Consider the following 136,956-nt stretch of genomic DNA (forward strand, 5'->3'; position numbering starts at 1 on the left):
AGTCCTATCCGGAACTGGTTATTTCATGATGGCTAGTGGTTTTCAAGCAAAGCCAGATATCAGTAGTTGTGATTCTTACTCACGGTGACTATTGAGCACCACCTATCTCTAATTCTCTGAACATCCCTCCAGACCAGGTATTATTGTGTCTATTGTACAAACGAGCTAAATCAGGATCTGAGAGGTTAATTGCCCCAGTGACAACTCAGGAAGTAGTTCATCTGGGATCTGAACTCTAAACTCTCTGACTCCAAAGACTAGGGTCTTGGCCCATGGTCATGCTTATTTCTGGGAGAGGACAGAACTGGAACTTGAAACTTCATACCTTTGTTCTAGACTCATTCCAGGCACTGGGGCATCACCAGTGAGATCTAGAGCTGAAGACCTAGGATCTATCTCCGAGCTTTGATACCTTAATTACTATTTGTGAGACAACATTGGGAAAAAGGGAAAGAAAAAAAAAGCCTCTCCTGAGAAATCACATCAATGGCCAATCCATAGAAGTTTTGAAGGAACTCAGGTCTTTTCCTACAATAAGTAGAGAATAGCTCCTCGAGGAGTAAAGGTTTGCCAGGAAGGGAGCCAAAGTATCTTTGTAAAACCCAACCTATTTTCTCCTGGCCCAAAGCACACTCTTCTCTCTCCCTTCTTTCTCCTCTCCCTCTCCAGAAGGAACTGCTCTCCTGAATTGTATGCGAATCATTCCCCTGCTTTTCAAGATACATCACTTATATTTGCCAAGAAATTTCCACTTTATTCTGAGAGATTGAAACCTTGGCAAAGCTTATGCAAAAGGAAAACCTTGTCTGGCCCAGAAAAAAGTTTTGAGAAGAATAGCCACGATTGTCACAGTCAAATATATATATAAAATAGGGGCATCTAGGTGGCTCAGTTGGTTAAGCATCCGACTTTGGCTCAGGTCATCTCACTGTTCCCAAGTTCAAGCCCCACGTTGGGCTCTGTGCTGACAGCTCAGAGCCTGGAGCCTGCTTCACATTCCGTATCTCCCTCTCTCTCTGCCCTTCCCCCACTCATGCTCTTGCTCTCTCGCTCTCTCTCAAAATAAAATAAACATTAAAAATTAAAAATAAATAAAAATCCATATGTATAAAACAATCACCCATCCACTTTCCAGTCACACCAAGAAGGAAGATGGGGAGGCAGAGCAGGGAATTGGTGATGCCTCACTTCTTGGTCCTCTTCTAGAAAGTCCCTTCTGACCTCTTATTTCCTCACATGTTTCTCCTTCTAGGGAAATGCAAAGACAGGACACCTATCTCCCAGAGTTATTCGTTTATGTTTTATATTTAGAAGATATTTCCATGTTTACATATTCATCATTCTTTCCCTAACAAACCAGAAACATTTCTACAAATTCAATATTCTTGTCTCCATTAACTGCAGACAAAATAGAACTCAGAAGCACATTCTTTACCTCTCCTATGTCCCTCCCCTCCCTTCTCATGGTGCCTTGGACTCCAAAGTCCTCTTCTTCTGCCCCAACATCTTTTATTCCCCAAGCTCCTTACTGATCTTCTATGATCTTTTCCTTTATTCACATCTTTGGTTGATCTGCTATCTAAGATCTTGGCCAATAGCCTCAGTTTTTTTTTCTTTGTAGTGGACTCGAAATCAGATAACTACCTTTCCTTCTATTGAATGGATACTTGATGTCTCCTGTCCTGAAATAGTTTATAACATATTTCACCTAGAAGTCTGACTCATGTAAAAACATCTCTATGCCACGCCTTCCATTTTCCTCTCTCTGTAGCCTCATCTACATCTCTTTTGACATTTTATAATTTCTCATGGTCATTGGAGGCACTGTCTCAACTTCCAAATACCAATAGAAACAAGCATGTTCCACGATAATTCACAATATTACACAAATAATAAACCAAAGGGCAATTGCTTTCTGTAGGAAAATTGTAAACCGAAGTTTCTTTCAAACATCCCACTGGGGTGCCTGAGTGGCTCAGTCAGGTGAGTGTCTGACTCTTGCTTTCAGCTCAGGTCATGATCTCACGGTTCATGAGTTTGAGCCCCACACCAGGCTCTTTGCTAACACTGCAGTGCAGAGCCTACTTAAAATTCTCTCTCTGTCCCTCCCCCACACGCATGTGCGCACTCTCTCTATCTCTCTCTCTCACAAAAATAAATAAACATTAAAAAAAAATAAACAGCCAACCAAGTGCCTTCAGCAACTACTACAGTCCTATACAAGTAGATGATTTTCAAAGTAGGACGGTTGTCTTGCGTGCAATGACACACACACACACACACACACACACATCCCCTTAAAATTTCTCATAATGCTATTCATTTTCCTTCACAACTAGTAATAATGAAAATAACAATAGCTAAACATAATCAAGAGCTTGCAGAGTTTCACTCACTGAGTTAAGGCCCTTCCATATATTATCTCATTTAATCCTATCTTATTAATACCATTGTACTTGAGTGTGGCGAGGTTTGGTAACATGAATGCAGTCACACAGCTGGCAGGTGAAATCCCAGAGTATAATTATTTGATGGATATCTATCTTCCTCACTATACTTCCCCTTTCCCTATGGGAGAAAGGACAATGACATTTTTGTGTAAGCCCATACACTGAACTATGTGCCACTTTACTGGAACACCATAGGTGCTCAACAAAATTTGTTAAATGGATGAAATCAGAGAATGTTTTTTGGTGACAATGCTGGTGATGGACTTTAAACAGGACTCACATAGTTACAGTATGACTTGGGCAAACCTTCTCAGGAACAGAAGAGGTACATTAAAATAGTCCCGAATTAAGTTGAAAAATTTGAAACGGTAACTCTTCCTCTGATGTTTATGTAACCTTAGGCAAACGCCTTCCTCTCTCTGGGGCTGTCTTCTCAGTGATAAATGGAGGTGGGGCCTTCTGTTAAAGATGGGAGACCGACAACACACCTTCATGTGGGCTAATCCTCTGAAATTTCAGTAAATGAATTTAAATAACCCAATAAGACAAAGGGAGAGAAGATGATAGCAAAAAAATCTTAAAAAGTAATTATGGTAATAAATTTATAGATAGCAAAAATCCCTGAAAACAAGCTGGCAATTGAAGGGGCCGAAAATGATCCGTGTCTATTCTGCAGACTATTAGGAAGGCTCAGCAGTTGGAGGCACAAAGTGCTTCTGAACAGAAGGGTATGGGTGGGGCTGGAGAGGCGGAAGGTCTAAGGACTAATCAGACTCCCAAATCTCCACCCCACCCTAGTCCACACTGCTGTCAAGCAGATGTCCCTACTCTATGCCAGGAGACTGGAGCCTTCGGCAATTAGAACCAAAAGGACTCTGAACTCAGGGACTCTAGGCACCCCCTGTGACTGAGAATGTAATACTGAAAACAGGGTCCCTATGAGAGTATGTAGTACATGGTGATAGGCTTAGCCCACTTTTCCTCATTCACCCATAATGCTCAGTCAGGTTTATACGCCCCAAGTAGAAGGCTGGATATAATTTTCTCTGGGAAAAATGAAAATCCCAAGAAAATGACCAACAGGTATTGAAACAGTTGGAATCTCCCCACTGAAGTCACCAAATAACTTCCTAGTCACCAAAGTGAAGCCCACCATTGGCAAGTCCTACCAACGTGCACTGCTTCCCATCACTCTTGTCTGCTTTAGTTAAAAACAAACAAACAAACAACAACAACAAAGCTGAACAGGGAGCCAAGGATCTTCAAACATTTGAGAAAAGTGGCTAATGAAAGATAAAAATCGCCATAACACACAGAAAAAAGAAACTCAGAGAAAATTGAGTATGTAGGAAACAGGAAAAAAAAAAATCCAAAGAAAGTTACAAGCAGACATGCTCAGAGTGATTAAAAAAAAAAAAAAAAAAAAAAAAAGGACATTGCAGGGGTGCCTGGGTGGCTCAGTTGGTTGGGTGACCAACTTCGGCTCAGGTCATGATCTCACAGTTTGTGAGTTCAAGCCCCACGTCGGGCTCTGTGCTGACAGCTCAGAGCCTGGAGCCTATTTCAGATTCTGTGTCTCTGCCTCTCTCTACCCCTCCCCTGCTCACTCTCTGTGTCTTTCTGTCTCTCAATAATAAATAAACGTTAAAAAAATTTTTTTAAAAAGGACATTGCAACCATGAACTAAGAACATGATGTTATTTTTTCAAAAGAAACATGAAGATATGAAAAAAATACTGAAAAAGTAAAATATAATAGAGGGAAAAACTCCGTGACAGTCTAGAAAATGAAATTGAGGAAACCTATAAAGTAAAACAGAAAAGGAGATGAGAAGGGAAGAGAAGATTAAAAAGTCAGCATATAGATCTAGGAAAACCAACTCATAAGAGTTTCAGAAAGAAAAAGCAGAAACACAGGAAGAAAGGAAATTACCAAAAAATTAATTAAAGAAAATGTCTCGGAACCAGAAGTTTGAGCTCCAGGTTAAAAAGATCCAGCAAATACAGTTCAAAGAAAGAAAAATGACTCAGACCAGGACTCATCATCATCATGTTTTACAACATTGTGAATGAAGTGTGGACCCTCCACACTTCCAGAGAGAAAAAGTAGGTAATACCAGGACTGGGAATCAGAATCAAATCACATTTTTCAATGATGACAATGAAGGAATAAGAAAATGTCTTTAACATCATGAGAGAATTTACCACCAATGTAGCACTCCCAACTACCAGAATTCTGTACCAAGTCAAACAATTGATCAAATGTGAAGATAGAATTATACATTTTCAGTCATACATGTTTTCAAAGGTGTATTTACCATCTACACAAGAATGATCCTCACCCAAACAAAATCCAAACAATACTGGAAAGACACAAAACCTAGGAAATGGGGGATCCGATATGGATGACAGTCTAAGGGAACCACTAAAATGGCAGAGAAACTCCAGAATGATGGGACACATACACACCCATGCACATATGGCTTATTAGGTGGGATTAAATATATTCATAATAAGGTAAACACTGAGTGTTGAACTGACAAAAAATTTAACTGTTGAAAGACAGAGTAAAGGAAAAATGGCATAAAATTTTCAAGAACTATCTTCAACTGTAGGAAGTCAATAGATAATACATAACAATGAAAAATCAAAAAGAATAGTATATTTGCATGGTTTTAAAAAATATGAAAGTAATGGAGGGAGAAACCAGTAGAGAACTGCAGTCGCCTCTGGGAACAAGTGTCACGAGTAGAGAGAAGTGTGACACAGGACTGCCTCTTTCATTATACATCTTATAGAAAAGATGAGATTAGCTAATCCACAGTCCCCTGAGTTCCTAATTGGATTTGGAGGATTTATGTTTTGTAGAATGAGTTAAATTTGAATTCCCAGTATCTTACATGAATCCTTATTGTTCTAATATAAAACCCTCCTGCCTTGTCCTTTAGGGAAGGAAACTGCTCGTTCTTCCCCATTCATCCCTGATGCCAAGATTACACATCCAACATCATTGTTGGGGGCTGACTGGGCTCCCACGTAATTATGTACAAGTGTCAGTTTCCCAGGGTTCCCATTTGAGCAGAAATTTGGAATAGGTTTTGTCACAAAAGGAAATAAAGCAGGTTGGTGCTGTGCTTAGTGAAGCAGACCCAGAATAATTTAAAAGGTTAAATTCCTTGTTCTAAATAAGGACTCCAAATTTTCCTTTTCCATCTCATTCAACCCTCGATCTTCAAAGGGACCTTGTAGAATTTCCTTGACCATCGCTAAGCCAGGAGCATTTGCAGGACCAAAATAGGTTCATGTCCTGGCTAATTGTATTTTAAATGGAAATTTTTCTGTGGTACATTGTTTAATGATGGAAAACAGGAACAATTGCATCTTGAAGCTCTTCCCGTTGGCTTTGCCAAGTTAGAAATAACCTGACTTGTCTTTGTAACTGATAGCATCTTGCCTGTGTCTTCCCTGCCCCCTCGCTCTTCCTTCCCTCCGCCCACTGTCAGTTCACTGACCTCCTGATGAAGTAATTCATCTCGCTACTTGTCTCTCTCAGCTGTCTCCACTCCACTTTACAACGTGGCAACCCTTGGGAGCCCCAACATGGAAAACAAAAACAGAAATTCTTCCCTACCCTACAGATCAATTCTCTTGGGGAGCAGGTGGCTTGATTAGGATACAGGGTAGACGTTGTGGAAGGAGGCAAGTGTGATGGATGTGAGGGGTGTGCACATGTGCTCTCACACTTGGGCGCCCCGCTCTCATCTTCATAATGAAGACGCATGCAGTAGACGGGAAAATGTGTCTCACTAATGTTCCCTTTTGCAGCGACGGGACGTGCTCCAAGTGCCAACATCAAAGTGTAGGGGTCTAGGATGACTGGGAGTGTGGGTGGTCTCAGACAGGAAGCTCTCAGCACAGCCCTGGTGGCTAAGACACCTGCCTGCCATCCCTACCCTCTCACAAGCCCGAAAAACCCATTTCCAGGAAATCAAGCCTCTGGTTTCAGCAATCTCATGGCCTAATTTCAAGGCAAATAAATACAAGTGCTTCCAGCACAATCCTGGCTAAAAAGACACAGCATGTAAATGTGTTCAGTGCTGTCCCTGTTTTCTCTTCTAATGGTACATCTACGCATCGAGGCTTCTGGGGCAAATCGCTTCTCACCCCACTCCATAGCTTCGTCCAGCTGCATCTCCAAAAGATAAACAGAATGTGTTTTTATTAGCTTATAAAGGCTAATTAAATCACTTAATTTCAACACGCTGTACTTTCCAAGGTTTGATGGGTTTCAAAAATGTTATTGACCTGCATGAGACTGAATGAGCCAAAAATATTAGCATTCTTAAGGAGAGTTCATTCCAATCATGCTGTGCTTCAGAGAGGACTCCTGTGGAAGAAGTGTTCAGCCTCAGGATTGGGGTGCTCTGACACAGCCCCTCTCGTAAATGGAGACACCTCTGCTGGCCAGACCCGGAATGGACACTGATAAAATTGAGCTCGTCGATCCCCTCAATTTACAGCTGAGGACACTGCAGGTCACATAACCAGCCAGTGCAGAGCAGGACCAGGATTGCGTTCTCTAGGTTTCTAATTCAGCTTCATAGGCGGCGCGTGCCTCAAGGAGGTGCCTTCTCGCTGACTCAACCTTCCAGGAGAACTCATTGGCAACTTTTTCTGATCTTTGCTTTTAGTTCTCTGGGCTCCTTTTCTCTTCTCTGAGAGTCCCAGCCCACACACTCTTAATTTGGGATCTCTGTTATTAATCGAGCTAATCAAACATGGGGGAGAATATATTAGCCTTGATCATCAGAAATATCACTCAAAAAAAAAAAAAAAAAAGATGCCAGAACCAGACCCAGACATTCCACACCCTAGATGTGCACTGGGTATGGGTATGTTGGTTTCCGCACAGCCTTACATATCAGCTTGGTCTTTGTGTTCATGCCAGGCCATTTCTGTATGACGGGAGAATGGCTTCCAGCAAACTCAACTTAGCAAACCCAGCCAAAGGAGAAATAAGTTTCTTCTTTGAATTCATGTATCAGTTGCAGAGAAGGACTCTAACTGGTCTTGCGATGATTACCTGCTCATCCCTCAGACTGTTGTTGATTATAATTAGCCATGCCTTGCTCACAGGACCACCCTTTGACTATAAGGACACAGTCTGTTTCCAGAGAAAGAAATTTCGGAAAACCTTTTATGTAAACAAAATACGATAGCTGTTTTAATATACTAAACTCATCTCTGTGAGAAGATCTCAGAGTTACTGTAACCCACTTCCTCTGTGCAGGGCATACCTCCCTCACTGTAGGACAGGAGACTGGAAATGTATACTGACCACCTGTGCAAACATATTCTAGCATGATCCACTGGAGAATATTCAGGCAGTGACATGATGTTTCATACAAACATTTTAAAGCAGCTCAACTGACTGGGGCTTAGGTAACAGAAACACATGAGGCTCCACTGAAGGAAGGCTTATCCCCAATATAGCAGACTTAGATGATATCCAACCTCTCTCCAGAGTGGAGGCCAGCTGGCCTCTGCTGAAGGTTCCACCTTGCCTGTTCTCTTGAAAGAAGCCTGTTGAAAAAAGATGCTAGAGGCACTTGGGCCACTTGGGGATCACATGTACCTAGTTGGTGGGTGCTCAGGTCTCAACCTTGAACCCAATTTGAATAACTAGGCCTCTTTCTTGTTCCTAAAACCCAGTTCCTCATTCATAGAACCTTGTTTCGTGCTCCATGCCTCAGTGTCTGCCTTGGACCTCTACCCTAAAAGGATGGAAGTTCAACCCTAACTTATCAGTCTTCAGAGTGATAGAGGTGCCAGCCCAATGACAGAGAACCCCATGCCTTCTCTGGTTCCATCCATATAGGACATTAACTCCTCCGTTAGACCTTCACCTTATTCTACCCCAACACTCTGGAGTGGCCTTCTCTGGAGCTGACCATTAGCAAAGCCACCTCTTACTGACATTTCTTCCAGACACTGTCTCTGGTGCCCATCCCTACTCAAGGAACAGATCTATCCTGGCCCCAGCCTGACTCACACAGCAATAGGCACTGTGGTGGCTATGAACCTAAACACCAGTCGCACAACCCACCCCTGAAGCCCAGCTTCAGGTGAAGAAGGAAAGGATAGAAAAACCCAAATGACAGCCATCCCAACACTATAGCTACATTTGTACTTTCCCACAGAAGCACTGTAAGCTGAAGTAATGCAGTGGAGTTCATGTAGGAAAATATCCATGACAGTCTTGTCACGTCACATCATCTAACCTAAGCAACGCAGGATGGTGCATTAAGGGGCATCCAACCACTTGTGACTTTATTAAATTGTTCCTGGAGCTGGGAAAACATACTACTAATTTGATCTGCCTTCAAAGTTCTTCCAGACACAGTGGAAGGGAAGACTGGAGACCGCCCCCTACAGAATGGGGTTACAGGCTCGAATTTAGGCATCGGTATCCTAAGAGCTTAGAGCAGTAGAACAGCAGAGCAATGATATCGCCAAGGAACTTGTTAGAAATGCATATTCTCAGGCACCACCCAGACTTACTGAATCAGACACTCTGGGAGTGGGACCCTTTGATCTGTGTTGAAATAAGCCCTCCAGGACAACTGGTGTCCATTAAGGTGACTGCACTGGGAGCGTTGAAAAATTCACATACTCACTCCCTACTCCAAAGATCCTGATCGAGTTCAGCCTCACTGGGGCCTGGACATCTCTGCTTTCAAAATTCCCAAAGCGATTCTAACAGTCAGCTACCACGGGGAGGCACTGCCCTGGGGCGTGCAAAGCCCTGCAGTTTTGCTCCGAGGCAGATCCTGCATTGGCTTTCTCCACCCCACCTGTCTTGCTTCCCCAAACATGGGCAGCTCCATGAGTGCACTTAATCTGCACGCTCAGCCTCTGCAGGAGAGACTGGCGAGGCTTGGCAAAGGCTCATTTTCAAAGGCTCCATAAATGTCAAGCCTCTTGTTATTCAGTGTTTTTGTGTTAGTTACGGTTGTTAATATCATCATCAAATCACATCAGGAGATTTTAAGAACTTGCTGTGAAATTGTATCTGGATGTCTGCAATTCCAGCTGAAGGCCTAGTTAGGCCAAGTCACCATATGCTATCTGTGAGGACCCCAGTTTGCGAGGAGAGGAAACACCAGTGCTAACCAAGAAAAGGAGAGGAAACAGTATTCAAAATGAGTAAGTCATTCAAACCTTAGTTAAATCCACTCGCCATGCTCCTGTTCCTCATAGAAGTCCACTTAAAACCAACTGTTTGGGTTGGATCCAAATCTGTAGCTGGTGATCAATCAGGGCCAGGAGCTATATGAGGGCTGAGACTATGTCTCATCCTTCCCTCTAAAACAGTAGCTCTCAGCCTTTACGTATGAGGATGTTATTAATGACAAAATATTTCTCAGTACCCCACCTAATGGCAATTATGCTTTTAGCTCTGTTGGATTGAAAACATCCACAAAGGAATCTAGTCTGAATTCATTACACTGATAAATGAGTTTGTAGTGCATCTAGCACGTGAATTTGAAGATTTGTACCTGTGTGCGGAGTATTGGTTACTCAGCCTAGAGGCAATGCTTGAGACATAAATGGATCCCAGGGCCCACTGCGGTCACTGTGCAGACCCAGAGGAAGCACTGCCTCATGGCTGGGACCCCAGCATAGGAGCAGGTGCAATGGGAACTCAGCAGCTATTTCGTGCCCATTTTTTTTTTATACCCAGGTGTCTCAATTATCCTGCATCCATCACCACCCCAAGCCTGAAAGCTTCCCAACCATCAACACTCACTCTTGAAAAATAAATCTGGTCTATTAGAATTAGTTGCAATTCCTTGGGAGAAAGGAACAAACATGAAGGTTGGTTCTGTCTTTTTTTGGAATGACTTGAGCCCCTCCAGGGCTCGGCGACATCGTCACTCCCGATCTGTTACCAGCCCTCCCTGCCTCCACCAGTCTCTTGTCCTCCTGGAATCAGAATGAGAATTCTAAAATGCAGAGCTGACTGTGCCCTTTCCAGAAATTTCTCCAGTGGCCTCGGGAAAAATCCAAATTCCTGAACCCAGTATACAAGGTGTTTGTGAGCTGGCCCCCCTTCATTCCACTCACCTTCCACTCAGCACACCCCGTCTGTGGCACATGCTGGATCCTGGCGAGCCACTTTCATTCAGTCCCTGGAATTTATCACCACCAGCCCTTCCCTACTCCCCTCTCTTCACCTGGCTCGCTCTTACTCAGGTGCATGCCTCATCCCAGCCACCTGTTCCCCCCGGAAGGCGCCTTCACTGACCACACTGATCTGAATCAGGTTTCCCTCCCGGATACTCCCACAGCACCTTTTCATTCCTCAATAGTCACACTCAGTCACATCATGCCATAGCTGCTGATTTTCAGTGGATCCTAGAACTTATCACAGAGCAAGAAGACAGGAGAAATGGATTCAGGTGAATTGTGCTCATACATGACACGTAGACACTATAGTCTCCGGATAGCGTTCTCCTTAGCCGGTTCTTTCGGATTTGTCCAGGATGGCTGCCAAGGCTACAGGACACGCAAAGACACTTTCCATCCATGGCCTTGCCTCACCCGACCCCCCACCTCATCATCATTTCCTTTCACAGAGAGGAAAAGGCGGAACAAATCTATGCAACTGGTCCTTCCCAGGGTCCTTCTTGATATTAAAGTGGAGGATTCCTGTGGACAGTTCAAAATAACACGCGACGCAGAGAATCAGTTTTCCCTGGCAATCTAAATAAAGCCTTGGATAATTTCATAATTTCCTCATTATATTCAATTCATGGCGCTTCAGTGAGATTTACGTGCCATTTGCAGAATACAAACTCTGAACCACCTAAATAAATGTTCCAAAAATGAACATGTCTTTTTTAATTTTTAAAACAAAAATAAATTTATAGCACTTTTCCCATTGGAAACTAAAATGTGCTCATTACACGTGTTCAAAAAAAAATACAGATTTATGCCTAAAAAAGAAAGTAAAAAAAACTCAAAATTTCGAACTTCAAGCCAGGCTGAGCTTTGTTCAGTTCCTCCCCTCAGGGTTTCTCTCAGACCTTTCCAAAAACAGTCCCTTTATCTAAAAGAAATGTTTGGTCCTTCTAACCCCCTGCCTTTGACCTTCCATGGTCCTAGCTTAGACATCATTATTGTTATTCATTATAATTAATTTTTAATTAATGATGTCATTGATGATGTGACAGCGTGCAATGAAATACAGCAAATATAGTGTACCACAGTGCAATATAATCTAATAATTATTGGATGTCATATCCTCCAGGAAGTGCTCCTTGACTTCCCAGGGCAAGGGTAGTTGGCCCTCCCTTGTGCTCTCCTAGCACCAGCCCCAGTACAACTCACCCTGAAATAGTGCAATCACTATTGACTCTTCCCTTTCTCCCATGACTGTAGGCTCCACAGGGGAGGGGCCACTTCTATCTAATTCACTGCTATAATAAGTGCCCAGGGCACATCCACTATCTCTCTGACCAAGGGACAACTGTACATGCTGTTCTATAAACTGCCTTATTCCTTGACTGTAGATAGTGGATATATTTCTGTGTTAATCAAGATAGAGCTATCTTACTCTAAATGACTGCCTTCCATTGCTTGGAAATCATAACTTCTTTAGCCAGGCCTGTATTGACTGCTGCTATAACACTCTTTCAGAACTTTGGGTATAACAGGAATCACCGGACTGTGAATAAGAATCTAAGGAACTCAGGTATGAGGAAATTTTTTTGAGAGAGAGGGTGCAAGTGAGTGAAGGGGGGGGGGGGGGGGGAGAGAGAGAGAGAGAGAGAGAGAGAGAGAGAGAGAGAGAATATCCCATGAGGGGCAGAAAGAGAGGGAAAGAGTGAAGCAGGAGTCACCTGAAGTGGGGGCTGGAGCTCACCTGATGTGGGAACCAAACTCACGAACGGTGACATCATCACCTGAGCCGAAGTCAGAGGCTTAACGACTGAGCCACCCATGTGCTCCGGATGTGAGGACATTTAATGCAAGAGTTTCCTTACACTTTCCATCTGCTCCAGAGGTCTTTTGTTGTTTACTCCCTGGGTCTTAGCTACATTTTCATGGTTGATGTTGCCAGATCCATGACCTTCAGCTAAGTGTTGCAACACTGTTTCCAAATACTTGGTATTTTCTGAGCATCTGTACTCTGCTATTTTGTGATGTCAGCCTAGGAGAAAGATGCCATCCTGAGATAAACACTTTGTCTAAAAGAGACCATGAAATCCACATGCTGACAAAGTAAAATTGACCTTTTTGGTACATTACCCAAAATCCTCTAGGTCTTGAGCACATTCCCCCTCCGAAATAAAACAGTCCACCTATTTCCTATTACATTGGGTTTACAGAGCTCACCTTGGAGACCCAGGACCATGCTAGGTACTGCGAAGATGTTAAGTCATACTTTTAGCTCTGGGTAAGTTTACAGTCTCTTTTAATGACAAGATGTTTATATCGTAAGTTCCAGATGTCCAAAATTCAATGCACAGCCCCACAGATGTACAAACACACTTGCATTGAAGAACAGACATGGCCCACCTTCTCCTGGGAAAGGAGATGAGCCAGTATAATGAATGGCTCTCTGAAAAATAATTCAAGGACTTAGGGAAAAGTCACTAACTGTTGAGGAAGGGGTCTTCAGGGCTACTCAGCCAAGACACGAGGAAGCTGAGCTGTAAGTATCGTCACTTTTTGCCATGTCAGGATGTAGACACACAGCTGAGTAGCGACTGGAGCTTCCAGGGCCATCAAACAGCTTGGCAATGTCAATACAAGTGGCAACTGGTGTTCCATCTTTGTAGTAGAGACCATGGGAGTCCAATAAGATTGGAAGCAAAAGTTGAGCATGTAACCAACATGCATGTCTGACCCAACATGCTTTTTCCTCTGAACTCCGCTTACATTTTCTGCTTCTACTTCTGGTTTAGTTGCCTGCTGTGGCGAAAACAATTCGCGCTCATGAAATTCTCTATGTGTCCCCCAACTCTTCCCAGACTCCCTTAGAGTTGGGTCAGGACCGACTAAGTAGTCCCAGTCAATAGACAATGAGCGGAGGCAAAGTGTGTCACTTCCGGGTCGAGGGAGTTACAAACAAATGCCTCTGCCATCACTCTTTCCCTTGTTGTATCAAGCCGGGAAGCCATGTGGTGAGATAGGGGCCTCACAAGATGGAGGGACAAGGGAGCATGGATCCAAGTCACCAGATGAAGAACTCCACTTAACCTGTGTCAGACTCTGATTGTGGAGTCAACTTTTGTTGTGCTAAAGCCACCGGGAGGCTGGAGTTTCCTTGTCACCATAGCACAGCCCAACCTCTCCTGCCAGGTACTATCCACCAGCCACTTCTATCCCCTCCTTCCATCCTGGCAAAGTCTCAACATTATCCATGGTTCAGTCTCCATGGCCACATGATCAGAGTAAGTGGCTGCCTCTCCAGCCCCAGGAGGGTGAGTCATCCATTGATCTCAGCAGATTACAATGGTTACATTTACCTTGCCAGAGACTGATTTAGGCTTGGGCATGTGACACTGTTCTGGGCCAGGAATTATAAGGGAGATCTCCCAGGAAATTCTGAGAAAGGCATTATTCACACATCCTTATGGCTCAAGATGCAACAAGAGTGATAAGGAGGTAATGCATGGCACCACTGCTGCCATTTTGCAACCATGAGGCGGAGGCCAAAACCAACATGGCGAAGATGGCAGAGAAGAAATGTGAAAATAAGGCAGGTTCTTGCAATAACTGAGCCATATATTGACCAACTGTACAACCACTCTCTCCTTTTTATTATTTGAGATGTGGAAAACACCTGCCACTCAAGTCAGCAGTTTTCAACCTGAAAAAGATGAGGAACATTTAAAACATTCCAATGCCCCAGTTCCACGCCCAGAGATTCTGGCTTCATCAGACTATGGTGGAGCCCAGACATTGCTTTTTTAAGCTCTCAGGTGATTCTAATATTCAGTCAGAGTGACAGAACACTGCAGGAGTTTAACCTTCCTGAGGATAGGAACTATGTCTTTCTGATCACTGATGTCCCTGTAAGCAGCAAACGTAAGGCCTGGTGTGCAAACAGGCTCTTCGGTAATTGAAAACAATAATCTATAAAGAGGACGACATGGGCTCATCTCTGCGGAGGTATGTTTCCTCACAAAGGAAAAACCGCGCTGCATCTTGGAAGGAGATTAGCTGTGACTGGTCACAGGTGCCTGGGAACAGGGGTCAGGAGCGGCTCTCTGCTGTCTGTGTCCTTCACTTCCTGGCGCCCGCCTTGCTTCTCTGTGCCTTCAGTGTCCACTGCTCACACTTCCCAGGCCTGGACTGTTATCCTGATCAAGTCTGACTGGGTCTTTTCTACGTGTGTTTAAAGCCTGAGAAATGAGGTTCACCCATATTCCCACCATCCAACAGAATCAACACCAATCTGGTGTTCCTTTCGTTTGAAGTATCAAGTTCCATAAAATAAATTATTACTTTACTCGATGCTAAGCGTTCAAAACCTGTACATCAAGTGAAGGCAGAGTCTGGAGGCACCTGGGTGGCTCAGTTGGTTAAGCTTCCAACTTTGGCTCAGGTCATGATCTCACAGTTCGTGAGTTCAAGCCCCGCATTAGGCTCTGCACTGACAGCTCAGAGCCTGGAGCCTGCTTTGGATTCTGTGTCTCCGTCTCTCTCTGCTCCTCTCTCTCTCTCTCTCTCTCTCTCTCTCTCTCTCTGTCTCAAAAGTACATAAACATTAAGAAAAATGAAAAGAAAAAAGAAAAGAAACGAAACGAAAAGCAAAGCAGAGTCCGGGCTGCAGAGAGCAAAGAGCCACCCCGCTGGGCAGGCTTCCCTCCAAAGAGAGCTTCCTCCTTCCCTCTTCTACTTTCTCAGAAATGGGAGAGAAAGCCCTGCCTTCCATCCACCTACCCATATTTCCTCTCCCTCACAGAAGAGCCTAGAGGCTGAAACTCTCTACAGCTGTCTACCCGTTACTGGCATACTCCCACAGAAGCACCTCTGCCCGTAAGAATAGCGACTGATGCCTATCACCACTTAGCATGCACAAGGCACTGGGTAAGAGCTTCACGAGCATTGCTCTGAGATAACATTACAACACCCATTTCGCAGTCAAGGGAACAGGTACAGAAAAAATTAAGCAACATGTCCGTGATCTTGTCACTAATACAGCTGTTCGCTATGGCTGTTACGAAAAGCCCCAAAACTCCTTCAAAATTTAAGCAAGGCTCAACTATGCATTTCTTCTCCTCTTGGCTATGTTCCTTCCTCTTTGCCATCTACTATGTGGTGATGCTTCTGGATGTTTCTAGGTATCTCTGTTCCGGGCGGTAGGCTGGCTGTTGGCTAAGGAGCCTCCACTAGCCTCCACGTGGTCTCCCGTGCTCCAGCAGGCTGGCTCTGGCCTGCTCGCAGGGCAGACGCAGTGCTCCAAGTAAAAGTGGAAGGATGTAGGAACTCTTCCGGCCTAGCCTTGGAATTGACACAATAGCACTCTCCCTGCATTCTGTTGACTGGAACAGGTCACAGGCTAGCCCAGATTCATGGGGCAGGAGACAGACTCTGCTCCTCAGCGGGAAGAGCTTAGACACATTGCAGAGGGCACGGATTGGGGGAAGCCATTAATCTACCACAGCTAACGGTGCTGGGACTGGATTGGAGCCCAGGAAGGGTGGGTTGGAGCCCTGAGTTCTAACCACTGCATACTCAGGTAGCTGTTCACACTCCCAGATGTCCAGACTCTGTGGTTCTGGTTTGAGCTCCCCCGGTATTTTCCTTCCAAGTTAAACCTCCTAGTTGTTATGCAAACATATGTTCAATGCCACATCGATAAGCAATCATTTACACCTTCGTCAGCTATTCCAAAAGCTGGAGCCAGTAGGAAGGGGGAAGCCAGCCTCACTTCTACCTAAGGAAACACTGTCATTGTGAAAGCTCGGGCCCCAACACTCTGACAAACAACGTCCACGGGATTATGTGCTATGGTAAAAAAGAAAAAGTGCTAAAAATTAAAGTGCCCGCTTACATAGAACCGCAAGAGAAGCCCTTGAACGGCGAAGAATTTTTAGAACAGCTGCTGTCCCCCTGGGGCGCTGCGAGTTCATCCGCAGAGGAGGACCCAGTCCCTGGACTGACAGCTCAGGACTCAGACTGTAATTTCCAAGAGAAATTTCACCCCAAACTCCATCATATAAAGACTGTTTGATGTTCTTGAACTCTCAGCACAAGAGAGCACACTTCATTTTTCTTCAAATTACCTCCAAACAATTACATTTGTATTGCGCTCATGTCCTGTCATCCAAACCCCATTCCTTCAAATTGTCTGCAATAAGAAACATGACTAACTCCTTCCCTGGGAGAATAGGGTTTTGTTTTTTTGTTTTGTTTAGTTGTTGGTGGTTTTTTTTTTTTCTTTTTTTTTCTTTTTTTTCTGGACATGTGTGTTGACATCTTTTAAGCAGATTCTTACAAATTGAACTTGTTACACAGTCTGTAAATGCTACTTGGAATGTGTGAAGAAATCCTCCCTGCATCAACCCTGCCACTCCCGGAGAACATGAGCTCTTGCCCCTACCCTGCCCACTCCCCTCTTGGACCATATGGAAGTTCCCAGGTAAAGCTGGACATGCCCAGAGCACCTGTGCACACCCCTGTGTCTACTGTCCCTGCCCTGAGGGGTCCAGCTCCAGCAGATCGCTATTTGGTGAGCAGTTCTTAAGACTTCTCAAGGTTTTCCAGGTAGAGGGAAATTTTGCCTGTTGCAAAAACACTTAGATCACCTTTCTCCCATCTTCCTTCTCTTTCCCCTAAATAAAAATATTAGAAAAAGGCTGGAAGCCTTATTTCATTGAGGGAGAAACAGGGAGGGAGGGAGATGACAATCGAGAACCCCTCCACCTGGGTGGCTCAATCGGTTAAGTGTCTGACTTCGGTTCAGGTCATGATCTCGCAGTTTGTGAGTTCGAGCCCCATGTCAGGCTCTGTGCTGACAGCTCAGAGCCTGGAGCGTGCTTCGGATTCTGTGTCTCCCTCTCTCTCTCTGCCCCTCCCCTGCTTGCTTGCTCTCTCTCTCTCTCTTGCTCTCTTTCTCTCAAAAATAAAGATTAATTTTTTTTTAAATGATAACCCCTCTTGGCGACCAAATGGATTTTAGTAACAAAGGATTTGAGTTATCTGGTGCTACAGATATTGTCCCTGATCTAAATACTCCCTTCAGCCCTTCCCTATTTCAGGCAGGTCATATGCTCCTAGCTCCATAGACCACCACCCATTTCCTCCCACTGTGCCTTTTTACAGAATGTTGGCCCATCCTGCAGCCTTCAGGAAGCCCCCACACACATACACCCCAAACCCTGACTCTTCGGCATGAAGCCTGACTCCCAGCTACTCACCGATGCTAAAACGGCTTAGCTGCTCAAGTCCTGGCTACAGGCAAGGCCTGTGCTTCAGGGGAGCATCTCTCACACGCAGAGGATCTTCGGCACCACTGAGGAAGCCCCTCACGTTTTCAGATTCCTGTCCTGACTCCGAATCTCCATGGCAGAGGGCTAGGCATATCTACTTCTCGAAGGCTCTCCTATCATTTTTTAAAAATTTTTTTAATATTTATTTATTTTTGAAAGACAGAGAGCAGACCACGAGTGGGGGGGTGGGTGGACAGAGAGAGAGGGAGACACAGAATCTGAGGCAGGCTCCAGGCTCTGAGCTGTCAGCACAGAGCCCGACGTGGGGCTCGAACTCACAAACCATGATATCATGACCTGAGAGGAAGTCGGACGCTGAACCAACTGAGCCCCCAGGCGCCCCATCTCCTATCATTTTGTTGACTGGCCAAGTTTGAAATCAGTTAAGCAGAAAACCTTTGAGGAACCAGACTTTGCCAAAGGACAGGAAGCAAGGACTTTGTCTTGGGAGGGCTCAGAGGGGCCTGCTTCCCTCAGGCACACACCACTGCCCAGACTTCATTATGAGGACCCTCATGGTCCACAAAAATGAGTCACTATCAATTGCCATCACTCTCTTTTTTTTTTTTTTTTCATCTTAAATCCAAAATTTCCAGGGGCACATAGAAGAAAGCCCTCCAGTAGGACTCCACATTTTCAAATTGTTCTCTTTTTCTTTCTTTCTTTCTTTCTTTTTCTCGCTTATCAGTTTGTGATGACCTGAGAAATGATGAAGTTCCTCCTTCCCTGCAGCTCAAAGAATAACAGGGAAGTGTGATGGAGTTCACCACCATAGGTAGTCATGGTAACTTCTGATCCTGGTCTCTCTGCCTCCGTTGCCTAGAACGATGAAGGTTCGTTTGTGACACCAGGAGACATGTGGCAGTGTCTGTAGACATTTTTGTTTGGCACAACTGGGGAGGTTCTACTGCTATCTAGTGGGTAGAGGCCAGGGATGCTGTTCAATATCTTCCATGCACGGGACAGCCCCCAGAACAAATTATCCAACCCAAAATGTCAAGAGCACCCAGACTGGGAAACCCTGGCTTAAAACAATGTTCTGAATAGTACTTAATCAGCAACTAATCAACCTCATTTAGTTCTAATTTTTTTAATGTTCATTTATTTTTGAGAGAGAGAGAGAGAGAGACGCAAAGAGAGACGGAGACACAGAACCCAAAGCAGTCTCTAGGCTCCAAGGTGTCAGCACAGAGCCCAATACAGGGCTCAAACTCATGAACCGCGAGATCATGACCTGAGCTGAAGTCTGATGCTTAAGTGACTGAGCCACTCAGGTGCCCCAACTTCATTTAGTTCTAAATGAATGAATCCATTTCTATCCTGATGGTGAAATAGTCAATATGACAGATGAAGAATACTGTAAACCTTATATTCGTTCACTCAGGGACTGTCTTAAGCAAGCATTGTATGTAAGCATTATGCTGGAAAGACAGTTCTAGAGCAAAGAAAACATGGTCCTGCCCTCATGGAGCTTACCTTCCACAGGCATAGTCTTCTGCTGACTCACCCCATTATGGCCATTGTTGGGGAGAGGGGCACGAGGCAGAGAATCACCTCAACCACAACTGTAAGCTATAAGGAAGTGAGAGAGTGAGCAAGTGTGGGGAAAGGGCTTGCCTGAGGAAATGTGGTTGGGCTGAGATCTGCAGGATGCATAGGAGTCCACGAGGGCCAGGGAGGTGAAAAGAGCTTTTTCCAGCAAAGGGAAGAGGATATCCGAAGGTCATAGAAGGAAGGAGTCAGGTGCATACCGGAGGCTGAGATATGTACACAGGAAATGAGAGGCTACAGTAGGAATGCAGAGCCCAAATCCTAAGAAACTTTCATTTAGGAGACATTAAAGGGGTTGGACCATATAAGTCTTTTAAACTGGAGCTTGGGGTTTATGAAGTGTTGAAGTACCTCCTAGTCCACTGGCCCCCAACTCTGTTTGCACATGAGAATTGCCTGGAGAAATTTTTAAAAATACATATCTTCAGGCCCCACCTCAAAACAATGAATCAGAATTTCTAGCGATGTTTCCCAGGCATTAGCAATTATTTAAAAGCTTGAGAAACAGTGTCCTAAACCATCACAAAACTCCAAATCCACATATACCTCTATAGCCTGTAATTTAGTCCATAAATCTATAATGTAGGATGAGTAAAGATTAAGTTACCCAGAGGCAGCTGGAAATTTCCATGATTGAGAAGTGATTCCACGCTAATGTTTGGGGGTTAGTCAAGTGTATTTATTAGCAAAGGGTCTCTCTCCAGCTTACCAGCCTCTGATAGACACAATTCTAATTCTTATTTCTGTAAAAGTACAAATAACTACAGGTGCTTTAGAATATAGTCAATCCCATGAGTTTGGAAATCTGCAAATGCCAAGAATCTGCTATAATCAAAGGACGGAAATGCTAAGGCAGAAACCAGATTTACATGACACAGTGAAGCCACATGGTAAAAGAAGGAAAAAGAAAAATTGAAACAAACAGCAGGCTCTGGTCACGTGCAGAGACGCTAGCTTTTCAAGTAATTTCCAGGGGAACAGGAATGGAGTTCATTTCTGAAGTGCGTAGTTTCAATGTTCACAAATAATTTATGAAGTTTAACGCGAGCTTACTCAACGTAGGACCCCCAAGCAAAGGGCGTAGTCTTCTGCTGACTCACCCCATTATGGACCAAAAAAGGTGCTTAAGTCTAACGGAACACGACAGAGATAATTGCACATCATATTAACATCTACCTTAAGCACCACCCTCATTAAAACCCACAAATTTTAAACCAAAAAAGACAAAGAAGTGGGAAGAATTTCAACACAACTTACTATGCCAAACAAGACAGATAACTCAATAAAACAACAGTGGTTCCATGCCATCGGCTTTGTGCCAGCAGATAAATTCATTTGCTTCAGTTCACCACGCATGCAGCACTATTTACTCGAGACACCTGGGAAATACAGCATGTCTTAGTAGAATTCATGATTGTTGCACCTTGTCAAGGCCACAGGCAGAATGAGTGAGAGGTTACCAATAATCCCTTTGGGATTGCTTATAGAAGAAAGGCATGGGAAGGGGCAAAGGAAAGGAAGAAAATAATGCATTTGGCTACCCAAAGTCAGGCCCAAGTATCTCCAACTTTGTACACAGAAGATTAAAATAAACTGTGAATCTTTCCAGAAGATCCTATCTGAGGATGATCTCAAAGTAGTATGCTGAGCTAATATTCTATGATTCTGCAACACCGGAAATCTAAGATTAATGGAAACAAATAGAGCAACAGATAGTACCCAAGCCATGGAGACACTAAGAAATTTGGAATATTTTCACCAAAAGAAAGACTGATTTCTCTTTTCTAATTCCAATTCTTTGTAAAACCAAAAACAATGTGAAGCCTTTAGTAATCCAGTGATCTATACTCTCTCAAAGGCCAAACACCTCTAGTGAAATAAATTTCGCTGCCCATCTTTTCCATTCAGATGACACACGCTTGAGAATTAAAAAGGGTCAAACCACTGTTAGGATCATAGATTATAACATCACAACTTAAATGCTAAAAATTTCTCCAGGCAAGAGAACACATAATAAATATTTCATAGGAACTGTTCCTTTATTATTTTTTTAACTGATTAATTGATTAATAGTGAGTGGTACACAAGGCATTTTGGACTAAATGGCAAATTGTGACTTACAGCACTAATCAGGAAAACTCCATTTAATTATGGATATCTGCAAGATGTGCATTTGCACTGTTTGATTTACCTTTAAAACACATTCCTCTAAACTCAAAGATAGATGTGGATGGCATTTACAGAGGGTACACATTATTATTTCCAGACAATGAAGTATTTTGTCTTTTTCGGATCAGATTTACAACTCCATCAGAAAATGGATAGATGGTGGGGTCATTTTGTTTTCAGTTTATTTATAGCTAAAAGAAGCAAATAACTGGTAATGTTCCTAGAAGGGGGCCTATTTCCAACCAAACAGGCCAATGTCCTTTATATGTAGGAAAGCTTTTGCTCTGGACAAGAACAATTACCCCAAGAAACAGCAAGTCAAATAATAACCTTTTAATAAAACAACAAGCCTGCATACTCTGTATATGCTTCCTGAACAAAAAACTTTTAATCACTAACAGAACAGCATTAGGGATGGGAAAGAGAGGATAAATTCAGTGAAATATAGAGAGTCTTGGTGAATAAGAATGTGATTGCTTAGCCCTGGGCAGAGGGAGAGGAGGGGACTGAATGATGCTGTTTACCAGGCTACACAGTATAGAAGGAGAAGAGAAGTGATAAGTTCATTTTCAGATATTTTAAACATCAGATTTCTACGGGGCTTCTAAGTAGAGACATATGCAATAGGCTGACGGATGTAAGGTCAGAAGCGCTTACAACATGCACTTATAAGAACAATAAAGGTAATAAGCAATGGGAAAGGACACCTTGGGCTCTCTGATGGGCCAGTGTGGACGGCGTATACACCTGAAGAATGGGAGGCAGCCGCAGAAGGCGCATTCTCTACTTTAACCACATGGGGGCAGCACAGAGACTCCTCCTCCTTGGGGACCCGTTACCCTCTGGCTTCCCGGTGGAGTTCAGTGCCTGATTGGTGGCCCAGGATACACACGGTTACCTGCAAGATGGTTTCCAAGGAGGCCCTAGCCATTTGCCCTTCCCTTCTTCAACAAGGAGACAGGCTGGCATAAGCAGTTTTCCTTTGAGCAAATTAGTCCTGACAATCTCAGCCCGGGTGATGGATACGTAAACTAGGTTCTCCTCTGTCTAAACACATCCGCTTATAGAGACCTAAAGTGTGCCAGAGGTGAAGTTTTCAAGGATGCCATGTGGACACTCAGTCATCAATAATTCTACCTGCCCCTGCATGTTTTTGCCTTAAAGTATTTCACAGTTTATAATTTCATCTGTATGTGATTATTTGATTAACGTGTCCCTTGCTATTTCTGTAAGGGCCTGTATCTGTGTTGTCCATTGTATTCTTGTTAACATTTAGCATTCAAGAAAATAATATTAAATGCCTACTGTGTGTCAGAGGCAATGCTGGGTCCTATGGATATCCACTTGGCCGGGACCCAGTTTGTAATTTCAAGTTGCTTATAGCCAACTGTGACTCCAGTATTGTCCTCTTGGTTAGCCAAGAACATGGATTCTGACTCTGGTGAAAAAAAAAAAACCCTCTAGCCTCCCTGCACCAGCCCCTGAAGTGCCCCTCTAGATCTGTCCCTAACGTTAAATCCAAAGACAGCACAGCGTGGGGAGAACAGAGCTCCCATAAGTCATCACACTAGGAGAAACCTGAGATGAATAAAACACTTTGGATTGCTCTTATAAATATAACATTTCCATCCTTAAGTGAGAGAGAAATTGTACTTGTTTCAAGAGTCTCATTTGTCCCCTTTCATTTGGAACTGTGAGATGCTTCCCCATTACCTCCTAATCAGAAGGCGCTGTCCATTTCCCATGGCAAACATGGTCTCATACACCAACCCCCTCAAAGGTAGGATTTACATATTTGTCCTCAAAATTAAGAATTTTCGATCTTTCTGCTCAATAACAGGAATTGTCCTGAATTAATATAAGGAATTAGAAACCGAACACATGATCAGAAGTGATTAGTCTGGCTTATGGGGAGAAAGACATTCTACCATTATTACTTTAATACTGAATATTTTCTTTGGCTACTTTCTACTCCTATCAGAGAATTCTGTCATTAGAACGCCCTTGATGTCAGATTCAGCTAGTTTTTCTGTCTGACTCTCTCTCTCTCTCTCTCTCTGTGTATATATATATATACCCATATATAACATACATGTATACACACACACATATAATTGTATATAATTGTATTATATATACATATATAATTATATTTTATATATTTACATATATGATTGCATGTTGTATGCATATATAACTATATTATATATACATACATATATATGTTTGAGGTATAATTTACATATCATACAATTCACCCATTTAAAATGTGCAATTCAATGGTTTTTGGTATGCTCCCTAACTTGTGCAACTACCACCATTATCCAATACATTTCATCATGCCACAAGGAAACCTCACAGAAATGAAATTATACAATATATAGTCTTTTGTGACAAGTTTCTCTCACTTAGCATAATCTTTTTAAGGTTAATCCACATTTTGTTTACCCATTTATAGTTGATAGACGTTTGGGTCCTTTCCAGTTTTTGCCTATTATGAATAAAGTTGTTATGAACAACTCAATTCACACACAAATACTTGTGTAGCCATGTGTTTATTTCTTTTTCATGTATATACCTAGGAGTAGAATTGCTGAGCCACGTGGAAACTCTACGTTTTACCTTTCGAGGAAGAGCAAGACTGTTTTCCAAATCATTGCACCATGTTACATTCCCACCAGACGTGTTGGAGGGTTCTCCTTTCTCTGCACCCTCACCAACAATTGTTATGTCCGTTTTTCTTACTGTGGCCATCCTAGTGATTATTAAGTGGCATCTCATTGTGGTTTGGATTTATATTTCCCTTGTGGCTAACGATGTCCATGGCTTTTTGAAGCTTAAAGTTGTGGAATGTGATTCAGACATCTCTGCCCCCAACATCAAAATAAAACCTATATTCTGGGGACATAAACAACTGTATAAAGTCAAGGGATCTAGAAGGTCCCTATATTATTAATAGGACCTGAAAGTACCATCAATGATTTCAGGGGAGACATTGGAAGATGTAATCAATATGAATAGTGAATGGAAAATTATGTCCTTGGGCTTCCAGAAAGAAGGGAATCAAGAGCCCCATTCTAGTTTCAGCAAGAAAGGAGACACCAGCTGAGGATTTGCCAAGTAGGCACCGTCCCCGTTTGCTCAATTCATGCTCTCATGTGGATGATCTCATCCATCCATCATAACCTGATAAGATAAGCGGGAATTTGGTCTTGCTGACTTGCCTCGAGGTGAGATCTGGTTGGAGTTTGAGAGAGGCTTACACAAATCCCCTTTATGATCTTGCTTTGATCCTAAAGGGGCATTGGACCAACGATTGGACCACAAGAAGATGGTCCAAGGCTGTAAATCAACGTGGGAAGGCTGTCCTGAGCCTTTCAGGCAGAAACATCTTGGACCCCAAACCAATTCTCACCACAGCTGGGGTCTTGGCCACTATTAAATACAGTACATGTCAGCGTGCTCCCCTCCCCATCCCATCTCTCACTGGTGGCCTCACTGCAGGGAAGGAGGCACCGCAAAGCAGAAGGCAGAAGGTCAAGGTGGGCCTTCTAGTCCTGAGGTTTGTGTGAGGCAGCTTGTGTTACGGGAAATCGCAGGAACCGCTGGGTTGGTTGACGGAAGGTTTAGAAGATATGCCAAGACCTGCTCTCGCTTTAAGAAGCTTAGACGTTAGAGGCGCTTGGGTGGCTCGGTCGGTTAAGCATCCAACTTCAGCACGGGTCATGATCTCGCGGTCTGTGAGTTCGAGCCCCGTGTTGGACTCTGTGCTGACAGCTCAGAGCCTGGAGCCTATATCAGATTCTGTAACCCCCCCCCGCCCCTCCCCCACTCATGCTCTGTCTCTCAAAAGGAAACATTAAAAAAATTTTTTTCTAAGAAGCTTAGACATTAAAAAAGAAAGAAAAAAAAGTGATGTTTTATGCTTGTCTCTAGGACTTCGTGTGGTATTTATCAGTAAATTCATCCCTGGACTTTACTATTTTTTTAATCAGAAATCACCAGTTAGGATGTGATGACTATCAGTGAAATCAAATTGCCAGCCAAGCTTATTATAGAACAGATGGGAAATTAGGGGGGCAGGAATGCTTTGTGTGACCCCCGCCTGATCAGCAAGCTTGTGGCTGTTCCGTGTGGAACAGCTCTCCTGTTCCGTGTGGAACGAAAGAGATCAAGTTGCACATCTGAATCCATCAAGAGCCTGTGAGGTTACCCACCCCCACCCCGCTTTGAGTGAGGCCCCTCCCTTACTCCCGGGCCATGCAGTTTGGGTGGGCCTGGCCTACACCTCCCGTTTGAGGGAAGCCTGGAACCCAGGACTGGCCCCTGAGACTCAAGTCAGGGCATAGGCTTGGACCGATGAGAAAGAGAAGACTTTTCATTCTTAGGACTTGAAGCAAGGCGCACTGGGCCCATCCTGCAGAGAACCCACCTCTGGGAGCAGCCAACAGAGGAAAGTATTGTCAAGAGAAACAGAGCCCTACTCCTATCCTTTGAGCTTCTTGACATTCTGTGCCTGAAATAAATTACCTCCAAATTTTCCATTAGGTTACTTAATGACCTTCACACACTCACTCTTGTTTTCTGCTTTGTTTTTTGTTTTGCTTAAATCAGTTTAAATTGAATTTCTGTTACTTACAAACAAAAGTCCCAATGGGCGCATGACTTAGAATTGTTTTTTCCACAATCACCATCCAATCCGCATGGACCTCCTTCAGTACCAGGCTACTCTCTGAATATCCCTGGTTTGTGCCTTGACCACACTTTCCTGATGTATGGATAAGGCAAATCACTGTCATGTTCCACTAAATATGCCAACTGTCTTCCCCACTGACTTGTCTTTTTTTTTTTTAATGTTTATTTATTTTTGAGAGAGAGACAGAGTGTGAGTGGGGAGGGGCAGAGAGAGAGGGAGACACAGAATCTGAAGCAAGGTCCAGGCTCTGAGCTGTCAGCACAGAGCCCGGCGCTGGGCTCCAACTAACGCACCGTGAGATCATGACTTGAGCTGAAGTTGGACACTTAAATGACTGAGCCAGCCAGGTGCCCCCACTGACTTGCCCTTAATGATGGATGCCACCCTCTTCTCTCTTCTGACAATTTGTAACCTGCCCACGACAGCACAGGTCCCAAGCACTCACCATCCTGCTCCTTTACCATGATCTACTCAAGTGCACCTTCAGCTACCACACAATAACCTTGACACACCGATCATAGTGTGGCAGCATCTCATAAGGCATCCCTAGCTCATGGGCGCTCTGCAGGTACACTGGCCTCCTACTCCACTTCTCCTTGCATTTCTCTATTTCCAACCCACATCTAAATTAAGGGTTTTTTAACTACTCTAGCAGTGTGCTCATTAGCAGAAGCAAAACCATTCTAAACGATGCCTTTGCTTTTCCCCTACTTGCTAATCTTCAGGGAATAAAGCCAGGCACAGTGGGAGCCCTCCCAGCACCGTCCAACCCAAAGCTCCTATTATCCCATGGGGCTTGCTGGGGGGTGTTTGTAAAAATTCACAAACAGCTTTGCCAAAAGCCTCCCAGTGGGGAAGGTGGGTCTATGTCTGAGCCCCATTCAGTGTCCTTTGGCCCTCGTCTTCACCGCCACTTCCCCCGCTGCTCTTCTGCACTCCCCGGCACTCCAAAACTTTTCGAACAGGTGGGAACAGGGACAAAGGAAGTGCCTGACCACACACCCTGGGTGGGACTTCATTCTTGTGCTGCTCCCAGAAGGCTGAGGTGTCCTGGTCCTCCATCAGGGAGGCTTAGCTCAAAAAGCACCCCAATGTTTATAGCGGCACTATCAACAACAGTCAAAGTATGGAAAGAGCCCAAATATCCATCGATGGATGAATAAAGAAGATGTGGTGTGTATATATATAGATATAGATATAGATATAGATATATAGATATAGATATAGATATAGATATAGATATATACACACACACACACACACACACAATGGAATATTACTCAGCAATCAAAAAGAATGAAATCTTGCCATTTCCAAGTATGTGGACAGAACTAGAGGGTATTATCCTAAGAGAAATTAGTCAGAGAAAGACAAATATCATATGACTTCACTCATATGAGGACTTTAAGATACTAAACAGATGAACATAAGGGAAGGGAAGCAAAAATAATATAAAAACAGGGAGGGGGACAAAACAGAAGAGACTCTTAAATATGGAGAACAAACAGAGGGTTACTGGAGGGGTCGTGGGAGGGGGGATGGGCTAAATGGGTCAGGGGCACCAAGGAATCTACTCCTGAAATCATTGTTGCACTATATGCTAACTAACTTGGATGTAAATTTAAAAAATAAATAAATAAAAATAAATAAAATAAATAAAAGCATCCCTTAATGCTTACTATAATTTGTTTTCACCTAAAATAGTATTTCCCTGGCATTTGGGCAGGGACTGGGGTGTATTTTTCAGGAAATGAGAAGAAACATGTACATATATGCAGCACAGTGATTTATAATGGGGTCTCTGGAGCCAGATTGTCCACGTTTAAATCCCAGGCCAACCGTTTGGACACAGGATTTAACACACACTTTTCTTGTTTGTTTCATAGGGATGATAACAGAAGCCACATCATAACGCTGCTGGGAATATCAAAAATGATCATCTATGCAAAGAACTCAGCACAGTGTTCTGCATAAAGCAAGAGCTCAATAAACATTCATTATTAGAATGCTGACTTCCCAACACGACAAACCAGCCTGGTGGATTCTAGCTCCTCATGTCCAAATGGCTTCTCAGGAGTTGAGGGAACTTGGTGGACCTCCCTGTCCCATGAGGGTGTGAGTTATGTGCTGCTGTGATGCTCCCCAACCTCCCACTCGAGAGACTTGCGTCTCTCTCAGGCTATTGCCAGGCTCAAAAGTCACCCAGCCATGGCTTCATTTAGAGGCATCTCTGCCTCAGTGGTGATGTGAACCCCTCTCTTCTAATGACCTCTTTGTGTTGATCGAAGCGTGTGACTGCAAGCCCCGAGTGGAAGCACTGTCTGTGGCAGTGGTTCTCAACCAGGGACAATTTTGCCCCGGGGGAAAATTGACAGCGTCTGGAGGCATTTCTGATTGTGCCAAGTGGGAGTTGGGGGCTGCTGCCAGGAGCACTGACGTGCTGCAAATCTCAGGGCCTCAAGGATGCCCGCGTCCCCTGCCCTCCCCTCCACAGTGATCTCCCCCTGTTCCTTCAGTGGGGGGGCCTTCACTGTGCACCAGGCCTAGAGCCGCGATTACACTGTAGCCACCCCCGTGGAAGGGAACATTTGGACTGAAACGTGTTCCCCTTAAGAAGAAGAAAGCACGTTTCACTCCACATTCACGCTCTGCAGAAGTGGATCCACAGGAATAATTTCCCTGCCGCTGGGGGAACGTGGCTCTGCCCAGCTGACTGGTGGAGGCCACACTGGGCGGGTACCCAGGAAGTCACACGGCAGTCCTCGCGGTGCTGCTTGTGTCTCCCCCTCTCTCTCCCTCTCCCCTGCTCGCCCTCTGTGTCTCTGTCTTTCAAAAATAAATTTAAAAATTTAAAAATTAAAAAAACAAAGACACTTAATCCTGGGATTTGGAGTTGGGACCTCTAAGAAGGAAAAAAACTTGCTCTCTCGCTCTCTCTCTCTCTCTGTTACTATATTTGAAACTGAGAGGACATATACCTGAAGCTGCTGGGGCTAGCGCACCAAGAAAGCCCACCAACACAACAGAAAACACGACCAAGAGAATGAGTGGAGGCCTGATGACATCGTTAAGACCCTAGATGCAGCTGGGTCTGAGGCCTTAGAATTTCTTATATAAATAAATTCCTCTCTATTTGCCTACACCAACGGACCTGGATTCTTAACATTAGCAACCACAAGTCCTCAGTAATACACTCACTCGCCAAGCCTCTGTTTCTTCATATTACAGTGGAGATGATATACATCAGTGCTTAGCCTCATATGGTTACGGTGAGGTTTAATTAAGAGACGACAACAAGTATACAAGTGTTGGCCTTTAATGCCAATTTCTCCTAAGGTAAAAAAACTCGACTAGATTAAATGGTTGTGGCAGAACCGACCATGCTCCCCAAATACTCCATGTACTCTCAGCCTTTTTGCTTGTAAGAGAGGCTGTATGACCAGTCCTTGCCGATATAACTGACATATAAGAGTCGATAATTGACCCTCCATCTGCCGTCTCCGGCCACTGTGACCAAGAAGCTTTATGAGGAGCTGATGGCACCACAAGATCAAAGCAGCCAGAATTGCTGAGTTACTACATAAAGCACAACTGCACCAGGGAGTTGCTGGACCCACCTCCGCCGTGTTAAGCCATTGCGATTCAGGGGGAATGTTACTGTAGCATAGCCTATCCCATGTTAACGAATAGAAATTTCTTCTGAAGAAAGACCTCCACAGCCAGACAGATGAATGTAGTGAGCATCTGAGCCTGCATGAGGGGAACGAACCATCCAAGGAGGTGGACACTCCACCCTGAGACAAACTTCACACATGGCCCAATTTTGCAGGCTGTCTTTTCATTTTCCAAGTGTGAACTTTCATGGCATATCCTACAGGAGTCTTCTTGACCTCTCTACTGAAAGCAAGTCCCCTCAGTATTGTCCCTCTCCGCTTCCTGTTTCTTTTTTCTCCTCCCCCCCTCCCCCATACCTTCTTCTTCCTCTTCTTCTCCATCAACATAACTCACACTGACTGGTTGTTTTCTATGTGTTGGGAAGAAGTGTAAGCTCTCTGTATGGATTGTGTCATTGAACCCAGCCACAACCCTCTGTATCCATCAGGAATCTTGAGTTCACACAACAGAAATCAAGCCTATTTAAGCAGAAAATGCATTTATTGAAAGCATATTGAGTAGCTCACAAAAGCATTGGGATACCTGGAACCAAGCAATACTGGATGGCCAGAATCCCGGCTCTGGTCAAACCACAGGCCAGAAACAACCACTGCCACTGCTGAATGTGGATCACCATTGTTGTCACCACCAGCTCCACACCTGGGCACGCTCATGCTAGTTAGTCAACTCTAACTGCTCTTGTGTCTTTGAGCCACAACCTTACTCGAGTCAAAGCCTGAGGCAGAAGCACCCAATTTTCCAAGCCAAGGCCAAGCAAGGTCCTCGCTGGGCTACTCCATCAGTTTCCATGAATGGCTGCCTAGTGAGATGCACGGTGGATCGCTCCCAAAGAACAAGAAGAAGATTTGGATGCTGTCTGGCTCTAAAAGCAAGTTGCCCACATTCCTTGGGGCAGACAGAACATTCCAGTCACAATTTTTAAAACCCCTTGCTAACACCAATGCCACCCCCACTCCAAAAACAAACGAAAAAAAATGTTGAACAACTATTTAAAGACCATCCATTTGAAGAGGGGCCGAATTATTAGCTTGACGAGGGCACCTACACTTTCCTGTCTCATTCTACTGGTGAGGATGAGGAGAGAAGTTTCCCAGGTGACTTCTTATAACCTTAGTCTCTCACAGATTTGTAACTTCCCACAGCAGAGCCAGGCCTCTAAGCCTTCCAAGTCCTGCTACACAAAGTGTGGTCCTGGAACCGGACAGTGTGTATCACCTGGGAGCTTATTAATCCCAGGCCCCACCACCGTCCTACTGAATCAAAACCTGCATTTTCTCAAAGTCCCCAGTGATTCATGTCTGCATGAAAGTTTGAGATGTCCTATTCTTACGCAGTGATTCTCAACCTCACCCACACAAGGAAATCACATGGGCAAGTTTTACAAAGTACTGAGGCCTCATCTCACCCCCAGAGATTCTGCCATAATTGTTCTGAGGTGTGGTCTGTGCACTGAAATGTTGAAAATCTCCCCAGATAACTCCGAGGAAAAGCCAAGGTCAAGAACGACTTAGAAAGACGTGATTAATCCAATCCAGAGCACCCTCAGAACGAAAAATTATTCTCATGAAAGCTGTGTCAGTCCAGGATCATTTCCCAACATTTCCCTCAGAGAGGGTCCCAGAGTGCCGTCACTTACTAAAGTTGATTCCTGGAGAAGTGATTTTTAAAACCACTGCCATTCTGAGCTTCTTACTCTAGATCTCAGTGGGTTTTTTTTTTTTTTCCTATAAGAGTTGAAGCTCTAAAAAGCATTTTTACCCAAGAGGTCAGACGGTCTAACGCTCTCATGTTACAGTTGAGGAAACTGAGGCACAGAGAGAGGAACTGAGCTTTCAGGCACAACCAAGGACCTTAACTCCGACCTTCCAATGTCAAGGGCAGTCCCTTTCTGCCACATGCACCGTGTGCTTCTCCAGGAAAGCATGCTTATGAGGAAAGATGTTCAATGAGGGCATGGTCAAAAGTTCATCGCCAAAATGTTTATTATTAATAATGAGGCTACAAGCTTTGAAGCCAATCCCGTGCCAGTAGCTCCCACAAAAGCCATTTTTTCAGTTTGCTCTCATCTAATTACCGGTAGGTACAGTAATTGGAAACAGGCTATCTCCGATGGGCAGGGTTTCAGGAAATGGAACCCTCTAATACAATTCTGCCTGGGAAGAGTCTGCGTCCACCGTCACGTGCAGCTGGGACTCTCGCAAGGCCCGCCCTGGGGAGAAGGAAAGAGGACACGTTCCAGGAGGAGTGGGGAAAACAGGACTAAAAGACCAGATTGCCGAGGTCTGGGAGAGTGACAGTCTCACGAGGAAGGCAAGCACCTGGCCCCTGCGCTGTGGGGACTCTGTGCTGTGCCAGTGCCCGAGGGGCCGTTATGTGTCATGGGCCACGCAAGCCTGGCATGAGGGTGGTTGGTTGTAGTCTCCAAGTTATACTTACTGGATAGGTACTAGGTACTAGGTGTCAGGTACTGGCCCAAGCACTCTCTTTACATTACTCCATTGAATCCTTGTATCTATTGCGGAAAACGAGGCTTACAGTGCTTTGAGTCACTTGCCATAGTCTCACAGGTCAGGGCGGAGCCAGGATTGGGGTCCAAAGTCATCTGACCCCAGGGCTCCAGTACCCACTGTGCTCCACCATCCAGCCCTGCTGCTTGCAGCAGCCTCCATTCTTCATCGCGACCAGCCGGACCCTTAGAGAGGGAACTAAGCACAAGCACTCGTGCCGCCAGAGCAGAGGGGCAGAGGCTGGCCAGAGGAGAGTGGCCATCAGAAGGAAGAAAATGGCATTCACGTAGTGAACCTCTCAAATGCTCTGGGAGTGCCAGCAACATGAGTCCAGCTGACCCAGGAGCTGCCCACGCAGGCCGGGGCCGCGGGACCACCACCCCCATTTGCGCCATCTGGGCTTCCAGGGGCAGAGATGCTGCCACCGTCTGCAGCCGAGTGTAAGATGATCAGGTCTCCAGTGAATACCACTTAACAAGTTGATGGCTCAGTGGCTCCCAAGATGGATTACCCGAAGCCCCTTGCTTCGGAAGCCAGATTTTCCGCAAAGCCGGCTGCAGGTGGTTTCTCATGGTTGCCATCAGCCTTGTTAACAGCACCTGATCTGCACATCATCGTTTCCCCATCTGCTGCCTACCAGCTGGGCTGCTGGCGGCTGGGGGATTGATTTTTCAATCCCTCTCCCTGCTTCCTCGCTTTCCCTCTCTCCCCTTCCTCTCTGCACTTCTATTCCAAGCCAAACTTTTCATTGGTTTAAAACCCCATATCCTATTTTGTCCCCATTTTCAAGCCCAACTTCAAATTTGTATCAGCGAGGTGAGGGGAGAGACACTCTTTTTTGCCTGGTGGTTATGGTGGTGGAATAACACCCGCCAATCCAGGCCTACCCTCCTCTCGCCATGAGGTTGCCCAGGAGTTCCAGGAGGGCCGATGCAATGCTGAGGTGGGGGAGGGAGAAGGATTTTGACATCATCTCCCCTTGCCAGGTTGCTACCGTCATCCCCATTCTTGCCCCTGAGGCCCCTGTTGCCCTTGACCCTTCTGGAATAATCTGTTCTTTTTTTCATTTTAGGTCGGATAAAGGAGGCAATTCAGTGAATTCTTTATCAAGACTCATTTGGGTGTCCTTTCCCCCTGAGGCCATGCTGCCTCTGTGGAAGACAGACACAAGTCTCCTCTGCCCTCAGGCACATCTGGCAAGGTGGCTCCTTCTCCAGGGCTCAGCCTGGGGAGCAGGAAGCCAAGCCCTGGTGAGGTCTCTCCATGTCTACTCCTCCCCTGCCTCCCTTCCAAGTTGCCTCCCCACCTGCATCCCAGAGACTCTTTCTGGTCAGAGACGGGGGCAGAAAGAGGGTCTTGCTCTCATGTATCTTGTTTCCTCTGACATGAGTCCTTTCTAGGCTACTGAAACTCAAAAGCCAGGAAGAGAGACTTTTCCCTTCTCCTTTCTGCTCTCGCGGGAAGGCATATGGAGAAAGACAGGACTCCCACTAATGGATGGAAGGAAGAGATGGGAAGGAAAAAGAAATAACCAGTTAATATTTTTTAAATATCCCACCACAGATTAAGAGACAGGCTCAGAGACGTGCAGCATCTTGCCCAAAGACACCAAGCAAATTCTTATGGGAAAACCTGAACCAGGAGTTCGTAGCACGAATAGGAGACATAGAGGGGAGCCAGGGTGGCTCAGTCGGTTAAGCGTCCAACTCTTGGTTTTGACACAGGTCATGAGCTGGAGCCCCACATCGGGCTTGGTGCTGAAATCACAGAGACTGCTTTGAATTTATCTTGCTTGCCTCTCTCTCTGTCTCTCTCTCTCTGCTCCTCCCCAGCTCGCTTGCTCTCTCTCTCAAAAAAATAAACATTAAATTTTTTTTTTAAAGAATAGGAGATACAGGAGAAAATCCAAACTCCTTTTAATCCAGTGGGTCAGGCTAGGAGTCAAAACAACCTGGTCACACATGGGGAATCTGACTCTAACATGAGAGCCCCAGGAAGTTAAAGAGTTATCTGTACTCTTCAGAAACCATTTTCCAGATGAAGACACTATGGCCCAGAATAGGTAACTGATAATCTACCTACTTGCAAAGAAATTGAGGCCGTTCACGACAAGTTCATGGCATCAAGACTAGAACATGATGCTGGGCCCCGTTTCCTTCTTCCAGAAACCAGCCCATTGTCTATCCTCCATCCTGTTTACTCCTGGGAAAGAAAACATTTTATCCATATATGTATATATATATATATATATATATATATATATATATATGGATATATATACACATATATATATATGGATATATACACATATATATATATTTTACCATTTGTAATCAATTTATTCCCAAAAATCATCTAGAAGGCCAATCAGGTTGGGAGAGAAAGGGAAGAGTCTGTGCTCAGGTGTGACTGCCATGAGCAAGAGGGCTATTAGTACGTACTCAGCACTCAGTTGTCCCACCCAGGGGGTGTGTACACGTGTTTGGAGCAAGTGGGCTCAACAAAATCTGAAAATACTAATCTGACCGGTAATTAATTACTAGATCAGTCCTAAGAAATATTGGACAACATCATAATTCTTTCGGTCATATAATAATTGAATGCCTCCTGTGCGCCCATCCCCATGCTCAGACAGGGCACGGAGGTATCATCTATCTCATATAAAGTCCCTACACTCGGGGAATTTACACTTTTATAGGGAGATAGGCCGAAACAAAAGTAAACATGAAAATAGGTAAAGTGATTCTTTTATGTGAAAAATGGCAACATTATGTGAAAAAGCTTAGGCTGGGCTAAAACAGGAGTCGGTAAGTTGTTGTTTGTTTGTTTTTTCTAAAAAGGGCCAGATGGTAAATATTTTTATGCTTTGTGAACCATACAGCCTGTGTCTCCACCTCTCGGCTCTGCCCTTACAACCCCAAGGCAGCCGAACAGGTAAAGGAACAGGTGCAGCTGTGTTCCAATAAACTTCATTTATGAAATCAGGCTGCAGTCAAATTTGGCCCACGAGCTTGGTGACCCCTGAGCATGATGCATGGGGGGCAGGAAGGTAGAGGGGATGTTCCGAAGAGGGTAATGTGTAAGCCAAGTCTTGAAGGGGCAGAAAGAGGACAGAGCCTCCCCGCACAGGGAACCCAGGGCAGGGACGGGCTGTGAGTGAGCGTGGAGACAACAGAACAGTGGAGACAGGAGGTGCGGGGCTAAAGGGCCTGTTGGCACCAGCAGGGGGCACCCACGTGGGCGGGCCCTCCCTATGGGCCCTACAAAGGGTCAGAATTTTACTCCAAGCGCAACAGAAAGCCACTGACAGTTTTAAGCAGAGGGTTAACACGATTTGAGCGTGTTTTGTCTTAAAGCACGGCCCCTCATAAAGCTGCTTTGTGAAACATGAAGTACATGGGAGGCAAGAGTGGCAGCGGGGACAGGGGGAAGGGCGTCTTTCGGGAGCTGGGTGGGGGTGGCCGTGGTAATGGAGAGCAGGGGGGCATTTGAGACACACTGGAGTGATCGAGCCCACAGCTCTTAACAGGTGGAGGCCATGCGGAGGGGAGCAAAGGAAAGACTCGAGAATGACTAACAGGTTTCTGATCGGAGCAGGTGGGTGGAAAGGGCCCCCAGGCCCTCTTAGCTCTGAGAGGCTCCATTTCTCTAAGTGGGGAGACGGCGATAATGCAGAGGAGGGGGCAGATCACAAAAAGGATCGCCTGGTCTGCAGGTACTCGTGCCATCCCTGGCTGTTCATTGCATCCATCCACCTTAATTAGGCACCACTGTGTGCCCAACACAAAGCCAGGTTTGCAGGTCCCACCTGGATGCAGTTGGCAGTCTCATGAGAAATGAGGACAGGTGAATGAGATCGCAGGCCTGCTGTGTGCCGGTGACACTCGGCCCCCCTCCACCCACGTCTGTCTCCAGTTCCCAGGCATCAAAGCATCAAAAGGGCAGCGGAGGCTGAGGCTGAGGAAGAGCATCTGTGACCTATCAGCACCCGCTCCACTGGTGGAAAACTGAGAAGTTTTAAAAAGCTTAACTTTTAAATGAAATAAAACTGTCACCTTTATTACCTGTAGGCAAAAGCTGGGCCAGATGAAGTGATTGAAATGCCAGCCTCCCAGCGAGCATGGGGGATGGGGATGGTTTTCTACTTGGTTTTGACTGGTTTCCGGAGGAAAGTCCCCAGGGGATAGTCCGGGATAGTCCACAGACAGCTGGATTCCAGTCCTGCCCTGCCCCAGGGAGGATGCCCGTATTTGACCCTGAGCAAGTCATGTGCCATCCCAGGGCCTCAGTGGACCCACCTGTGAACTTGGGGCAGCTGCTCCTAGAGGCTCTGGTGTCTTGCCTGGGCCATAAATCTCCTCTGCTTGATGATGTAATTCACCATAGGCACTGCCCCAAAGGGTCTGTGGCTCCTGTAAATCATGATCACCTGCCCTCTGCCTGGGCCCCATAAATCACAGCACACGGGGCTGAAAGGCCTTCCCTGCTCAGACTCAGGGCTCTCCTCACTGGCCAGCAGGGCCAAGTTCTGTCCATTTGGCAGAGGAGTCTGGCACATCGTGACAAGCATGTGGCACCCCAGAGTTCACAAGGAAACATAGATGCTGGCACTGACCCGCCTTCATCAATATGTCCTACCCAGGGCCTGTGGATTGGGTCATTCCTGACCTCCCCCAGACTCGCAGTGACCCCCCCCCCCAGCCTCACTGACAGGTTCTCCACCTAGTCTCATCCCATGAAATATTTTCACTTGTGTACATTGGGTTCTTTTACTCCACAAATATTTGCAAAGCCCTTACAAGGTGTCAGGCCCAGTATGAAGAGCTAGGGATACAGGACAAAAAGACAGACACGCATGCTTGTCGATCTGGTCGGGAAACGGCATCACAGTCTATTTAAATTATAACTTGCGGGGCGCCTGGGTGGCTCAGTGGGTTAAGCACCTGACTTGGGCTCAGGTCATGATCTCATGGTTCGTGGGTTCAAGCCCAGTGCTGACAGCTCACAGCCTGGAGTCTGCTTTCAACTCTGTGTCTCCTTCTCTCTCTGTCCCTCCCCCACTCGTGCTCTGTCTCTCTTTCTCTCTCTCAAATGTGAATAAACATTAAAAAAAATTTAAGTAAATTATAACTTGTAATAAGTGCTAAGAAGGAAGTTACAACAGAAAGATATGAGACAGACAGACAGGTGCTAATGTTGGTTAGCGCAGGGTCAGGGGGAAGAGGCTGTTCTGGGAAGGCCACTCTGGGAAACGACACTTGAAGAGAAGCCTGTTCCACTTGTCAGGAGGAGCACGGGCCTGGCAGCAGGACAGGATGGGCCACCTTATTCTAGGTGATTTCGAACGCCATTTCTTAAGGGTTTGTATTTAGTTGCCTGGGGACATCATAACAAAGTACCACAAACTGGCTTAAAACAGCTGACCTGTTTCCTCTCACAGTCCTGGAGGCTACAATCCTGAACTCTAGGAGTGGGCAGGGCCGTGCTCCCTCTGAAAGCTCCAGGGAAGAATCCTTCCATGTTTTTTCCCGGCTTCTGGTGTGGCCAGCAATCTTTGCTATTCGTTGGCTTGTAGACATCACTCCAGTCCACCTGCCTTCTCCACGGAGAAGACCTCTCCTCTTCTTTTAAGGATGCCAGTCATTGGGTTTATGGCCCACCTTCAACCAGGAAGACCTTATTTAAACCACATATGCAACAAATCTATTTCCAAATAAGGTCACATTCTGAGGTCCCAGGTAGACGCGAGTTTTAGGGAAACCAGTCAACCCACTACAAGATTTGAGGCAGGGGACGGGTATGATGGGATCTGTATTTCAAACCTATGGCTCTGGCTGCCATCTGAGGAATGGACTAGGGTGGGAAAGTAAGAGTCTGAGGAGCAGAGGGGAGATGAGGGAGGTGGGGGCTGGGCTGGGGGAGATTGGAAAGAAGAAGACAAATTCTACATCTGTTTTGGAGGTTGAGTTCACACCGTTGGCCATGGATGATGGGACATGAGAGACAAAGGAGAGGGATCAAGAATGCCTCCCCATGGTTTGGCCACGGGACCAAACACACTTTGAAGGTATAAAACGATACTTTCTTCCCCCTGGGTATTTCCTCCCAAATACCCGTGTGTTGGTGGATGGTTCAGTTCTGTTCCCAGGACAGAAATCCTAGGAGGTGAGCACGAGGCCTCTTCCTCCACTTTGCAGCTGTCCCCTCCAGGCACTGTCTTTGGCTTACGTGAGGGTTTCCATCCCGTAGGAGAGAGAGTAGACCCGTGCTCCCTGATCTACCCTCCTGCCCTCCTCCTGTTTCCAGGGCACCCTGGGTGTTGGGGTGATCACTGTCACTTCAGCTTTCATGCCATCTCTGCCACATCAGCCCATGAGACCTTTGGGCCAGAAGCAGAGGCTCACATCTAACTTCTCAACTTTGGCAAAGAGCCAGCACTGAATAATGGGGGTGGGGAGGGGGAGGAGAAAGCTGGGTTCTCAGAACTTTCAGGGTCTCTGACAGGAAGGACTCTACGTCAAAATATGAGCCACAAAATGAGGCAACAGGAGCAGACCAGAGTGCAGACATCACAAAGAATTGTGTCCCCCCGAAGAAGGCTTTTTCGAGGTAGCATCCCAGGGACTGACTTTGAGAAAAGGGATATTTTCTACAGTTCCTGGCCTTCATTTTGGCAAGTAGCCTTGAAGCAGCTTTGCAATCTTGAGAGAAGCCTGGGGACATCAGAAAATAGTGGCTTCTGGGAAGCGGCCAAAGGGGGAAGAAAGTAGCCCATAGGTAAATGCACATGTGTGTGCACACACTGGAAAACACACACACATTGCTCAACAGGCTGCCTTTAGATTTTGTGCTTTAAGAAAGCCAGAGACACAGGCATGCCTGGGTGGCTCAGTCGGTTTAGCACCCAACTTCCACTCAGGTCATGATCTCAGAGCTCAAGGGTTCGAGCCCTGCGTGGGGTTCTGCACTGACAGCTCAAAGCCTGCTTCAGATTCCCTATCTCCGTCTCTCTCTGCCCCTCCTCTGTTCACACTCTCTCTCAAAAATAAACCTTAAAATTAAAACAAAAAGAATGCCAGAGACACAAAAATTGCACCTGAATGGGATCAAGCCTCCAGATCCAAGTTCCAGATTTCCAGATTACAGGCAATACAGGGGACAGAGGAACATGTTATACAGGACATCGAGGATGCCAATGACAAGAACCAGGTGTGGGAAACCACGGAGTAACGCATCCAGTGTCTTAACACATTCATTGCGAGGAGGAAAAAACGAGAGAGAAAAAGTACAGCTCAAAAGAAACTTAAAAGGCCTCATTTCTTGCCGTGTGTGGCTCCTACTTGGATCCTGACTTGAACAAACAAGCTGTTAAAAAAAAAAATTGAGGTAATTGAACATCGAACACCAACTAGAATGACTGCTGTTTTTAGGTGCGATCATGCTATTGTGATTATGTTTTTAAAGAGTCATTATCCTTTAGAGCTGCCTGCTGAAATATTTATGGAGAAAATGATCCGATGTCAGGGATTTGCTTTGAAATAATCCAGAGGTGGGGGAGCAGGAAGAAAACAGATGAAACGGAATTGGCCCGAAGTTGGCGGTGGTTGAAGCTGGCTGATGTAAGCGTGGGGTTTTGTGGCACGAGTCTCTCCACTGTCGTACGTGTTTGAAATTTTCCATGATGAACAGGAATTTTTTTTTAAAGGAAATAAAAGTCCCCTGTTCAGTAGACTCCCAGCCTCCACTGACCAGCTGGGGGCCCCTGGCCGCTCCCAGCCAGTCCCCTCAGGGTATGGATTCCTGCTTTGCAGGACCAGTGTCTAAGAACTCCATCTAGTCAGTTATCTCTGCTACGTATTTGTCTTTTTGTTAGTGTGTCCTCTCTGATTCTCTTGGGACATTCTCAATGGGGTGTCTAATTCCTGGATTATCCTCCAACAGAGCTCCACTATCTTTCACTCCCTCTAAGAAGTCTGGCTCGGTCCCCAACTCAGCCAAGGTGAGTCCTTCCTCTGAGTCACCCTGACACCCTGCCGGGCCTTCCCACACAGTGTACCCATCATCCTTATGTGGTAATGGCCCATCCACTTGTCCTCATCCCCCATCAGACCCTGAGCTAGCCTCAACAACTAGCATGCAGGGGGGGCTTAAAGATTATTTGACCAACTGAATACACGAAACCAACCACCTTTCCATGTCTCATTTTGCAGAAAGAACTCCGAAGCTCTAGAGGCAGAAGAAATCTGCCTTCTGAGCCTTGCTCTGTCTCCGCTTTGCTGTGTGGCCCTTGGCAGGAATCTAAGCCTCTCTGAGCCTCTCCTCTAATAAAGTCACACTACGATCACGTTGCAACACAGAATGAATGGAAATCTGGCCGCGGCTCACTGCCGCCTGGTTTCTGGTGAACCCGTGTTGGTAACACAACCCCTGTATCCGTCCATCTTTGCCTTCAGAAGCAACACCACCACCTCCAACCCGCTGACCCTCCCTCCATCCTGTTCCACCCCGGCTCCCCAAGAGTCCTCAGGCTCTGGACAATTTCCGTCGCTAAGGCTCTCCTTAGGATGGAAATCCTCTACCAATGACATTTGAAACCAAATATATGAACATTTCAGACAAACCCTAGACACAAAGAGGGTTTATTTTCAGATCCAAGAAATGGCTGCTGGGGATTGACAAACGAGCAGTGTCCTCCAGCTGCCAGCGTGGAAGCTGTATCCGCTGGGGGAAGAGAGGGCCACCTGCCTAGGGTGTCTACAGCCCACACCGCAAAGGCGGCAGACCCAAGAACTTGAGGCAGTGTCACACGCGGTTGGCGATGTTCAGAGATGCCGGCAGCAAGACTCGCCAACCGAAACCGCTGCAAACAAGACACCTGTGCCCGCAGCTGTCATGGCCTCAGTGGCCCGGGGAGCACAAAGGCAGCCTTGGATGGTGGGTCTCCCGGGGTCCTCCAGAGAGCTGGGCCCTGTGCTTAAAGGGAAACATCCCTGCGCCCCAGTGCGGAGCAGCCTGGAGGAGACAGCTTTGGGGGTGGAAGCAGAGCTGGCTTAATGGGTTGCTTCTCGAACAGTGACAGGCCACAGTGGCCACCAGGCCAAACCTTCTCTGGATATAGATCCTCCCTGCCTGTCTGAACCCTCCTCCGCCCTCCCCTGCCTCCTCCTACCCCACTTCCTCCTCTAGGTGCTGTGGTCCCGCCTCCCCCCTCCTTCTGGCTCAGCCCTCCTCCCTCACTCAGTGTCCCCTCACCCCGCAGGACCCGCGGAGCCCCAGCCTCCTCACCCACTCGTTGCTTCCCAAGGCATTGCCTCCGCCCCAGCCAGCAGTGTGCAGGAGCGGACCCGTGTAGACACACAGGTCTAGTGCATTTGGTGAGCTCCTACTGAGTGCCACAGCCAGCCAGGCCTGAAGGGCAGGGGGGCAGTGACAGGCCCACGGCGGGTTCTCCCCCAGGAAACTCGCCCCGTAGGGAGGAGGCTGGAGGCCCTCACAGGTTCCTGGACAGGCAGACCCATCTACACACACTGGACCCAACTCGGGGAGCCCTTCTAATGTTCACCACAGCGGCCCAAAGCCCCGAGGGCCCTGGCCAGAAGTCCCCACTCCCAGGGCTCCCATGGCCAGTTGGGGGGCCACAGCTGGTCTGCAACAGGCCCAAGGAAGCAGCAGCCACGTCTGAGCACCAGAGTGGAGGAGGGAGCCCAGAGGATGCGAGACAGCAGTTCCAGGCACTACAGTATTTCCATATGAGGTCCCCGAGACACCCCCGAATTCTCCCACCAGCGGCTTTCAAGCCTACAGACAACTCCGGGCCACACTGACGGGGGCTGGCGCCCTCTAGCGGTGGAAGTGCCGAAGGTCCTATTCCGCCGCGCCTGCCGTCTCCAGAGGCAGGAGCTGCTTCCCTCTGGGCGGGGAGGACGGTTCACGTTCCGGGTCCCAGAGGGGCACGACCAGAGCAAAACTGTGAAGCGCGGCGCACCAGCCGTCAGGCCCCAGTCCCTCCCTCCGCGCCTCCTCAGCGTTTGCCCATCTTCCCGCAGGTCCCGGACCCAAAGTCACACTTCCTCGCTACCCCCCTTACAGCTTGCTCTGAAAAGTTCACTAAAGGTGCAAAATTTACACTGTAAAGGAGACCTAACAGGGTAGCCTTCTCAGGAGGAAGGAGTTTAGAGCCAGCGAAATCTTCGTTAGGAGTGAAGTTCTGACACGATTCAGACATCCAGGATGTGTTTCTGGGTGGCATGGGAGGGACACCCACTGTCCCTTCTGCAGGCCCATCTATCTGCCCTGCAGGACTCCTGAGGCACCCCACTTTCCAGAGGTGAAGAAGCATGCAGGTGGGCCACAACGGAGAACAGGAGGGATCTGGAGCTCTCTGCTTACGCAATAGCCGTGAGGGCCGAGTGGGCTCATAGGCCCCTGGCACAGAGCAAAGGGGACAAGAGACAGCCCAGCCTGGCCCCTCACTGTCTGCAGCCATTACAAGCATTCCTCGGCCAGCCAGCGGCAAGAAGAGATGGGGGACCCTGCTTCAGCCCTGTTGGCACCCATATCCCCAATGGTTTCAAATAGTTATGCTTGTTTTGCCAAACGGAGCCACCCCCCCCCCCCCCGGAAACGCTTTTGGGGACACAACAATTAATCAAGCACAGTTCCTGCCTTCCTGAAGTTTTGAGTCTATGCATCAAATGTCACATCATCCTTCCAGGCCACACTGCCCTCCTGCACTCCCCCCAGGGCTGGCTGCAACCCGCGTCAGGTTCTGTGCTGACATCCCAGAGCCTGGAGCCTGCTTTGGATTCTGTGTCTCCCTCTCTCTCTGCCCCTCCCCCATGTGTGCTCTGTTTCTGTCTCTCAAAAATAAATAAATGTTAATTAAAAAAAAAAAAAGTCTTAAACCTTGGGGGCGCCTGAGTGGCTCAGTTGGTTAAGCTTCTGACTTCGGCCCAAGTCATGATCCCACAGTTTGTGAGTTAGAGCCCCGTGTCCGGCTGTCGGCTATCAGCACAGAACCTGCTTCAGATCCTGTGTCCCCCTCTCTCTCTGCCCCTGACTGGCTCGTTCGCTCTCTCTCTCTCTCTCTGTCTCAAATAAATAAACATTTAAAAAAAGAACCAGAGGAAAAGTCTTAAACCCTGTGGGTTTCCCTTCAGTGGCTTCCTACCTTGTGCTCTGGTGCTGGGTTCCAGCCTTCTTCCAGCTTCTCTACAGCCCAGTATCTTCCCATCCCGGCACCCTACTTGTGCTGTCCCCTAGGCAGGAACGACCCACTCCTGAGCCCCTTGCAAAACTGGCTCTTTGTCAGACTTAAGTCTCTCAGCTTAACTGTCAACTTGCTCAGAGAAGTCTCCCCCAGTCCACACCCCACAGTTACACTCTCTCACAGCACAGTACCCCATTAGCTTCGTTCACTGCGCTCATCCTAGTCTACACTCCCGTTTACTCCTTCCCGACCTATCTCACAGACTGGAATGCAAGCTCCCTGAGGGCCGGCATGTCATTACCGTTCACCATTGCATACCCAGCCCTTGCTGCATGCAGTAGGTGCCGGAGAACACCAGGATAAAAGGATCAAGGAGTCCAGGGCCACGGGAGGGATGCAATGAGGCTTCAGAAGAAGGAACAATCACAAGACAAAAGGGAGACAAGAGACCCAGGGTTGCACGAACCACACCCAGTGCTGCTCCTTATATCCCACCCCTCTCCATTTCTGTCTCTTCCCTTCCCTTTCCTCCACCTGGAGGCTCCATCCTGAGGTCTCATCTGTGACAGTCATTGGTAAAGTGCATAAGGAGCCTTCTCCAAGCCCTCCTAAAAGCACATGCTATAGTCCTGAGGTCTGGGCGGTGGCCGGACTTTTTTTCAGTGCCGGGTCTGGGAGCCCTAGATGAAGTTCTAGCACCACCTAGTGGACAGAGCTGGAATGCGCGGCATGGCCCCAGCCTGCATCAGATTCAAGCAAACTGGCCTCTGAGACTTCATGACCTCAGGAAGGCTAAGGAGGCTAGGGAAACACTACTCCCGAACACGGGTGTCCCTGCGTGTGGCTGGCATAGCCTTATTTCAGAGTATCCCGGAGATCGCTGGCGGAGGGAGAGAGTGGACAGGTGGAAGTAGAAAAAGCAGAGGGTCCGCGGGAAGGTTTCTGAGTCATCTGGAAAGGGACAGACCCTTTACAGAGCTAACACTTATAACGCATTTTCCATATGCCAGACCTGATGCTAAGTGCTTCCTAAACATTTGTTATTTCATTATATCCCCGATGGGTGGAGGAGGTTAATCAAGAAATAACTGCAAGGTCTCTGGGCTGGTGAGTAGGGAGCTGGGATTTGAACCCAGGTAAGCCTAGGCAGATTCTAGGCATGGATTGAATCACAAAGCTATGAATGCCTCAACAGCAGTCACGTCACGAAGACAGTTAACCCAGAAGCCCCCAGACTCCCACAGGGGACTCTACCTGCTCAAAACTATGTTGGCAGTTCACGGCTCTGTACCCAAAGAAAGCCACGAAAATGGAGTCACCCGTGACTTCCTGGTCATGGCCTTCTTTTTCCTCATCCAGAGGCCCCAGACTTGGGATTGACCCATCTGTCACACTCAACACCAGCCCTCACGCCCCCCCCCCCCCCCCCCCCCCCCCCCCCGCCAGCAACAGCAGCAGCCTCTCTGTCCCTGAGTGGGCGAGTTTAACCCCTGAGGCAGACGTGCAGGTCCTGGGAGCAGGACTTCAAATCATAGGGGTGACCCTAAGACCCCACCTCCAGGTGTGTCACCCTTCTCTCCCTCCCACTACCCCCAGCCCTACCACACCCCCGAATGTGGTGACAGACTTACCACACCCAGATCCTGACTTTCAAACTCTCAGGAAGAAGCTCATGGTCAAGGAAACCCGGGCACTCGGTGGAAAGAGCAGAGGTTTGAGGACCAGGCTGGCCACGCTTCCCTGAAGAAACTTGAGGCGTTTCCCAAGATGTTCACGCCTCCACTTCTTCATCTGTAAAATGGGGAGTGGCTGCTTGTGCCTGTGAATCTGTTAGCTCAGCGACTGGCAATTAGTTTGCGCTCAATATGTACCACGTTTTCTCCCCTGAAAATAACAAATTTCCCATCTGCACACTCAGATGGCTTTCTTTTTTGTCATTTTAAGCACAAACACGCATTTAGAGACATTGCTGTCTATTTGGGGGGAAAAAGAAGAAACTGCAGGCCCAGTGGTTCAGTGACCCCTGACCCTGACGCGGATGCCACAGGATAATCCGGTGGGTGGGGGGGAGGGGCGGCGGGGCGCGGAGAGCTGTAGCGAACTAAAAGGCACACGCCTCATCTAAATAACGTCTACTCATCATCAACCCCCTGTTCCTGGTAGAATGCAGGCCCAGGGCTGCCAGATCTTCTAGTAATCCTAACAAAAGCTAGAATTTTACTCGAACTTTAGAATTTAGAAACCTTTTGATAATCTTAAACACTGACTCCATTTGTCTGGCATTTCAAAGTTACCAAAGGAGGCAGGTCTGTGGGCTGAATTAAGCCTACAGGGCACACGTGTGCACGGGTCTGCACATGCGCACTTCATAGTTCAGTGAAATTTGGGGCACCTGGGTGGTTCAGGCGGTTAAGCATCCGACTTTGGCTCAGGGCACGAGCTAGCAGTTCGTGAGTTCGAGCCTCACATCGGGCTCTCTGCTGTCAGTGCAGAGGCCGCTTTGGATCCTCTGGCCTCCTCTCTCTGCCCCTGCCCAACTTGCACTCTCTCTCTCAAAAATAAATAAACGATGAGGCACCTGGGTGGCTCGGTCCGTTAAACGTCTGACTTCGGCTCAGGTCATGATCTCAGGGTCTGTGGGTTTGAGCCCCACGTCCGGCTCTGTGCTGACAGCTCAGAGCCTGGAGCCTGCTTTGGATTCTGTGTCTCCCTCTCTCTCTGCCCCTCCCCTGCTCATGCTCTGTGTGTGTGTGTCTCTCTCTCTCTCTCTCTCTCTCTCTCTCAAAAATAAGCATTAAAAAAAAATAAATAAATAAACATTTTTTTTTAAAATAGTTTGATAAAATTTAATTATCAAGTGAGATTTTGTAAGGATTCCTGTCCCCACCGTCCGGTTCTCACCCTTCCTTCCAGGTCCAACTGAAGACTGATTGCCATGTATCCCCCTCAGTCACCACCCGATCTCCCACAGCCGTTTCTGTCTTTGCCTCCAGGTGACTTTTGTTGGGAAAAGTCCTGCGTCCCCTAGGAGACAAACACCACACTTTATGCTTTGTATCCTTTCTCCTGCCTATTAAACTCTGTCAGTGGTGGCTACTGATAACAGTAACACTCCCTCAGCATTTACCACCCTGAATTCTAATCTCTCCAAACACCGTGTTGATCTCTCTCACTGGCAACCAGCAAAAGAGGCAGGGCGATGTTTATAGATGGTTCCTCATCACCATCATTGAGCGTGGATCTCAAACTGGGAATTAGAGATGTCGGGTTCTCTCTTTCTCTCCCTCTAATTGTTCGGCTGGCTAGTATGTCAGTGCACTGGTAGGTCCAACTTCACAGTCTTTGGAAACATTCTTAACATCGCTTGTAGCTCAGCATCTAGTCAATGAATAGTCATGAGGGCTGTCTTAGTTTGGGTTCCCCTAAAAGCAGCTCGTGAGACAAGAATTTGCCTCCAAGTCATTTATGTGTGAGCTGACGCCAGGAAGCAGGGATGACCAAAGGGACACAGTCGGAAGAGGGAAAGCCAAGAAAACAGTATAATGAGTGGGTGACTGCCATGGCCAGTTGGAGCTTAATCCCATTGGGGATCCTCTGAACTGTGCCGACGAGGGGCAAAAAAGCCAACTATTTATCCCCTGGGTCCAACCCCTTCTTGGTTGACTCGTGGGATGTTAGCACCCCAGCGCTTCTGGCTTGCTCTGTGGTCCCCCCATGCTTCCCAGAGAAAGCCCTCAGCAGGGAGATCTAGGCAGACAAGGGGTGCAGGAATGTCCTTGGGTGACCCCCAGGTGGCCACGAGGGTATAGGCAGAGTCCTAGAGAATCTACTGCAAGGACTCTGCCTCCAGAAAACACAGTTCCATGACCCTAAGAGAATAAATTATACTTTCAAAGCATCGCCCACAGGCTCATTTTGGTTTCCTGTGATAGGTGCGGAGTCATTTCTCGGTGCTGTAATTTACAAAGGGGAGAAATCAAGCGTTTGCCCAGATGGATATAAACAGTAACTGACTCTAATTTGTAGACTTGATGAACTTTCTATCACTAAAGACCTTGCCAGGAGGTTACTTTACATAGAAAAGCATTTCATCCTTCCAAACTATTTTATAACTTTTAGAGTTGATTTTCTCACATCTTTTCAGGGATTTGTCTGGTTCTCGGTGTCATCTGTCTTTGTGTGCTTGTGGGTCGTCTCTGCTACAGGAACCCCCATATTCAGTGTCTGCCGTATTCTGGCCCCTTCCAGTGTCATGAGACCCGGATGCCCTTTCTGACAAGTACTCTTTCAATCTCTGCATTTCCCCTTTATTTATGTAAAGCTATTTTCTGGGTACTGACAGAATTCTATTGTTAATAAAATTGAATTAAAACAGTGACCGTGGACACACCATTCTGCTGATGCTCCCGGTACAACAGACTGGAGAGCACAGTGAATTTTCATCGAGGATGGCCTCAAATGGAAGGTTGTTGCCAATAAAAATTAAGCTTCGTCCTGATCAAAGACAATGGCTGTGTTCCACCGCCCATTTGAAACATTCTTTCCAAATTAATTTCCTGCTCTGTGCTTACAGGGAGAGGGCACTTCAGTGGGGACAGTTAATGAGGCTGGAAGGCCCCTACAAAACAAATTCTGTAAAACTTCCCAATCCAGAGATAGAGACAAACTTTCTATAAAAACTGACTAGCGGTTTTGAGCCTTACACCATTAGGTAGCTATGACCCTGTTAATATCATTACTGGCCCAGGAGTGCAGGTTCAGAAGGTTTTACTCAGTGCTTTGTAGGGGAGGGGGTACCTCCTGACCCCAGATGGAGGGGCCAGGACTGCAGACTGCAGCACGGGAGGACAGGTGGAAATGCCACCTCTTCCCTCCACGTGAGACAGTGACTTTTCCAACCCAGCGAACACAGTGGAAGACTTCAGAGTGAGCCCAACCAAAGTCTGCCTTGTGCTCAAAACACCTCCCAGATAAATGCCATCTGCAGATTCTGTTTCAGTGTTATTTGTTCTCTCTTCCAGACACGGACCCACCAGGGAGGCTGAGTGCCTCCACTGAGCATTTGTAAAACACAGTGCTGAAGATCGAGTCTGAAAATGAGCCCCACAGCCTGTGAGAAACATGACCTTGAGTAATTGCTTACATTCAGTTTCCCCTTAGGGTCTTTTGGACCACCACCAAGGGATCCGCGTGGTTCTGGACATGCGTGATAATCAAAAGGCTATCGTATGATCGGTTCACAAACTGGCCCTTATACACGAAGGGCAGGAGACACCAAAGAAAGAGGCAGACCACTCCAGATTGGTAGGTGGTGGACTTAAATAAGCAAGGGAACTTACGAGGCTTATCCTGGGCGGCAGCAAGACAGGGAGATCTCTGCACCCGCATGTCGGGATCTTAAAAGTTCACAGACAGACCCTAACTGGGATCAGTGCCAGAAACTGGTCTGAACAACACCTTCCTCTGCCAACACTTCCATCCCTCAAATGGCTGTTAGCGCGGGAATAATGGGCGAAATGTACATTCCACGGACAGGGGAGAGGGTGAGGACCTCCCACTGCCCCGGTTCAGTTTGCGGGTCAAGTGGAGGTCACATTCTCTCGATAACCTCCTCCAACACATGCGGTTTAATCATTGCCGAGTTTTGGCTCTGTCTTGTATCAAATAATAAATGGTAGCCAGTTCTGGCCATCTCACAACCTCAAAAGCTCTCCTCCTGCTCAACTCTGTTGCAAACAGCACAGTGGAAAGAAGGCTTCTGCAAAATTCTCTGAGCAAGTCACAGCACCTCAGGGAGCGTGGCTGTCCTATTGTATGAGGGTGACCTCACAATGGATCCTCGAAGAAACAATTCATTGGAATGAATGTGGAAGTGCTTTGTAAATTTTAAAGGCTTGCAATTGGGTGGTATTGGCTGTTCCATACATCCACTTTAGGACAGAAGGTTTGGCTCTGAAAGGGAAATTAGGAGTCACCTAGCATCCGGCCGCCAAGCGTTACAGAGGAGAAAATTGCCCGCATTCACACAGGTAAGTTGATGACAGAATCTAGAACAGAAGCGTCATTGTTTGACCACCGGCCAAACGGAGTGCAAACGAGTAAGTAAAATGATCAAACTGCCACGCAGCGATGTAGAGACAATTTACCCATTTAGTGCGGAACTTAGAAAATTACATGAAGATGTGAAACTACAAGAAAGTTGATTGGCTCCAGCAAAACAACGTGTTAGACATTTTATTAAAAATAATTTTTATGACAAATAATAAAAACTGGACAGCTGGCTGGCTCAGTCGGTTGGTTAAGCATCCAACTTCGGCTCAGGTCATGATTTCTCAGTGTGCGAATTGAGCCCCGTGTCAGGCTCTGTGCTGACAGCTCAGAGCCTGGAACCTGCTTCGGATTCTCTGTCTCCCTCTCTCTCTGCCCCTGCCCCGCTTGTGCTCTGTCTCTGTCTCTCAAAAATAAATAAAAGTTAAAAAAAATTTAAAAAAATAATGACAAACACTGATTTGAAGGGCTCTATAAAATTCACACACAGAACAACACTTGGGCATGCCTTTCTTTTCATAAATTGAGTGCTGAGAACCACCCAGGTGACAAGTCACACAAGGCAGGAGGTATGCCTGTCCTCATCTAGAGACAGCTAAGCGATGACCAGCCTCACTATTACCGTTTCCCAATGCAGATGTGCCTGAACATGCATAGAGTCCAAGCTCTGTCATCCCATAGCCCAATTCGGTCAAGTTTACTTGATGGCTTTCATACTTTCATACGAGAAGAAGGCTTTTGGAAAGGGTATTTATTACCAATCTCTGTCCCCTCGTTTCCACTTCTTGATTAAAATGTGCACAAGTGTGACACTTCAATTTTTGCCAAGGCAGTGTGTCTGGAGCTTCTCAAAGGTCTCCAAAAGAGCTTCTCAGACCACTGAGGGTTTGTTAAAACGGACCGCTGGGCACTGGGGTGAGACCAAAAGTATTTGCTTTTCCAACAAGTTCCCAAGTGGTGCTGATGTTGCTTGTCTGGCGATCACCCTAGAGAACCACCAATCAACAGAGAGCAACCGTATTCATTCCCTCCTTGAAATCCTGATCCTGGGCCCCATGCCGCTGTGGTTTTCCTTATTAGGTGAAGGGAGACAGGTAGCTCTCTTCCCCACCATGCACACCTAGAGTCATACAAAGAGAAGCAGGGTATTTTTCTCACCATTTTAACAGTGGTATTTAACAGGGAAATTACAAAGCATGCAGATTTGGCCTCAAACCCTCCAAAAGTACTATCGGAGATGCACTTTGGGGGATCCTGAAAAACGGAAAGATTAGAGAGCATCGGCGTTGTTTCTCTGCTGTCCCCCCTTAAGTGCTCAGATTCGCTCAAGAGGCAGCAGTTAGATGTTTATAAACATTTCCTTACAAGCAAATTTGAAGTTGGTAAAGTTCTCAGATGGTAAACATCTGAGTATATTTAAAAAAAAAAATGTAGTGAAGTCCAAACTACCAACAGCCGGAGTCATGGCAGGACAGCCATTTAGAAAGTCTCTTCCCTTGAGGACGCCTGGGTGGCTCAGTTGGTTGAGCTTTGACTCTTGATTTCAGCTCAGGTCATGATCCCAGTGTCATGGGATCGAGCCCTGCCTAGAGCTCCACACTGAGCATGGAGCCTGCTTAAGGTTCTCTCTCCTTCTCCTTCTCCTTGTCTCACGCTCTCTTTAAAATAAAATGTAAAAAACTTTTTAAAAAAGAGTTTCTTCCCCTCTCTGACGGAGTTTTAGTTGAAAAGAGAGCAGCCAAAACTGTAACAAACAGAGACATCATGCTTCCGGAAAAGTATCAAGGAACAATACTGCAAGCAACAGTGGTAGCAATACCACCGGAGTGGATCAGACTCTAAAAGCAAAGGGTGGAGAGATTCCCCGTGAACATTGGAGATAGTTCTTCTCCTAGAATATGGAGGCACCAAAGTAGTTCAGATGACACGGATTATTTGAGAGATGGTGACAATATCGGAGAGGATGCAGACTGAAAGAAATCATTATTGAAACAGCATCAAGCAAAGCTGCCCATTCCAGTGAAATCGTCCACCATGCAAATAACGTCCATGTCTTTTATAATAAACTAATGGTATCCCAACAAAGTAGCTTCTTTCTCCAGGCTAGCAGGAGGATCCTCTCTGTCACTGACCGGCAGATGCGTATCCCCATGGATACAGTGACCACATGACCTATGATCTGCACCTAGTCTCTTCTGAGAGCCAAAAGGGCATTACTCATAGTTAGGAAGGGACCACAGCAGGCAAACGAGGGTCTAGGTATAGGATCAGCTCACCAACGAAGAACCCCAGAGGAGGTCTTTGCTGTATGCGGGCACCTCACTGAGTTCTCTACCTTGGCTACACAACTTGAGGACTTTTGGCAGGTGTTTGACAGAGTATCTGTACGGATTCTTTGCCTTCTAATTTTCAACTGACCTGAAATGCGAAGGTGGCAAGACGTCTTCCCAGAAGGCTGGAAATTGAGCCTGTGAATTTATTCTAATCACTTCCTGTCAGAAGCAGCTTTTGCACTAACACCAAAGCCACCGCCTGTGGCAACACTGACTTGTTTGGACGTGCATTTTCCTTGACCTGGGCATGGAAATGAGCCCAACATCCAAGGCCGACTCAGAGGCCCATTGCCTGCCTGGTTAAACACTAGCCTGTGGTCATCATCAAAGCCTTGGTTTGAGACTTCATCCCTGCCGAACTCAGAGGAGCAAGGTCAACCTTCTCCCAACAATGGATCGCTCTCTGGCTCTTGGAAGGGGCCTCTGGAACTGGTGCTTTCGTAACTGCTTTTGGCCAGGCCAGAAGGCGTGAACTGGCAGCTGCCAAGATCTACGCGGTCCTGGGAAGCCGTGTACGCCATCCACACAGTTTGTCGCACCACCATGTAAAAAACCAGGTGCTTTCATATTAAAAAAAACAAAAATTTCGGACAAAATTCACTTTTTTTTTTTTTTTTTAAACTCAGAGGTTCCCGAAACAATACCAGGGCCATCTGATAAAGGGTGGGAGGCAAGGAAGAGGTGAAGGGTGGAATCCTGAAGAGACAGAAGACCAGAGGGCCATGGAAACTGGAAGAACAAGAGAGCATCTCAGTGAGAAGACAGGCTGTGGCAGGGACAACACCACAGATGCTGCGGACAAGTAGGGAAATGACTTTGTATTCATCAAGGAGGGACATTAGAATTTTACTAGATAGGTGTGAGGACTGCAAGGTGTGAAAAGGGGGAATAAACAGGACTAAAATGAGTGAGCACAGAACCGAACATGAAGAGATGAGACTTCAAAATCAATTAACATCCATTTAGAGTAAGTGGTTGTAAAAAATGGAACTTTGTATGATAAGGGGAAGGTCACGTTGGGCGGCAGCAAGAAAGTTGCCAATGCAAAGAATGAACGCACCAGAAGGCAAGGATATAGTCCTGGCAAGAACCTTCCAGAACAAATCAGAGGGGACAAAGTACCAAGTTCAGATAGAGGGTCTGGTGGAGAGCAGGGTTCGTGGTCTGGGGTGTCAGGGTCACAGACATGTCATGGACCCAAAGGGCATGGATGGCATGGTCCAGGCACGTGGTCGCCACCCTTTCTGGAGGGCACACTCTCGAGAAGGCTGCATTTGAAGGCTTTCGAAGGATCCACAGAAAATAGTGCTCTACTGGGTATTGTATGGAAACCAATTTGTCAATAAATTTCATAAAAAAAAAAAAGAAAAAGAAAAAAGAAAATAGTGCTCTAAGAAAATACTTGCCTTACTTGTCAAAAAAGTAATTTCTGAGCAACTATTATGAACTAGTGGAAAAAACCTAACACTTCAGTATAGAAAGATATGACAGAAGCACCAGGTTTAAAGGAATCTTTACAGAAACTCAAAGTAGATCTCTGTGATACGAATATTTATTAAGGAGATAAAAAGCTTGATCAAATTTGAAGAGCTCTGGGTCAGTGATAAAAACCATCCACTGGGGGTCCATAAATTTATGCAAGGCTATTTCCTATGAACATTTTATTAAAGTCCTATGTAAAGTCCAACAAGAGCAATGGTATAATAACCTATTAGGGAACTTTCAACTACGAATTTGAGATATCAAGAATATATTCATTTTTTGGTTTATTAAAACAAAACTACACTTCTGTGCTTCTGACAATACATTAACAGGCATAAAAATCAATCAACGTTTCCAAATAAGTTTCGTTCACAAAATCACATAGTATTATTTCACAGTACTTTATAGTAAGCCTTTTTACAACAATTTAACATTTCTTTGTACAACAGGAAAATAACACCTTCCATCAAGGCATTTCAGAGCTTTAGATGTTTAGAAATAAAGGCAAAATTCTTCCAAATGCGATCATTAGTTTGTATTAAACTAGAATGCCAGATGCCAAGTCTCAAGTTCCTAAAAAGAGTGTTTTAAAAAACAGATTTACATCCAAATTAGGTCTTATAAACTTCAGTGATAGGTCTTATCATTTCTAAACACTAGAACTATCTGTGGATAAAAATCTGCATTCAGTTGTGCAATATTTTCTTCTAGATCTGAATTAAAATCTTCATTATTTACCCCAGTTAATCCTTGTGTTAATTTTGCTACTTTCAGGGAAAAACCCAGGATCATTGACAGCTGATCTTTCCATCAAAGGAAAGATATGGGACTACCTATATTACAGTTTTCTGTGCTTATTGTCTCCAGGGGAGGAAATGTACACCCATTAACTAGAACATTAGATTATACAAAATGCATGCAAATTTTGCCTCCCTGCTGTTACTGTTTAACGTAGTGCTTCCCAAAATGTTTTCCATGGCTTCATGGAAGTTCGTAGGGGTGTAAAGGGGTTTTGAAAAAGATCCTGGGGTCACAATTGTTTGGAAATGCTGGGTTAAACAGGCTTGGGACCGGCACACCCTGAGCCCTTGCTACACCAGAGCAAACCATGAGTTTCCAAAAAAAGAGGATTCGCGTACACTTTTATTTTACCCAGCAACACTTCTACAAAACACCAATGAGCATCTCACAGCGCACTCAGATTACATGGAGAACCACGGGATGTGCTTTTCCCCTTTGGGGGATCGCAAGTTCCACAATCTGAGTTTACATTCATTGCAATCCGCTCACCTCTCTGACTTCCAGAGACGACAAATCCGAGAAGGAAGATTCGGAATACTTTCTGTTACTAGTGCTACATGGTTCACACTGGTGCCTTCCCTTTGTTTTTCTTCAAAGCTAAGCGAGCAGAAATTCCTTCCCCTTTTCTGAAATCACTTAGGACATTGGTAATTTGAAAGCGTGCAGTTTCGTATTGCTTGTTATTGGATTTTGTTTTTTAATTTGACTCACAGTCTTCCCCTGGAGGGCATGCATTTCAGGTTTACAGAAATGCAATAGAGTAAACTGTAATAAATTATTTACAAGCACCTAGTTTGTTTATTCTTACATGGAAGCCATTCGCTTTTGGAAAACAGTGAGAATAAATCTTTAAGCAAAACAGTGCTATCTGGAAGCCTTACTGTGATGATGTATGTTGTTTTCAGTAATGAGGCACTGAAGAATGAGTTGTGCTAAAATTAACTCAGGGTCAGCTTGTGTGGATGAGCATAACTTTGGTTGAGATTTTTCTTCCTTAAAAAAGGTTTTCAAAGCACCAGTTAATTACAAAAAGCATGCATATTTATTCTCACAGTGAGTTAAGTTGCAAGAGAGCTAGCAAATCATACGTTGCATTCCCCAAAGCATCTGATTAGATTTCTAAAAGACAAACCAACTGAAAAGGGAAATGAAGCCAGAGAAGCCATTGTTTCCTGCTTGGGCAGGCATGGCGGGAGCTCTTAGCAGAAGTCACAGGCAGTGCAGCCGATTCCACTCACGGTCAGTCCCAACCTTGACCCTCCAGGTAAGTAAGAGACAGCCTGAGTAATCCTTGATCTATAATTTAGAAGGGGAATGAGAGAGATGAGTGCAATGACTGCCTGCCTAGAAAAGGGCCACTCCGTGGGTGTTCCCCATGTGCACAGCTCCAGCCAAAAGAAGACACGTTCCTCTCTCCCGGTTAGCAAAATGGAGTGCTACAAGGTGAAGAGCCCGCTCCGCACCAGAGCCGCTACAACACTGACGATGGCTTAAGGGTACGTGAGTTCCTACAAAGAACGAACATATTTTAAACGTGGAATTTGAGAAGACTGGAAAAAGATCGCAATGGCACAGCGTTATTGCTAGGAGTTTCAAACGAGCTATTTCATACACTGTGAAATACCAACCAGTACCCTTCCCTCTCCCGACACACACGGGATATTTATGAGATACTATTAGTATTTAAAGTCCAAGCTTATAAAAGTACAAACTTAATTCTCAGTACCTTTAAATTCAAAGACTATATGCCATATTCATCAGGAAAAATTCCTAATTCCATAATACCATGAACAGAAAGAACAATAAGCTGTTAGAAAATGTTTTAATATCACATGATCTTTATGAAATCCACACCATCACTACAACAAATAATTATGCTCCTGCTCATAAAAAGGCACCTACCCATTACGAGCAATTTTTCATCATAGTTTGCCACTATGTGGCCTCAGGGTTTCGGCACATTAGCCCATACACGTTTTTAAAAACCCATCGTTTTTCCTCGCAGCTAAAACTCCATAAATGCCTTCAACCATTTGCCTGTCGAGGGGGCCACCACATGATGTATACCACACAGCCTGAGTGGGTACCAGTCACCTGGACTGGGGCAGTGCACAACCTGTACACAGTACATGAGAGCCCCGGGTCGGCAGCCTAGAGCCCCAATACTTAACACTATCACAGTCCATCAGGCCAAGCTAATCAAGTTAGGCCAGGTGCTATTTAGCGGAAAGATCTCTAAGAAGTAGCTGCACCTGTTGAGAGGCAGGTGCCAAGAGGGGTGGGAGACAGTGCAGAAATAAAACAGGACTTGTTCCTAAATACTTGCTGGTCATTTAAAACTCAATGGCACTTTTTATATGGGCAGAAGTGTTCAAAGTCAGTGTTCTGGCAAAGTTTACCTTGAATTTTGCCAGCCAAATTTACTTCCTGATGTTAACTGTTTGATCACATTAGCTCTATTTCTGACCTAACCTCATGTTTTCATGTAGTTCTTAAAACACTTTCTAAATCTGACTGCAAAGGACAGCACAGTGATACCTGGGTGTGATACAGATCAGCCCGTTCATTTGTAAAGCACTTTGGGATGAAAGGTGTCCCCTTTAAAATTTAGCTACTATTGACAAATATAAAACTGGAAAAAAACAAAACAAAACAACAAAAAAAACAAAACCACACACAGTGAATGGATGACCCGATCATGTTTAAAGGAAGCATTAACCGTTAATCAGAAAATATACCGACGAATTATCCAACAGTATTAGGTACACTATACAAGATTCGGTTCTAGAATGAATCTACGTTTTTGTGCCCACCACAGGAATTAGTTCTTAACAGTTATGCTTAAAGATGAATCTCTAATAGACTCCAAGATGATTTTTTGATATCTCATTGTGTCATCTACCGACGATTTGCAAGCGGAGGCAGAGGCCCCAGTGTCACCTGCACGGGGGCTGCTGTGTCATCTCAGGGTGGGAGAAGCACAGGCCCGCGGAGGGGAAGGCACTTGTGTTCCTGCAGGTCACATCAGGACAGGTCAGGCCTGACCACACGCCGGCGCCTTCAACTCTCGAGCCAGAGGCTGGAGCCCACGAGGGACATGCCCCACTCCCTTCACTCGCCACGGGACCAGGAGTCACCTACAGCACCACGAAGCTCAGAATGTATTCTAGGAGTTTTTGCCGGTTGCACTGAGGTAGAAACGTGCTGCTGAGTTCTAAAACAGACACTCTCTTTTGTTTGGTCTCTTTGAAAACCTAGAGAGAAAGTTGAAATTAAAGACAAACCGAAGAAAGGAGACATTTCTGGCACCAACTCTGACCTGTGTCATAGACCCCGAGAGGCAGGAAGGCACATAAAATCACATCCTGGCTTTAAGCAAATGTGCATGTGGGTGTTTACGAGTACGGGGTGGGGAGGTTATGGACGTGGGTGTGGTGTTCCTGGGCAGAGTCCAATCAGTATACTTTAAAATTTGTGTTAGAATAAAGTCACAAATAAGTCCCTTACAAAGGCTATCAGTACCTCCATGGAACTCATGTCCCACAGCAAGGTAAAGTACACTGGACAATACTTCTGGCAATACCAGCAAAAACACAACAACTGAAAATCATATGGCTTCATTAACATCCCTACCAAAACTGTATTAGCAGCTTGAAACACCCCAACACCTGTTGTATGTGAACGGTTTGGGGATGAAGAAGAAAATCAGCAAAGTTCTGGAACATCCAAATAAGTCTGTACTGATGGGCCTCACCTTCAGCATAACCCGCCCTCTCTCAATCCCCAGAAACGCTGTCATGATTCGTCCAGCAGAAACTGCTTTTCTCAGGGCCCAAACATAGGTGGCTCAGATAGACTAGATCTGGGCGGAAAGAGAACAGAAGACACAACTTTGTACTGTAAGTGGTGGGCACTCACCCCAATATCCTTGAACATTTTCACAGCATTCTTCACAAGGCAGTAAGTGGCACTCTCAGCTGTAGAGACAGGATAAGACCTTGTCAAAAAGTTCAGCAAACACAAAAATCCCAACATCCACAGTAAGAAAGTGTGGGAGGTGCTGGAGGCCTTGTGCACATCAGCAGACTGGGGCCAAGCTCCATTTCTGGTACTGCAACCCGTGAGGTCTCAAAGGATCTGCTGTTTCCTTAAACTTGCTCTGTCATCTTTTAAGGAAAAAACAGCAAGAAGACAGACAGAAAGAGAGAGGGAGGGAGGAAACGAGAGAGAAAAGGAAAAGAAGAAGAAACACCAACAACCATCTTGAAAGGTTCTTGAGAGAGGCAACCAAGACAGGGTGTAGAAATTCTGTTAAACTGCACAGTGACGCACAGACGATGCTCACATCAGTGGAACCAGAATGGGCACAAATCTAGAGGTTAGAAGAAGAGAATTCTGGACCCGGGTTTGCCCATTAACTAGCTATGTGATCTACGATAGTTTCCTCATCTATTAAGTGGGTGGCTCTATCTCTAGATATTCATCTATATGGATATGGAGAGACAGAGAGAGATGCCTAGAGAGAAATTATCTCTAGATCCCTTCCGGCTCTAGAAAATATCGATTCCAAGCAGTGTCAGTCCTAAGCCGTTAACTATATAAAACACTATTCCCACCAGATCACACTTCTTATACAGCGAATGCCAGCCGGGTGTGGAGCACTGGAAACACGCGGCTGCTGGAGTGCAAATGGGCACAACCACCCAGGAATCACCTGCAGTGCTTACTGAAGCTGCCAGACGACTGCTAGATGCACCCAGTGTACAAGTGGGCGTGTGTTTGCCCAGGACGTAGGACACATTCACAGTGGCGCCTGTCAGAGTAGCTCCGAAGTGCAGACAAACCAACTATCCATCGGTGATGGATAGAAATTATATGCAAGAAGTATTTATATGGTGGAGTACTATAAGGCAACAGAATGAACAACCGCCCACATGCACTAACATGTACGAACCTCACTTACGATGTTAGGTGAAAAAAGCCGGACGTAAGACTATGTAACTGTATCATTCCGTTTATATAACGTACAAAAACAGACACTAACAGGAGTCTATGAAGTCGGAGGTCAGGTTAAGTGTGCAATTTTTCCTAACTGTCTACAATTAGCAGATTCCTATAATCGAAAGAGGCACGGCTTTTAAAAGAAGCCACGGTGGCGACACACATACCATACACAGCGACGCTTCTTTCCGTCCTGGCGATCAGGTATTTGTGCAACTTCTGCAGATACTCTGGTTCCGGAACCGGGCCGGCGAAGTTGTGGATGAAGATGGCGGCGGAGCTATAGGCCTCCAGCAGGGGCCCCAGGAGCCTCTGCAGGAAGGTGATGAACTGCTGGTGCTCCTTGGACTGGCTCACCTGGGAGTGCGAGAGCGGGCCATGCCGTCACCCGGAGGGAGAGAAGAAGCAAGCGCGCGGACACAGGGGCCTCCGGAGAGGCAGCAACTGAGACGGCGGCCTCTCACTAGTCAACCCCCCAGAAGCAGCCTGCCACTCCGGGGCACAGACCCTCTGCCGGAAAGGACTCTGGATGTGAAATGGGTTCTTCACAACAGTCCTCTTTCCTGCAGTACTTGAGATTTACATTCACTAAGCAGCTGCCTGGAAGAACCGGTCATACTTAAATGACAGAATTATGACATTTTGCCATCACCGAAAATAGCGGGTCCCAAAGCTGGGCCCTCCAGGGTTCGAAGCCCAGCTCCACAGCGCTCGAGTGTGAAAGAAGGCACCTGGCAAGACCACCTGGCAAGGCTCGGTCCTTCCCAGCCTGCACTGGCTGCCACCACTAAGTGGCCTCGGTCCCACATGGTAACACAGTGGGGATGACAGTAGTGGTGACGAGGTGCGTGTGGCAGACGGGGCTCTCACTGCACCCACCCCTAACAGGCCAGCTCGGATAAGCCCCTGGCAGTGCCAAGGTAAGACCACTCCCCCTCTTAAAACCATGAACACTCAAAATGGAAAAACTCCTAAAGGTCATTTCGACTCTCCAAAAGCTACACCTCCTGAGTCTGTGGGGTGTGTGTGTACATGTGTGTGTGTGTGTGTGTGTGTGTGTGTGTGTGTAAATTGGGAGGTATCATACCACTGCAAAAAGAGTAAACTACTTAGTGCCAGGCCGCCTGGGTGGCTCAGCTGGTTATGCAGCTGACTCTGGCTCAGGTCATGATCTTGCAGTTCATGAGTTCGAGCCCTGCATTGGGCTCTGTGCTGACAGCTCAGAGCCTGGAGCCTGCTTTGGATTCTGTGTCTCCCCCTCTCTCTGCCCCTCCTCTGCTCACGTTCAGTCTCTCTCTCTCTCTTTCAAGAATAAACATTAAAAAAATTTTTTTAAAGAGTAACCCACTTAAAATACTCAGAAAAACATGGGTCATCAACTTATAAAATTACAAACCAGAGACAATCAATCTCTTAGAAATCTAAATTTTCTCCTCTGATGATCCGGATTTATTTTAACTGAAGGCAAAGACCTCAATGTATGAAATTCTGGGAGGGTTGGCAAGACTGAGAATAACTCAGAAAGAGTCACCGGCCAGTGACAGCTGAATAGAAATCCCTCCCCAACTCTGGGCACTACCTGGCTTTACTGATGACTGAGTGAAAGTCCTCCCTCTTCAGGAGTGAGCGTAAGTGTAGGGAAACACATTTGCACCTGTGCATTCTGATGACAGGGCTGTGACAGGTCTCCTTCCTGACATTCATCTTCCAGAATTTGCACTTCTGTGTCCTTTTCCATTGCCTACACCCAAACTGAACCACTGGGGGGTATTCATTCACCTCAAACATTTGAGTATCTTTACCAGGCAGAAAGCACTGTGGCTGGTTTATGGGTGCTAGAGATAGGAATAAGCCACCCGAGTCCTGTTTATAAGAACCTCACTAAGGGCAACATAAACCCCAACTCTTCAGTGTAACATCCACCAGAATTCTTCACCGAAGTACCTTCAGGTAGCAATCTCGCTGCTCCTCACCAAAATCACTGTCTTCATCTTCTTCATCGCTTCTCCAAGACAAAGGCTCTGGAAGCTTCTTGTCCCACTGCTGCTCAGCGAGACCAGGACTAGTATCTTCTTGGTCATCTTGCTATGCCAAAGAGACGACCAACAGGAAATAAATATGCGCAGGCACACAGACATCTGCCTGGCTGGACAGCAGACAAAGTATCCTCTCTCACTGCCCTCCCCTACTCCTGTTAGCCATCCACAGCATCCACAGAGCACCTCCCTCTCCAAACTCAGAATCACTTGGGAGAGAGCAAGGAAGGAAACAAGAAAGAGGCAGCGGGGAAAGCTACCAGACAGAGCAAATAATAATACCCCCACCTCCTCTAAATTGGTATCTACTTTCCCAGGCCGTACTTGCTGTCCTAAATCTACAAAACTTAAAATCTCAAAAGAGAAAAACGCGTGTGTGCAAACCACAAGCACTGATATGTAAAACATCTCATCTTGGAATGAAAACTTCTGGGTATCACAGAATCAAGTCACAATGGGTTCTGGACAAGACCAGTGACACAAAAGAAACCAAAGTATTAAAAACAATCCCCAAAGACATTTACTCTCCCTATCCTTACTTTTCTTTTCATGTGGGCTTGACTATATACCAAATGTGATTACTGGCTGAAATAACTGCCTGTAACATTAGTTAAAATAATCGGGAGGAAAGAGAAGGAAGAGTGAGAACCTAAGCAAAGGCGAATCAAGCAAAGCCACCTCTCACCTCTGCCACTGTGAGAATGCCATACTGGATAAACCTTCCTACTGTCTCGTGGCAAATTTGGTAAAATGTCTGGCAGGGCTGAAAAGAAAAGGCATTTAAATATAAATGTCACCGACTTTTCTAAAGACAGAAACACGGTACAAGGTGACTGCCAAATGCTTCCGTATCAACCCCCTCACGCCACTGGGAAGCCTTAAGATCCCCGTTGCCCACCCTCTCGCTAAATGCCTGGTCAAAGGCAAAGCCCATGAAGAGCCCTCATTCTGTCAGAGCACCCAGGGTGCCACCACGTGCAAAGGGTGTCACCACGTGCAAAGGGTGCCCCGAGCTCAGCGTCTCCCGCAGGGGAGCAAGTCCTCATCAGGACTGCCTGTCGGGCCCTACCACCTATTTCTTTTTCTTTCTGAGACAATTTCTCTGCAAATGCTACCTCACGGTAAATATTGTACATAAAAGTGGTAGATGAGGAAAGACAATACTCAAATAGCTCAAAAATGACTCAGGAAAAGGACAAGGTCAATCCTGGGAGCTTTACCTACCCCATTCCATCCTGCTGTCCAAAGTTTATGCAAAACAGATTCCCCAACGGGACGACAATATACCACACACAAATAATGCTGCTATGGAGGAGGGCTGTACTCACAATACATGTACTCATAAATGTTCCAGGACACGTTCAAATGAGTGGGAAAGAGTATTAGACTTTAAATAGAATACGAGTTCTTTTTGTTGATGATTTTGAGGAAACAGAATCTATTGCCTAATATGTATGTCTCATTGTGAATGTCTAGAAGTGCCTAAATAGAACATAAATGCTCATCAGTACTGCTGGGTCTTAGTTTTCCCATTTGTAAAATGACAAGGGCTTGCAAAGATGATTTTTAAGACTGTTTCTAGCTCTTATCTTCTGGGCATGTTAATAATTTACAAACCTCTGACCCAGTGCCTTATGTACAATAAGAGCTCAGTAACTTTGGATCTGACTGATGGAGAACGTTGAGCCATCTGTCCCATCACGCCTCCCAGCTGCATGAAAGGTTCACTGGAGCAGTGACCCCAACAGCAAACAAAGATAGTACACAACATGTTGACCGGATGGTCACTGAGACCCAGGAGTAGAGCGTACAGCTTTAAACAAGGACCAAACAGCCTCTGAGACAAAAACACAAAGGTGGCTCGTGTTTTCACAAAAATGCTCGAGAAAAAGAACAGGCAACGCGAAGGACTGTTCACTTACGAGAGCTATGGTGCCTTCATTAGAGAGCAGATAGCACAGGCTGGCGGCCTTCCGCACGAGCTGCTCCTGGCTGATCAAGTTAGGGGACGTTCCCGCAGAACCTCCAGAGCCCCTCTTGTGCAGAACCGCATAAAGGCTGCAGGCTAAGGAAAGAGATGCGTCAATGAAGCCAACAGCCTTACAGCTCCAAGAATTTCCATAAATCCCTTCAGGATCCAGGGCTCATGATTCCATGGGATCCCAACTCCATCAAACACGTTCCTCAGGCACTTCCGACCCTCCTGCTCTCCTTCTCCTCTGCCCCCTCTTGATCGCAACTGAGCGCCCTACACTCATTTCACTGCTACGTGTAGTGCTGTCTCAGTCACGTTTCCAGCTCCTGAGAGCAAAACATGTTCCCTCTCCTCCTCAGTAAGAAGTATACTATGCAAACAGTAATTCAGTAACTATTTGCTGATAAATGTATGAATAAGCTATAGTGATAGAGATTCTATTTTTATTTGAAAACTGAAAATACAGCAACACATTCCCTTAAACAAGGGGCTACCATCCAAATCAACACCACTCTGTGCTTTAGGCCCTTCTCCTGCCCATGAGGGTACCCCGGGGCAGGCCATACCTATGATGGCCTCCATGATGAAGACGTGGAGTACCCCGTTGCTGTAGAAGTTGAGTTCAAAGACTGACGGGACAGTTGTGCTAGGAGTAATAAAAAACTCATCGTTCCTGCTGGTGTGAGTGATCGTGACACAATTTCCCAGCAGCTGGATGGCGTGCATAACTACGTCTTCGGAGTTTCCTGAGAACCCCAGGTCAAAATCTCGAGCCAGGACTTCCTCCTTCATCACAAAGAAGTCCTCCACCAATGTGGAGAGATCAATTCCCTAGAGAAACAGACAGAAATGGTCTCACGACAGTGGAAAACCTACGTCCCAAAAGGCCATGAGGCCATTCCGAGGAGTTTTCTCCTTGCCTTGGCTTTCCTGCAGCCCGCTGTTGGCACATACAGGAAAAGGGCCAGAATATCAGTGCACAGGTGGTCAGAAAACTGGTGAAAAGGCCGGTCCTCCAGAAAGCCAAGATATTCACATCCAGAGAACACTCTGGCCACCACACGTGATAGGAGCATATAAGGTGACAAAGGGAAGCAGCAGCCATCTAAAAGTAAGAAGTGCTTATTTCTTAGCAGTAATTTCCCTCATTTTAAATATTTATCTGACAACTACTTATTTGGTGCATATGTATACACACACACACACACACACACACACACACACACACAGGCACTATGTTTGGTGTTGAGAAACGACTGTGAATGGGACAGACACACTCTCCCGTCACAGGGCTTAGACAGACGCATTGAGGGAAGATGGTCCTAAATACAAATCAAATAGCTTGGAAACCGTCAGCTGTCAGAACACTTACTGCACATCAACGCGATATGCCTTATTTACGTGAACTGCATTACTCAAGGCATGTCTTACTGCCACATATATCATGCAGTCTCTGAGGTTTCTTTTCACATGGACTTTCTCCATCAGAGTTGTAAGCTCCTGTGGGCAGGCTGCTTAGCTTATTCTACTGCGTATCTCACGAGCACAAGCCGGAACTGGGCCAGACTTATTAGCGAGCGAGTATCTGGACAGCTGCCCAAGCCTTCTCGTGCTTTCTCAACTCCAGTAACACTGCAGACATACCTGCCTGTGTCTGTAGAGGAGCAGGCAGGCCACGATGTGTGTTGACATAATGGCACAGGACTTGCTAGCAGCTGGAAGGCAAACACAAAGCTTTAGGTTCCCTTCTCTTTTAATACAGCTGGAAGTTTCTAAAAGTACCTAAATCTTTTATTTATTTTCAAAGAGAGAGAGAGAGAGAAAGAGTATGAGCGAGCAGGGGAGGGGCAGAGACAGAGAGGGAGAGAAGGAATCCCAAGCAGGCTCTGCACTGTCAGCATGGAGCCTGACATGGGGCTCGATCCCACAAACCATGAGATCATAACCCGAGCTGTAATCAAGAGTCGGGCACTTAACCAACTAAGCCACCCCGGTGCCCCTCAAAGTACCTAAACCTCGAACAGGAGTATTTAAAACTCTAAATACCTCCACATCTACCACATTTCCCGGAACTATGATTTACTGAAGGGAAATTACAACATTATACCATGTTCTGGGCCCACAGAACCTCACTAGAGATCACTATTGTAACAGAAACTAGCCTAAGATGGCTCCACCTTCCAAACAGGCCAGTGGAACTTTGTTACTGAATGACTGAGAGACACCTTTAGGGAAATACCAAGACCCAAATTATACGCCTGTTCTGGTGGTTCTATGGGGCATCGCACTTGCGTGTTTCTGGACTTGTTCCCAGCTGCAGTCCACGAGAACTGTGCCTCCTGCTCTCCTGGTGCAGGCAGATTCACCATCACAGTAAAAGAAAGGTGCAGTGGGGGAAGAGGGTAGTAGGCTTGAAGTCAGAAAATTTGGGCTCAAATCCTAATTCCTACACTAATTTCATAACTTGGGGGAAATCGCTTCCACCCCCATGCCACAGCTTCCGCGCTGCTAAGATGCAATGTGCCGCGTGCACTGGACTGAGGGTGCATGATCAACCTTCCAGGTCAGAGGGAGGGAGGGAGAGGACAGAAGTGTATCTGAGAGTTACTATGGCCCCTAACCCAGTACTCTGAGTTCGTGGAAAATTATAATCATATAAGTCAAATAAGTATCTATGGAATATTCCGAAATAAACACACCGCTTGTGAACATTCTGAGATAACAAATTCATGAATACTCCACTCACAGTGTTATCTCCAGTGTTTGAAAAACAATGTACCAAGTACCATATTTATTGCCATTAAAAAGAATATTTGTCAAGAGTTTTTTAAAAACATAAATATTTGTGTTACAACTGGAAAACAGCACTATATAAACCTGTAAAAAATACTTTTAAAGACCAGATGGCAACATCCCTGGTTATCTGGGCAGTGGGTTTTATCTTTATCTCCCAACTTCCCAACATTATGGACGTATTATTTTGAGCACACGGAACTTAAGCAGGAGAGAGACCACAGACGGGAGCTTAAGAAAGGAGACTCCGCCCTCGTGTGAAGCAGGAGGGCAGGAGCGAGGCTGGGCGAGGAAGCCCCCACGGTGGCACCACCAGGAGGGGCTGAGAGTCTGGCCTGACTCGGGTTAAGGCTCGGGGAAGGGCAGGGACAGCCCACCTGGGCTGTGCACTAAGGGACCACAGCACTGCCTGCCACAGGACGGCCAAACAGATTCTACAACATGACACACGTTGCCACTTGGGGCTTAGAGGAGGCTGATTCTGTAGCCCCCACTCTCTCTACCCCGGCTCACTCCTACTTGAATTATTTGTGCACAAGTATGCCACCAGGAGCAGCACAAGCTCGTACAGAACTGCTAATTATTCAGTTTGTATTCCCCACAGCGAAAACAAAGCTTTACACGTACATAATGGCCCCTCGATATCTGCTGGGTGAAAATAAGCATGGGGTCAGCAGGCAAAGGGACACGCGACTCTAAAACTAGATGCCATACTTCTAGTTAGTTCAAACAAACAAGTTTGTGAGCAAAAGAGGCAACAGATCATCCTGACGGTACTATTTTTTAGAAAGCAGAAGACCTACCACATGAGCACCTAATTACCAGGCACTGTGTGTGAGGTTTTCCTCGATTCGTTCAGATGCCCACAGCATCCCCTTTCTAATAACTTGCCATCACCACCCCTGTAGCAGGTGATGCCACCAGAGGTACAGCCTGACTACAGCGGTCTCCAAAACCAGTGTGGTCTGCCCTGCGTGTGCTGAGTCTGCAGGGCAGGATTAAAGAGTCTGGCGTTGGACTTACTGAAGAGGATGTGCTCGGCCAGATTGGCAATTAATCTTCTTCGGAAGGATTCACCTGTTGCATTTCTGGGCTCGGTAATGGATGTGTCTGCACCTTCATCAGCAGCATCACTGGGTCTGAAAAGATTTTTTTTTAATTAGACTCTACAACCACACTCTTTTATAAGCAAACTATCTAGAACTAAGGTGTAAATGTATCAAACACTTCCAACTACTACACAGTCTACATTTAAACCACCAACAGATTATTTCTGTGCACTGTCTTCCTCCATAATATACTTTATTGGGTTTAACACACTCTCCTGACCAAAAGACTTTTATTGAGTTAGGACTAGTCTATTGGTACATCACCCCCAAAACCCACTGGCTGGTCAAAAAAACTGCATAAAGCAAGATATCTCATTTTATTATAGTTAGTTGTTTTTTTTTTTTTTTTTTGAGAGAGAGAAAGAGCACAAGTGGGGGAGGGGGAGGGAGAATTCCAAGCAGGCTCCATACTGAGCACAGAGCCTCATGCGGGCTTCATCCCATGATCATGTGAGATCATGACCTGAGCCAAAATCAAGAGTCAGATGCTTAACTGACTGGGCCAACCAGGTGCCCTGATACCTCATTTTATTTTTGATTTTTTTTAATCTTTTAAAAATGTTTATTTATTTTGAGAGAGAGAGAGAGAGAGCATGTGCGCACAAGTGGGGGAGGTAGGGAGAGAGAGAGAATCTCAAGCAGGCTCCATGCTATCAGAGCAGATCCCAATGCGGGGCTCAATCTCACAGACCATGAGATCGTGACCCAAGCCGAAATCAAGAGTCTGCTGCTTAACCAACTAAGCCACCTAGGTGCCCCCGACACCTCATTTTGAAACATTTCTAAAATTTCAACACTTGAACACATTAAGAGAAGGGCTTAATATTTAATTTCTCTAAGTTACAATTCAATTTGAGTTCTGGAAAACTGACATAGGAAAACCCTTTCATACTCTGCACTAACAATATACATAACCTAAACTACTACCAAAAGGAATTCAGTTCCCACATTCAAAAGCATAAATCAAACAAGAACTCTTACCCGATTCATACACTCAAAAAGATTTTATAAGGCAAATAATCAGAAACCTCCAGCCTAATATGAAAACCCATCACTTCACTATCCTTTATCAAACCAAGAGAAAAGTTCCTCAAAGTGAGGAAGTGAAAACGAGAACATGCACATTCTTCAGAAAAGTAACCTATTTTTCTCTGCCGTGGAGGGAACAATAGATACTTGTTGGTTTCGTTAGTATACAACATTTCCACAAATCTTACCTTGGAGGAAGGATGGCTGGTAGCAATGCCTGCTCCAGGGAGAGTGGAGCAGATGCGGGTTTCTGACTCTGGCTTTCTAAATATTCCTGGAGCCGTGGGGGAATACAACACAATCATTAACTCTCATTGTCTTGCTTACATAAACATACATAAAATACAATTTGCTCTTCAAAAAGTAAAAAGGGAATAGTTTATAAAATGAGCCACGCTACAGGGCACAAGTACCACACTCGGACCTTCAGAAGCGCGGACTCACCCCAGAATGCTGGCAAGCGCAAAACCGAAAGACTGATGATAGAAAGGATGGGACAGTGGTGCTTAAGCTCAATTATTTAAAAGTTAAAGGAATGAGAAAGGATGAAATATGGCCTTTTGTAGCAACGTGGATGGAACTGGAGAGTGTCATGCTAAGTGAAATAAGTCATACAGAGAAAGACAGATACCATATGTTTTCACTCTTATGTGGATCCTGGGAAACTTAACAGAAGACCATGGGGGAGGGAAAAGGAAAAAAAAAAAAAGAGGGAGAGAGCCAAACCATAAGAGACTCTTAAAAACTGAGAACAAACTGAGGGTTGATGGGGGGGGTGGGGGGGGGGTGGGTGATGGGCACTGAGGAGGGTACCTGTTGGGATGAGCACTGGGCATTGTATGGAAACCAATTTGACAATAAATTTCATATTAAAAAAATAAAATAAAAATAAATAAAAGTTAAAGGAAAACTCATAACTTTTCTCACATCTACACGAAATTATTTGACATTCCCAATTATTACTATTAGTGATAATCAACACAACCATGCTTTTTAAAGGAAATCTGACAACCTGAGGGTTACATAATAGTCAAAAGAACCTCCATCCAAAAGCAAATCCTAACCATACAGGGAAGATGTGCAATGGTTTTGAAAAAGACAAAATGGTAAGAAATGGCACGGCTCCTAGAAGGTGAAAGCGTGTAAGGCCAGGAAGCGTCCAGCCCGGCAGTTAGAGTCTTTAAAGTAAAGGTATGAAAAAGGAAAAAGCAGGACTTCTGCTCCTTACCCCTGGGCTCCCAATTTCCATACTCATCCTTCTCCTTCTTTACCAACTTGAAAATCTTAGGAATTTAAAACTGCCAGGATCCCAGGGACCCACAGCCCCAGGCTCCTCCATAAGAACAGCACTATCCCTTTGAATGTGCGGGTGCGAGATTCCACTCAGTAGAACAGAACATCATCCTGGACTGTCAACTGTACCCTACTTTAGGGGCTAGGTTTTGAAATTTTTCCATAAAGGCGATTTTAGAACATAATATAAAATAGCAACATATATTATGAAGCAACATGCAAAATTCCCGCGAACTAAAAAAAATAATAAGTACGGATCCCGCTATTTCTCAAAGACAGACATTTAGTATCATGCCAACAGGCGTACTTTGGTGGGATAATTTAGGAAATGCCATTCTTGACATAGTCCTCATTTTACAAGAGAAGAAACTGAGGTCACACATAGAGGAGGCAACAGAGGCAGGGGCAGAGGCCACATCTTCTGACTCGGAGCTACGCCAAGGCTTTAACAGAGCCTCATTCCAACACTCACCTTTAAGGAAAATGGTTGTGCAAAATCCACTCTGACACATCCGTAGTTTTTTCGTAACATTCTGATAACGCCTCTAGCTACGCTCCAAAGGCTCTCGTTCTTCTTAGGTTTTCCCTAAATTCCAATTTTCAAAAGAATAGTGTGGATAAGAGAGAAAGCTAACAGGTATTCTGCTATACAAAAACTACCAGTTATTTTTATGGAAACTGGAGGTTTGTATTGAAAAGGACAACACTGAATAAAGAGGGAAAGTACGTATTCATTGACTGAGACCTGTCAGAAAATGGTCAGCACGCAAGATGCTACAAGATGTAATCCTTTCATGAGGGGAGGCAGTTTGGTCAATGAAAAACAGAACACTTAACGCTAATTCATTTAGTACACTGTTCACACCATTCACAAAAACACCACTACAAACTATGGTGCTGGCACAAAAATAAAAACATAGATCAATGGAACAGAGTACAAAGTCCAGAAATAAACCCACAATTATATGGTCAATTAATCTTTGACAAAGGAGGAAAGAATATGCAATAGGAAAAAGACAGCCTCTTCAACAAACGGCGTTGGGAAAACTGGACAGCAGCAAGCAAAGAATGAAAAACGGACCACATTCTTTCACCATACACAAAAATAAACTTGAAATGGATCAAAGACCTAAATGTGAGACCTGAAACCATAAAAATCCCTGAAGAGAGCACAAGTAGTAATTTCTCTGACATCAGCCATAGCAACATTTTTCTAGATAGGTCTCCTGAGGCAAGGGCAAAAAAAGCAAAAATAAACTATTGGGACTACATCAAAATAAAAAGTTTTTGCATAACAAAAGAAACATTTAACAAAACTAAAAGACGTCCTACTGAATGGGAGAAGATATTTGCAAACAAAATATGTGATAAAGGTTAGTGTTAAAATATACAAAGAAGTGATACAACTTAACACCAGAAAAAACAAATAATCCAATTAAAAAATGGGCAGAACACATGAATAGATAAGTCTCCAAAGAAGACTTAAAGATGGCCAATACATGAAAAAATGCTGAACATCACTCATCATCAGGGAAATGCAAATCAAAACTACAATGAGATATCACTGTCGGAATGGCTAAAATCAAAAACACAAGAAATAACAAGTGTTGGCGAGGATGTGGAGAAAAAGAATCCCTCGTGCACTGCTGGTGGGAATGCAAACTGGTGCAGCCACTGTGGCAAACGGTATGGAGGTTCCTCAAAAAGTCAAAAACAGAACTACCCTATGATCCAGGAATCACACTACTGGGTATTTACCCCCCCCAAAAAAAAAAAAGGCTTCAAAGGGATACACGCACCCCTATTTTATTGCAGTATTTACAACAGCCAAATTATGGAAGGAGCCCAAGTGTCCATCGACAGCTGCATGGATACAGATGTGGTGCATACATACACAATGGAATATTACTCGGCCACAAAAAGTATGAAATCTTGCCATTTGCAGCGACAGAGAGAGAACTAGAAAGTATAATGCTAAGCAAAATAAACCCACTCAGAGAAACACAAATACCATACGATTTCACTTATATGTGGAATTCAAGAAACAAAACAAATAACAAAGGAAAAGAGAGAGAAACCAAGAAACAGACTCAAAACTATAGAGAACAAACAGATGGATACCAGAGGGGGTAACCTGGTAACCTGGGGTGTAGGAAACAGGTGAAGGGGGTGAAGACCGCACTTGCAATGAGCACTGAGTAATGTAGAGAATTGTTGAGTCACTATCTTGTACACCTGAAACTAATATAACACTGTGTAACTGTACTGGAACTAAAATTTAAAGCTTAAAAAAGAAAAAAAAAATACCACTGCAAATCAACGAAAGATAAAACTGGTACAACAGGAAGGAGAACGGTTTGCAGTTCTGAGAAAAATAAGATGTCAAAGAAGCCACTTAATACGAAGTCTGATGATCACCAGCGTCCAAATATCTCACATTAGGCAACTGAATGCCAAATCCAGCCCCACGGCGGCCTTTAACCCTATTATTCATTTAGTAACATTTCCTGAACATTAATTGACATAAGGCACAATGCCAGGCATATAAGGGACACAGGACTCTGATATGGCCTCATGAGACAGGGTGAGTGGTGCGCACATTCAAGACAGACAAATATACACAAGGAGGGGTCTCCTAAGAGAAATTCAGGTAACAGTTCAGCTCATCACTTCATTCGTAAAGCCTCTAATTATCTAGTGTCCCTCAGCTTCTGGCATGCTTCCACACTAAACAAGAGCAAAACAAAATCTCTCTGGAACTCTCACAATGCAGGTAGGAATGGGAAGTTGGTAAGAGCACTCTCGAAAACTCAGTATCTACTAAAGCTGAACGTATGTATACTTTATGACCCAACCATTTCCACTCCTAGGTACATACCTAACAAAATGCATACCTGTGTTCATCAAGAGAAATATACAAGATTGACCATAGTCAAAAAACTAGAAACCAAACTGTTTTCAACTGAATAAACCATAGTACACGCATACACTGGAATACTACATGACTGTGAGAATGAACACACTCTAACTATATGCAGCATGGATGAATCCCACCAACACCTACTTGAGCAAGGAAAACCAGAAGACCACACACTACACAATTTCATTTAGGTAAGAGTCCAAAAATAGGCAAAACCAATCTATTCTGTAAGAAGTCACGATAAACAGTTACTCTTGAGGGGACAGTGAAGAAAGGGGCACAAGGGGGGCTCCTAGGGGCTAATAATATTGTCCCTTGCTGTGCGTGATTCCTCAGGCATGTTCACTTTGGGATAGGATAATTCAAGCTACAGGCTTATGATCTGTGCATTCTTCTGCAACTTACTATACTCACTTCAATAAAAAGTTTACTAAGAAGTTACTGCCACCTACCAAGTTAATTTATTCTAAATTGCTTTATCAACATGATCTCAGCATTTCGTCAGGCTGAACTTACAATTTATACACAAACTACAACCCCGGGGAAAACGACATATATATAACCCTCCAGGCAGAGATGGCAACATGGGGCCAAGTGTTCTCCCATTTCCCGATCCCGATCCCACGATCGAGGCCAGCACTGAAGAATCTAGCCACACCACTCCCTCCGAGAGCAGGGAAGCGCCACATCAGCACACCCATCAGGCGGGCACAAAAGATGAAAACTACTCACCGTGCCCATTCTACATGTATCCTGTTTTAAACAGTACCAGAAACCCTCCTAATTCCAAAAGCACTTCTCTAAAAGCAAAAGACTTGAGAGCAAAGAAGACTTTTGGGTGGGCAATCCTCTTACCAGTTGTTCACCATTGTAGTGACCTTCAATAATGCGATCGTAGGAGATTCCAACAGGTATGATCAAGATGTCTGGGATGGTATTGGTAGACAGCGTATCAACCACAACTGACAAAAGTCCTGCCCGAGCACAGGAGGTTTTCCCACTCCTAGAGCGTGTGCCTTCCAGAAAAATCTCTAAGAATTGCTGCTGTCGAAGTAGTTCAACTATATGCTGGAACAGAAGGAGAATGTAAACATGAAATCAAGCCCGCTCCACTTAGAACAAGCTCAGCCAAGTTAAATCTTCCAACAAATGAAAACCTAGAACTTCACTACTGACAAAGTGTTTTACTCACGTAAATAATAGCAAGTCAGCTCCTCCAAGCTCTATTTTGGTGATTACAAAAATAATCATCAAACTCATACCCAAACAATACCACTCAAATAATTACACAGACAACATTCTTTTTTTTTAAATCTCAATCAAGTCTCTTTTTCCTTCTACTGTGGAATAACGACTATAACTGCTTTAAGGACACTGAGACAGCATACATACCCCGTGGAGCAAAGCTCTATAGAGAATATCCTTCCGCCCATCTGGCGTTTCATCTAGCCTTCGTCGGATGAAAAAGCCCCCAAGCTTATGGATCAAGGTACTAGATATTGAAGAATGCGTTAGTTATTTATATAGAAAAATATACGAATACTTAAATTCCAACTTACTTCACAACACACACCATATGAATATAAACCACGTGTCGTTTGAGCTGCTGATATTTTTCCACTTTCCATATTACTGATGTTTCAGTCGCTTACATCATTCATCAGCCTTCAGAACATCACTTTGTGTACTGAAGCCCTATTAATGTCTGTTCACAACCAAAAGAAGTCTGTACGATATCCCTGCAAAGGTGGTGTTACAGATTTTAAGAGGATTATGAAATACTGCTAAATTTTAAAACCCTGTCAAGGGTCTCAGGGCACCAACCATTAGACATCCTGAAATGTGCTTCTGGCACATGAACTACAAAATGAATATGAGGTTACAAAAGCTCCTATGGGGACATTTTTTCAAGAAAGTACTGCTTAGAGAATATCTCTGTGAGCCCATGATAATTTTATCAAACCCAAACCAAGCATAACCAATTTTCCAAAACGTGAAACAAGAATGTGCTTCATGTACACTTACACAGGGATAAAGTGATTCTTTTCTCAATCCCTTGTTTCTTTCTACAACATTGATGGATTTTTATATTACGATGAAATTTTATAATATGCAAGTCAACCTTTCCAAACACAGAGCCTCTTCCTAATTCTTCTCTAATAGAGTGATATTAAAATAGCAATATCAACACATATTTCCAGTATCTTCTGTAGTCAGGATAAGGAGGCAACAGTAAGATGTTCCCAGAGCTAAATATCACTCTCTGAGAACAAGACTGCAGAGAAGTTCATAGCGAATGTGAGATGAGCCACCCACGGAACAACCCGCCCCAGAAAGTGACTTGTGAATGTATAGGTTGGCACGTAACAAAAGAAAGCTGCGGATCAACAGGTAAGGTCACTGACTGGCTGTCACATACGAAGGAAAGACGAGCTAAGCAATGACTGGCATAGAGTTCATGAAAAGAAAAGTTGGATTATGCGAAATTATCAATTTTTAACATGCATTTCCATGGGATCCTTCCAGGAGCACTTCCAAGCTGAGAACCTGGAGGGAATGATTACAGGAGTTATTCTCATTGTAGGAAAGGCAAACTGTACAGGGCAGGGCCTCCCTAGAGCCCGAAGGGAACACTCCTCTTGGCTCTAAATCTATGCCTGCCAACAACTTTCTGATGACACTCTTCCCCTCCAGTGGGCTTCATGCCCAGTGCGAAGCCCAACATGGGGCTTGAACTCACAACCCTAAGATCAAGACCTGAGCTGCGATCAAGAGTTGGACGCTTAACTGACTGAGCTGCCCAGACACCCCAACTTTCTGATGACTTTCTAATGCAACTTCCCAGGTTCCTCAATACTGGGAAGAGGTGTGCAGAAGAGTAAACAGATGTTCTAGTTCCTAGAGAAGCATGTCTGCCCCGTACAGGTATATCACATTGTATTAGAGCTATCTGTCTACATTCCCCAGTAGATTATGAGCAATTTGAAGGAAAGGACACAGCACTTCTTCACTCTTGTCTAAAGCATAGCTGGGTAAGAATCAGCTGACTGAATGAATGGCTCCGCTCAACCATTCACATGAGTCTGGTTAGCCACAGAACTCTGAGCCCAGCAATTAGGAAGGAGCTCCTTGGACTGTGAGGCTGAGGAAAGGGAGATGACTGCCACTTTGTGAGACCCTGTGTGCACAACCCACAAGCCCACTTCCCTTCCTGTTACTGTAAGTCCATCCTCCTCATTACTCCCTACTGCTTGCTCAGAGCTGACCTCAGGGATGCTCTATACTTTGAAATTTGAGCCTTCAATATCCCAAACCAACTAAACCTACTCCTTGTTCATTCCCCATTGGTGCTCAGCTCCACTATGTACCTAGTACCCTGGCGGTAAAGATCAAGGAGTGTCCCTCCCTCATCAACCCCTCTCCCACTCTGGACTAGCATTTGGTCTTATAAATTCACCTTACTAAATACTTTTCAAATCTATGCCCTCCTCACCAAGAGCACCACTACAAATTTTAATCTAAGCCTTCGTTATCTTTTGCCTGAACGCTTACAATACAGTCAGAATGGTTCTAACTCCCTCTAATCGAGAGTGACTTTCAAAATGCAAATCTGACCACTTCTCAACTACAGGATACACTCTAAACTCTCGGCTTAAAAATTGTTCTGACCCAGCTCTCACTCCCTACGCAATGGCCACCTCTGGCCTCTGACCCTTCCCACCATATCTTGCACTCTAACCCTAACCCTATTGAACTGTCTGCCACTTCCTAACCGTACCACACACTTGAAACTTTCTGCATCTTCACATGCTATTTCCTCTGAACGGAACCCACCGCATCCTCTGAAAACTTCTAAAATACACCTTTTGCGTCATGCTGAAATCATTACATGTTTCTAGTGTTACTAAATTACGAGGTCAAAGTTAACAGGTGTGGTTCTTCTCACCTACTTTGTACCAACACCACCGTCCACCCCCACCCCCATCTTCTCTACTGCCAACCCTGATACAGTAATTTGCTATGTGGTCTAATTGCCTTTCAGCCATTTGATAAATATTGCCCATGAAGTTGAGGTATTCACAGTTCACCAAGCATTCCACACAGAACACAGGAAGAACGGTGATAGTCTTATAGCTTTTTTGTACTTTTCAACTTTTCCACAACAAATTTTTATAATGAAAGTAAAGCAGCTCATGTCATCTTTACAGTAACGTGGTTCAAACCATAAAAGGAAAAAAAAGAAAAATTTAAGATACAATCTTTTCCATACCTTACATTTCAAAACAAGCTGATCTTACCTGAAGATGGGAATGTTGAGATTGTTGCCGGAAGCGATGTATGGCGCCTTGATGTTATGGCAGAAGAGAATGAACGTGAGCAGCAGATAATCAATGTGTGATCTGTGAACTGGTAGAAACAGAAGTGGCAAATTCATCTAGTAAAAGAAAAAAATGCCAAAGTTCAAACTCAAACGCGAACTTGGATCACACTCTGAAACTTCATATTTGGTCAGAATCACTCAAACACAGGCTGATCAACGACTCGTTCTTGAAAAACATTTTCCAGTAACATGAACGTCTTGCATTGTAATACTTCCGCGGCTGAAAACCACCAGAGCCACAATAAAAAGGAGCTGGGGAAGGAGAAGCACAATGGAGAGTTCAAGTGGACTCTCTCTGTCTTCTGAGAGGCAGCCCTGATTATGTTTAAAAAAAATAAAATAAAATAAAAAAGGCAAAGGGTTGAGAGGCAAGCCTGGTTTGGCTTGAAATCACAGGCGATCATTTACCAGCCATGACTGGGAAATCTTAATCTGTCTGTGCTTTATATTTCCTCATTTATAAATAGGGATTATTCCACCTGCTCTTAGAGTTGTTGCAAAGCAACCCACCCAAGGAATCCTGCACAGCTGGCAGGTCCCCCTTCACCCACCTCTCAGCCCCTCACCAAATGCTACTGTGGTACATCTCTCAGGGGGGGCATCTGCTGAATGGGCAGGAATGCACAGAGCACACAAAAGAACATTTCCATACAGAAGAGCTCTAACATCATCCACAAACATGGGGAAAATGGAATGACAGATCACAGAAACTCTTGCCTCAGTTGCAGCTTTAACCATCTCAAGTTGGCCTTTGTGAATTTGAATATTCCAAAAGAAGCTGTTGAACAGTTTGAGCAACACCCATCCCGTCAGTCTAAGGGGGAGGGGGGAGAGAAGAAAAGGAATTTAAATGCATATACATACATTTATATAGACGTTGACTTTTATCTATTCAAGTTTCTGAACCTACAACCTAAAAGTGCTTTCAAGTGACTTAGTGTCTGTATCTGCATCTGAACTTTTACATATAGACTCATAGATATAGATTACTTATTACAGACTAAAATCTTCCATTTTTATTTATTACAGACTAAAATCTTCATTTCACTCAAACAGCAGACTTTACACATCAGAAACAAATGATCAAATGAACATTTAGGTGAGCAGAATGCCATATAAAACCACTCCCTTTAAGATATGGGTGTGTGAACCCTGGCTCACAAGTCTAAAGAGAGGTCAGCAGTAATTCAGTGGCTGTTATTAGTTAACAAAGATTAAGGAACCTTAAAATCTACCACAGTGCTACTTCCCACATAATTTGAATACAAATATAAAAATAAAAAGGAGTTAGTTTTCCCATCAGATTATGTCCAATTTCTTTTGGACCAAAACCACTGTGCTAGGAAAGCCCAATGGTTCAGTCCCTGTTTGCTCAAAACAGCTCTCATTGAAAGCTTTTTGCTTTGCCTTTTAATACCTGATCATCGTTGGTGAGACAGTGGCAACCATTTCTTGAAGGATCCTTTTGGCTTTCTTTTTCACTTTATTGATGGCTTTTGACTGCTGCTGGGCAGAACCATCAGGATTTAATTCAGCAGCCACTTCTGCAATTGCCTCCTGTACTCTGAATTGAAAGCAGAAAGACAATGTAACTGTTTCTATGTGACATCCTGCATTCAGTATTTTCTAAATCATAGATATAAATCACAAAACAAAACTTATCTTCTCTTTAATATGTGATTAACACAATAAGCTCAAGTTAGATGTGTTTTGTTTGGCTGCCTACTGAATATTAGGGATATTATATTCCTGAATCAATGAATCCCTGAGGAATCTGGAAGGCCGATTTAAGAATTTAACTCAAATTCAATGGGTAACAATGACATCAATTGAAACGTTCCAGATATGCTGTGAGGGACACAAAGTTGCACTCTAGCAGAGGGGAGAGAAAGAAAGGTTATCCCTTTAGGCATATAGTTCAGAGGTATCCAAAGCTCACTGCCAAAGTAACATGAGATTTTTCTTTTGAAGATCTAATTTATTACTCATTTATACTGTGACTTTATTAGAACTATATGTAAAACTCTCTAGGAGGGATCAAAGAGGGGCATAGATATTTACAAGCGTTTTCCATTTTAAACCAGTAATGTAAGAAAGGCACCGCTCAAGATTAAAACAACACACAACAATAAACAGTGAAGTTAAGAGAGAAGATTTAATCCAGTTTGGTAAATCTTCCACGTGACTTGGGGAAGAACATACGTGGTTAAACCTCCTTAAATCACTTTTAATATTCTAGTTACTAGTCAAAACACCTGGGTGGGATAAAACATACTTGGAGGTTTTTTACCTAGAAAATAGAATATATAATAACCCAAAGGAGTTTCAAATAATTCCTTTTTCTACCACTGTTGCTACTGATTTTAGACCAGCACAGAGCAAAGCTCCACACAGCCCCATAACTCATCAATACAAAAGACCAATTCCACAGGACACTGATGCCTTTAATACCTTTATTTCAATCTGGCCAGGAATGTTTTTACAAGTAATTGACAAGATAATTAAATCTCCATTATCAGCTATTTACTCATTCATTCAATACTTACTGAGTACCTACCATGGCCCACCACTGTTCAGGTCTTCATAGCCACACTACAGGATCTGCATTTCTTTTATTTTTTTTTAATTTTTTTAATGTTTATTTATTTTTGAGACAGGGAGAGACAGAGCATGAATGGGGGAGGGTCAGAGAGAGGGAGAAACAGAATCTGAAGCAGGCTCCAGGCTCTGAGCTGTCAGCACAGAGCCCGATGCAGGGCTCGAACTCACAAACCGTGAGATCATGACCTGAGCCGAAGTCAGACGCTTAACCCACTGAGCCACCCAGGCGCCCCCAGATCTACATTTCTAAGCAGTCTTTTCAAACCACTGTAGTCTCTGGCTCCCCAAATCAAGGTAGATGTCCACCACAGGCCACACCAATGAGGCAGAGTAGAGACTGATCTTCATGCAAACTCCCATATTCTAATGCCTAAACTTGAGAATGACTTCTTTCCCTGTTCGATCTGATTTCAAGCCAGTCTCTGCTATTTTCTAAGCAAGTTCCTCTGAGAGCAAGGACAGAACCTTATTCTCTTAAAATTTCTAGTAATGATTTTCTAGTACAAGAATTTGTGCCTACATCCTCAAAAATTATTTGACAGAAATATCAAACATGCTTCTCTTTTGGTTATAAAATAGGAAACACAAGGGGCACCTGGGTGGCTCATCGGTTAAGCACCTGACTTTGGCTCAGGTCATGGTCTCATGGTTCATGAGTTCGAGCCCAGCATCGGGCTCTGTGCAGACAGCTCCGAGCCTGGAGCCTGCTTCCGATTCTGGGTCTCCGTCTCTCTCTGCCCCACCCCCACTTGCACTCTGTGTCTCTCTCTCTCAAAAATAAATAAACATTAAAAAAAATTTTTATGAAGTAGCAAGTTTAAAAAACAAATAACAAATAAAACAGGAAAACACAAGGTCCCAAACATTTATATTACAGAAAACAGAGAACTGGAAATATGTGCATCTCTGAATTCCAACTCTCCTTTCATATATTAGAAACCCATTCATTCAATCGTTAATGCATAAAACAAGACTGCTATTCCCACATGGCACTGCTCACCAAAACCATCTGTTCTCCTGCCTTTCCTTGCTTTCCTTTGGAGTTTAATATCTGACATTTGGAAATGGAAACCCCTCTTGAGACAGAGTCCCAGAGTCCCAAGGTTAATAAAGGCAATACTGCCCTGCCCCACCTCCCTTCCCTGTCTCTTCCTCTTACAACAGCATCCCCACCCTTACCTACTGCTGTTCAGGACATTTTCCGTCACGTTGGCGGCAAACATGCCTGTATGGACATCTCGCTCTTGAACAAAAAGCACATAAGAAAGACGTCTTGCAAGCCATCCTCGATGCCTGCAACGTGAAAGGGAAAAAAAAAAAAAAAAAAAGACTTAGGAACACCTAAAATGAACTGCTTAAATTATACAGCTGTTTCCCTGATGTAGAAACAAAGCCTCATTTCATCTATTCCTGCTATCTGGTGTTATCCTATAGCAAATTCTCCTTGGCAGTTCAAGATGATCCGTGGCAATTTCACTCACAATTTCTTTCATGTACTCTCAACTAAAATTTAAACTTGGAATTTGAGTACTAAAATGCCTGAATAGTGTACTCTGCAAATAATAAACCAAATACAAAAAGAAAAATGCCTTATTTTATTACTACATTTTTTAAAAGTAAGTTCAATGCTGTATATATAAGCAATATAGCTTACGGCTGTGGGCTATGAAGAGATAATTTGGAAGTCTTTTCCTACCATAAAGGGCTTTTTTGTTATTATAGTAATTCTTCTAAGATAATCGCTAACTCTCAAATTGAGTGGACAAGGCGAATTAGTCAAGGGAAGTCAAGGATAACTAAAGTATGGCCTGAACACCTATATACAGGGCTCATGAGGCCACAAGTTCTTTCCCTTTTTCTTCCCCCACATTTGACATTTCTAAGGGATAGGACATATGCACACCAATGTTGGTGGCTATGTGTTATTTATATGGGGGCTTGGGGACAGAGAACTCAGAAAAAGAAGGTTAGAAACCTTCATATGCAATATTTTGAAACCATGTGTAATGATTGTGTAATGCCTCATTATCATTTCCCCCTTAAGGACATTCAAATGGCCAGATTTCAAATATAAATTCATGAACTCTGAAAAGCCTTCAGTTGAAGAAATTTGAGGAAGAACTATGGAATCACTCGTTCCTTCATCTTTTTTGCTGACATTCTCTTTTTCTTCCTCCTTTCCTAGTTGTCTGCAAATTTGGTCCAATAGGGTAAGTATTTAATTCTAAATTCTTCCTTGAGTGAATACTTTCAGAACTGTTATTAGAATGTACAGTCTCAGGGGTGCCTGGGTGGCTCTGTCGGTTGAGCGTCTGACTTCGGCTCAGGTCATGATCTCGCGGTCTGTGGGTTTGAGCCCTGCTTCGGGCACTGTGCTGACAGCTCAGAGCCTGGAGCCAGTTTCTGATTCTGTGTCTCCCTCTCTCTCTGACCCTCCCCCGTTCATGTTCTGTCTCTGTCTCAAAAAATAAATAAACGTTAAAAAAAAAAAAATTAAAAAAAAAAAGAATGCACAAAGTCCCAGTTCTTGATGAAATCCTTTTGTAATAGACTGAAAGCTGTGTGTGTGTGTGTGTGTGTGTGTGTGTGTGTGTATAAAAACGTCTACCCTTCACTTCATGTAACACACAGAGCAGCCAAACAGCCAGCTCAACCACACAGGCAGTTTATTACACCGAACGGTTTCATATCACCGAGTCATTATCACATTGAATGGTTTCATATCACTGAGTCAATATGGCATATGCTTTTTTTTTTCTTAACTGCCTCCAACTGAGGACAACTAATGAACCCTCTGACTTTATACACAAAATGTCTACTTACATAAACAAGAAGAGGCTCTCTATGAGATCCCTTTTCTTAGGATCTTAATCAAGTCAAAAAGGGGAAAAAAAACAATCAGTGGCCCAGAATTTCTCCTCTCTCCTTTAAATTTAAGATAGAGACAGAAGGGTAGCATGGGAATGGGAAAAAATATGTCCCTTGATTTTAGTTCTATTAAAAAAAAAAAAGGCATTTAATATATATGCAAGTATTGCCATTCTCAATTATGATCTCATCACCAAAATATGATTAGTAATTCCAGAAAGCCTTCAAATTTAAGTATTTGACTTCTTAGATAAATTTTCACAGAATTTAAAGCATTTCTCATCACCTGAGCCTACTACTGACCTATCCCAGGCATTTACTCTTAGAATTATAAGGACTGGTAGCATTTTTGGCTGCCATTCTCTCCCGCCTCACAGACTTTCACACAATCTTCCCTCCCCCCTCCCTTATCCCCTAGCCTAGATTCACTAAAACAAAGCCTCTTTTCTCTCACTCAGATGCCCAACAGCCCATCCCCATGTGTCTGAAGTCTGGAAGAATTCTAAAAAAAGTCTTAAGCTAATAATAAATGAAAGAGCATTTGCTCAATATAGGAAAATATCTTCTAAAACTCCATAGATCAGGCTGATTTCAATTTTTAAGTATAAAATAATAATAATTTGTAAGCCATTCAACCCTACCCTTTCCTCAGATAAATCTTTACCATGTTTTGTCACACTTCAGATATAAAATCAGTATACAGGGGCCCCTGGGTGGCTCGGTTGGTTGAGCATCCAACTCTTGATTTCAGCTTAGGTCATGGTCTCACGGTCCATGGGATCAAGCCCCTCATCAGGCTTTGCCCTGGCAGCACAGAGCCTGCTTGGGATTCTCTCTCCCTCTCTCTGCCCCTCCCCCACTCACTCTCTCTCAAAATAAATGAATAAGCTTTAAAAATATATATATATACTGGGACGCCTGGGTGGCTTAGTTAAGCGTTCGACTTCAGCTCAGGTCATGATCTCATAGTTCATGAGTTCAAGCCCCGTGTCGGACTCTGTGCTGACAGCTCAAAGCCTGGAGCCTGCTTCAGATTCTGTCTCCCTCTCTCTCTGCCCATCTCCCCCCCCACCCCTGCCACACACACACCCTGCTCATACTCGGTCTCTCTCTCTCTTTCAAAAATAAATAAAACATTTAAAAAAATTTTTTTAATAAAAATATATATACAAATGGGGCGCCTGGGTGGCTCAGTTGGTTGAGCGTCTGACTTTGGCTCAGGTCATGATCTCGTGGTTTGTGAGTTTGAGCCCCACATTGGGCTCTGTGCTGACAGCTCAGAGCCTAGAGCCTGCTTTGGGTTCTGTGTCTCCCTTTCTGTCTGCCCCTTCCCTGCTGGTACTCTGTCTTTCCATGTGTCTCAAAAAATAAAATAAAACATCAAAAAATTAAAATGTACACAAACACACACACAAACAAAAAGAGAAAGCTATAGGTGATATCTACGCCCTCATGAAATAGTTACCATGTAATTACATAGCAGTAATAGTAACAGATCTCTCAGGTGGCTGTACTGCTTCCAATTTTTAGATAAAGCCTCTTGTGTCACAAGCTCAATTCTATTAACTCAAAAACATGAAGAGATTCATCTTAAGGTACAGGCACTAATTATTACAGTTCTTCTTTTGAGATGTATTAGAAATATAAGAAACTTCTGTTTACCTTGTGTGAGTTTCATTGATATAAATAACATTCCGCAAACCCAAAGATGGGATACTGGAGTTGAAAAATTTATCCTACATGAAACGAAATACACACAGACATAAATACACAATTGGATTTCTGGCAAAGAGCTCACATTACCACTTCTTGATAACTTTTATAACTCAAGTATGAAGTTAGGCATTGCAAAAATCTAAGTGATGAAGAAAAATTACATTTTATTGAGAAAAGTACTTTTTAGCCTTCAGAGAAGGTCACAAACTTGCAAAGGAAATTGTGCCTCCCTGTCCTGCCTCATTCCCCACCCCCAACCCAAAAGAGTTAAAGCTACAGAGAGCTTAAATCAACGACAGGAACACTGAAGATTTCAGTGTTTGCCACATGTAAAAATACCGTGCTAAGTACCATAGTTATCTTTAGATTACTAAATCTGGCAATAATGCTGACGCAGTAATTATTATCCCCATCTTACAGACAGAAAAATTGAGACTGACAGGGGTTTTTAATATTCAAATCTACATCTCGCTCTAAATGTTTACTTCATTAGAAAACGTATGGCTGAAGGGGACTCTCTTTACAGGAAACCGTAAGGGATAATTCAGAGAGAGTTCTGCTCAAAAGAGAAAGTCTATAGCTTTATCAGTGTGGACAAAAAGGTAAGCTTTCCACAGATAAATGTTGGGAAAGCATAATGTACCTTCAATAAAAGATATAAAAATATTTAAGTGAATCTCTTTAGAGATCAGGAAAACAGGGTATCAGAGAAAGGGTAGCAAATATCAAAAAAATATTATAAAAATATTACTTAAATTTTTTTTAAATAGGGACACCTGGGTGGCTCAGTTGGTTGAACATCCGACTCTGGATTTCAGCTCGGGTCATGATCTCACTGGTCACGGGATTGAGTCCCATGTCAGGCTCTGCGCTGAAGGTATGGAGCCTGCTTGGGATTTTCTCTCTCCCTCTCTCTCCTCCTCTCTCCGCCCCTCCCCTACTCACATTCTCTAGTAAGTATTTTAAAAATCATTTTAAATAAACATGCCGTGGAAGAACATCAAAGATCAAGTTCAGCTCCAACAGGAACTGTATTTAAGCAAAAATCAATGATATACTATACTACTGACCTATTCCTACCCCAAACCACTCCTATCACCACCACCAAGTAATTTCCTATATTCTCTTCTGACTTAAGAACACATTAGAGTCAAGGTATTATTTTGATCTTTTAAGCATTTGAAATTAGAATTAGATAAGATGCCAGGTCTAAAAAGAAAGCCACATGATCATCTATTTAAATTTGTATTTCTACTGGCCTATTAACCTGAACTGGCCATACTCCCGGACCGCAAATTATCATGACCGTTCCATTCTACCAACATAGCACTTCTGTTCTAAAAGGAACAATATTTATGATTAAGACATTCTTGAGCAGACCGGAGTATTTAACATAAACTGCTTGGGTCCCACACAAATCTTTTCCAAGTTAGTAAATCCCTTTATACCAGACTCAGAATTCTACTTCCTGCCAAGGCAACCCAGAATAGAACATTCACGCAGTACAGCTAGATATTTATACAGATTACAAGCAATCTCTATAAATGACAGGCACTTAGATGGCAGAATTTCTGTCCTGATAACTGGCCCATCCCAGAGAGAGCTGAACGTCCAGGCATACCTTTTAAAAGGCAACTCTACTGCCGGAGAACACAGCCACATTAGATTCTAAATTCCTGTGCTAACTCATCCCTCTAGCAAACTGCCAACAGAGGCTGACCACTCATTCGAGTGACTTTTCAAATACTACACTGTAATATGGATGATTTTGCATGACTTGTGTCTGTTTCACCAAGATACAAACAACAAGCCCATATACACTCTATTTAAAATATTCATCCTTGAGGCACCTGGGTGGCCCTCACCTGGGAGGCAACTGGGTGGCCCTAGTTAAGTATCTTACATTTGATTTCGGGTCAGGTCATGATCTCATGGTGATTAGATGGAGCTCCATGGGGGGCTCTGACCTGGGTATGGAGCCTGCTTGGGATTCTCTCTCTGCCTTTCCCTCTGCCCCTCCCCCACATGCTTGCGCTCTCTCTCAAAAAAATAAATTAAATCTTCATCCTAACATTTAGTAACCATCCTTCACTATCATAGTCAACAGACACCCTCCATCCCTACTCACCCTCCCCCAGCAGAAACTTACCAAAAGGAGAGTAGGGCAAAGCCATAGTTTTGAGGCTTTAAAACTCTCTCCTGCTACCCCTTGCTCATCTTGCTAGAAGTTGAACATTGAGTTAAAAGTTCAACATGTAGAAGTTACATGAAAGTTCCCACCAACTCTTAGTTATCTAAAAGTAAGATCTACTCTTCCCCTAAAGTCATACTAAACTAAAACAACCAAATTATCACTTAGCATCAACTGTTTAACCAGTATTTACTGAATAAATGAATGGAAAGACAAATTGAGTCAACGTCATTACTTGCAATAATTTGGTTTATAAACATGGGCCTAAGTTCTTAAAACGAATTAAGTCCATTAAGACTACCCAGTAATAAGATTCACACAAAGTTGGAAATTCACTCTGTTTATTAAAGGTCAACAAGCAGTAACACTCTTACCCAGCTCTGGGGAGTACAGGAATAACAACATCTTCCAACAAATGGCCTTTTCCGGCTCATTAGGCTTTCTTTCCATTTTAAGGTTGCAGATCTGAAGACAGTAGGTCTGAAACCACACTCACCCTAATAAATGTTAAGGGGAAAAAGTGTCTGAATGGCAAGAAAACTATACTTGTCCACTTTCTCTCTAAAACTAAGGTATTTCAGAAGAGAAACTTAGTACTTCGATTTCTTTTGGTAGTATAAGTTCCTCAGTGTAATTTTCCTTCATGGTACTCCCCTCCATCATCAAAACTTGGAACAAAACTTGGAACATAAGCAAAAATTGAACACCGAAGAATGATAATGGCTAGCAAGGACGTCTGCACACTCAGAGGTTCAAAGGCAAGCTTAAACAGCCCATGACAGTAGCAGGTAAATAAAATCAGGCTCCTGGGTCCATACAGGGAACAGTTAGTCTTATTCCTCTTCAATCACAGACGCCCACAAAAGCACTACAAAGTCTTACATAGTAAGCAAGTTGTTACATACAACTTGAAATATTTTAAATTAAAAAACAAGGTAAACTTATGTAACATTCCTTTATCCTGGCTGGAATTTAAATTATAGCTGTACTATCCAGTTAGGGTCAAATTCTGCTCCTGTTTTAAACATTTTGTTCATTGAGTTCATTAGTTGCTCAAATACCAGACAAAACATTCTCAAAACTTAGCAGGAAAAAACCCCAAAACTCTGATATCATTTTTATATAAAGCAGAGTGTTCAAGAAATATTTTAAACAAGCCATGTTATGTCAAAATGGCGGGGGGGGGACACAATACAAGAAAATGCATATCCTTTGAATTGAGATTCATACTAAAATTTATTTCCCATTTAGAAGGAAAAAAAAATCCTTTATTTCCATTACAAAATTCATACTTATTACATTATGGAAAACAGATACAGAAAGTACACCACCCAAAACAACTCCTAGGTTTTTTTTTTTTCTATGCAAAGTATTTTGCTTTTTAACATAATCACTGTGCTTAAATATCCTACCCAACTGTCTCTTCCCAATTAACATAAAACCATAAGAATTTTTAAATATGAGGTCTCATAGGCATTCCTTCTAACAGCTGGAGGCAGTTTCTTTAGATATTAACCTCTACTCGATATTATGTCACTTCCAGTTCTCCACCTTCATAAACAACATTAAAATGAACATCTTTGAATGTTTTTAACCCCTATTCAACTTACCCATTCCTCGTTTGCATGCTTACATCGACCAACACTGTATTCTGATGAATTTGGCAGGTAAGAAACATCTATTGTGCCAAGGGTCAGTGCAGATTCATCCATGTCACAAGGGGTAACTCCCAGATCATGTGCTATAAAAAAAAAGATATATACACCATTTAAATTAATAAGCCAGACAGTAGACACCAAAACTCAAAATTCTGACCTCGACGTTATTTTGTTCCATCATACAATGTCAAATGACCTCTGATGGGCTTCCACCATGTTTAGTTGATGTGTAAAAACAGTGTTTGATGTGTTTAAACTCAACAACATCTCCGGTAGACTGTTCTTATTTTTTTTTTTTAAATCAACATCTGCATCTTTAGACTTCTTGAATAAAACAGCCATGAAAGGGCAACGTAAATAATAGCTTATTTCAGGTAGGTGACGAAGAATTATTTTATTTGCATTAATAACTGAATAGTTCCTGGGAGAATGGAGGCCATGTGTTTATTTGATTAAATGTAAGTTACATGTATGCACACAAATAGGTAATTTTCCTTAATTATGTGCTGGTAATTTTTGGTCATACATACTATGCAATGGAAGCATGGGTAAAGGCAAGAGCCTTTTAGAGAGAGCGCCTCTAAAGTTCCCCACTTAAACTGAATTGAGCTCTCAATTTTCTCGTGATGTCTTAAATGCAATGGCATTTGCACTTTTAATACATCTACAAAGCTTTAAATCAAAACCACACCGTCTTGAAATATCGGACTTAAAAGCTTTTACCCTTTTCGATGTCTTTTCATACCCTAAGGGAAAATGTTCACTAACGGTGCACTGCTAAAGAAAACAGAGATTAACCTAAAATATAAAAACTCCCTAATTCTCAAACTGCTTCAGCTTTCGTCTATTTCTCACCTGGCCTTAAATTATTCCTTTAAAATTCTGAAAGGTCACGTCCAGGGTAACTGTTACTTGGAGCGTATATTCTGATTTCGTTATAATCCCCATACGGGTTTGTTGCGGCAACTACTGTCCTCGGCACAACCATTATATAGCACATCCTTAACAATTTAACATGGCATCAACCTAACCTAACAGGCCAGGAGAAAATAGGAAAGCAATACACCTGGCATGAAAGCTCTTCACGATTGTAAAATAAATCAGCTATCAGTTTCCCATGCAGAATGTAGCTAAAACATGGGGAGCCCCGCTGCGGCCCGAGGAAAAAGTCCCTGGTGGCCCCAGAGCTGGAGGAGTGGTAGAAGAGAGAGCGGATTGCCAATAGGAAGTCACGGCTTCGCTCCTCCCTCCCTACAGCGTTGATCCGAGGTCCCTAACTAAATCAAAATCTGGAGGCGCCAGACTATCGGCTGAGGGGAACCAACTCTGGGTTTTGTGAGAACAGCGATCGGAGGAGGCTCACCTCGGAAGCCAAACATACACGAATTCAAACCACCCACTGCTGACCATCTGTGTGACTTTGAACAAGTTGGTTAACTTCTATGCCTGGGTTTCCCCATCTGGAAAATGGGCATAATGCTAGATCCTACCTCCTGGGGGTTGCTGGGAGGGCTGGATTGTACCTATAAAGTGCCTAACACAGCGTCTGACACACGGTGCCACGCTCAGACCAATCAATGGTCATGTGCCATCGGACTGTTCTCAGCACCAGCTGCTTGCAGAGCACCCCAGCAGCCTCAAAGGCAATGAGGTGCGTAGGCTACTCAGTCCACGGGAACTTCCCTCCTCCTCCGGGGGAGCCCACACCGCGGCCCGGTCTCCCAGGGAGAGAACCATCCCGACCCCCCACCCAGCACGAGCCGGGCCCACTTCTCAGGAGGAACCCCGGAGCTCGGGGGATAAGAACAACCTGCCGGCGTGGCGCCGGGTCCAGCGGAGAGGGCGACGACGCCCTTGGCGCGGCGCTCCGGGCCCGAGCAGCCTCCCGCAGCCGCTCTCGCCCTCGCGGTCCGCACCCGGCAGCTGCGCCGGCTTCGGCTGCGGCTGCTGCAGCTGCCGGCACTTCAAGTCTCCGCCGGTGCTGCTGCAACGTCGCGTCCCGATGACGCAGGCTGCGCCCGCGAGTGAGCGGAGCCGGAGGGAGTGGGCCGACCTCAGACGTGGGCGGGGGGGAGGGGGGGGAAGGGGGGGCGGTGCCCGGGCTCGGCGTTCGGATCGCAATAGAACGTGCGCACACAAGGGGGCCGGTGGGGCCAATAACGGAGCGCGAGCGCCTAATCGGAAGGTTACTCCGCCTCGGCGCAGAGTCACGTGTGCGCGCGCCTGCGCGTTGCTGCACGTGCGCCTGAGGCTCCATTGTGTCAACTCTGCCCATCTGGAGGTCTGTACCCCCGCCTCGCTCTTTGGGGAGTGTTCGCCTGGGCCGTTTGGTTCACTTGTGCGTGTGTGTGGGGTTAGGAAATTTGTAAGACTCTGCAGAAATTGTCAGGGTTGGGGGAGCTGCGGATCGGGAGCGGCCCTGTTGTGTAATGTCTGTTAACGGTGGCTGAGTGCCTTTTCCTTACAATGGAAGAAAATGAGTTGAAAGAAAAATAAATAAGGCTTAAAAGAGCCCGAGTCCAAATCTGCCTACCTCTCACCCTTCAAACAAAATAACTTGGGGTCACAAGGAAGTTCTTTCACAATATTTGTCATGCCATTGACAAGGCCAGTGGTTATCAAGAACATTAGCAATTCGGAAGGCAAAAGATAACGTTTTACCCCCACCTTAACAACAAACATTGTTTGAACTGGCAGATGGGAATACGAAGGTGATTAAGTCGGAGCAGAGTCCGTGGTCTCACACCTCTGCTGCCAGTCCTCATCTCCTCTATGAACGTTAACGTTAACCCCCACTTCTATCGAAACATGCCCTCCGCGTCCCCCCATCAAAAACCATCCAGAGCTCTCCACAGTCCACATGCCGGAGCCTGGCACGTAGGCCTCCAACAGATAGGCCTCGACTTTTCCCGCAGTCGCCAAGAGGAGCTCCTACAGCAACCTCTCTGGTTGTCCCTAGTCAAAACACGGGCTCCCGTAGTCTTAATCGTGCCCACACCACTCTTTTCTAAATTCTATCATTCTTTCCTGAACTAGGTCCCCAAGCCTTCCCTAACTTCTCCAGCCCTCAGTAATCACACCCTTCTGTGAAAGCTCACAGATTTACCCAGGTGCCACATTCTGGATCTTTATCAATTTGTGTCATTCTTCCACAAGAGTACGAACTCATCGTCAATGTCAGTGACTTTTCTGGGTCTCAGTAAAAACAGCACTCCTTTATGGTAAACCCTCAATAGCTACTCTTGAAGCTGAGGAACAAGAAGAAAAACAAGAGTTCCTTTTCTTGAACTTTCTGCTTCTATTTCTAAATTCATCTCAGAATTCAGGGGGGGTCCTTCTTTTAAAACAATCCAAAACTGTAGGAGTGGCGATGCAAGAAAAAAAAAAAAAAAGATTGAGCTGCTTGAAGTCCAAATTCCTGTCTTTATTCAAACCCACACACACCTTAACTCCAAGCACACACCTAAGTCTTCAAAGGCTATGTTGACTAGAATACCATGAATTCAAATCCCAAAACATCATGACATTTTGTGTATAGATTTCTGGTCCCTGACCAAAAAGAAGAAGAAAAAAAGAAAACAGAGGAACATCTCAGGGTTTGAAGTCACAGCTAAAGAGAAAGTAATGTGAAATGAAAGAGAGAGAGCATTACAGGAATGGAAATGGAAGCCAGAGGGGAAAATTACATTCTCTTTCACAGTTTATTTGTAGTTACTCTTCTGTAACATCCATTGCACAAGGATGAACTGTACTTGCAGGAGATGTGGATTGCAATGCAAGGTGTTTCAGGTTACGTAAGGAGAGTTGTTTCGGAAACAGCTGACAATCTCAGCAATCTGTTGTATCAACAGAACAACAATAATTTATAGTAATCCAGCAGCTAAGGCAGCTAAGATGGAACAACATTGACTGAATTTACTCTCCTCCTAAAACAACTAAAGAAATAAAATAGGCAGCAGGGCAGGGCAGGGCAGACCATAAGAGAGAGCAGACAAACAAGGTGAGCACTCCGCTTACTAAGGCAGGTGCCAGACAGCAGTGCAGAGAGGGGGATCCAGAAAAAGCTAGACAGACTCCCTGAGTTGAGGAGATAGAATCGGGAGACCAGGGAAGCCCAAACAGCTGGAGCTGGGAGTAGAGACCTAGAGAGAAGAGAACTACACGTGTTAGGAGGAGCTGTGAAGACCTACAGGTCGTGCTCCAGTCTTCAGCTGATTAGCACGTGAATGGGAGGAAACTAACCAAGGCCAGGGAAAGAGCCACCTAGACAGAGAGAGCGAACAATCACCAAAGGTTGCATGGGGCAGGGAATTGGTTCTGTTCCCACAAGTCAGAGTGGAAAGGTACCCAGTGATCATACAGGACCAGGAACAGGAGGACCTGATCCTGGCACCCAGATCAGAAACCTCATAATTTATGACTCAGTAGGTCTTGCCTTGGGAGTGGAGTAAAAATAACCTTAGGGTAATTGCTGTTCTGGTCCTACCTAACAAATCTTAAATGCTAGCCCCAAAAGGATCAAACCAATTCCAAGAACAGTGTCCCAAAACAAGGCCCAACAGTACTTGGAAATTAGAAAAGGAAATGAAATTCCTTTTCTGAAGGAAATCAGAAAAATCCAGCACCCAGTTCACAATGTCTGGCAACCAACTGAAAATGATCAGGCATACAAAAAAAAGTGGGAAAAAATGGTCCATATATGGAGAAAAATGAATCAATTGAAAGAATCACAGAAATGACAGAGATTACAGACTCAGTAAACTAGGACATTAAAAAACAATTCGAGGGGCACCTGGGTGGCTCAGTCAGTTAAGCGTCCGACTTCAGCTCAGGTCATGATCTCACACTCCATGAGTTCGATCCCCACCTCGGGCTCTGTGCTGACAGCTAGAGCCTGGAGCCTGCTTCTGATTCTGTCTCCCTCTCTCTTTGCCCCTCCCCTGCTCATGCTCTCTCTCTCTGTCTCAAAAATAAATAAAAACATTTAAAAAATTAAAAAAAAATAATTAGATCTGTATTCTATGTGGCCAAAAGAAGTAGAGACATGGAATCTTTTTAAAAGACCCAAAGCAAACGCCTAGAAATTAAAAGAACGTTGTCTGAGATTTTCAACACACACAGCCCTACATTTCTTTCTGATTAAATATTACTGAAAAAAAAAAACAAAAGTTAAAGAACCTGAAAACATTGCAATAAAAACTATCCTAAATGAAATACAGAGGGAATAAAAAGACTGAAAATATAAGAAAAAAAAAAAACAAAAGTTAAAGAACCTGAAAACATTGCAATAAAAACTATCCCAAATGAAATACAGAGGGAATAAAAAGACTGAAAATATAAGCAGAGTATCCATGAGCTTAACATACATGCAGGTGGAATCCCTGAAGCAAATATGAGAGTGAGGAGGAGTCAGCACAGGCAGAAAAAAAAATTCCAAGACATAGTGTCTGGAAACTTCCCAGTTTTGGTAAAAACTATCAACTCACAAATCCCAGAAGCTCAACAAGCTCTAAGTAGAAATACATAGAAAACTATACTAAGGAACATCACCATTAAATTGCTTAAAACCAGTGCTAAAGTGAAAATCTTAAAAGAGTGGAAAAAAAGGGATGCCTGGGTGGCTCAGTGTGTTGACCTTTCGACTTCAGCTCAGGTCATGATCTCCTGGTTCGTGGGTTTGAGCCTTGCGTCGGACTCTGGGCTGACAGCTCAGAGCCTGGAGCCTGCTTCGGATTCTGTGTCTCCCTTTCTCTCTCTCTCTCTCTCTCTCTCTCTCTCTCTCTCTCTCTCAAAAATAAATAAATATTTTAAAAATTAAGGGGCGCCTGGGTGGCTCAGTCGGTTAGGCGTCCAACTTGGGCTCAGGTCATGATCTCACGGTTTGTTGGTTCAGGTCCTGCATTGGGCTCTGTGCTGACAGCGCAGAGCCTGGAACCTGCTTCAGATTCTATGTCTCATTCTCTCTCTGCCCCTCCCCCACTTGTGCTCTGTCTCTCAAACATAAATAAATGTAAAAAAAATTTTTTTAATTAAAAAAAAGATGCATATCTATGTAAAGAGACAAAGATAAAATGACAGCAGATGTCTCAACAGAAGTTTGCAAACAAGTCAGGAAAGTAGCATCTTTTAAGTGCTCAAAGAAAAACCCAATCTAGAATTCTTTTCCCCAAATAGATGTATTTCAAAAATAAGACAAAATAAAGGCATGCTCTGACATACATAGTCCAACTATCCATTACAGCCAAGATGGTCATGTGACCCAGTTCTGGGCAATGAGACCTAAGAGAAAGTCAAATTCGAGGATTTCCAGAGAAGCTTTTCTTTCTTAGTAAAAGGGAACAGGGAGCTGGCACGGCTTCTTTTTCACTTTTTTCCCCCATTTGTTCCGTAACTTGATGTCCAAACCCAATGCCACCAATCACATACCCCTGCATTTTGTTAAATCTCTATCTGTTTAAACCACTATAATCTTACTTTCTGTTACTCACAAGCAAATGAGTGTCTGACTGATACTTAAATTTGAGCACAATTCTAGCCACTATAATAACTCAAATATATGGGGGTGGGGGGAGAGAGAAAGAGTTAAGAAATAGTCCCTGCCAATTTAAGATACAAAACAGATGAACATAAGGGAAGGGAAGCAAAATTAATATAAAAACAGAGAGGGAAACAAACCATAAGACCCTCTTAAATACAGAGAACAAACTGAAGGTTGCTGGCTGGGTGTTGGGTGGGGGGATGGGCCAAACGGGGAAGGGGCATTAAGAAGGACACTTGGGATGAGCACTGGGTGATACATGTAAGGGATGAATCACTAAATTCTGTTCCTGAAATCATTATTACACTATATGTTAACTAACTTGGATTTAAATTAAAAAATAATAAAAATTTAAATTAAAAAAAAAAAGTCCCTGCCAGTCTATCTTGTGGGGGCTTGTAGCAATGGAAGTGATCTCAGAGCCAGACATTTAGAAAGAATCCTAGACCAGAAGAGAATGGAACCCCTCTGACTCAAGTTTACCACATTTGTGGCAGAATAAGGAGTTCAATTCGTCTAAAAACTGCTTCAGTAGTAAATTAAGCCACAAACTTCAAATGGCCCAAGCAGGAGGCAGTCAGGCTTCTGGAAGATCTGTCTTGGCATCTCCTACAGGATGGGCTTCCTGACAGCTACCCAGCCCCCTACCCCCAAGGGGCTACCCAGCCCCACCCCCAGCCCCCTACCCCCAAGAAGGAAGGCCAGAAGGAACTAGGTGGGGATCCAGACTTTGTTTCAGCCATGAGCTATGCCTCAGGGCAGGGCACCGGCTCCAGAAGGGATCTGGGGCACTGGATCAGGCAGGCTAATTAAGAAAGAGCTTACAAGTCACCTTTTTTTCTTTTTTTACAATTTGTCAGTTCATTCTTAAGAAATGAAAGGTATTTTTCCCCTTCTCCCAGGAGTGTAGCCAGGCTCTTTGGTTGAAGACCCTGGATTCCCCAAGCCCTTAAGGGAGGCTAAGTAATTGCAATTAGCAGCCTTTTTGTTGCTGAATGCCAAAAAAAAACCACACACACACACACACACAACAACAACAACAAAAAAAACCAGTAACTAATGATTGGGTTGGCCAACAAGAAGACAAAACCTGAATGGGCCCTTTGTTTTTCCTGTGGAAGTAAGCTGGATTGTGTGAGAAGAGGTTGTCTGAGAACGGGTTGGGGACCAGCACAGTGCTGAGGAGGGGTTAGGTGTTGAGGATACTGGTTCTGGATTCCGTCTGAGATTGCTTCATGGAGGGCCTTGGAGGCGGCCAGTCTGCAGAAGGAGAGTGACCCCAGGAAGACTGAGAGGGCTGAATGTAGAGTCTTGGGAGCCTCAGTGAAGATCCCAGTGGCCGAGCGTGTTGTGAAGGGGATGGAGGTCCACACACTACGCGGGGCCTGGGCAGGGAGCAGTGGTCAAGGAGACTGGATTTCAAGCTTTCTGCATAAGTGCCTGGGTAAGGGAGAGGAGGAGGACCCCAAAAATCATCACTGTTGGACTTCTACGAACCCTTGACATGAGATTATTTCAGCATCTTTTCTTTTGTGACATACTGACCAAGAGTGCCTTTAAGACAGTCTTTCCTAGTCGCTGAGGATACAAGATGAAGATATGGGGATGTCACACATAGGTCCTGCCCTTGTGGGGTTAAAAGTCTAATGGTGTGTGGCATGTTGGGACAGAGACAAGTCGTGGAAAGTACAATGAAGATCCAAACAGCCTCTGTCACAGAGGTCAACAGCAGTGAGCAGCAGTAGAGAAGGTGGTCAGGAAGGACCTCTAAGGAGGGAGCAGCTACCCCGAGGCTGTGGTGTGCGAAGGACCTTGTCTGAAAGGAGCCCAGAAAAGACCCTTCCAAGAAGGGAGAATTCCCTGTGCCAAAGCCCTGCAGGAGGACAGAGTTGACAGACACAAGTGAGTGCTGTTGGCTGCAGTGGCGGAAGGGGGAATGGGGCACAGGGAGGTGTTGGCCAGCTAAGCCTCCTTTATCCCAAGATGAAGCAGTGCTTTCTTAGCCACAGTAAGAAGTTTTGAAAATTAAAAACAACACTGTGACATGAGTCAAAAATGTCATGGAGGAATTCACATGCCCTTTATTCTGTAAAAATTAGAGTAGGATGAATCAAAACAGAAGCCCAGGTCCACAGACCTGGCCAGCCTGGAAGAAGGAGGACGGGGCACGACTCAGAGGCTATCATGCAGGCAGGTGCCTGCCTGGGGCAAACTGGCCACAGAGTATGTCCCTAAGAGGAAAGTGAGCACATTTTGTAAGCTACCTTTGTTTGAGCACTTTTTATGTGCCAAGCCCTGTTCTAAATACTTCACGGGCATTATCTCAAACAATCCTCTAAATCAGCCATGGCACAATCTAGAAAACAGCTCGGGCCAGACCACTGGAAGTGGGACTTTCATACAGAATCCTTCTTAGAAAGGTCTTGAAAAAGCTGAAAGAACAAAAGGGTACTGTGAGGCAGCCCAGAGATTTCCAACAGTAGACACCATCCTAGGGCTGGAACAACAAAGGGAGATATTAACAGAACCGGGAGCCAGAGCAACATTTGAGACCAAGGAAAGAGGGGCTGCCTAGGAGGAGCCAAAACCACAGAGCTGCCCCTGCTGGAGGAGCCACTTGAAAAACTGAGAGACGCCCTCCCTGGCTTCCTCCTCTTTCTGCCCTCCCACCACCTGCAAGCCCCTCCTATTGGCTGAAGCAAGCTGCAGAGAAGCCTAAGGAATGAGATTGCAGGGTCCACTCCTCTCCCAGACATAAAGTAGAGCAGGGAAGGATGGAGAGGGCATCTGAGAACAAACAGAAAAACAAGGGCAGCCCCATAAGTCAGGAAGGATTATTACCCCCATTGTTCAGATGGGGAAAGTGATGCACAGCAAGAGCTTAAGCGAATCTAGTACCTGGTAGAACCCCAGTTTGAATTCAGATCTATCTGATTCTAAAGCATAAACACAGGGGCACCTGGGTGGCTCAGTTGGTTGAGCATCCCACTTTGGCTCAGGTCATGATCTCGCAGTTCGTGGGTTCAAGCCCTCCATTGGGCTCTGTGCTGACAACTCAGAGCCTGGAGCCTGCTTCGGATTCTGTGTCTCCTCCACTCTCTGCCCCTCCCCTGCTCATGCTCTTTTTCTCTCCAGCTCTCAATAATAAATAAATAAACGTTAAAAAAATTGTTTTTAAAAAGCACAAACACGTAACATACATTTCAGCCAGCTTAGGTAAGAACCTGGTAGCTAAGAATAGTCACGTCCCATGTCTGAAAAGCATATGTTTTAAACCCCACTCTATAAAACACTCAGATGAAGTTGGTTTAAGAACTGAGCTGTGAGTCAGGACACCAGTAGGCCAACCCTGAACCTTCTAGCAGAATGAGAACTCTGCAAGGACTTTGGAGCCAGACAACCTGGGTTCCAATCTTGGTTCTGCCATCTACCAGCTGTGTGACCCTGGGCAATCTATTTAACCTCTCTAGGCCTCAATTCTCTCATTTTTAAAGTGGATTTGCTCATGTCCACTTCCTTATTGGGTTAATTTTAGATAAAATAGAATCATGTATGCTGCAAGATTATTAGCACAGTCCCTGCTGCATGGTTAAGAGTTACTAAACAGTAGCTATTACTATGATTGGTAATAGTCTCCTCTTGCAGAGACTCAGGAGACAAAGGACAGATCCTATCTGTTTGAGCTTGCCTGGCAAAGAATTTGTTCTAAAATCTTTGGAACTCATATGAACTCTTAAGGTCACTTTGTTCTGGAAAGGGTGTCTCTCTATCAGTCAGGATGGGCTAGGTTATGATACAGTAACAAACATCTCAGAGTCTTAAGACAACAAAGTTTATTTCTTGCCTATGATACATGTAAACTACAGGTTATTATAGGAGCTCTGCTCATAAAGGACACTGAGGGAAGCTCTTTATTGACATGCACTTCCTTATTTGCTGAGGCCAGGAATGGAGAGTGGAAACCAGGTACTGGCTCTTAATCCAGACTTAACTTCTGTTCCCATTTCATTAGGTAAAGCATCATATAAAGCAACTGGGTAAAGAAATGTAATCCTGTTGTGTGTCCAAAGCAAGCTAACCAAACATTTATGAACAGCCCTAATGACTATCAGAACAACCTCAGAGAACCTTCTGGTTGGGCTAGATAAAGCAAAGTTCCCAATCTGGAATGAAGAGCTTTAGGAGCTTCTGACAGGCCAGCCCCATATGATATCATAAAAGTTTGTCTTTGCTGTGCCTTTGTTGCATTTATGATGACAGCATGTTGGTTTAGGAAAACTTTTTGTTCCTAAATATTTCTTAAGTCATTTCTCTGAAAATCACTCTTGGTTTTTGGAAGGTATTGTCCAAGGTGGTTTGTGGAGTTGTGAGACTAGCTGGAAACAAAGTACCTTGTCTTCTGGAAGAGGGATCCTAACGTGGACTAGATCATGAGTGCCCAGACCTACCCAGAGCCCCTCTACTATTGTACAACTTGATGTCAGATTATTGGATACTGATGGTTTGTTGAGCAAGTTCAAGCTCTAGGGGAAGAAGCAAGACCTTTCCTCTGCTTTCACAATCCCACGCTTCCTGGATTTCTCTCTCCCTACCTAGATGTTTTTCCTTGGCAACTTTTACTGGCTCAAAGGCCTCCTTCATTCTCTCTCCTTACTCTCTCCTCAGCAAACCAGGAGCCTAGGAGTCATTTTTAACCTCTTCCTGCTTCCAATCCAACAGTAACTTCTAGCAATTTTGCCTTCTAAATAGCTTTAAGCCCATCACCCGTTTACCTCCTCGCTATCTGCATTGTCCTAATGCAGGCCACCACCACCTTCCCTGGAAGGCACAAAACTTACTACCCGGACTCCTCATGTCAGCTCCCCACCCCCCACCCTCCCAAACTCCCCACACATCCTCCAGAGCAGACATTTGAAAATGCAACACTGAGCATTTCTAACACCCCCATTTCTCTGCCTGATCCCCACTGCAGGTGATTAAAATCCTTTAAATTGTTCCTTGCAGTCTTTAGGACAAAGGCCTTGGACTTTTAGGATAGGGACTTTTAGAAAAAAGTCTTCAACATGGCCTCTAATACCTGGTATTAAGTAACCTCACCACCCTTATCTTGCTAGCCTCACCGCCTCATCTTCTCTCACTTGCCCTTTCTCTCTGACTTTGGCTACACTGGCTGGCTTTCAGTTCCTTAAGTAAAATGCCTCTGCCCTTCTCTTTCACTGCCCTTCTCTTCCCCTGCTGGCAGTGGTCCCTACTACAATCCCCTGTTTTCTCTACAACTCATGCTTCATAACACAGTTCAGGTCTCACCTCCTTATGACAACTTTCATTGATTCCCAGACTAGGTCAGAACCCCTTGTTGTATGCTTCTCCCCCATGGGACTTACCACAATTATAATTGAAGACTCCATTGTAGAATTAGCCATTTAATGTCTGCCTGTCCCTCTTAAATTCTTGACTTCTCCCATTCCCATCTTGATTTCCTAGCATCTAACAGTGTCTTGCACAAAACGATGCTCAAGGTGTTTGTTGCATGTCTAAGTACAAGATGAGATTGATCAACTATTTAATAAAAGAGAACGTGAATGGCTGTTACAACTGTCAACAATCCTGGACAAGCATAACGTTAAGAATAGAAGGATTCAAGGAGGGATCTATGAACCATAGAGCTTTAAGGGCTCAGGATTCTATGGGTCTTGGAGAAGCATGTATTCAAGGTTGGTAGAGAGGTAGGAAGCAGATTACCCATTCTTCTCCCACTCCCAATCTTTGGGTCAGAGGGGAGGGAACACTACGAATAAGGAGGCAAACATGCGTGTGCCCAGTACACTTGAAGGAAGGAATTTGAAAATACTTGAGAGCTAGACATGGCTGGAGATAGACTTATTTTTATTTGTCCTCCTCAGGATCAGTTTTTGTCAAAAAAGAAAAAAAAAAATTCACAACGAAGGCAAGGAGAAGCAGAACTACTTTGCATTGAAAGTATTCTTTTTTCTAAGAGAAGAAAGTACGTTAGAGCTTCATGTATTAAGTCTCAACAGGAAGAAGATTAATCTAAGTTCAATTAAGTCTCGATTTAGAAAACTTTTTTTTTTTTAATTTTTTTTTTCAATGTTTATTTATTTTGGGACAGAGAGAGACAGAGCATGAACGGGGGAGTTTTCGATTTAGAAAACTTTTAAAGAGATTTAGTTTTATTACTTTTGAGGACGTAGAGGCTCCAAGATTTTCCTTCAGAAATGCATTCTCTTGAGTGCTCTAAACATACTCCTTTTAACTATCTTTAGCTTTTAACATACAGATTTCCCAACAGAAAAGGTTTTCAAAGAGTAATACCAACCCAGTTTCCAATTATCTAAATTACCTGGTATAAAGCAAAACTCGAATAAGCATAATAATACAACTGACTATGATTACTACCAAATCTTTTCTGACAGCCATCATATTATTCCATAAAATATTTGAAATGGATTACAAGGACGATCTCCAACATGAAAGTAAGATATTGTATAATAGGCTTTCCATAATCCAGAGTCACAGGGTACAATCCCCTCTCCTAGCCCTACTTGGTTAATACCACTGATTGAGCAGGTCACTGAGCCCAACCCTTCACCCAGGCTGACTTACACCTCACCCATTGCACCCTCTTGCACATCCAGTTCTGCTTAGGAGACGGCAAAACATGTGTCCCCTTTATCAAATTATTTTAGTTACTTTTTCCAAAGGCTGTCAGTTCTGGTCCAGAGTTCCTACTTTACCTCTACAAATCATAGGCACATATATGTAAATTTAGCACGCATCCACAAATTGTAGAATTCCTAGCAACCATTATGGGTTACATATGGGATTAAAGAAACCTTAATATCCACAATGTTGGTTTTCTCTAGGTTAATTATAAACGATGCTTTTAGAGGATAGTCTGTAAGCTCCTAGGTCACCTGCTCATTAACTATTAAATATATAGAATCTAGGTAAAGGGTGAATTATATCTAAAGCCCCATAAATTGATCAAATCCTGGAATGAATGGAATTTTGACCTCCCAGAGATAAGGTTTAGTTAACTTTAAGCTCTACAGGGTCATGGCATGCCTTATGTTCATGGCATGAATTTTTTAGTGGTGATAATAGTCACAATAAAATTATCTACTAGGTCAGTAACCCCATTTTATAAACCACAGGACGCTTAGACAAATTCTAATTAAAAGAGGAGTCAGCTGGGCGTCCTCTGCACATAACCTACAATCTGTTCTTATTCACAAAACCAGAGTGGCATATAAGGGAATCCTATTATTGATTAGGCACGGGCTTGAAGATTACAACACGGCCACCATTCAGCCATATCCGAAATGGTAATTATTCTGAACGATTAATTACAGCTTGACAAACTACATTATCCAGAACTATGAAGGGTCTTGGAATGTTGAGTGCAAACTCAGTCTATGGTTTTAATCTCTCTGTGCCTCATTTTCCTCATCTGTAAAACAAGACTAATAACAGTATCTACTTTATACGGTAGATGTGAGGATTAAGAGTTAAAATATGGAAGGCACTGGGACACTACCTGGCACGTAGCAGGCAATACATAATGTTTGCTATTATCCTAAGAGTTCCTGAGAAAATGTCTAATCCCTTAAAAAGAGAAGCCTCATTTGATCCAGGTATGAATCCCACTTGCTTTCACAGGCCATAATTGATCAACGTGGTGTTTCAGAATCGCAGGCTTCCCCAGCTCCAACCCCAACAACTTCCCATTTCCAGTTACAAATCCGCATAGAGTTTTCCTTCAATGACTATACTACGGATTGTGTCACTAAAGTCTTGCAAGCCGTCGTTCCTAACTTTTTGGAGTCAGGGAACGCTGAGAGTCAGATGAAGCTCTAAATTCTCTCCCAACGGCGGGGGGGGGGGGGGGGGGGGAAGGCACATGTAGAAGTTTGCATTTGATTTCAGGGGGTTCATAACCCTCCACTGTGCGGTCATTCAGGGACCCCAAAGTAAGACTCGGTGTCAGTTTGAAAGCATGGCTTGGAAGACAGCCACATGTGGGATCTTGTTCTTCTAACAATGTCTAAAGCAAGAGGAGACCGAAACACATTTCTGCACACTGTAAAGGAAGTACGAGTTACTATCAGCCAGCTAAGTACTTTCCAGTAAGGGGTTTTGGTGAGGATGAGGATGATGAAGAAAGGGGAGAGTGAAGATAAAGGCAGACTTTTAAGTAGCTAGGTATGCAGCAGGGCTTTGAAACTGGGAACTGCAGCCTGGCTGTTCCTATTGGCAACTCGAAAGGCAGTTTGGGTAACTGATGATATCGACAGCTTTCTTTAAAACCTCCAAAAGGCAAAATATTATCACTGGGGCTCTTCACGCCTGTTCAATGATTCAGACACAAAAGAAATGCTAATTGTGGGATCTGAGCTGTGAATTCTGAGTGAGCCTAGGGACAAAGTGATTATCTGGTGGTCTTATGTTGCTGGAAATTTATTAGAGTGTTTTAAGATTACATTAACTGGTTTTCACCGTAAGTGCTCTGCCTGGAGAAGCATTAAAGGCTCCTGATAAGAAAGATTTCAAAGAGGTAATAGCATCGGCCAGAAGATCTTTTGGGTGAGTCAGGGGTACTGTAAGGAGAAAAGCCCAAATGAGGGGGCCGGGATCAGCCGGGGTGGTGGGATGGACTTGCGACAACCAAAAGCTTCCACTCTGCCGAGGGTCCCCAAGGTCCCTTCTCGTTTCTGGTTTCCAACAGCAACAAATGCCAGAGACCAAAGAGGAAGGATCATATATTTACAACAAACGTCGTAGAATGAGGCCAAGGACTTCATTTCTGCTCCATTATGGTCTCAGATTGCACCCCTGCCTCTCAAGTCTTCTCAAGACCTGCAAGTGTCAACATGCTGTTACCCTTGCCAACCTCTGTCATCCCCCTCTCCATCACCGCCCCAGTCCCCGAGGCCACCTGTCTTCCTGGACCATCCCAAGCTCATCCCTGGTTCAGGGACTCCTTACTCCCTGTCCCTGCTGTGGAGAATATTTCTTCTCTGGATATGCACATGGCTGATTCATTCTTATGTTTAGGTCTTAGCTTGGTTAGCAATTTTCTATTCCCTGCCTCGTCATTTTCTTGTATGTCATCCTATTTGATTTTATTTACAACGCTCATCACTATTTGATAATGATCTCTAGTTCATTTTCTTTATGCTGCCTCTCTTCTCCATTAGAACGTGAGCTCTCTGAGAGGCAGAACTGTCTGTGTCAAGCATTGCTGTGGCCCCCACCCCAGGTGTGGCACAGAGAAACCACTAGATATACATCTGTTGGCTAAAGGAATGAATGTTCAGGAATAGCTACTATTTATGGAGCATTTGTTCTGTGCCAGGCACAGGGCTGTAGTTTTTACAAATACTATCTCACCGAATTCTCACACCAACCCTGCAGGGTAGTAGGTATTTATCTATTATCTCCATGGTACAGCTTATGTTTCAGAGAAGTCACATAGCTTTCCCAATGTCAAAGCTAGCTTGTTACACACTAATGAGTAACCTAGACCTCATTTGAACCTAGGCATGTTTGACCCCAACACTCAAACTCTAAATCAGGAATCGGCACAATTTTTCTGTAAAGGGCTACTTGTAAGTATTTAAGGCTTTGGGCATATGGTCTCTATCACAACTACTCCATTCTGTAGTAGTATGAGAGCAGACATAGATAATAAATACATAAATGAATGGATGTGGCTGTGTGCCAATAAAACTTTATTTATAAAACAAGTGGTGGACAGGATTTGGCCCAGGAGCCATAATCTGCAGAGCCGTCCTTTAAATCATCAGTTGACATGTGCTATGCCAGAAAGGGGTTAAACAAAAGAAGGGGAGGGGAGTAAAAGAAAAGCATTAAAATGTGTATTCTGTGCGTGGTGAGCCTCTTCTTCAGATAAGAAGGACACCCACTTTCAGTTAAATTTTAATTTAGTTTAAAAAAAAGTGAAATAGGAGATAGAATTCTGGTAGGAAACAGGACTCTACTGATTCAACTTCTTGACTGAATTATGACCATTCTTTAAGACTACAGTAGAGCTTAAAGCAAATGAGTTATTCCATTTATACCATGGTTCCACTTACTGTGTAATGACACGTGATGTGGCATCATGTGAATTATCATGATGTCAGAACCCGAACAGAACCACATAACCTCCATTGCAAGCAGGCCCCAAATAGTCAATATTGAAGGACCAAGTGCGGCAAGACACTCTGTTAAAATTCTTCCTCTTTGAACAATGAGCCTAAAACCTTCAGTCTTTTCTTCTCAAGCAAGCCCATGATTTATTGGCAAGAGGTGAAAGATATGAGTCACAGGTCTGAGCCAGCCCAGAGAAATCTCTTGCAGCCTCGTTGGGAAGGGAAACACTATTTGTGCTCAGTTATATAGTCATTCATGGTGGCTCTCAAGACCAAGTATCAGCATTAAGGCAAAAGATGAACTCACCAGGCCCTTGGGTCTGGGCTGGGAGGTAAGGGCTGAACTTTGAGAAGGTGGGAGATGGAGGGATGAAGGCAATAATTGCTAGAGTGCTTGGTGGTATGTAAGGACCGGCTGGTGTAGCTGGAGCCTTGGGTGGCTAGGTACCCCCGCTCAAACCTTGATTTTCTCTAGGGCAGCCCAGGTCATCAGAAACCCATTAAACAATATTTATTTCTCTCTTACTCTGAAGAAGAAATCCCTCTGAAAACAGCACATGGTACTTAAACCAACTGGTGCATTTTCCTCAATTTGTATGCAATTTTCTAAACTTGGGTTTAGAAAACCTGAACCTTCTCCTAGTCAGTCTCCTGAACCTTCTCCTAGGCCCATCCATGCACCTCCTTGTAAAATCCAGTATTCGCAAGAATGCTGCTAAGTCAGTTTAGCCAGAGCCCCAACCTTCGATATCTGATCAGGTTCCTAGCCCTCCACCATTCCCCAGGTGTTGTCTGACCACCCCAACCTGTGTTCAGGGAAGAATCATGTTAGGTTGGTTTACCCAGAGTCCCCTTTAACCTTGTTGTCTCCTTTTAGTACTTTTCCATCCAAGGCCCCCACCCTGTTTCTTGCCCATGCTGTATTTGGAGTTGAGTCCAGTCTGTCTTCTATACTGTAAAATCCCCATCGTGGTGGTGCCTATACCTCTGGTGAGAGTCCTGAATAGTCTGTCATATCATGTTACAATTGTTATTGAGTAATTTCTTCTTTAACACAGGAAAGCAACCCCAGGACAGTAGAACCAGCATCTAGAGGGGAATCTAGAGATGTAAGATCTGCCCCAGCTCTGCCATTAACCTGGGTACCCTTCCCCTTGCTTCCCCTTCTGAGCCCGTTTTCTCATCAGTAATGAAACAAGTCAATCTCATACATACCTTTTCATCCACCCAAATCCATCTTTTTGTTATGCAATACCTATCATATTTATTATTGCTTATAGTTACTCTTTAAGATGACACATATTATTAATTAAAGTGGATTTCTATTGAGCACTTAATATTTTCCAGGATTCAGAGCAGTCGATTAAGCATCCAACTCTTGACTTCAGCTCAAGTCATGATTGCATGGTCATGAGATCGAGCCCCACATCGGGTTCTGTGCTGAGCGTGGAGCCTGCTTAAGATTCTCTCTCTCTGCCCCTTCCCTACACTTGCTTGTGCGCTCTCTCTCTCTCTCTCAAAAAAATGACCAGGATTGTACCATATGCTTTCCACATATTCTATTATTTAATACAACCTCCAAATGAAGAGGGACCCTTATGATTGCAGACTTCTCAGCTATGACAGCCAAGGTTCAGAGTAGTAACATACATTTCCCAAGGCCAAACAGAGAGTGACAGAGCTGGGATATGAGCCTGAACCTATTTTTTCCAAGAGTTACACTGTCTTCATGTTCTCCATAGCCCCTGGTCAGTGTCTAACCCGAGAAGAAAATATAGATTCAAACTCCCTTGCCCTGAACTGCTTACTACTGCACCATGATGCTTCTCACCATATCAGGCTACAAAATACCAACATGTGTTCCCTGGAGGAGGTGGTGTAGGAGCTCCCATGGACGTCCAATGCAGGATCTTTGACCCTGAGACACTCAGAACCCATGATAAAACCCATGGCCCAATCAGTGACCCAGGAGAAGCAGTGTTGATGACTCAAAGAGGAGGACCTGGGGCTTCCTCAGTTCCTTATTGTCACTGTGCAAAAGCAAACACAAAACACTGGCCTCTGCTCATCTCTGGTTATTCTCTGGAGAATCTTTTTCTTCACTAGGGAGAGGCAACTCCTTCAAAAATGCACCAAGTTAATAATCTGGCAATAGAAGACATTGGGGGTGGGGTGGGGGCTCTCCTTGAAACATATAGTTGGAGTTTTTTTTAATGTTTTTTTTTTTTTTTTGAGACACAGAGAGCAAGCAGGGGAGGGGCAGAGAGAGAGTGAGACTGAGGATCCAAAGCAGGCTCTACACTGACAGCAGAGAGCCAGATGCGGGTTTCAAATCCACGAACTCTGAGATCATGACCTGAGCTGAAGTCAGACCCACCCGGTTGGAGATTTTCAAAAGGACATATCAGTATTGGCCTGCCTGGGGAGCAGATTGGGGGCATGTGGTAGGAGAAGGGTAGATTCCTAGAGATAGCAGAGCAAAGCTGATAATGGTTTGTGCAGATCTGATTCTCTCAGGGGTGAGGAAGAAGAAAGGAGAATGAGGTTAATTACTGAATGTCTACTATCATTTAAGGTCTTTCATATACACTAAGCATCAGGTCCTGACAACAATGTATAAGGTTGATGTTTTATAGATGAGGCTAGTAAGAGTCCAAATAGAGATTCTCTCTTTTCTTCATTCTACCTCAGTGCCCCTGTAGACGCCATTCTAGCTCTAATTCAGAGTTTCATGAAGTAGATGGCACTTACTCAATGGAATAGCTGTACAAAATACTGAGGCTACAAAACCTAATATAATGCCTAGCTTATGGTAGGTGTTTGATAAAACAGAATGGATTAACAACTCACTGTGGCTTCAGAGACAGAGGTAAATATAATCTGATCCAATAGTTCTCAACTGGGGATGATTTTGCCCTTAGGAAGACATTTGGAAGTGTCCAAATGTCTTTTGGTCGTTACAAAAGAGGGGAAGAGCACCACTGGCGTCTAGTGGGTAGAAGCCAGGATGCCGCTAGGCATCCTACAAAGCACAGGACAGTCAGCCCCACAACCAAAACTTATCTTACCCATAATGTCACCAGTGCCAAGGTTGAGAAATTCTGATCTATTCCAACATGGTTCACAGGCCATGGTTCACATGACCCAGGGAGACAGATGACTTGCCCAGGGCCATATAACTGAGCAATGGCAAAGCTAGGATGACAAACTTCCCTAAACCTTCTAGATTATTCTCTTCGGACCTCAGGCTGCTGACCAGCCAGAGGGCTGCCTGCCACAAGAAGGGTGAGTTAAGTGGAAAAGACTGTGTTGGCCAAATTGCCCAGGCAAACCAAATACAATTATGCAAGGTCAAATGGACCATGCCTGTTGCTTCCCAGACCCTGACTAAGCAGCCAATGGAGGTTCCAGAAAACTAGGTACCAAGGCTTGGAACACAAACTGCTCACTAGAGGTCTTTGATGCCCGCCATATGCCCACTTCTTCCTTTTTGCAGGGTTGCAAACCAAAACAGAATTGTCAAGTCAAAGAATTTTCTTCTTTTTTTAAAATTTTTTTTTTTAATGATTATTATTTTTTTTTTAACGTTTATATTTATTTTTGACACAGAGAGAGACAGAGCATGAACAGGGGAGGGGCAGAGAGAGAGGGAGACACAGAATCTGAAACAGGCTCCAGGCTCCGAGCCGTCAGCACAGAGCCCGACGCGGGGCTCGAACTCACGGACCGTGAGATCATGACCTGAGCCGAAGTCGGACGCTTAACCGACCAAGCCACCCAGGCGCCCCAAAGAATTTTCTTCTAATAATTCAATAGGCAAGTTGAAAAAAAAAATGAATGATTAAGTGATCATATTAGGCCTAGGTAGAAACTGCCAGAAATGAATTCTCTCCAAAATATATCAGGCATTTGCATTATTGGTATCACAACAACAATTTTTTGACATCTTATGTGCCAAGAGATGTATTTGGTCCCAGCAGAGAGATAGACAGAAGTAGAAGAATGTGTTCACTAATAGCATACACAAGGCACACCCTTGACCTCAAGAAGCACTCAGTCCAAACATGAGAATCTCCTTTGCAATTGCCATCACAAAGGAAAACCAACATTGCAGAATGGTAAAGCAAAACCCTCCTTGCAGCTAAATTATCTAATGGGGCGCCTGGGTGGCTCAGTCAATTAAGTATCTGACTTTGGCTTAGGTCACAATCTTGCAGTTCTTGAGTTTGAGCCGTGCATCAGGCTCTGTGCTGACAGCTCAGAAAATCTGGAGCCTGCTTCGGATTCTGTGTCTCCCTCTCTCTCTGCCCCTTCCCCGCTTTGTCTCTCTCTCCTTCTCTCTCTCAAAAATAAATAAATGTTAAAAAATTTTTAAAAATAAATTATCTAAGCCTAGCATGAATCACTTATTTTAAACAATGGTTAACAGAAATGTTCAACCACAACTGAAGAGATTGAACTTTGGGGGCGCCTGGGTGGCGCAGTCGGTTAAGCGTCCGACTTCAGCCAGGTCACGATCTCGCGGTCTGTGAGTTCGAGCCCTGCGTCAGGCTCTGGGCTGAGGGCTCGGAGCCTGGAGCCTGTTTCCGATTCTGTGTCTCCCTCTCTCTCTGCCCCTCCCCTGTTCATGCTCTGTCTCTCTCTGTCCCAAAAATAAATAAAAGACGTTGAAAAAAAAAAACTTAAAAAAAAAGAGATTGAACTTTGCCATTTATATTACTGGGATCTGGCTTGACTGATGGGCATTTTCTTCTATCCATCAAGTTTCATGGGGACTTCCAAAGCCCAAACCATATCTAAAATGGCAGGATAACCTGATGTAGTATGGGACTTCAATGAACTATACCAGATCCTTCGACTCCTAAAAGGCTGCTCCAAGCCAGACTGGCATCTTTTCCAGCAGTTTCTAAGCTGCATATCAATGGAAGCCAAAGATCTGGGTTAACACAACTCTCAAGATCACCTTTTATCTTGAAATTTCAATGAAAAATTAAACATCCTGATAACACTGAGTACGAATTGCTTTTATTTCCATTGCAACTACTTTCTGAGACGGATAATTCCCCTTTAGATTTTCATGAGTTTGGCCCAGAAATTGGATACTCAAGGCATTAAACATACAGCAGCCCAGGACGCCAAGAAAACAGGAGCGTCCATTTAAGGATTTAGCCACTACAGCCAGCTAAGTGTCTTGGGGAAGTGAGTTGAATTTGAATACATCAGCTCTGCCAGTCTGCCACAGACTGGGAAATCAGACACTAAGACAGACACCCCAGGGGCTCCCGCTTGAGTTTGGACATAGGTGTTAACCTTGGTGACAAGCAGTTTTTAGGCAATGCTTCCCAGACTTTGAGCTATCACAGTGCAGTAAACAATGGATCCTAACTTTTTTTTTCCTGCCCAATGGTAATATTAAAATTAAATTCAACCTGAGTTGACATCTACAAACACCATCCTTTCATAAATGAAAGAATGTTTCAACATCTGGACAGACAGACAGAAGGGATAGCCTCTTCAAATGAAGGCAAGTTCCTCAAACTGAATACACACAGGTGTACTAAAGACTGGCTATTCTGTCCTTAGTTCTTAAGTCACCCTGGATTGGAAAAACGTCATAGGCCAGCACTCATCTGCAGTCTGGAATATGGGTACTGTGAGGAGCCACTGGAGTTGCTGGGAGAAGAATTAGGCTTGCGACCCAGATGGAACAGAGAAGATGTTGCAGGATAAGGAGAGGGAGAGGTAAGGGTAGGATTGGAGGGACTGAAGTTGCCCTGAGAATAAACCTCGCTTCTCTTTGGTGGCAGTCTTCCACATGGTGACGTTACCCTAAATTGCTTGATTACTCATATCTTCCACTGGGCTTTGAGTTCCTTGAGAGCAGTGGCTGTGCCTTGTTGCCCTGAGTCAAGGAGCTAGTTAGTCGTGGGGCAGGCCTGGTAGTATAGCAAGGCAGATTGTGAAGGAGCAATGGCAAAGCACCAGGAACACACAATGCTGCTTCACGAACCCGCACAGTCTGACGATCAGAGGGCACATTTTTATTATCTAATCATGCGTGCTGTTTGTGGCTGGTGCAGTGGACAAGGGGCCCCACCTCCAACCTACCCACAGGCTAGCCCTGAGCATCATCCCTCAAGATAATTAAAATGAGCCCCAAGGGGAGTGTGATGGGGGTTAGGGCTGCTGCTGCCCTGGGAGGTGCCAGGGGACTCCCGAGTAAAGGCTCAGCTCCTCTCCCAAGTCCCCTGAGCTGTCTGGGCTGAAGCAGGGCTGGGGTGTGGAACAGCCAGCCTCCAGCCTGCCTGCTGCTTGATCCCATGGTACTGCCATTGCCAAGTCAGAGAAGAGCTCTCAGACCCAGGGTGTTCCATTTTCCCAGGCCCCAGTGCCTCACAGTCACTTCTGATTCGGAATTGACAGAAAGAAAACATCAGCCACACTGTTACTAAGTAGTCCGCCCCCCTGACCCCCCACCTCCGCCCATGTTAAGATCCACAAAAACTGCTCTTCCCTGCAGAGAAAGTCCAGCTCATGGGGAAAAGGATGTTTTCTTTTAAAACTCATTTTGGGTAGTTTTGGATTTTTTTTTTTTTTTTTGGGTCAACCTGACTCCTGGCAGGGTGTTGAAGCCCAATGCACAGAGTCAACCTCAGCTAAACTTCCCACCAGACCCACAGGGCAGGTTAGAGAAAGGCCAAATGCAAAGCTCAATAAGTAAAACACACAGAGGCAAGGAGAGAGGATGGGGTGGGGAGAGGGTTCCTGTTGCCCTGCTGCTTGAGAGATCAGGAGTGATGGAGTATTTTCATTAGTACTGGCTCAGCAGGACAACTTGGAGCCCCAATACACATCTGAAATGCCGCTCCTGGCTGCAGAACCAGGCTTTCCCTTGGCAAGATTAGCAAGGCTACAGGTTCTGGGGACCAAATGGTGAGGGTGGGCTTCCCACTGCAAATATCCTGCCACTTTCCTTTTATGACCTGTTGGGGAGAGTTTGCCTCTGGGTACAACTTGCTATTCCATGTCTCTTTGGAAATGCTCTTGGGGAGCCTGGGTGGCTCAGTTGGTTAAGTGCCAGCCTCTTGATTTCAGCTCAGGTAATGACCTCACAGTTTTTGAGTCCGAGACTCCCACTGAGCTCTCTCTCTACTCCCCCCTCCTTTCTCAAAATAAATAAATAAACTTTAAAAAAAGGAAACGCTCTGATACAACGTATTATCTATTGCACAGCATTTCTGATCCTTTCTCAACATCCATCTAATCTTTGACTCCCCAACCAAACAAAGGTTTTCAAATCCTGAGCTCATGTGAAGACAGTTATGTCCCTTGAGTTATCAAATCTACAGCCTGCCTTCCCACCATCATTGCTCCCTTAGGCATCGCTGGCTAAAACCCATCCCTGGGAGGTCCTACTAAGCATTGTGGACAGTAAGCAGTAGGTGGGGATTGGTTAACAGACAGCTGAAGGCAAGAGTTAGGTCCCAGGTAAGGAAGAGGAGATGGAAAGAGAGTTGATATGCCCTTGGAGGTCAAGGGGACAGGGTCCCCCGTGGGGAAGGTGGAACAGAATTGAAGACCATTCTTTCAGGAGCCTGAAACTGATCATTTCCTTTCAACACACTTGGCAAGCTTAGCCTTCCCATCACCTCCCAGAGTTTCTGGCTTTGTCTGGAAAAAATGCTAACCAGTTCTTCACAAGAGCTGTCACTAAGTCCCTGGCCGCAGAGCTCACAAAAGACACTGTGTGCAGTGCAAAAGGAACATGGTGCTCCTGGGGGAGGAAGCTGAGTGGGTGGGGAAGGGGGCAGCCTTGGGAGCACTCATGGGCAGCCAAGGAAGATGATGGGCCCGTCCCCACATCCTCAGCTCTCTGCTCCCTGCCCCAGCCTGCCTGTGCTTGGAATTCCACCACCAGAGATGATTGCCCCAGGTGGGTTAATCATCCAGGCTGGATGTGTAGGAACCTGGGGGACAAGGACAGAGAGAACCTCTTCTCCATTCCTGGGAAAGGGCTTAGGGATTTCTGTCTGGTGGGAGTGACCATAGGGGAGTGAAGATGCTGAGCTCCAGCTGGGGAAGAGAGGGAGGCACTAGAGAAAGGGGGTTCTGGGAGACAGAATTAGACAAGCCTTCCCCCTGGCCTTCTTGAGTTTGGACTCAGACTCTCTCTATCCATGGAGATAGCTGGGTAGAAGAGTACTGGACAGGAAGTCACGGGAGTCTCCTTTAATCTGACTCTGTCTTGAATTATAAATACCAGAGATGGACAACCAGAGATGGAATTATAAATACCAGAGATGGACAACTCAGCCTTAGGAAGCATTCGGTCCACCCCCCTCACTTTATACTCACAGCCTCTGAATCCTAGAGTTACAGGTGGTTGGCCAGGGTCACACGTGCTGAGCATTCTTGCTCATGATGGCGTGTTAGGTGCTCAGATGCTATCGGTTCACCAGGGAGGTCTTGCCTGACGAGCTTTCCTCCCCTACCTAAATATGGTCCTTTTTTTTTTTTTTTCTCATCACAAATGGGAATGACTTATTTATTTGTGTGTGTGTGTGTGTGTGTGTGTGTGTGTGTGTTTTGTTCTTGTTTTTGTTTTAATGCTTATTGTCTGTCTCCTATTCAACTGTAACTTCCACAAGGGCAGGGATCTTAGCCTCATTCTCCACTGTTCCTCACACATGGCAGGCACACACCTGCATTTAGTGGAACAGAACATCTCTATTCTCAAAGTAACAGCACCAGGGGCATCTGGGTGGCTCAGTTGGTTGGGCGTCCGACTTCGGCTTGGGTCATGATCTCACGGCTGGTGGGTTCAAGCCCCACATCGGGCTCTGTGCGGATGGCTCAGAGCCTGGAGCCTGCTCTGGATTCTGTGTCTCCTTCTTTCTCTCTGCCCCTTCCCCACTCACACTCTGTCTCTTCATCTCTTAAAAATAAATCAACATTAAAAAAAATTCAAGGTAACCACACCAGAGACATATGATACCCATTTTACAGATAAGGAAACTGGGGCTTAGACAACATAAATAACAAGTGGAGAAAGCAAAATTCAGCAGTGGATCTGAATGACATCCCCCCCACCCCCATGCTGTACTACTTTTCTAAGAAAGGTCTTCAGATTTTGGAGTTTCCCTTAAGCTGGGGGCCTTGGTTTAGGCTTTTTGGCTGTGATGTTCTAGGACCAGATACTCCCAAACCAGTCCCTGGTCTTGTGAAGCTGGGGGCTAGATTGTGGTCCAGGCAGGAAAGATAATGCTGAAGATCACATAGCAGTGAGGAGGTCCCCACACAGCAACTGGAGAAGCAGACAGTGAAACAGAAATATCTGCCTGAATTCCAGAGGGGACCAGTCACCAGGAGGCAGTGAGCCCAGAGCTAAGTGTTTATGAAACCCCCTGGTATGCGGGTATGAGGCTGGATACATCAGAGTCTCAGCTGCTGCACTTACCAGCTTGGGAACGTTAGTTCTCTTAGCCTTAACTTGTTCCTCTAGGACATAGGATGATGCTAACCCCCTCCCTCACAAGGAGGGTAAATGAACTAAGGCAGGGAAAGCCCTTAGCACAATGCCGATCTGCTGCAAGCATCCAGGCAGTGTTAGTTTCTATAAGTGCTTCCTTCAAGGCGGGACCAAATTCCTGACTTGGAGCCCCTCTCAGTCATGAGGTCAGAGCCCATAAGTGATTAAAACAAAGGTAGGTAGAGGCTGACGGAGAAAGCAGATCCTGACAGAGAGGACGTAGCTCAAAACTAAAGTGAACTCAGGTCAGGGTCTGCGCCCATTTCCTACCATATCCTCAGAGCCTTGCACACAACCTGCACTGTGGCTCATGTGCAGTAGGCTGAGTGAAAGGGTCCAACAGAGCAGATGGGAGAGTGGCCTAGGGTTCTCTTCATTACCCCGCTATCATTCGTTTTTCATGGATTCATTTGGCACCAGATTGGCATTGTGGCATAGGAGTGAAAGCATGGGCTCTGAAGTCCACTGTTTACTAGGTTAACTCCTTTCTTTTTTTTTTTTTTTTTTTTTTGGTGGGGGGGTTGGGGAATGGAGAGGGAGGGAGAGAGGATGGAGCATGGAGCCCAATGTGGGGCTGGAGCCCAATGTGGGGCTCGATCCCACGACCCTGGGATCATGAACTGAGCCGAAATCAGAAGTTGGACACTCAACCAAACGAGCCACCCAGGTGCCCCAACTTGTTTCTTTATACAGTTCCCTTGTCTGTTAAATGGGTTGACACCTCCCAGTTTGAGGACTGAGTTAAAAAGCGTAAGAGCCCTCGGAACAGTGCCAGGCAGCTAGAAGGTGCTCTGTCAGTGTTACCTGTTATTGCCAGTAAGAGTCTCTTGGGTGCCGGACACTGCTGGGCTGGAAGCAAGGCCCCTGGCTTCACAGAGCTGCCAGTGCGAGGCAGTGGATGAGGAAACAAGCCATCATGAGACGACGCGATTGGGGGTTCAGTGAGGTGAGGTCCAGGGGATCCTAACCTAGTCCCAGAGGAAGAAGCTTTACTCAGAGACCTCACTAATCTGTTGACTTGGCCAGAGCAGGGGGCAGGGAAGGGAGGAAGTGCTCCGAGCAGAAAGGGTAACATGCAAGAAGGCCGCCATGGTGGGTGCAAAGAATGAGTGTCCGTGTGGAGAGCAGAGATGGGAGAACAGTGAGAGAGGAGGAGCAGACTCAGGCCATCCGGATGATGGTAAAGGGAGAAAGTGCTCCCAAAAGAGCAGGAAGGAACCAGGTCCAGGAGGTACAACTCCCCGCTCTGGGTTTGTCCTCCCTCTTGCCATTTCCCTTAAAATTGTGAGGGGGGAGGGGACTTACTTTGACAAGCGCCTCAGACCATTACCCCAAATAGTCTCAGGAAATCCAATGGGGCCTCTGCCGAGAAACCCCCCCCCACGCCCCCCTCCCGCAGAGCCGGTTTGCGGGGCGGGGGGTGGGGGGGCAAAGCCAGGAAAACAGCCTGCCAAAGCTGACACAGCACAAGCAACCCAGGTACAACAGTTCACAATGAAGACAACCTGGATGGAAACATGTGGAAATTAAGACAACCACTACGGCCAGAGAGAGGAAATGCAGTAATCGAAAATGCACAGCAAAAAAACAAAAAGAAAGAAAGAAAAAAAACCAACAATTTTAATGCTGATTTACTATGAAAGCGTTGTTTTCCACCCAAATAAAATGATGTTTTCCTTGTCTTGCATCATATCTTCCCCTCCTCGGGCACCTCCAGCCAAATGTAACAATTAGAGGGGACGTTTCCATCCTCTTCCCAGGTGGGTAAATCCCTGCTGGCATCATGTGGAGCCCAGAGCCCAGCTTGCATTCTTAGCGAGGAAGCCCTTTGCCTTGACCTCTCAGCCCAAGCGCGGAAAACATCGCCGAGCTGGGGCCATGAGGGGCGTGAGAACCGAGAGTGCACATCACACACAGATCCCAGGCAACGCGGGAAACAAATTCTCATAAATGACATGCTCGTCCCCATTTTTCTCTCTGTGGTCAACATCACAAGGATTGGTGTCACCAAGCAGAACCTTCAGGGGACCTTGTCCCATTTGCAAATCACATCAGACAATGTTTCAAGCTAAAGCCACCAGATTCTCATAATGCCCAAAACCCTACTGGGACTTTGGGGTTCTGAGCCAGAGGGAAGGATGACAGACATACCAAGGGAGTGGACAGACCTGGAGAAAGGTTTCCCAGGGAGCAAAAGCCTGCAGATGTGAATGATACATCGCGATCATGCTCACGCCTCTCTCCAGCTGCAAATAACTCACACCTTGGCCTTGCCTTTTGTAGAATTTCAAGATTTCTTTTTTCTTGCACATTCTTTTTCCATTTCCTCTGCCTCTCCTGCTCTCCACTCTGCACCCCAGACCTCCACCCTACCCCCTTTTCGAATGCCATGACATCCTAGGAAATTAGACCCCCCCCCCGCCAAATTACCTTTAATACCTGTATCCTTGACTCTGTGGTGTTTAAGGAATTATTTTCAACCAGCTGATTAGCAAAGCTGATGGAGACTCTGGAGAACACAGCCCCCGCCTGGGTATGGAAGTGGACAAAGCTCCTCTGGGTGTCTGTTTGTATAGCTGGAGACTGAAGGACTTTGGGTGTTCTGTAGTAACCTCAGAAAAAGTCCCTAGGCAGCAGTAAACTCTCCCAGCATGGTTTTGAAACACCGCAGGAGAAGGCCTCTTTAATCAAATAATAACTAGTCGGAGATAAGGCCTGCTAGTCTGAGCTCAGCCAGCCAATCAGCTGCTTCCTTCCGACTGCAAGGACAAACAGACCCAGGCTTCTGGAGTGAGTTTCAGGGCTTGTTATAATTTAATGATTCTGTGGGTGGTGTCTTCTTGGCTTAGCCTGATGAGGATTTTCTGACCAGGGAGTGAGCCTCAGGAGCTCAGGAGCCTCATTCTCACTGGATGAGCCTGACGCAAGTTGCTGTCACTGAATATCCTGAGCGATCACGTGGGGCCCCCAGTTCCCAGACTGGATGCTTCCATGTTGCCAAGAGAGTTCTCACTGCGGCCAAGAAAGCAAGCCTGAGTGGGTCTGAGCAGGGCTGGCTCATGGGGGGTAAGCGTATTTGGCACCAGATGAGCAACTCACGGACTGTGACCCTGAAGAAGTCATGTGAAGACGCTAGTGACCTGCTCCCACGTGTTGGAGATGCCTTACATGCATTTCCTTGGACCCTTAATTAGCAGGGACTTTGAGTTTCTCTATAATCTTCATCCTTCAGTGCCCCCCCTCCCCTCTCATGCTGTCAGTTCTCGGTTGGGCCTCTGAGGCCTCATGAAGAGGGTGGGTGCTGGGAGTTAAGCAAGACTGAGAGTAGATAATGGCCCTGCAGCTTTCTAGCCCTGTGACTTTGAACCTGTCACTCAGCCCCTTCCGGGCTAAATGACTTCAAGGATTCAATGGGAGAAGTTCCCGTCAGATTCTTATCTGCCCCTAAGAAATGTAAAAAGACCCTTAAATGGTATTGACCTACTAGAGCTCCATAGGTAAAGGAAATTCAGGGGGACCCCTTTGTTATGCAAATAACGCTTAGCCACCAGCCGAAAGAAACCCCTTCCCATTAGCAGTCATTCCGCCTTAGAACCCCACCCCCACCTCCTCCATCAACCTTTCATTCAACAGATGTTTACTTTGATCTACTGTATCAAAGACTGAATTAATCACTGGGAGGAGGGGGACGGGAAGGAGCACCCTGGTGGACTCCCCTGCCCTCAGGAAACTGTCACAGCTCAGGAGGCAGGAGTTTATTATAAAGAGTCCTTTGTGCAATCAAGCCAAAGGAAGGGGCCAGTGAAGGCAGCTTGTCACAGAGGGTTTGGGCCTGTCCAAGGGCAGCAGGGGAAAGCCAGCAATGGTAGACAGGAAGTGGACTCAAGTTAGAGGGCCAAATAGAGCCAAACCATCTCCAAGGGAACTCCCTACAGGGCTCCGACTAGGGGAAGAAAGAGGAAAAGCAAAGGTGTGTGTGTGTGTGTGTGTGTGTGTGTGTGTGTGTATCAGCCTCCTTAAGATGTAATTTACATCCCATACAATTCAACCATTTAGATGATATAATTCAATGATTTCTAGCATATCCACATAGCTGTGTGGTCATCGGCAGAATCAATTCGAGAACAGTCCATCACCCCAAAGAGAAACCCCTTCCCATTAGCCGTCATTCTTCATCCCATGCCCCTTCCTTACCTCTACCAATTCTAGATAACCACTGATCTACTTAGTGTCTCTTATGGACTTGCCTGTTCTGAACATTTCATGTAAAGGAATCATATACTATGTGGCCTTTGTGACTGGCTTCTTCCACTTGGCATCACATTTTCAAGTTTCACTTCATTCCTCTTTATTACTGAATAATATTCCATTGTGAAAATACACCACAATTTGTTTATCCATTCATTCATGGGCATTTGGATAGTTTCCACATTTTTGCTGTTACGAACAATGCTGCTATGGACATTCATGTATAAGTCTCCACTCCCCTTTAGCCACAAATTCACAACCCCATAGCGGAAAACCAAGAAGACAACAAAGCAGGTGAGAGAGCTAGCCTTCGAAGGGTTTGTCTCCAGCTAGAAGTTAGGATATCCTAGCAGTAGCTGAGTCTGATATGTGCACAGGTTTTTACAATGTGGAAGCACCATCACACATTGCCACTTGTGTAATTGCCCTCACAATCCTAGGCATGAGGGAGGCATTATTTTTATTGCCATTTTAAAGATGACACCATAAGAAATAAAGTTTCAGTAACTTGCCAAAAGTCACCCATCCAAAAATCGAAGCCAGAATTAAGTCCTATGTTTTTTTCTAGCTCCATCTCTTCGCACACAAAATGGGTCTTTAATCTTCTCTTACATTCTCAGTCTGGCTTCCAAGATGTACTTCAAGGAGGAAAAAAAGAAAGGAAGGAAGGAAGGAAGGAAGGAAGGAAGGAAGGAAGGAAGGAAGGAAAAGAAAGAAAAAAGAGCTTAGTTATTATTTATAGAGAAAATGGCAATTAGACCAACAAATAGGTGCTATCATCCACATTTTAAAAATGTATACATTCCACTCAGAAAAATTAAATATCTTTTCTAAAGACACAGACCTATTCAAAGACAGATACGTGATTCCCAAACATGGGCGAGATCAGCTTGCTTCCTTGCTGACATTTAACTGAGAGCAGTAGAGGTCTTGATTGTTCAGGTGGGAGGAAGGGTAACCTTGGAGGAGGCACCGCAGGTTAGGATAGACCTAGGTGAGGGAGATGCCATGCATCACGGGGTAGATTAGGGAACATGAAAGCCTGAAGATGAGGAGAAAAGATGGCTGTGAAGACAAGAGCGGGAGATAAAACAGAGAGAAGGTGGGGAGAGTCCTGTTGAAAGGTTGGCCATGTTCCCAGCTTTTCTGTGGCCAGTAATGTTTCATCCAAACCCTAAGGTCACTTGATAAACAATACAAACAGATGTTCTGGATGGAATGATGTGGGGAAACATGAGCCAGCAACAGCAAGTGTGGTGATAGGGCTACAGAGCCCACCCAGCTTCTTATCACCTGTCTAGCCCCAGCCAAAGAGCACAGACCTGGCAAGCACCACCTACGGGGGATCCTCCCAGAAGCAGGAGGGCAAAGCTCCCTGTGGGGAGAGAGGAGGCAAAGCTGGTGATGGGCATGGCCATAGCTCACCTCTGAAGTAGAGATTCCAATGCAAAGTGCTTCAACCTGAGAGTCGGGAACATGGGATGAACAGAAGGGGTGTGAAAGGACAGGAAGTATGGAACCAGCCAGGAACCTCATGGCTTCTAGATCTTGACCCATTGCAGCAAGATCGTGCCAACTGCATTTGCTTTCCTTGGGCCCATTACTTGCTGACTGCAGTACAACACCAGGAAAACTGCCGGAAAGAGCCAGTTAGAAAACTCTCCAAGATATCAAGTGGTGCCAAGCCAGTTCCAGGCCCCTCATATCTCTGATCTATCTATAGGACCCACTCATGGAAGATGAAAGGGTATCTTTAGATCTGCTCCCACTTCAGGGGGAGAACCAGAGAATACTGGGCATCAGGAAAAACAAGGCAAGCACCCATCAGTAGGTTCAACTTGGTGAAAAGAAACAATATCTGTTGTCACCTACCATGAGCCAGGTCCTGGAAAACCCTATAGGGTAGGAATATGTACACCCATCTCAGAGAATGAAATAGTAGAGCTCAGAGAGGTTAACTAAGTTGAAGTGATGCACTTAATATGTGGTGCAGTAGGGACTTAAGCCTAAGGCCATCTGACTCCACAAACCCATGATCTTTCTGGGAGTTCACGTTAGCACTCATAAGAGAGTTCTTTTTAATTTTAATGTAATCTTATTTATTTGAGAGAGAGAGAGAGAGAGAAAGAGAAAGCACAAGTTGGGGAAGAGGGGCAGAGGGAGGAAGAGGGAGAGAATCTCAAGCAGGCTCCATGCTTAGTAGCATGGAGCCCGACATAGGTCTTGATCCCACAACCCAGGATCATGACCTGAGCCAAAACCAAGAGTCAGACACTCAGTCGACTGAGCCATGCAGGCACCTTAAGAGAGTTCTTAGATTCATTGCCTTTTGGTCTCTCACAAGCTGCCACTTATTCCCATTCTCCCTCAGTGATTTTTCCAGCATTCCCAAAATCATATGTGTGTGTTGGCATATAACACGTGCATCTAGATCTATACTCATACATATCTGGGAGAATACAGATCTATGCACATATTCATGCATGTGTTTCCTTGCTTTTAGATACATGTGTTCTGTTGCCTTCAGAGAAGGGCACAAGTAGATTTAGTTTTAATTTCCTCAAGGCTATGTAAAAGTCTGTCCTTACATAGGTGGTTGATGGCTGTCTCCCTATTTATGTCAGCCCTTGAGTAGAGAAACTGGCTCCTGTGACCAGGAAGCTTTTCCTACTTCAGGCATCTTCTGAGTACCTAGTTCAGATGGTACTGAATGGGTACCATCTGGATGGGTGTTTCATCTCTGAGAAGATCTGTACAAACTTCCATTAATAAGCTACCCATTGATGCCTACCATTGATGTCTGTGTCGTAGCCAAACAAAAACCCTGTTTGATTCGGGCTTGATCTATCTGCACCGCACAAGGGCAGAACACACACACACACACACACACACAAACACACACTTGCTAATGGAGTTGGGGAGACTGTCCAGTATATATCACAAACCCAAAAGCATCTTAGCACCAGGCAGGTAATGTAAACAAGAAGAAATAGGTTAGCTGTAATTAATAGGGAGTAGTGGGGGCTGAGGTCAAATGCAGGGTACACACCCCATCTAAGGACGTCTACCACCTTCAGCCAAATATTACATGGGGAAATGTAGGCCATGCTGCCAGATTTCTTTATTTTCAAGAGAGGCTGGAAATAGAGATTTTAATGTGGAATCTCCAAAATTTAAAAAAAATTCGGCAACTGTTCCGGCCAAAAAATCCCCACAGATCTTCAAGATAAAGTCAGTCTATGCACGGGTAGTTTTTTGCTCCATAATGTAGACAAAATACCCATTCACATACATGTACGTACTCTCTTTCACAGTGGCCAAAGCTTCTAAATAGACTGTAAGAGCTGATCCTCCGAGGGGCTTGTGGGTTTCTCTCTCTTGCTTCCCTACTCAAGAGTCAAGAGTCACTAATGTGTGGTCACAGAGGACCCCTTTATCAGAAGGCTCCAGGTACTTAAGAAGCATACAGATCTCCAGGCATCACCCAGGGAACCCGAGGGACGGAAACCAAGAAGCGCCCATTGTTTGCGTCTTGCTGTGAATAGCAGCAGGTTTCTAGTCATTAGGAGTCCCACACAAACCCACACGCCTTTCTGTAGATTTGTTTTTGTTTTTTTTAATGACTCATCGGTGTCTACAAGGCCCCTCAATATCAAAAGCTGGCTTATGGCCAGGGACCCACATAATCACAGTACCTGGCACAGAGCCTAGTCCCTGCTCGGTACTCAGTGAATGCTGAATGGGTGGAGGCAACACGTGGGCGTGGGCAAGGCTGTGTTGACACCGAACGCCCAGCATACACGCCTATCCTAATGCCTAATGAGACTATCCCAAGCTTCCCCCCAAGGATGCCTCTTTGAACCACCACTACACTTGGTTCCTCACGATCTCAGACTGCTCCGTCACTCTCCTTTCACTACCGGCTTCGTCGTTATTTAATGCACGTTCCCTGTCCAGGTGTGCGGATTGGTCTTCCCGGCTAGATCCTGAGCTCCCTGGTGATGGCAAAGATGTTCCTCGGATTCCTGTAGCTTCCAGGCCTGCCATAGAACCTGGCAAGGGTGTGCAGGCAAACAATGCATGCCGTGGCACTGTAGAGGTGTACTGAGCAGCTTCCCCTCCTGGAGAACCTACTGCAGGAGCCTAGTTGATGAACATCCTCCAGATACTGCCTCTTTGCATCCATGACACAGTTCAGCCAAGACCGCATTTCCCCAGGCTGCTGCTGGTCAATGGCTGGGCACGATAGAGGGCCAGAGCCAATCCTTTTCTGCCCATGCAACATCACTCCATCAGCCCAGCAGTGACGTTTTCAGAGCTGCACCGCTGTCCTCTGTGGCTCCTCCTTCCTTCTTTCTCTCCCTTCCCAGCTCAGACCTGCATCACGGTCCAAGGCCCACCTACTTCTGCTTCCTCCCTCTCCATCCTCTGAAAGCATTTCCCCCAATAAAGCTCTTGCACACCTACTCATTTCGGCACCTGCTTCTTGGAGAACCCAAAGTGTTGAACAATCAAAGTGCCTAAACCCCACCAATAGCCATGTCCCTTTCTTGCACATGAAAAAATAATAATCCATTGACCTCATTTGAACACATGGTGTGAAATTCTTACCTTAGAACCAACTGAATAAATTCTGCTCTGAACTAAGATGTTCTCTTCTATGCAGAAGCCATAAGTTGCAGGGGAATGAATCAGGGCCCCTGGAGATCTATATAACTGTAGATGGCTTTGTGACCTTAAGCACAGGCCTGTCTTTTGGGGTGCCTCATTTGCATAAGAAGGCTAATAAGATCTTCCTTAAGTTGAAGTACATTTCAAGGCCCCAGATGGAGATGTTCCCGCCCAGGACGCCACATCAATGTGTCAAATCTTTGATAACTTTCATCTCCCTGTAATTGCTCTGCTCCACCAAAAACACAGTATATCCAATCGGCTAATCCTCAGGTGTAAAGTTAACTCTGGGCTCTACACTTCCTTTCTCTTTCCTTATTCATTTTATGTTTGTCTCTTCCCTATACCTTATTCTTTATCGTAGAAAAGCTTCCTGACTTCCATCCACCCTTGGTCCAGAGACTGCCTGCTTCATGAGGTATTAAATAAATTTCGCCTGTAATCAACTCAATTGTCTCTCTCAGTCATTGCTAACTCTTACCTTCCAGGATGCATATATTTGAAAAACATGTCTTAAGTGCCGTAAAACAAAATTAGCAAACTTGTTCTGTAAAGAACTAAATAGTAAATATTTAGGCTTTGTGGGTCTTACGATGCCTGTCACAGCTACTCAACTGTCATGTCGACAAAAGCTGCCATAGAGAATATGTAAAAGCCATGTGACTGTGTTTCAACAAAACTTTATTTATTTTTTTAATGGTTTTATTTATTTTTGTGAGAGAGAGAGAGACAGAGCATGAGCCAGAGAGACGCAGAGAGAGAGGGAGTCACAGAATTTGAAGCAGGCTCCGGACTCCGCTGAGCAGTCAGCACAGAGCCTGTCGTGGGGCTTGAACCCACAAACCGCAGGATCATGACCTGAGCCAAAGTCAGACGGCCCAACTGACTGAGCCACCCAGGTGCCCCTCAACAAAACTTTATTTAAATAAAAACGTGTAGTAGACTGCAGTGGGTCCAAGGGCTGTAACCTTGCCGACCCTTGCCCTCATCACAGAATCTTATGGCTGGAAAAGGCAATAAACATTGTGAGGTTCAGGGCACCAACAACCTTCCTCCTACATTCATGGCAGAGCTGACCAATCAGGAAGCATCTTCTTGCAAAGCTTGCAAGTGACCTCAGAACCTGAACCTCAATTGGCAGGTACAGTGATGTCCCTCATTTTCCCCTGATCTTGTTTAGTCCCCACAAGTCCTAATTGAGAAAACTGAGGCCAGTGATTCAAAAACAATAAACATAAAAGTATTTTAGGGGCGCCTGGGTGGCTCAGCTAGTTAAGCTTCTGACTCTTGATTTCGGCTCCGGTCATGATCTAATGGTTTGTGAGCTGGAGCTTTGTGCCAGGCTCTGGGCTGACAGTGCAGAGCATGCTTGGGATCCTCTCTCCCTCTGCCTCTCTCTCTCTCTCAAATAAATAGATTTATAAAAAAGTATTTTAAAATGTGTGACGCACTTCTTCAACGCAAAATACACTGATATGGGGCTAAAAATTAGCCATTTAAAACCAAGTGCAAATAATAATAAATTAAATCATTGCATACAAAACGATCATGATCTTCTGCAGCAGGAACAATTGGGTTGGAAATTTCTATTGCCCAATTCCTACCTCATGGAAAGTAGGGATTCACCATTTTAGTTTGTACAGATAAATGTTTGCTGTTTTCCCACTGGCAGAAACGTGCTGGGGTCCCCGGCCCTGGGCTGGAGCCAAGAGACAGGTCTGCATCTTGCCCCAGCAAGACCACACAGGTGCTGGAACACAGTTGCAAGCTGTCTTAGATTCCCTCCAAGCAAGTGTCTGTTCAAAGCAGCGTTCACATGGGCACCTCCAGGTGCTCCTCTGGCTGGTGTCTCCTTGAAGTGGTTTTGTCGTGGCGTTCTGGGAAGGCAACCTTGACATTTCTTCTCTCTGCTCGACTCGTTGATCAGAAAGATCAAAGCCTTTCGTAAAATATGCAACTGTTCAGGATTCGTGATATTGTGAGTTTCTTTTTAATAAGAAATGTATGTTTTGGTCTTCGTTCCAATTCCTGGCACAGAGTTCCTAAAACCCTTGAAATTTCTGAAGGGAAAAGGCGGTGAAGGATAAAGTTGCCTTTTAGTTTTCCTAACAAGCCCCTTTCAACCACACTGCAGTTCATGTTAAAATGAGGTGATTCTTGGAAAGCCCCCAAGGATGGGGGGCTGGTGGCCAGGGGGAACCTCCATTAGTTGGTTGGAACTTTAGCTCCACCTCCCGACCTGGCAGGGAGAGAGGAAGGGCTGGAGATTTGAGTTCAATCACCAATGGCCCATTGGCCATTAATCACTCACGCTTATGCAATGAAGCTTGCATGGAAACCCAGAAGGACTGGGTTGGGAGTGCTTCCAGACTGGTGAGCTCACCGAGGGTTCCGGTACAGTGGCACACTCAGAGAGGGCATGGAAGCTCCTTGCCCCTTCCCACACACCTTGCCCTCCCCACCTCTTCCACCTGGCTGTTCTCGAGTTGTATCTTTTATAACAAGTCAATAAGTAGACTGTTTTCCTGAGTTCTGTGAGCCACTCTAGAAAACTAGTTGAACCAGAGGAGTGGGTCATGAGAACCTCTCATTTATAGAAATACAGGTGTAACTTGGATTTAAGATTGGCATCTCAAGTAGAAGGAAGGTAGTCTTGTGGGACAGAGCCCATAAACTACAGGATCTGACACCAATTCCAGATAATGTCAGAATCGAGTTTAACTGTAGGACACCAGGCTGGTATCACTGAATTTCTTACTGTGTGGGACACCCACACGTCTGGTGTTGTAGTGAGTGCTGAGAGTAGAGACACACAGGAGAGTGACTTTGCCTTTACAGGACTGACAGTTTACCTCCCCACGCCTAAGAAGCCAAGTTCCCTCATACACATTACATAGGTGAACTCCACCATTGAGAGCAACTGCCCTTTTAGAGTCTGATGATAGCCCCGGCCCTTCTCCACAGGAAAGGCACATGCCCCATGGTCACCCCAAGTTTCCCAGTCTTCAGGATCACCTCCTTATTTATATCCAAACGATAGTCCCAGACTATCGATAGCATAATCATTGCACAGAATACAAATGGTCCTCTGTGTCATTAAACAGAACGCTTAACATCTCAGTTTGGAGCACAGTCCTTAGGACGACTTTGCCTGATTAGGGCCCCTCTGGGGATCCCGTGTGGATGCCAACCTCACAGCTGCCGGACAGAGAAGTGCCCCAGGGATCCCTCCCAGAACAGGTGGATCTGTTCCCTCCTTGAACAGATCTGAGCTTCCAGTCTAGAACACAGAATGCTCTACATCTCCACAGGACAGCACTTTCCAGGTTCCTGATACGCACAGGCACAAATCTGTCTACAACTTTATAATCTCAGAGGAGAGCCCAGCATTGGATAAGCTATAATAACCCACCTGGGGGACACTGGCTTCTGGAGGGCAAGTCGGGGCCTGAGGTTCAAAGCTTCAGGACACTCAGCCACCTGGCCCAGGTGTCACTGCCATACCTTTCCACACCATAATTTCACCCTCCCAGCTCTGCCACCAGCCAGCCTAATTTCACTAGTGGGACGTCTATGTGGGGAAGTGAAGGAAAAAGAACGTTGTAGGGAGCAATGGCTTGAGGGTGGGAGGATTCTGGGTAGGATGCCCGGGCACTGTGATCTCTCATAGAACAGGACACGCTTCTCTTTTCCTAAATGAAGCCTTCTCTGACCTCTATGTAAATAATGGCCACTCCCTCCCCACCGAGAAGAATGTCTGGCTTAAGGAATACTCTGTTCAATACGTTTAATATATAACAAAAGAAATCACAAGTGGTCATGTTTTTGGAGGCTCGCTGAGGCTCCACCCCTTCTGGAAACCTCCGCTGAGTACTCTGAGGATTGCACCATTTTTCATGTGGACACTCGTTCATTTGTTTTCGACAGATTCGTATTGAGCACCTACAATGTACCAGATCATATAGCAGGCCCTGGATTTGCAGGAGAGACTAAGGAAAGCCCCTGCCTTCAAACAGGTCACAATACAAACAAAGCATACAAATACATACAAAGCATCCAGTTTGGGTTTCCAGTTGCTTCTGATAGCTTTTTCTCCCCAAAAGAGCAAGAGGATGCTGGAGAAGGGGGAGGGCTGACACTGCCTGAGCACCGGCACATTCCCAGTCTTGTGATATGTGCTTTTCTGCAGCCAGGTGGTCTGACCCTGGAAGAGGGACCTCAATAAGGAAATGATGGGAGAGGAACAGAGAAGATATGTGCAGAGCACAGGAGTCAGAGCCCGGAGGTTGAAGGGCTGTGGACAGCTGTTTCCCATTGGAAATATAAAAGGAGGCTCAGAAAAGATGGAGGGAAAGATCACCAGGCCTGGTGAAAAGAAGCCAGGTTGCATCCGGAACCCATGTGACTTTGGGCACACCACCTTCTTGTCTTGGCATTTCCACATCAGTAAAGGCAAATGGTGGCCCAAACAACCTCCAAATCTCTTTATATGCAAACATCTATGATCCTTGCTAACCTACACGTCTTCCTCCTTTATTTCTGTGGACCTTCTTCTAATACCTCCTTATAAGAAATGACTTAGGGGCGCCTGGGTGGCTCAGTCTGTTGAGCGTCCGACTTTGGCTCGGGTCATGATCTCATGGTTTGTGAGTTCGAGCCCCACATCGGGCTCTGTGCTGACAGCTCAGAGCCTGGAGCCTGCTTTGGATTCTGTGTCTCCCTCTCTCTCTGCTCCTCCCCCGCTCATGTTCAATCTCTCTCTCTCTCTTTCAAAAAAATAAATAAAAACATCAATTTAAAAAAATGAAAAAAAAAAAGAAATGACTTAATGGTGCTTCCATAAATGTGATCTTTGTATAAGGGAGGGCCCATTAAACCTGAACTTTTAATTCTTTTTTTTTAAGTTTATTATTTGCTTAGAGAGCGAGAGTTCATGCACACAAGTGGGGGAGGGGTGGAGAGAGAGGGAGAGAATCCCAAGTAGGCTCCACACGGTCAGCACAGAACCGCATGCGGGGCTTGAACTCGTAAATCATGAGATCATAACCTGAGCTGAAGTCGGACGCTTAACCAACTGAGCCACCCAAGTGCCCCAGAACTTTTAATTCTTGAGGAAAATTAATTTGGGGAATGAAGGAGAATAAAAGAGCTCAGTGGTTTCTCCATTCTCCTCTTTCCAAGTGCTCTCCTTCATGCTTCACCTCCTGCTCTGGCACCACTCAATCCTGGAGCTCAGCCACTGGCTGTTCGGGTTCTTCTCTTGTGCAGGTGACTCACCTGACTGGCTGTGCGGCCAGAGCCCAATAGGCTCCTGCAGTCACCAAGAGGCCTTGGCCTCTGGCCCTCCAGCCTCCCATTGGGAAGAGACCAACAAGACTGTCCTCCCAAGTGACATTTTCCTCATTGTGCTGGCCCCCTGGGCTCAAGAAGATGGGTTGAGACAGGTAAATGAAGGTAAAGGAAGATGCGAGCCGAAGACCCTCATTAAGGTTCTCATCCTGCTGTTGCGAATGCAGAAGCAGAGATCAAGGTTCCTGCCCCCACCCTAGCCACTGACCAATCACATACTGAGAACTGCATGATGAGTACCTGGTGCCTTTTGGAACCACAAACAGTCTGGGTCAATTTGTTTCAAAAGCTCATTTGGCAACCATACTGCTCTCTTCTCTCTGTCTGCCTGGTCATGAGGCTCCTGCTGACCCACCACCTGTTGAGACAGGCAAGAAAACCTACCCCTCAATTACAAGGGTCTGGGTACACTGAGCACAGTGCAACTAATTAACCACATTCCATTTGCAATCATGAGATGATATGAGCAGAACCATAGCCTCCTCACTAATCATTTCCGGGTCTTTCGAAATACAACCTCTTTTTCAAAAGGATAATCTTATCACTGGGCTAAATTGCTGATAATAATAATTACTAAATGATGGAAGATGGGCAGCTGAAAATATTCCATAAACAATAGTATGACAGTATCATCTTGATTATTCTGCTTAACATCTTAAAAAACAAACATCATTTTGTGTTTCTGGGTCCCGTAAAGATGTCTAAATCAATAGTCTCAGAAATCCTTACATATTCTGTAATCAAGAAACCAGAGAGTTCAAATCGGACAATCAAACCACTAATATTTGTTGAGTATCTACCACTCACAAAACACTGTGACACACAGAAACATAAAGCTCAGCCTTTGACTTGGGGATGCAAGGCGGTCACTGAAGAGGGTTTAGGAATGGAAAAATTAGAAAGCTACATAAAAATAATTGAGTAGCCAGGCATTAGGAACTCACACTGAAATGACCATCTGAAATAAGTACTTGGCTGGATTATTATCAATACAGCCTGACCAAGTTCTGATGTGAGAGTTGGTAATTTTACATGGAGCATAAAAAGATAAATGACAGACAGGAATAATACTGGATTTTATATGCGTCTCCAATCAGTTGGAAGGGCATTCAGCTGCAAGTGACAGGAAACTCACAAATGGTGATTTAAACCAGCCTGGGGCATGTTTTTCCTCAATAAGAATTCCAAAGGTAGACAGCTCAGAGCTGGAGAAGTTCATGAAAATCATCAATAGCTTCTACTATTTCCTGCCATACTGTCTTTTGTGGACTGTGTCCTCATGTACTCAAAATGGCTGCTGCACCCCAGGTATCATATTCACATTCCATGAAGAAAAAAAGAGGGAAATATAAATGGCAAAAGTCTTCTCTTTTTAAATTTATTTGGGAAGAGAAGCCTTCCTCAGGTATCTGCCTTCATTTCATTGACCAGAACAAATCATAGGGCCGTCCCTAGCTGCAAGGGAACGTGGGCATTTTTTACTTTCCAGGCTCTACAGTAGAGAAAGGCAAGGGAGAAGGTGATTTAAATAGATTTCATTGAGCCTACAGTATGAACTGTACTTCATTAAAAATTTTTTTTAATGTTTATTTATTTTTGAGACAGAGACAGAGACAGAGTGCAAGCAGGGGAGGAGCAGAGAGAGGGAGACCCAGAATCCGAAGCAGTCTCCAGGCTCTGAGCTGTCAGCACGGAGCCCGATGCGGGGCTCAAACTCATAAAGGAACCGTGATATCATGACCTGAGCTGAAGCCGGATGCTTAACCAACTGAACCACCCAGGCAGTCCTGTACTTGATTTTAAATAGCCATATTATAAGAGACTATTTCCCTGAACTCACTGACTATACAACATGCCCTATTTTTTACCTTTTTAAGAATAGGTTTTTAAATTTAATTGTGTTTTTAAGAATAAGTTTTCAAAGAATAATTAGATACATATTTTATAGTGATTACCTCCGAGAATGATGAAATTCAATTTTTTAACAATTTATTTCCTGTGCTATTTTTTAAACTTAATTTTATTTGTTAGTTTTCTCTAACAAAAGTATATTATCTTGTAATCAAGAAATATTTTTTTCTTAAAGAACATTCATGATTGCTTGTGATATATTGTCAAGTGAAAAAGCAGTGTATGACATGTTCCCGCTTTTCACAAATACATACAAGAGAAACCAATATATATGAGAGAAACAAACAGCTAGAGAGTTGCCTCTGAGTGCTGGAACTATAGATTGTTTTCATTTTTTTCCTTTTTCCTTTTGGTGTTTTCTGAATGGGTCCCAGTAAGGAATATTCGGAAAACACAGCAACACTCCAGTCTTGAGTGTACCCTGAACAATAGGCTTTGAGGATGAAAATTTGAGCAAAAAAAAAAAAAAAAAAAAAAAAAGAAAGAAAAGAGAGAGAGAGAGAGAGAGAGAGAGAGAGAGAGAGAGAGAGAGAACAAAACATTCTCCTGAGGAACAGGCCTTATTTGTTAAGACCAAAAAGGATACAGGAAAATGCCTCCCTGGGTCCCTATTTCCTTTCTCCTAAAGCACTTTCTGCTAAGAAACATTAAACCCCCTTAACATTCTTCAGGGGATTCTCAAGTCCAAGGCTCAGAGACCCACAGAGGGCTATTTGTTCTTCCTGGTGAGTCAGCTGGGAAATGTGGCTCATTGTTTTCTAGCCAATATGGCCACGGGAAGGGCCCTTTCATGGCCTCTTTTCTTCCCAGGAGGCTGCAAAGGCTGAGGAGCAGAAAGATGGCCGATGGCTCCTTTGACTCTCAGGTGGCCCAGTCTCTGTACAACCCAGCAGCCATTTTCTTTCCCTTGTGTGTGTGGTTTTTTTTCTTTCTACTAAACACTCAGCTTTCTCCCAGAAAGCAAGAGCATCTGTAAGTCTCCTGAGTTTGCAGAGCAAGAGGCCATACTCCCAAGGAACTGGGAAATTAATAATCTGGTGAAAGGTTTCTCCTACCAGACCAACCTCAAAGACGGACAGTCCATTCCTTAGGCATTCATTCATTCATTCATTCACTCACTCACTCACTCACGCACGCATCCATCTATCCATCCATTCAGCAAGAGTGCCTGGCTTGAGGATATAGTGAGAACCAGACATATTAAACATGGCCTTTAGGGGTATGTTTATTATACTGGGGGCACATGGGGTGGGGTAGACAAAAAATAAGAAAAAAGGAAACACACAATAAATACTTTCAGAAAGTGAGCACAGGTTCTAAAGAATATGAAGCAGAGGAAGGTTCTAGAGAGTCACAGAGGAGCAGGGTGGGTAGTGAGGAAAGGGTCTTTTGGGAGATGACGTTTGAATCGAACGTAGGAGGAGACTTGAGTGACAGGAAGGAGGGAGCCGTGAGCAGCTCCAGCACAGTAGAGGCAGGCACCTGCAGAGGAGGGAAGCTGTAGAAGTGTGGGCTCTCAGGGGCTATAGGGAGGGGGACAAGTGGCCATCATCAGGGTGTGACCCGCCAGAGTGAAGGGTTGCAAGCAGCCATCCAGCCATCCGCAACTATGTTCCAGTCCTGCTGGATGAGAACATAGACGATTTGATGAAAAGCTTCTACTTTTCTAGGGGCTTCCAGTCTAGGCCTAGAACCAGAAACAACAACTAACACCATTGCGGAAGAAATCAGGGCTAAGTTGCGTGGTGCTGACTCTACACAAAGGCATTTGGAGAAGGCAAGATCACTGTGAGCAGAAGCAGAGGCTTTCACTGGGGAGGAGCGAGCCAGACCTAGGTGGGGGGAAGGATGGCACCAGCACGCCTAAGCTTTCACGGCACACGCTCACTCCTCCCGCAGCAAACACCTCGAACCACTTTCTGTCCCACAAACCTTGGTCTCAAAAACCTTCTCAAACTAGCATTCCAGGCAGATGCCTCCAGAGAATCAGACTTAGCAAGGAAGAGAAATCTCAGCCCGAGCCAGAGAGCGTGGGTCAGGGAAATCGACAGGGGAAAATGCCTCCCAAAAAGAGAGGCCGAAAGATCAAGTAGGAGTTACCTAAGAGAAGCTGGCCAAGATGGTGGGTCGAGCCACAAGAACAGCAGGTGCAAAGGGCTGGAGGTGGACAGTATGGGGCAAGTGGCTCCATGTGGCCAGAGTTATAAAGGGCAGACAAGATTATCACAGTGGGCAGTGGGAGCCACGGGGGGAGCTCGGGTTTAGGGGAAGCAGCGCAGAGGCTTTGAGAGGCTTCAGCCAAGGAGGAGTGTGATACTTGTTCAGCTCTAAGCATCACGCTAGCTGCTCCGCAAACCAGGGGAGACAAGGCTAGGGAGGCTGTTACAGGAACCCGGGAGACGGCACTAGGGTGGTACCCAGGGGAATGCAGACAGGTAGGTGGCTCAGAGACAATTTAGGACATGAAATTGCTCAAAACTGGTGATCCACTGGGGGGACAGGGAAGGGAGCCAAGGATAGAGTGTAGCTTCCTCATGGGAGTTCCCAGACCCCCACCCCCACCCCTCCCCTTCACCGACCAGGGAGAGATGAGAATTGACAAGGTCAGCTGAGCTGTGCATCCTGACCTAAAGTACCCACAGGAAGCGATCGGCGCCCAAAGCTTTGTCAAAAGACGTCTACATCTTCCCTGAGAACTCGATACCCCCAGACACGCAGCTGTTTGTGACTTCTGCATTAGGTCTCAGACAAGTGGCACACAAAGGCTTTTCCATCCAGGGCCTCTCTCGAATGGCACTGAGCAGTAGCCCAACCTTTGAAAACCACTTCCTACTCTAATTTGCTGGTGTCGCTTCTTTGCAGAAGATAATCCAAAGGCTCAGAGAGGTTGGGAATGTGATTCAAGGCCACACAGCAGGTTGGCGATGAATAGAGTTAGAACCAGACTGTCCCAATGTGTTAGACCCCTCGCTGCTCAGGCTCTGAACAAATCCTAAGTTAGGTCACTGCCCACCTCAGCATAGGGAAGTACCCTCTGAACACTGTGTCAGCACCTCTGGTCAAGCCCCTTCCCCCTTATAGGCAAACCTCAGGGCGAGGCCTAGAGGCGGCACCTCTGAATCTCAGTTCTCACCTGAGCACCTACTGTGTGTAGATGCCACCATCGGCACTGTGCACGGGTTCCCTATGTGCACTTCTGTTGAGGCCTCTGATAAGCACTTTTTGCAGAACAGGAAAAAAAAGATTTTTAAAGTTTGCCTTCCCTTGAGCTCTCTTGAACCCCTCTTGGCTGGCCTCTTCGTGTGGGGCATGCAAATTCAAATTCAAAGGAGCTGAACTGCTGTGCAAAAGTTAGAGACATCTGGAGATTTGGGGGCGGGAGGAGGGAGGGGCAGGGGATGCAGGAGTCTCAGAGACTGGAAGCACCCAAGATTGGAAACCCCCAGGAGTTGGGGTGGGAAGGCAGTGAATAAGGTGAGCTGGACAATACAGGCCCTCCTCATCCCTCACATCTTCATTCATTCATTCACTCATTCATTCATCCTACAGTTACTTATGAAACACCTTCTAAAGTGTTCTGGGTGCTGCATGTTATGCTAGGTGAAAAATGTCAGGCAGAGAAAGACAAATACCATATGATTTTACTCATAGGTGGAATTTAAGAAACAGAACAAGTGAACAAAGGAAAAAAAAGAAACAAACAAAGAGGCTCTTAAATCCAGAGACCACACTGATGGTTACCAGAGGGGAGGGGAGTGGAGGGATGTGTGAAATAAAGGGGATTAAGGGCACATTTATCACAATGAGCACTGAGAAATGTAAAGAATTGTTGCATCGTGTTGTACACGTGAAACTAATATAACACTGTATATTAATGACACTTGAATAAGAAATGTAACTAATTTTTAAAAATAAAGTGCCCTGGGTGCTGGGACTATAATAGCAAAGTCAACAGACAAAGTCTGTCCACATGCAGTCAGCACAGGGGTAGGGGAGACGGTCTGTTAGAAAGGACATCAGATGTCAGGGTGAGATATGCACTAGGGAGAACGCCCAAGCCTGGGAAGGAGACACACGGACTGGGTGGTAGGTGAGAGAGGCTCAGCCGTGGTACTGGGGAGGCCAGGGAAGGCTGCAGGGAGGAGGTGAGTTTTCATCAAAGACTAAGGGAAATGAGGGAGCTAGGGCAAGAGCAGTGATCCGGGCAGTCCCCACGTCTGAGACCCCACACCACCTCCAGGGCGGCCTTCCCACCACAGAGTTCCACCCATGTCTCTCCTGAAACAAAACCCAAACCAACCAACCAGCCCGCAAAACAAGTCTCCCCGTTCCTCCTCAATTCAGTAAGAGTTTTTGTGCTGGATCTGCCCACCCAAGTGGTCCACCCGAGTGGTTCTAAACTCCATTTAAAGATACATTGATGGACTCCCCCCCATGTGAGTAGTTTTCTCTTTCCAGAGTCTGTGGACTGACAAATAGCTACTGTGACTTCAGTAACACTTTTTTTTAAATTTTTAGTGCTTATTTATTTTTGAGAGAGAGAGAGAGAGAGAGAGAGCGAGCATGAGATGGGAAGGGCAGAGGGAGAGAGAGAGAGGGAGACACAGAATCCAAAGCAGGCTCCAGGATCTGAGCTGTCAGCACAGAGCCCGACGCGGGGCTCAAACCCATGAGATCATCACCTGAGTGGGAGCTAACCGACTGAGCCCCCAGGCATCCCTAGTTCAGTAACACTTTCAAATGAATGGCATGTCTTCTTCATCAGTACCCCGTGTGCTTCAAAAATACCACCTACTGGGAGCTGCCACGTGATTTGCTACATGTAGATTCATTGACTTGCAGGGACTTCACAAGCCCCAGGGCTGGTCGCCCACAGAAACCACCAATGAAGGTCAAAATGAAAACTTTATTGAGCAGCAAACTGAAGCCAAAGGAAGACTAGAAGGATTTCCCAAAGCCACACCATGAGAGGTGAGGCAGAGACCTGAGCCCTCAGCTTATAATGACCCGTGTATCACTCTTTACCGCAGAATACTCAAGACTCTCCTATCGGGGGCACCTGCGTGGCTCAGGCGGTCGAGCATCTGACTCTTGGTTTCAGCTCAGGTCACAATCCCAGGGTTGTGGGACCGAGCCTCGTGTTGCGCTTCGCGCTGAGCCTGGAGACTGCTTAAGATTCTCTCTCTCGGGGCGCCTGGGTGGCGCAGTCGGTTAAGCGTCCGACTTCAGCCAGGTCACGATCTCGCGGTCCGTGAGTTCGAGCCCCGCGTCAGGCTCTGGGCTGATGGCTCAGAGCCTGGAGCCTGTTTCCGATTCTGTGTCTCCCTCTCTCTCTGCCCCTCCCCCGTTCATGCTCTGTCTCTCTGTCCCAAAAATAAATAAACGTTGAAAAAAAAATTAAAAAAAAAAAAAGATTCTCTCTCTCATGGCGCTTGGGGGGCTTAACCGGTGAAGCGGCCCACTCGTGATTTCAGTTCAGGTCACGATTTCACAGTTCATGAGTTAGAGCCCCATGTCGGGTTCTGCGCTGACAGTGCAGAGCCTGCTTGAGATTCTCTCTCCCTCCCTCTCTTATCTGCCTCTCCATCGCTCTTGTTCTCTCTCTCTCAAAATAAATAAAAACTTAAAAAAAAAAAAAAGATTCTCTCTCCCGCTGCCTCTGCCCTCCTCCCCCAAGTTAAATTAAAACAAAACAAAACAAAACCTAGGGGTGCCTGGGTGGCTCGTTGGTAAAGCGTCTGACTTCACCTTGGGTCATGATCTCGCGGTTTGTGAGTTCAAGCCCCGCGTTGGGCTCTCTGCTGACAACTCAGAGCCTGGAGCCTACTTTGGATTCTGTGTCTGCCTCTCTCTCTGCTCCTCCCCTGCTCATTCTCTGTCTGTCTCTGTGTCTCAATAATAAATAAATGTTAAAAAAAATAAATTTTAAAAAAACCTCATAAAAAAAAAAGCAAGATTTAAAAAAAAAAAAGGCTCTCTTATCAGGCCACACCCACCTCTGCGTATTTGTGTGGTATCACCTCCCCATAAGCACCAACATGCCTGATAAAATCGATCACTCACACCATAATTCCCCTGGGAGAGAGAATAATGGCCTCCAAAGCTGTCCGTGTCCTAATCTCCAGAACTTGTGAGTATGATACTTTACATGGCAAAGGGAACTCTGCAGATATGATGAAGTTAATCATATGGTTAGGGAATTATTCAGGTCGGCCCGATGTAATCCTATAACGTTGGTAAAAGGGTGATAGGCCATAGGAGAGTCAGACGGGGAGATGCGAGGATGGGAGCAGAGGTCAGAGTGAGGCAGGGCTGGGAGCAGCGATGCAGGCAGCCTCCAGAATCTGCAAAAGAGCAGAGGCAAGAGCCTCCAGAATGAACGCGGCGCTGCTGACGCCCCCTTGAGGCCGGATTTTGGATTCCTGATCCAGGTTCTTGGCCACTAAGGTAGTGGTAACCGTCACAGAAGCAGGGCGCAGGTAATATACCCTTGCACATCTGTGATAGTTTGAGCCAAATTTTACACTGCGTATGT

At 45.1% G+C, this 136,956-nt stretch overlaps 1 protein-coding gene across 4 annotated transcripts; it reads right to left on the minus strand.

The window, feature by feature from the left end:
- Positions 1 to 53,680: 53,680 nt before the first annotated feature.
- On the minus strand, positions 53,681 to 116,910 carry GPAM (glycerol-3-phosphate acyltransferase, mitochondrial). 4 transcript variants are annotated; one of them, XM_043597512.1, is made up of 22 exons: positions 89,811 to 89,988; positions 88,158 to 88,324; positions 87,953 to 88,083; positions 86,717 to 86,839; positions 84,098 to 84,171; positions 80,747 to 80,860; positions 78,384 to 78,530; positions 77,684 to 77,780; positions 76,884 to 77,020; positions 73,978 to 74,077; positions 73,441 to 73,653; positions 70,138 to 70,251; positions 68,561 to 68,646; positions 67,258 to 67,373; positions 65,086 to 65,156; positions 64,008 to 64,272; positions 63,389 to 63,531; positions 62,152 to 62,229; positions 61,375 to 61,515; positions 59,598 to 59,787; positions 58,348 to 58,406; positions 53,681 to 57,683 (listed from the first exon to the last, which is right to left on the minus strand). In XM_043597512.1, exons 3-22 carry the CDS (start codon positions 88,052 to 88,054, stop codon positions 57,567 to 57,569), a joined length of 2,487 nt encoding a protein of 828 aa, XP_043453447.1. In that variant the 5' UTR covers positions 88,055 to 88,083; positions 88,158 to 88,324; positions 89,811 to 89,988; the 3' UTR covers positions 53,681 to 57,566. The 4 variants fall into 4 exon arrangements, with proteins under 4 accessions (XP_043453447.1, XP_043453448.1, XP_043453446.1 ...); XM_043597513.1 differs by lacking the exons at positions 88,158 to 88,324; positions 89,811 to 89,988 and adding an exon at positions 116,682 to 116,910; XM_043597511.1 differs by lacking the exons at positions 88,158 to 88,324; positions 89,811 to 89,988 and adding an exon at positions 116,673 to 116,910.
- Between the last annotated feature and the right edge of the window lie 20,046 nt (positions 116,911 to 136,956).

This window comes from Prionailurus bengalensis, chromosome D2 (assembly GCF_016509475.1).
Source record: "Prionailurus bengalensis isolate Pbe53 chromosome D2, Fcat_Pben_1.1_paternal_pri, whole genome shotgun sequence".
Taxonomy (NCBI): Eukaryota; Metazoa; Chordata; class Mammalia; order Carnivora; family Felidae; genus Prionailurus; species Prionailurus bengalensis.

Coding starts and splice junctions, on each gene's coding strand:
- GPAM (XM_043597513.1), bottom strand. CDS start 88,054: ATGGATGAATCTGCACTGACCCTTGGCACAATAGATGTTTCTTACCTG. Junction 77,021..77,683: donor TGGTTAAAGCTGCAACTGAG/GCAAGAGTTTCT, acceptor TTCTTTTACTAG/ATGAATTTGCCACTTCTGTT. Junction 63,532..64,007: donor CATCATGGAGGCCATCATAG/GTATGGCCTGCC, acceptor CTCTTTCCTTAG/CCTGCAGCCTTTATGCGGTT.